This window comes from Ostrea edulis, chromosome 2 (genome assembly GCF_947568905.1).
Source record: "Ostrea edulis chromosome 2, xbOstEdul1.1, whole genome shotgun sequence".
NCBI classification, from domain to species: Eukaryota; Metazoa; Mollusca; class Bivalvia; order Ostreida; family Ostreidae; genus Ostrea; species Ostrea edulis.
In genome coordinates this window covers 95188169-95309353 of record NC_079165.1, presented here as the reverse complement: position 1 = coordinate 95309353, position 121185 = coordinate 95188169, and the positions used below count along the sequence as shown (strand labels likewise).

Genomic DNA, 121185 nt, shown 5'->3' with positions numbered 1-121185 from the left:
TTCATACCAATTGTTGGCCGTTTCAGATATAGGGCTCACGGCGGGTGTAATCGGTCGACAGGGGATGGATGTTTACTCCTCATAGGCACCTGATCCAACATCTGGTATATAGGCCTATATATTTTTTTTACACCTGAGACGAAGGTTCAAGTAAGCTTTTCTTATCAAGATTTGTCTGTTGTCTATGGTTTTCAAATTTTCAACTTCTTCTACAGGACCACTAGGTAATTTTTAGTCAAACTTAGTACAAATCAACCTTGGTGAAAGGGGATCAAGTTTGTTTAATCATAATGAAGACCCATGACCCCTTCAAAGGGGAAAATGCAAAATTAGAATGGGGTCATTTAAAAATATTCTCAAGAACCACAGGGCCAGAAAAGTTAAAATTTAAATGAAAACATCCTATTTCAAGTTAGTTAAAATCTTGCCCCCCCCCCCCCCCCCCCCCCCTGTAGGGTGGGACCACAAAAGGGAATAAAGGTTTTACATAGCAATATATAACCAAACGTTTTTAAAAAAAAAAAAAAAAAAAAATTCATCTTGAAAACAGTAGGGCCATGATTTTAGTCATATTAATGTGTAAGTATCTTCAGGTAATTCAACTTCAAAATTGTTCAATTCAGAGGTCCTGGGGGTAGGGTGTTGCCACAATAAATAAAATTTTCAAATGGTAATATACAGGAAATTAATTACACGTATTGTATTATACCGGTAGAAGGCTAATCTCTAAAGCTTACATAAAGCGTGAAACTATTACATAAATCGAAAAGAAGGATGAGATTAATAGAATCCTTCATTAGTACGAGTGTGGGATAGGGAAATTCCACCGAAGGGACAAGATTCGCAGTCTAGGACGAGGCTTTGCCGAGTCCTAGACAGCGAATCTTGTTCCAGAGGTGGAATTCCCCTATCCCACACGAGTTAATAATGAAGGATTATTTTTCTCACATTTTACCTACAGTTTAGTGCATAAATTTAGGAGCTTTGAGAAAATTCTAAATTATCAAAATCCTTATTTGAAATTCGATGCAAAAACTAATTAGATAGGCAGAAAGAGCGTTCCCGAAAATGGTTTACACTGTAAGCGTAAACTAAAAAACCCAGGGTTGTCCAACAGAAAGCTATATACATTAAAATTTAAAGATAACAATGCAAAATATTTCATCGTGTAACGTAAATCTTCACCGTGCAACGTACATCATAGAAAATATATGACGTCACAATTATATGACATCGCAGCAGTGTGAGACAGAAAAATCTCACATGGCTGTCTCACATGGGTAAAGTCTATCTCACACTGATGATAATGTGAGAAAGACAAGGAATCCACACATTTCAGAGTCGCCGCAATTTTTTAAATTTTTTTACCAAAATACAGGGGGTGGGGTGTTTAGTAGTATTCATATTTCAGGTGCTTGTGTTTTTATATTCACGTAGTGTGTTTAGTAGAAAAAGCATGTACCCTATGTTGAAAATAAACTCAATATGTGTACCAAAAATTACATCTCATTCTATGCTAGATTTTGCAATAAAAATACATAAAAACGAGGGAGCTTTCGAGGGTTTTGGCCCCTGGGCCTCATCAGGGCTTTGACCCTTAGAACCCCCACCAGAGTTTCGCCCTGGACTCACTACGGACCAAAAGGTGGCCCCCAGACCCCTTGCCTCAGAGAATCCTGCATCCATCCCTGTGTAGAGTACACCACCGAACCAGTTTTCTATGGAGCGCCAAATTAACATAAACTCAAATAATTGAAGATATCTTCAATTATTTGAAGATATCATCAATTCATTTGATGCGCGCAACAATTTAATTAAAGATCTCTTCAAACAATTAATGATATCTTCAATTCTGAATTATTGCGCGCATTAATTGAATTGATGATATCATTAATTCTTCAGCTGAATTGATGCGCGCTTTAATTGAATTAATGATCTCTTCAAATGAATTAATGATATCAACAATTGAATTGATGCGCACTACAATTCAATTGAAGAAAACAATAATTGATATAATGCGCGTATTAAATCAATTGATGAGAGCAATAATGGAATTGATGCGCGCATTAATTAATTTGAAGAAAACAATAATGGATTTAATGCGCGCATTAATTCAGTGATTTCTCTCTTCAATTGAATTAATGATATCTTTAATTCATTTGAAGAGAGCAATAATTCTTTTAGAGAGAGCAACTATATAATTAAAGATATCTTCAATTCAACATATCCACAATTGAATTAATGATCTCTTTAATTGAATTGTTGCTCTCTTTAAAAGAATTGATGCGCGCATTAATTCCTTATACAAAAGCATTGTAAATGATTTAAAGATATCTTCAATTGAATTAAAGAGATCATCAAATCATTTATGCCGAGCTCTAAATTAATTATTGCGAGCAATATTTCTACGAAATTGATGATCTCATCAAATAAATTGAAGAGAGCAATAATTGAATTAATGCGCGCATCAAATCTATCATTGCTCTCATTAATTGAATTATTGTGCGCATCAATTGAATTGAAGAGAGCAATTATTGAATTAATGCGCGCATTAAATCAATTATTGCTACCATTAATTCAATTGATGTGCGCATTAATTCCGTTGATGAAAGGAATAATTGAATTGAAGCGCGCAGTAATTCATTTGATGAGAGCAGTAATGGATTTAATGCGCGCATTAATGCAATTAAAGAGAGCAATAATTGAATTGATGATATCTGCAAATAATTGAAGATATCTTCATTTATTTGAGTTTATGTTAATTTGGCGCTCCATAAAGATAGAGATGATTATAGCTTTAGAAAAAGAATCGGTTGGAGAACAAACAACATTTTGGTAGATGAGGATGTGTCAATTGCATTATACATGTCTGTGAGGCATTCAGTGTACATTGACTATTCATGTATGTAAAAGTTTTACTATGATCCAAATGTTCAACATATGGAATTGCAGGGCATCAGAAAGTGGGGGAGACAGATGGGAAAGGGGGAGGTCAGACCAATTCAGATTTTCACGAGCATCATGATAATATTTCTTTTGTGAGGATCAGGGTTAGAATAGGTTCCAAATTATCATCAACAAATACATGGTACGCTCGTGTAAAAAAGAAAAGTTCACATTTCGCTGCAATCTCTACCCAGAGTTATCGTTCCTTACACTCACATGTGTGTGTGTGTGTGTGTGTGTAAGGAACGATAACTCTGGGTAGAGATTGATTTCACTGCTCCAGTGACCACAAATATCATTCTCCAACCGAAATATCAAATGAATTAATGCGCGCATCAATTCCATTATTGCTCTCATCAATCGATTTAATGTGCGCATTATATCAATTATTGCTTTCTTCAATTGAATTGTAGCACGATATCATTAATTCATTTGAAGAGATCACTAATTCAATTAAGGAGAGCATCAAATCAGCTGAAGAATTAATGATATCATCAATTCAATTAATGCGCGCAATAATTCAGAATTGAAGATATCATTAATTATTTGAAGAGATTTTCAATTAAATTGTTGCGCGCATCAAATGAACTGATGATATCTTCAAATAATTGAAGATATCTTCAATTATTTGAGTTTATGTTAATTTGGCGCTCCATATATCTTCCCCCTTTTAAAAAAAAACACACCACAAAATCTCAACCTAAGATTTAACTGATTAGAAGATAAGAACAACCAGGAAGGAATTGATATCGGATATTCATATCTCGTATCGCCATGTAAAAATCAAATGGATATCGTTAAAACATCACATTTCGGAAAACGGAAGCGTGGTTCCGCTTTTACATTTGATAGTGACGTAGGCCAAGTATATACAGGTAAACTTCCAACAACAACCAAAAAAACACAACAAAACAACAACAACAACCCTGTATGCACATGAAAATACATATGTTTATACATTTGTTCTTTTACTGTTTTCAAAGTTAAATTTTCCAAGCAAACATAAAATGTCTTTACTTTCATTATTTAAGAGCCATATTAGTTTCTCAATAGGTATCAAAACAGAGACATTTGAGTTGATTCTTGAGATGGTTTCCATTAATTGTAACCTCTTATTGCTATATTTTGGGCAAAGAATAAGAAATGGTGTTCGTCTTCAATCTCCTGCATATCACATTGAAAGCATACTCTTAACTCAGGGGGAAGTCCTCATATCTTCCCTTTTCAATATTGAATTGATGTGCAGAGATGCGGAGTTTAGTTATACTCTTCCTCTAATCGAAGTTATTAACAACAGAGAGGTAGTGTTCTCTTCCAAAGTTGTTTTTGAAAGTAAAATAAGTTCTTAGTTTGCCATTATTTTGTTGCTCCTTTTCTTTCACCCATAGGTTTATAAAATAATGTTTTATAATATTTGACAACTTCTTTTTAAACGAATAGGGACTTAGTTTTGATAAATCTATATTTCTAAATTCAGATAACTGATCCAACATTGTTTGGATAGATGCAAACCATGATGGTCTATTTTGAAGATGGAGGTTCTTTGACACTAAATATGCTTCCTTCAATAAGATAGAAGGTGGGTTCTGTATAGTTTCGAGTCGAAACCAGAAATTCATCATGGCTTTAATAATTTGATAATTAATACATTGGAAATCTTCCAAGTTCAAATAGAACAGCAAAATTAGTCGACTTTCTCTGTACACCAAGAATGGTCTTGCAGTATTTAATATGTCGTGTTTCACATTTCAGTTTGTTAAACATGTTGTCCATAGTTACATCTTTATCTTTAAATTTGGAAGCCAAATGGTTACCCCCCCCCCCCCCCCCCCCCCAGATTTCACAACCATACAGAAGAATAGGGACAATGGTCTGATCAAATAAATGAAGGTTAATATTGATGTTATGACAGTTGGATTTGACTTCCCTCTGTAACTTTGAGCATTCCTTTAAGGCCTTTTTATACAATTCATTTTGAGCAAAGGCAAAAGATTCTACGCAACTGCAGCTCATTGCAACCGGACACTGGCTTCACTGGGAGTTGGTCATCTTACAAAGGCTAGCTGCTACAATTACACGTTTTCACTCCTCTCCGTTCTACTTCGTACATTGTTTATTATTATTTGTAACACTTCCCTTGTAATTTATACTTACAATGTTTGGGATATTTTCATTGTCATAATCACCTGCGTTAGGAAATGAAGCAAGAAAGAATGAATACAAATTTGAAAGTTTACCTTCAGTGGCAGATCCAGGATCTGTTAATAGGGGGCCAATAGGCTGGGGGTCTACGGGGCTCCGGGGTATTGGGGCTTTTTAGGTTACTTTTATGATATGGGTTATTTTAGCTATACCTTATGCGTAACTATGAAATAAATAAATACGAGGGCTGTTCGATATGTAATATGTAGGCCTATTGTACGATATCTCAAAAGCATTCGACTCAAATAGTGAAATGAACAATAAATCTCTTCAAAGTATTCCCCGCGGTTTGAAATACATAATTTCAATCTCTGAATCCATTTCTGAAATGCGTCACGGTACGCTGTTTTACGTAGACCTCTGAGGCACTGACTGATGGCTGAGCCAAGGGCTTGTTGGGACATGTGACGACGACCAGATAAGTACTTTTTAAGTTCTGGAAAAAGGAAAAAGAGGGTATGGTGGGTGTGGTAAGACGGTAACCTTCGATGACTTCAAAAATTGCTTCACAAGCTCAGATGTATGTGATGGAGCATTGTCATGAAGTAGACGAACATGCCTAAATACTGACACAGGGCGTCGTTTATGATAATATTTCTTGAGCTTTTTTAGTATAACATCTCGGTAATACCGACCTGTAACACTTTTGCCCTTCGGCACCGGAATTTGTACGGCTATACCATCACATGAGAAGAATATGCAATAAAGAACCTTCTTTGTGCTTATGGTTCTTTTTGGCAACTATACGGGCCTTCTATTGTGTTTATATATAGTTAGCCATATTTTGTATCTAATTTTTCTTACTGGTTCGAAATAGTGAACCCATGTTTCGTCACCAGTAACAATGTTTGCAAATTGTCTTTGAATGGATTTTGGAAACATTTTGAGCAATTGCTTAGCGGTTTGTACTCATACCCGTTTTTGGTCATCTGTCAATATGCGGTATCTATCTGTCAGAAATATTTCGTACTTTCAAAATACGCTTCAAAATGAAATGCACCCGCGATAGTTTAACAGTTTTAACTTTTTCTCCAGAACCACAAGGCTATTTCAGCCAAACTTGCCACAAAGCATGCTTGAATAAAGAGGATTGAAGTTTGTTTTAATAAAATACCACGCGCCTTTTAAAGTTGAGATAATTAGAAAAAAATTAGCATCCCCAAGAACCACTGGGACGATTTCAATCAAACTTGCGACAAATCATCCTCTGGTAAAGGGGATTCAAGTTTATTCATATAAAGGAGAGATAATCAAGATATCTAGATAATCATGGTATAGGGTGGGGCCAAAATAGGGGAGATCAAAGTTTTTTATGGGAATATATGGGGAACATCTTTAAAAAAAAATTCCTCTCAAGAACAGCTGGACCTGTATGATTAGTCATATCAATATGCAAGCATCTTCAGGTAGCACAAATTCAAGTTTGTTCAATTCAGGGACCCGGGGGTAGGGTGGGTCAATAATTGGAGATCAATGTTTGAATATACAGGAATTCAATAATTAAAACATTTGCAGGACCACACTAACTTACATCAGTATGCAAACGTTTCTAAGTCGTGTGGGTTGGAAAAACGTTATGTTCCCGTGACTAAAGTTCAAGGGTGAGGGTGGGGTGCATATATCTTGTTTTTGTCCTGTCAGTCTGAAAACTGAACTTTGCTCATAACGTTTGAATTGTAAATGATGGGGCTCTCATGTTTCAATTGTGTATTCCTTGTGACAAGAACTATCTTTTGGTACCAAAGGTTTTGATCTTGTGACCTTGACCTTTAATCCAATTTCAAGAAAGCCTAACATGGGCAATGTCATAAACTATTTAATGTACAGCTTTCATATTTTGTATATAGATTTCTTATGACAAGGGATTTCATTTGATGCCATGAAATTTGTCTTGTGACCTTGGAATTTGACTCTTACTAATAACTTATGAGTGGTGAGTTAAACAGCTTTCATGTTTGCATTCCTTGTGAGAAGACCTTTTTGCTTCCAAAGTTTTTGCCCTTGTAACCTTGACTACTGGCCTACTTTTAAGAATGTTAACATAGACAGTATCTTCTGAACTGTTTAAGGTAGAACTTGACAAGATCATACATTTCATACCATATTTTTTTTTACCTTGTGGCCTTGTATTATGGTTATGTGGTGACCTTATGGGGCTAGGTTTGGGCCAAAATATGGGGTCAACATTTTTCATGGGAATAAAGGTTGCAAAAAATCTTTTAACAAGAATATCAGTAAACCTGATGGATGTTCCTTGAACTGCATCTAACCAATGAACTTCATAAGACAAATGACTCACACAATGATTCACAACTGTTGAAATATTGTGAAAATGAAGTTTTTTCATATATAAGGTATATGTTGAGTGACCTTGGCCTTTACAAAAGGATCTTGAGTGACCTTTGTCTGGAAGTCATTTGCCTATTACTTATGATTCAATACCTGTAATCAAAAACTGTTGAAATACGGAACTTTTCCCTTATATACGGAATGTTTTAAGTGACAATGACCTTAAGAGAATGACTTTGAGAGACCTTGGTCCAAAGGATCAATAACTGTTGAAATACCGTAGAGCGTTTTTTTCCCCGTGGGGTGATAAATTTGGCTTATTTTAGCGATTGGATAGCTCTCCGCCAAAATTTAACTCGCCAAATATGCACCCAATGCGACTTCAGTATTTGCAAGAGAGATAACTCCTCCTTGTCCGCCAAAATTTATTACGCTAAGATTATTAGCATACCTCCGAGCCAGCAAATCACCAAATTTTAGACCCGCGGAAATAACCCGCTGTACGGTATTGTTGAAATGAAGGTTTCTTTTTATATATAAGGTACATTTTACATTTAAGTTTTGAGTGACCTTATTTGTGTGAGATATGATCAATACCTGTTCAAAAACTGTTGAAATAAGGATTTTTTCCCCCCCTTATATAAGGTATATGTACTGAATGACCTTGACCTTTCCAAATTGGCCTTGGTCCAAAAGTCATTGATGGATTTAAAGTCGGTTTCCATCAAGCAGTCGCAATCCATTGTTTTCAAAAGTCCATGTTGCCAAGGAATATTTGTGATCACCTATGATAAATTTATGATGAAAGGTTTAGGAGACACGACAGGGACTATATGTTCCCCCAAAAATTTTTTGGGAAGCAAAAAAATCACAACAGCTAAACAACTACAGGGTCAAGGTTGATCAGGTGAGTGATGTGTCCCAAGGGCCTCTTGCTTAAATTTTGGTCACAAAAGGGGATGGGGGTTAGGGGTGGTGGGACCTCATTAAATCTGCCACTGTGCTTTATGTCACTTTATGAATATTTCACTCACATTAGAATGCTATCAAAAAGTTAAAATAATATTGCAAATTAGTTTTTTAAAGATTTGACATTGACTTGGCATTTCTGATATCAAAATGGTGAACACTACGATAGCAGTCTATATCTTTGTTTACCTTATAGTAACAGTAGTATACAGTACAGGTAACAGTAGTATACATGAGTGAGAGAGTTTTGCGATTATTTTTTCTGCATCGAAAAACTACGGAAGTTGGTAGGTGCCAGGAAAGAGAATTAATATCAGTTTTACTAGCAGCCACCACCTTAATTATTTCCACAACATTTACAATCAGTATTTCATGTCGAATATCTTGTGTTCGGTCTCACTCTACAGATATCATAACTTTATTCACAGAAACAAGTGCCTGTAGTTGAATCTTTTTATTTCATGCAGAAAATGTTTCTGATATAAATACATGTAACTTTATTCACACTCTTGCATGTACTACACGCAGCTGTATAAACTATATTAAATTCATCTTCCCATGGCTTTCTCTCTCACACTATCACTATTTCACAATCACAGACATTACTCATCCAGATGTTTTAGAAATGGATGACAGAGTGTGTGTATAGGTGAACTTAATTAATGGACTTCATGCCTTGAAAAGAGCATTTTCATAAGATCTGGATCCGTCGTCATTGGTTGAAATCATGGAAGAGTAAAAGAAGGAATCACTGGGACTAGACACCTGTTCAAAAAGTACAGGAAAAGGGAATTAATGGATGAAAGTACTTCTCATCCGATACTTCTTTAGATGAATACATTATCCATCTCTATCTATACAGTTACAGACTTAAAGTATATACATTAACTTTTTCTTGAAACTTTCCTTTCAAATGTACACTTGCCTGGAGTTCTTTGACCATCAGATTGATAGCTGACAGTAAATATTCGAACTGACAGGTTTCTATAACAATAGTGTCTTCTGCACCACTTGGATTGATGTACAGAAGAGTAATTCTAGATAAATCGTTGTGGATCAGCCACATTTTCAAACGTTTCCATTCCAGAATAACCAGCTTCTCACCTGAAGTATTAAAGAAGATGTTAATAAGTGAATTATCTGTTCATTTCGATTGATTGATTTTATATTGTTTTATGTCACCATTGCCGGTGAAGGGCTGCAAAATTTAGGACTATGCTTGGCGCTTGCGGCCTTTGATCAGGGAGGGTTCTTTATCGTGCTGTGTCAAGGGGTACTAGGGACCTATTTTAACCTAGATTGTGTATAGAAAGTTTTCTGGGGAAGTAGCCAGTATTTTTATAATTGAAAGATGAAAGGCGAAGATAACAAACAATGATCAATCTCATAACTCCTATAAGCAATACAAAATAGATAGTTGGGCAAACACGGACCCTTGGATATACCAAATGTGGGATCTGGTGCCTAGGAGGAATAGGCATCCCCTGTCGATTGGTCACACCCGCTGTTAGACATGTATCTTGATCAGGTAAACGGAGTTATCCGTAGTCAAAATCAGTGTGCCAAGTATGGCCTAGCAATCGGCATGAAACACATCAGACAACATTTGACCCAATGATAGGTTGTATTAACAAACTAGATCCTTATATAGACCATAGAATTTGCGAAATGCTGACTTTGAACGAAACTGTTGGAACCCCTGCACCATCATCTTTTTTATCAGTAGCCTGCTTCGATTTAAAAACTGACCTTACGCAGAACAAGCTTTTGCGTATCGAATCAGTTGAGAGATATAAACACCATATGCAGGTGATAATGGAATATTGTTACATAGATATGGGAAGTTGATGATGAAGAAGTTGAAATCATCCTGTTTGTCATAAAGTTGAGTTGTTAGTTAGCCGTTAATATCTACTTACATTAAAATATCTAAGTATGAAGCAGAAGTGGACGACTCTGTGGTGTCTTTTATTTCGAGTTCACTGGGATATATCGAATCAACATATGAATGAAAATTATTATTGTTAATAGATAACACGTTGTCGATATGTCTAAATGTCAAATTGAAGGTCACAGTGAGAGATTTTTTCTTCTCGCATAGAAGTTTTTGAATACATTCTGCTTCATAGGAATATAAAAACATATCAGCTAACAAAGGAGCACAATTCGTGCCCATGGGGATTCCAACAGACTGTTGGAAGACCTGGTCACCAAAGACCATGAAGATATTATCGTGAAGAATGGTCGTGTAAAGTGTTGAAAAGTCATACGTTTTGATGTTGTTGATTTGAGAAAAGTTTTGTGATTTTAAGTTTACTAAAAGATTTTTAGAATTTTTTAGAATCCACATTTGATTTACACCACTTCTGGCATATGTAGTTGAACAGTAAGTTTGAAGTTTCTCCTTCACAGCTGTTAATATTTTCGTGAGGAGCAAAGATAGGGGCTTAATTGGTAGAACATTTACTGGATCCAGCAATGTATCTTTGTTTGTAAGGGTTTTTATGAAGTTGAGGAATCCAGATAGGTTCAATTCAAATCTTACATTCCCTTGGAGATATAGGTACAACTGATTTAAATATAGGTAGACGTGTACTGAATACTTTAAGATAGATATTTGAATATATGTTAATTTGGCATTCCATATTACCAAACACTAAAAAATTCAGAATGTAATCCGTTCATATCATAATCCGTTCAGAACGTAATCCATTCTGGTCCGTAGAATCCTCCAAATGAGAATTGTAATTCTACCTTTTGGCAGTATTAAATACTTCCTTGAAATAATTCATAAATTATTAGTCTCTTACCCTCATGTAGCTGTATGCCATCATAGGAAACTCTGACAATGCCTTTATGGAAGATCTATAGTAGATATTGGTAAACAATTATTTCTTAAGCATACATTTTTTTTCTGAACAAAATACATGTTCGTTTATTTTTGCGAATATGCAATATATTGATATCTCAATGACAAAAGAGTCATGCATTAGTCAATATGGAATTTTTTTCCTGCTTCATTGCTCCATTCACAGAAAACATTATCACAAGAAACTTTACCTGAGGAGTAATTCCACTGAATTCATTGCAAGTAATTCTACAATCCTTTATTGCAATGGAGAAATAGTTCTCAAAAGTTTGTGCAAGTTGGACATATTTTTCCTCCAGTTTAAATGCAGGATCATCATATTCTGTTCAGAAGAAGAAAAATTAAATGGTACATACCTTTAATACTGTTTATGAAATTCATAATTAATAATAAATTTCAAGTGAAAAGTGCTACCTTCTAGTTTTTCCTGCTGTCCATGCCTTACATTCAGTAAACCTAAAACACATCATAAATCAATGGTTATAGTTACAGAATGCACATGTAATTTATTTAGCATCTCAAACTGTTTTGATATTTAATGAATTAAATATCACTGAACAACACAAATGACCATATATTATTAATTATGATCAGTGATATGACATTTATAAAAGAGAGTTTCTATGTGAGATTTGTGTATTCCATTGAAGTAAAAATACTCTTAAATTACTTATTTTGTTGAAAATACATGCTAAATGTCCAAGACACTATGCACTCAAAAATACAGAGAGTAGGGTGTCCTGTACACAAGCACCTGAGGGTGCTTACTGTCATAGCAGTGAGGGCTTGAGGATTCTTTGACATGCTAAAACCAACCATGATACAGGACCTCACTTTTTAAGGTTATATCTGAAACATCCATGATTTTCACTGTACTTGGTGAAGGAACAGTCACTTAAGTCAAATGTCTTAGGTTTGATGTGATGCCATGATCGAGACTGAAATTTTCATTTGCGTATAGATGTGACACCACATACAAGAGACCCCTGGGACATAACACTCAGCTGATCTAGTTACTCTGGGATTTCTAAAAACATTTTTAACCCTCTTTATTCCAGCAAATAAAATTGTTAATCCCACCCCAGCCCCACAGGTAAAACTGATGAAACCCTATGGGTGTCTGGGTAGCATAGTGCTTATGCACTCACTTCTCATCACTGTGATCCTCAGGATCAGCAATGGTTATGAGAGGTACTGTGGTCACCCACTCACACACCGTCATGTGGGTTTTCTCTGGGTAGTCCGGTTTCCTCCCATACAACATTAAAGTCGATGAAAAGTATTAATACAAGTTGTAGAACACTGCTTTGTTGTTTGGGTGAAGATTTTTAAAAAAAAAGATTTGTTTTCCTAGATAAATCTTAAGGTATAAGTGATTTGAAATTTATGATCATCAAAGAAACTTTCAGATAAGTTTTGTATTTTCTGCCCCATTGGTTCTTGAGAAGATTTACAAGATGCCTACATAATTTGAATATTTCTTAATTACATACATGCATCTACCTTTTGAAAAGGGTGTGACCCCCTCATTTGAACAATTTTGAATTGTGTTTGCCCAAGGATGCTTTATGGCAAGTTTGGTTGAAATTAGCATATTGGTTTTTGAGAAGAAGTAAACAAGAGGCCCATTGGCCACATTACCTGAGTGACTTTGGTCTTGCTATTGTTAAGCTGTTGTGATTTTCAAAAGATTTTTTTTTTTTTCAATCTTTATTCCCATGAAACATTTTTACCCCATATTGTGGCCCTAACCTAGTTCCAAAGGGTCGCAGCATAACTGTGTTACATGGTCAAAGATCATGGTATGAAATGTAGGGTCTTGCCATAAGGAATCTTATATACAAAATATGTAAGCCCCACCTTAAACTGCTCAGGCGATATTGCCTAGATTAATTTATCTTAAAAGTAGGTCAAAATCCAAGGTCAAGGTTACGTGTTCAAAACCTGGAAAGGTCTTGTCACAAGGAATGCATACACGAAATATGAAAGATATATCACAGTGTACACCATTCAAGAGTTATGAGCAAGTTTAAAGTTTTGAAATTTGGGTCAAACTCCAAGGTCAAGGTCACACATCATGGCATCATATAAAATTTCTTGCCATAAGGAATCTACATTCAAAATATGAAAGTGTCTTTTTTTTTTTATCACTCATCATTCAAAAGTTATGAGGAAGGTTAAAGTAGAGAGGCCCATGGGCCACATCACTCATCTGAGTCACTTTGGTCCTGCAGTTGTCCAGCTGTTTTGAATTCAAAAGATACTCCCATGAAAGTTTTTGACTCTATATTGTGGCCCCAACCTAACCCCAAAGGGTCACAGCATAATTGTGATACAAGGTCAAAGATCATGGTATGAAATGTAAGGTCTTGATACAAGATATCTATATACAAAATATGAAAGCCCTAGCTTAGAGTTCAGGAGATATTGCTTAGGTTAATTTATCTTAAAAGTAGGTCAAAATCCAGGGTCAAGGTTACAAGGTCAAAAAGGTATCAATTGAAAGTTCTTGCCATAAGGAAACTATACACAAAATATGAAAGTCCTACCTTAAATAGTTCAGGAGATATTGCTTAGGTAAAATTTTCTTAAAAGTAGGTGATACTCCAAGGTCAAAGTTAAAAGGTTGAAAACTTTCAAATTGGTAATTAAAAGAAGCACCTTGTCACAAGAAATGCATATGTTAAATATGAGAGCACTATCATTTACCAATTCAAAGTTATGAGCAAGGGTAAAATGTAAGATTTTTAAATGGCTCCACACTAGTTTTGCATTTAAAAAAAAAAAAAATTATCTCCCTTTTAAAGAGTGTATGACCATTCATTTGAAGAAGCTTGAATCCCCTTCATCCAAAATAAATGTGCACCAAATTTGATTTAAATTGGCTCCAATGGTTCTGGAGAAGATAAAAACATGAACAGTTAACAACAGACACTGGATAAATTTCAGTCAGAGACTTCAGGTGAGCTAACAGTATGTAAAATACAGACAGATGGAGACCAGTTGATCAGAAAAGCTCACGTGAGCTTTTAGCTAAGGTGAGTTTAAAACAATTTTGATACTATATTTGTGCATGTTTAGTAACCAGGGATTTACTGAATCATTTTATTACTGTTTCTGTTTGCCGGATAAAATGGACCATGATTTATTCATTCCTTTTTCAAAGACCTTTCAGTGGAAAAGCGAGTTTAGCATGTAGTCCTTTATGTGCATTGCTAATAGTTGGCATTCTTTGATTCCCAATTCAAATTAGATAAAAATTAATTTGTATGTTCTTAATACCCTGTGGAATTCAGTCATGTGCACAATTGATTCATTTCCCTCATTAATAAGATAGCATAAACATAGCAACTTAAATCCTAGTATGTCTTATGTCACCTGTACTAATATTTACCACTAGATATTGCAGCTTTGGCCTCCAAGTACACCAAATGACATGCTACTGGGTCATCTTTAATCAGTTGTGCTTCTATTTCTTTACTATGGCACCATTTCCGTAGGGTAATTTCTATGAATAGTTACATTTGAAATGAAAAAAACCCCAAATATTTTCCCCAGTAAAATCTAAAATAGAGTGTATTACCTAACAAAATCTTGATTAGTACATATACAATGTATTACCTATGTCTAACAAAACCTTGATTAGTACATATACAATGTATTACCTATGTCTAACAAAACCTTGATTAGTACATATACAATGTATTACCTATGTCTAACAAAACCTTGATTAGTACATATACAATGTATTACCTATGTCTAACAAAACCTTGATTAATACATATATATTACCTTTTGTGGTATTAGGAGTAAATGTTTCCGGTTTTAATCTTTTTAAAATGATATCTTTTCCACAAAACAATGAAAACCAGATAGAACTCGTTTTCTGCAATCCTAAAATGAGAAAAGAATGAAACTATATCTAAATATCTGGCAAATTCATTACACAAATTACCCTCTTGTACATGTAGTTATTTTAATTAATCCTCATACTTTTATAACCAGTGTGATTGATAACATTCAAAATTAATTATTTGTAATGGACTGACCAGACTGAGATTCGAACCCAGACCCCCTGTGTCAAGGTTAATAAGCAATAAAGTTAAATATTCTTGTATGGCATGCTTTTTTTTAGTTGCATATGTGCTTCCATCAAGTACCGCTGGATGAATTATTATTGTCTTCAACAGCAAGGATAGTTCCACTGGACTGCATTTGTATGATCTCTTTTACTGACTTTTATATAAAGCATGGATTTGCATTTAAACCAAATTATTGAAGGAAAAAATATATATAATAAATAAGGTATAATAATTAAACGTGTAGAAAATGCGAAATAAGAAATAAAAACAAAAGTATGGTGTGAGGCGGATGTGAACCATGGCAAAAAAAAAATAACCACAGCTGGTGCAGCAGACTGAGCTATTCTAAGCACAAGTTATACTCCATATATAATGAACCGGTCCTCCAAAACAGTTCCCCTAATTTTTTGTCAGTTTTCGTGAATTTTGACCCCAAGGCATGGGTGACTCTGAAAAAATTACTATTGTAAATTGTTGTCATTATTGCAACCAATGAAAATATCAACAACAAAGATTTTAGGGGCAGGCCTGCCTTAAAGGACTTTATAGCCAAAATTCATGTCAACATCGGTGCTTAAATGAGGGAAATGCTGTTTCTCAAACTTTGAAGATTAATTTCAACATTGTAGATAAAATTTTAAAGTTCAAAATGAAAAATTTATATACAATGCTTGTACAACATAAAATAATTAAATAAACTTGATATAATAATGTGACGTTTTCTGGGAAATTGTTCTCCCCTTTACATACTATCGGTCTTTTCTTTTGTTCCTCTGAATTGATCCTTAACAAAAACTCAAATAATTGAAAATATATTTAATTATTTGAAGATATCATCAATTCAATTCAGGCAATAATCAAATTAATGTGAGCATCAATTCCATTGATTTATTTGTTTAGTGAATCAATTCAATTATTGCACACAATAATTGAATTGATAAGTGCAGTAATTGAATTGATAAAAGAGATCTTTAAATCAATTTGTGGATAATGTTGAATTGAAGATACATGCATCTCTGATTAGATAGTTGCTCTCTCTAAAAGAATTATTGCATGCATCAAATGAATAAATGATTAATGATATCATTGCCTCAATTGAAGAGGGCAGTTATTCAAATATTGTGCACATTAATTGAATTGATTGCACAATAATTTAATTCTTGAATAGAAGAGAGCAATAATTCAATATTAGTGCATGCATTAATTGAATTATTGCTCTCTTCAATTGAATTGTAATATGTGGATCAATTCAATCAATTATATCTTTAATTTATTTGAGAAGAGCATCAATTGAATAATTCTTGCATGCATCAATTCAGCAGAATAATTAATGCTATCAATAATTCAGAATTGAAGATATTATCAATCATTTGAAGAAATCTTCAATTGAATTGTTGCGTGTGAGTTTATGTTAATTTTGTGCTCCATGCATACACTTGCACACTGTGACACGGACATCATTTATTCCATATTTACAATTCCAATGTTTTTTGCCTTTGATTATCTTCACAAATTGAGATGCGGTTGTGAACAATGCTTGTATGAATCTTGTTAAATATAGTATGTCTATTATTACTGTTGGGAATTCTGAGAGAAATGAAAGTAGAAGGTAAATATAAAAAATAAATTTCCGTTTTGAAAATACATGAGGGTATGAACTGTGACACTTCATATCTGCATACTTTATGGAGCAATGTTAGCACTTCATGAAATGTATGCAGGAAATTAGCATTGCAATTCATTCCCTAAAGCATTTTCAAAAAATGAAATCTGTTTCTTAAACAACAGTCTTATACTCTGTAGTACGTACGTGCCATTTGTAGTATTAGACATAGATACTACTGTAGTTCTAGAAAATAATAGTGGCTTATATTACCCAAAGAGTGGCAGACTTTGGTGTGTATGTCAGTCACAGACAACTCGTTTTCTCCCACAATCGGTACTGTAACCTAGGAAACAAAACAGCTCTTCATGCATTGTCCATGTCCAACACAATCCCTGGAATGAGCTAATTACAACAGCTTTAAAAAGCTATATATAACTCAATTCAGCTACATGCACCTTCAAGATTATGACATGGTAGCTATTTTGATATAATTGTGCACTTTCAAAATGCTTGACTGAATATAAGTGCTTGTACCTGTCATCATTTACAACACATTATTATTAAGAAATTTCGCAAAATTTGTCTTTTAATGAGCAAAAAATGATAAAAATTTTGATGTTTCCAAGCCATATCAAATAACTGACTTACGATCAGTCAATCGAGATAAACAAAATATCTTGGTTACTATGTAAGTAAGCAAATACAAGTATGTACATAAGTTTATTTTAGTGACATGTTACAAAATTTGAAAAGTGCAGTACTACATTCCTAAAACACCAGGCCCATCAGACATATTGTCATAATTTTGGAGTTTCACTAATTCTGTTCACTTGTTTATCTTGTATGCATGCTCAGCATTTATTGCTCTATACTGTTATCACAATGGGTTACGGGATATGTCTGTCATTGTCCTACACTAGTGGTCACTGATGTTCTCATGGGAATATAAGGGTTAATTGTTTATATTCCTGATTAAGGTTAGCCATTATCGGTGCTTTATGATTTTGGCTGGGAACCTTGAAGTTTGAGGGGCATGCCCAAGTTTGAGTCAGTTCTGTATTGGAGTTTAATACAGATGGATGTCAGTTCTGCTCCGTAAGCAGATGGACTGATGTGTATATTGAACTTCAACTATTTGAAGTTGTTCAACATAAATGTTGTGTGTAAATATGTGCATATTTGTAAATAAACTGTAAATATAACATCTGCCTTATTCTTGGACAATAGCACGTTACAATATATATGTGTTACTTTAAATATACAATACATTTATAAAGCATTTCATTTTTTGAAGAGCACAGGCTGTCTAGTAACTTAGGATGCTATAAATATTTAGCAGATTGTCGTGGAAAGTTTTTCAAATACAAATGTGCTGCAATCTTGCTGTGATGAAAACATTGAGGGATTGACCATGCATATTTTGAACCCTAGCTGTTAATTACAGATAACCTTTTGGAGATATCGTCAATCAGATGCAGTGCCTATAGTGTTGCACATTGAAATGGCCACACATAATGATATATGTGGTATACTATCATGAATGTCTCGGGGCACATATACTGGTGGGCTAGCTGCAATAATGTAGCCCTCTCCGATTTTTATTTTGTTTTGGGAGAACGAAATTGTCAGAATAAAAAAAAATTGGATAGGGCTAAATTATTGCATCTAACTGGTGTGCAAACAAAGGAATGTTCCTCTGACTGAAAATTGTTAACTGAAATACAAAGAAATGACATCTACAGATATTTTTTTTTATTGCTTTGAATATCTTATTTATTTTTAAAAAGCATTTTTTCGGTCAGGTGCTGTGTACGAAACTGCAAATTCAAACAAAAATAGCTAAAAAAAAAAAAGAAAGCAAGGGGAAATAGCTTGATAAAGTTATTATAGCTTTATCAATCTATAGATTGTGCTGGACCCCACCCCCCTTTTCTCTCTCTCTCATATTTTCTTAATTTAGTTTGAACTCATGTATGAAATGACAAGATTTTACTGACAATGAAAGCTAGATGACTAACTATACTTAGCATGAATGTCCACAACAACAATATACAATGCTGTATAAGGAAACATAATTATTCTTCAATATATGACAAAACTTCAACTCATGAAGATTACCTGCCAGTATATGGATGACCTTGATAATATTTACACAATTTTCAAAAATAAAATGATCAGTACTTTAGTTATACATAGCATGATTAAAAATTAAGTTAAAATATATTCTGAATTATACGATGGAATGGAGAGCAATAAGTTAGTATGACCTGTACTCTGTAACATTGGACTATACTTTCCGGGGGTTTGGTGGAAAAAAGACCATTTGTAAGAGTCTTTGTATGTTTGCTAAATGATATTAATGGTTCAGTCTGGTTCTACTGTCTCTTTGTACAAGGATATGAATGGCTCAGTCTGGTTCTACTGTCTCTTTGTATAAGGATATGAATGGTTCAGTCTGGTTCTACTGTCTCTTTGTATAAGGATATGAATGCCTCAGTCTGGTTCTACTGTCTCTTGGTATAAGGATATGAATGCCTCAGTCTGGTTCTACTGTTTCTTTGTATAAGGATATGAATGGTTCAGTCTGGTTCTACTGTCTCTTTGTATAAGGATATGAATGCCTCAATCTGGTTCTACTGTCTCTTTGTATAAGGATATGAATGGCTCAGTCTGGTTCTACTGTCTCTTTGTATGAGGATATGAATGGCTCAGTCTGGTTCTACTGCAATCTGATTAAAATAAGATCTTTGATCCGCTCCGTTATTGTTATGTCGCTACACAAAGATCTTTGTGTAGCGACATAACAATAACGGAGCGGATCAAAGATCCTACGACATAACAATAACGGAGCGGATCAAAGATCTTATTTTAATCAGATTGGGTTCTACTGTCTCTTTGTATAAGGATATGAATGGCTCAGTCTGGTTCTACTGTCTCTTTGTATAAGAATATGAATGGTTCAGTCTGGTTCTACTGTCTCTTTGTATAAGGATATGAATGCCTCAGTCTGGTTCTACTGTCTCTTGGTATAAGGATATGAATGCCTCAGTCTGGTTCTACTGTTTCTTTGTATAAGGATATGAATGGCTCAGTCTGGTTCTACTGTCTCTTTGTATAAGGATATGAATGGCTCAGTCTGGTTCTACTGTCTCTTTGTATGAGGATATGAATGGTTCAGTCTGGTTCTACTGTCTCTTTGTATGAAGATATGAATGGTTCAGTCTGGTTCTACTGTCTCTTTGTATGAGGATATGAATGGTTCAGTCTGGTTCTACTGTCTCTTTGTATAAGGATATGAATGGCTCAGTCTGGTTCTACTGTCTCTTTGTATGAGGATATGAATGGTTCAGTCTGGTTCTACTGTCTCTTTGTATGAGGATATGAATGGTTCAGTCTGGTTCTACTGTCTCTTTGTATAAGGATATGAATGCCTCAGTCTGGTTCTACTGTCTCTTTGTATAAGGATATGAATGGTTCAGTCTGGTTCTACTGTCTCTTTGTATAAGGATATGAATGGTTCAGTCTGGTTCTACTGTCTCTTTGTATAAGGATAGGATTGGTCAATATATAGCAACACATTTATCATAAACATATGGTGACACTGCTTAAATTGCAGTAAATCTATACATACATACTAAATTTAATTTCACTTGTTTCACACAATTTGATTGGTTCATTTCACTGTATCAACATTTTTTATATCATATCAACAAAGCTGCCCTTTAGTCCCACTATATGACATCCTTATGCCTCGTTCACACAAAGAATTTAATTCGCATTAAACGTAAGTTAATGCGAACTAAATCTGAACCGCGTTCACACGGAGATTTTAATGCGCATTAGTTTACTTCGAATTAAAATTGACGTCGCGATTTAATGCGAATTAAATTTACTTTGCATTATAGCTCCGTGTGAACGCTAAGCGAAGCTAATTCGAATTAAATGTAGACGCATGCGTAATGGCCAATTTGGGTCACATGCATCATACCCATGGTCAGCTATATATATTAATGTTAGTTTTGTACGAAAAACTAAGCAAAATGATAATAATCACTAAAAACATGTACAAACAGCATGCCATTAGATAATGTCAGACATAAATCTGTGCTCTGCATAGGCATACTGAGTAATACATGTGGAAGGAATTGTTTTTAAATACGACAACAATGTTTTAAAATAGTGATAATATGATTTTCTGTTTTACATTTTTTAAAATATATGACGCTCATTGTTAATTTTTATACCATATGACGTCATAGTAGACTTATAATACGTATTAGTAATTAAAAATTACGTCATAACAATAGTCAGCGGAATGGTGAAAAAGACGTTCCGAAGTTTTAAAATTGGGCCCATGAAGAAAATATATTGTCTAGATTGAATGCTGGTTGTCGGAGGAAATAACAAGTAATTTCTTGGGAACATATAAATAAACACGACAAAAAACCCCTTATGTGTAGATCGGAATTATGTATGTAGGCCTAAATTGTAAACATGTAGTATACTACATGTAGGCCTATATAGCGTTTTGAACAAAGAATTCTGTATAGATCTACACAATATTCATTAAAATATCTATAAAAATAATTTTCAATAACATAGTCTATTCTTTACTTTATTTCGTGCACCCATTAATGGGGATGCATACGAATTTAATGCGCATTAGTTTACTTCGTATTAAATATTACCGCCGTGTGAACGCTATTGAATTCGAATTAATGTAATGCGCATTATTTTACTTCGCATCAAATTTGATGCGAAGTAAAATTTAATGCGCATCCGTGTGAACGAGGCATAAGAATGAAGTCACAATGCGTTTGGCTGTTTAGTTTCTATTTTGTTTCTACCGCAAATTTAGTCTGTATCATATGAAATTGATGTTTTCTTTAGAATTATTCATCAAATCATATCAAACACGGTTTTCTAAATTAAATTATAAGGAGTGAAAGTAATTTTTATTATTCTTAATTCTTATACAATATAAAGTAAGTTGGGACAATTTACGCAATTTCATAAACCACTTCAAGGTTTATAATGCGTAAACTGCCCCAACTTATTTTATATAGTATAAAACAAATAAAAACAAGAGGTATTGTGAGCAATGCTCACTAAGAATACCCCTGCTTACCCCAATCTCCCAAAGGGTGTTGTTAATACGTATAAATTACCTCTTTCCTGAGTGTAAAAATAAGGAATGCCTTTGTAGAAGAAAATGGAAGATCTAGTCCGAACACAAATCCATGGTATAAACCTATAATTTTGACCTTGAGATCAAAGGTCAAGGTCATAAAGAGGTCATGAATGTACATGACACATAGTCTTATGGTGATACACCCATGTCTTATGGTATGACTATGTCAAAACCCTATAATCAATTTTGACCTTGAGGTCAAAGTACAAGGTCATATAGAGGTCATGAAGGTACCCAAAACATTGTCTCATGATGATACACTCATGTTTCAAATATGGTATGCCTATGTCAAAGAACAAAGAAGTCATGGCCCTGACACGAATCCATTGTAAAAACCTTTAATTTTGACCTTGGGGTCAAGGTCATATGGAGGCCATGAAGGTACCCGACACATCATCTCATGGTGATACACTCATGTGTCAAATATGGTATGCCTATCTCAAAGAACAAAGAAGTTATGGCCCAGACACGAATCCATTGTAAAAAACCTTTAATTTTGACCTTGAGGTCAAGGTCATATAGAGGTCATGAAGGTACTCGACACATCGTCTCATGGTGATCCACCTGTGTGTCAAATATGGTATGCCTATGTCAAAGAACAAAGAAGTTATGGCCCGGACACGAATCTGCACAGACGAACGGACGGACGGACCGACAGACGGACAGAGTGATTCCTATATACCCCCCTGAACTTCATTCGCGGGGGTATAATTACTTTCATTCCTTAAATAGCAAGCAGATCGACGTCATACAGATTCTAGTTTTTGTTTGTCTTCATCAGTGATGTGTGAGGGTTCCAGATGCTACAGCTATAATAATTTTAGTTTGGGTCCTACAAATGTTTGACATATGCTGAATGCTTGTGTCGATTTTAATCATTTTATGTCAGTATTGATTGAAACTTTCAAATTCTATGTCTTAAAAATATCCAAGTAATTAACAGAGTGACTCTTATTACGTATTTTGCTGAGGATACAGATTCAAGCCTGGGGTTGTGTATTTGTGTACATGTGTATGCATGCTTTCTATGTGTAATTGTGAGTTGTGTACATTTGTTTAGGTGAAAAGCCATGAGTCAATATAACTGTAACATGTGGCAGTCTTCCTGTTTCAATTTCTCTATAAATGGCTATTAACAAGGTATTAAATTATTTCATAATAATTATATTCCCCATAAAGCAATTAAATTTTGATTTCAGCCGTAGTGCATGTTAGTTAGTAAATAAGTACATTAATTTACAAATGTTCTTGCAGAGTGAGGCACTAACTCAGGGTAGTAAGTCTTCATTTCAAGAAAAAATTTTTTTTAACTGTTTTACACCTAACACCATTTTACACTTGATAAACTTTGGGTGTAATCTTATTAATGGAATGTTCTCAGTGTTTATTTGTTTTTGTTTATTATTTTATTGTTTTCAAGTTGTGTTTCATTGTCTGTTAGCCTACTGTAATGTTGGGATATGGGGGTTCATTTTTCTGTTTGTGTTTTTATGTGACGTCACAGAGGGGTTAGTGCCATGCCAGGAATGGCACTAACCCTTAGTGCCATGCCTGGCATGGCACTAACCCTTAGTGCGCATGTCAGTAACCCTTAGTGCCATGCCTGGCATGGCACTAACCCCATCGCTTTGTTCCAAGTATTACCGCGATTCAAACTGCATTTCTCAGTTGTTGTAACAGAAAACAGCAATTTCCACAATTGATCATACATCCAGCCCCGTAAGATCTGCAATAGCTCGATATACAAGCCTGGCCTGCCCTCGCACTTCGCAACGTGCACTTGTCTCGGTTATAAGCAAACCGTCGCATAGAGGAGGAATAAACATACCTACACTTCATCATCTCTTCAACTGCGACCATTTGCAACGATTTATAAGAGGCAATGCGACGTTCAAATTCTACAAGGACCAGTACGCCGCAATGTAAACACTCTCTCGATCTGGTATGGCCGACGCGACCGCGCCTGCTGCAGACTATCTATTTAGCGACGTCACAAATTTAATTCTGACGTAGCGTACACTGATTCCCGTACTTTGGTAATATAACGTAGGAAATATCAACACATTAAAATGTTGCGAATTTTAAAGTCATTTATTCACCATTAAGTTCTCCTATATCATGGTAAACACATATCACGGGTGCATATCCCATGGTATTACGGATCAGCGAGAATAATGGATCGAAATCATTAGAGTTTCATGATCCGCCCCTTGATTTAGGCCCGACTTAAAAGCTCAAATTTAGTGTGCAAAGTCTTCAACTTGGAAGCCAGTGTGACGTGTCGTTGATTGTTACGTCATGGTGAACCATCCCTGTATCTTACAATAAATGCTGGCCGAGTTAGAAGGTGCCCCCCCCCCCCCTTTTTTTTAAAAACAGAACATGGTATATGTATGCGACTGTACGCTGATCCTCTTTGTTATCGTGTATATACAATTATGATGTATCATACAGGCCGCATCATATTTAATGACGATTGGATTAGCTGATAAAACAGTGATTCATGATCACAATTCAGTCATCGCCGATGTCTACATAACTCGGTAATTCTTCAATTTTCCAAGCATCGCATGTATTGTTTTTTATAATAATTAGTCTACTATTTTTTTAATTTGGTATTGATCGCATGTATTGTATATTTATTTTATTATGTTTAGATATTAATTTATAGAGATTTTTTAAAAAGCGTATTTCATTATATACATGTAATATAAAGTTAGCTTATTTTTATGTATATTCATGAAATCTAATTCTGTGTCATTCTATGATATTAAGTTATATGACCGCAAGAAGAAACGGGCCAACAAGTACATTTTTGAAGAATTTGGCTTGAAGATGGAGTTCACCTCAATGATCGCGGGAATCGCCTGTTTAATCGCAGCATTGTATCAGCCCTTCGACTGATCCTGTGAAGTGCAGGTCCTGGGGAGACTCGTGTACCTGAATGGCATCTAACCTGTGCTGCAGACTATCAAGATCCAGTCAAAACGGCCTTTTTCAAGGCCACCAATATTTTAGAAAAGACACCACTATTACAACTTGCAAGAAAGGAATCAATATTGAAAAGTTATGATAAATTGAAGTACAAACGAATTTATATAGTTTTAATATAATTTGAATAACATTAAAGGCATAGGGTCTATCTTTTATCTCAAAAAATGACATCACAATATTTTGCAAGAACTCCAAAAAAGAAATTTGTAGTATTAATTATGAGTTATCTATTAGCCCTATATAAAAATTTTGTCTGGAGGACAATATATTAAACTTGTACCCCGCTGATTGGTGGCTACATACAAACATAAGAGATGCGAAATCAACAGGGTACCAGTTTAGGCAAATGAGAACAGGGAATTATTTTGTAATTACTATCGTTATCCAATGTGTTTGTAAACATTCTGAAGAACATTGTGTGATTTTCTAGTTATGATCTTAAATTTCGCCACCTTTTTGAAACATGCAAAATTTCACCAATATCTTAGACCCTATGCCTTTAAAATGTAACCAAGACTCCTTATAGTATCAATCATATGTAATTATATTTATTGATTATAATTTTCCTTTAATTTTTGTCTCTTTTAAAAGCCACTATGGGCATATCTCTAAAAACGTTTTTAAGGCGGTCAGAATTTACCTCAAGAATTTTTTACGGTTTTCTAAAATCTTATGAATATTGGGAAATCAGTTAGTAAATACTTTCAATACATATATCATCCCGTGGGGATCCGCGGGTTAGAATAGGTCCTCAGTACCCCCTTGCTTGTCGTAGAAGGCGAATAAATGCGGCGGTCCTTCGTTTGATACCGCAAAAACCGAGGCTCCATGTCACAGCAGGTGTGGCACGGTAAAGATCCCTCCCTGCTCAAAGGCCTAAGCGCCAGCATAGGCTTAAATTTTGCAGCCCTTCACCGGCAGTGATGACGTCTCCATATGAGTGAAACATTCTCGAGAGTGACGTTAAACAATATTCAATCAATCAATACATGTATAGTACATTCATATAAGTTGTCTTTGTTGCGGAAATATAGTAAAAGATGGGGCATTTTGAACCATTTTTGTTGTTAGATTCCATGTCTAATGTTGAATATTTCGCAGCATCATGCATAATCATGCATATTATGAAAGACTTTGTATTTATTATATCACCATGCATATGAAGAGGGAGGACTAAGTTTTTAAAACTTGGGCCCGAGGCCCGATCACTTTGTAATTATATTACACTAAACACATGTACGTTCAAACTAAGTTAGTATTTAATATATGTATTGAATATGTTATAATTGTGTGTGTGTGCGCGCACTCACTTTATTCTGATAAGTACATTCGTACTATTTGCTATGAATATATCAGCCTAATGGACTATCCCTACTTTAAATATTATTTTAATTCAAAGCGTTCAAGAGAAATGGAAGACAAATCTTCTACATGTACTAGATCACTTCCCCCTCATTTTCTTTCTTCTTTTTTTATGAAATCGTTGTTAGGCTAAGTGGACACATTTGGATATAGCTGTTTCGTAGTAAGCTTACGTTGAAGGTCTTTTTTTTTCAATAATAGAAATATGCAAGAATTTTTACCCCTCTATTCAATGTAAATTGCCGAGAACAGTGATCTTACCACACAATGTCTTGGATAGGAACGAATCACAGGGGTTAAGGCTTTTTGGGGCCCGAAATCTAGATATAGATATCTATATTTATGGTAGCACAGAGTTCGGGTCAAAGCGGGCATAGCGTCCCTGTGCCTGCTTGTTATAAGTAGAAATTATTTCAGTCGAGGCTTTATATCGATCGATGAGACAAGCATTATCTGTGGAAAGCCTGGTGTACCTGTAAAATGCGAAACGAAACCTACCCCTACCCCCCCCCCCCAAATAAAAAAAAACAACAACCCAAATTATTATAGTTTATTGTGAAAAATATCAAGCGCCACTCCATTTTTCCGGCTTTGTCATTTTCTGGAACCCCCCCCCCCCCCCCCCCCCCACATTATCAAAGTAGTTGGTTAAAAGAGAAAAAAACAACAAACTAAAATACTGAAAACGAATCATATAAATATAATATACTGAAAAAGTATTTGTTTTGTACCCTAAAATATAAAGTCTGATTAAAAGCAAGTCCGATATAAAATGGCTGTGTTAGGGGAAAATTGTTAAGGTAGTACTCTACATCGTCATAATGGCTGACTTCCTTTAAAAACATGGATGAAAAATCGATATCAGCAATATTTGACTTGTCCTTTTCAATTTAAATACCTAACCGAGTAGCGCAGCAGGTTAGAATACCGACTGCAAAAAGAGAAAGAAAGAAAAATAGAGAGGGAAAAAAAAAAAAGAATACCGACTGCTGAACTGTAGGTCGCATGTTCGAGTCCAGCAGGGGTTTTAATTCTTTTCCAGATTATCTTCGACTAAAACTGTATTTGTTTGACAAAATAAAGTAAATGTGAAAAATTTCAACTTCAAAATATTGTACATATTCTTCACTTTTCATCTAGATTAAAATTCTCTGGTGTAGCATACCTCCTTAAGAAAATTATTACATATTTTTCAATGTTGTTTCGGGGGAGGGAGGTGGTGGAGATGAAAACCGATTCATTGATTAGGTTCATAAAATCGTCATTTGTTGTGGCAGCCATTAAAACATATAATAAAATTTGTTGAATTATAATTGAAGTCTTTTGCAGTATATCTGTTTCTTACAATATACTATCACAATCGGTGGGAAAAGGAAGGAAAGGGGTAGGGGGTAGGAAATGACAAAGCCGGGAGGCGAGGGTTGGTACCCACAGGCACTTGCTTGATATTTCTCATAATAAATTATGATGATTTTAAGATACATTACATGCATTTGCATGAAGTATATGAAACGGTGGACTCTGAGCATGACTTTCCGTTCTCTCTTTCCTTGTTCATAAGCTCTTTGGTTTTACAAAATGCCGACCTCCTTCCAATATATTTTCCGTGCTCCGTTTCGTTGTCCGTTTAAGTTCTAGACTTACTGCATATTAATAATAATTTCTAACCGAATTGTAATCATATTGCTGACATTTACATGAAAGATTCCTGACATAGTGCAGATTCAAGTTTGTTCAAATCATGGCCCCCGGGGGTATGATGGGGCCACAATAGGGGATCAACGTTTTACATACCAAGATATAGGGAAATATTTAAAAAAAATTCTTCTCAAGAACCACTTAGTCAGAAAAGCTGATATTTGCATGAAAGCTTCCTGACTTAATGCTGATTCAAGTTTGTTAAAATCATGCCCCCCCCCCCCCCCCCCCCCCCCGGGTGTATGATGGGGCCACAATAGGGGATCAAAGTTTTACATACAAATATATTGGAAAAATCTTTAAAAATCTTCTGAAGAACCAAGAGGCCAGAAAAGCTGAGATTTACACGAAAGCTTCCTGGCATAGTGCATATTCATGTTTGTTCAAATCATGGACCCCGGGGGTTGGATGGGGCCACAATAGGGGATCGAAGTTTTACATGCAAATATATAGGGAAAATCTTTACATTTAGACCTAGAGTTTCAACACGAAAGAGAGGGGAACAAGGACTTAGTATTGGTTTTTAAAAAAAGGGGGGGGGGGGGGCTATGGCAAAAATCAAGGTCTTTTTTTATGTAAATGTTTTAAATAAAATTAAAATTGACATTGACTTAGTGTAAGGGAGTTATTAATGTGGAAGAAAATAGTAGTACTCAGAAAAAGCTCACTTTTATACAGCCAGTACTTCGTTTGGGAGACTTTATTATCGGCAGATTATAATCATATGTTGTCTTTCTCATTAGAAATACTTCTTTGGGTTTGCTAATATGGTGTAAAAATTATTAAAAAAAATGCATGTTTAGGAAAAGCAGAAAAGGATGTTCCAAGAGAGAGAGAGAGAGAGAGAGAGAGAGAGAGAATATTTTAATCTCGGTTAAGATTCGGCTGGGCTGAATATTTGGACTGACCGAAGCTGAAAGTAAATTTCCAGACATGAATTATGAAGGACTGCTCCGAGATTCGGTGAAGGCGTCAGTCCAAATATTCAGCCGAGCCGAATCTCAACCGAGATTAATATAAGAATATTTGTGCGAAGTGTGTATGTGAGAGAGAGGATGTGTGCGTAGAGAGAAAAATGGAGATGTGTGTGTGTGTGGCGAGAGAGAGAGGGGGGGGGGGGGGTGGGGGGGGGGGGTGGTAAAACTTCTTTGGAAATTCGAACACACTTTCTCCGTTCTACCCTTAACTCCACATCTAAATGTATGCTGAAAAATGGCACACAAAAGAATGAATGAATGTTAAAGGCGAGCTCAAAGACTTACTGGTTTTAAACAACTTTCAATACTGTAGAAATCGCATTATGGTTACACGATGTTAGTATACTTTTTAGCCGAGTTGCAACGAACCTGCATATCATCATTTTTATTGAATTTCAAAAGGGGGGATGGGGTGTGTGCCCCCCCTCCCCTTTCCGGATATCTATGCTGTGTTTAACATATTTTGTATCTCACAAATATTTTATTTAAATAGTAAAATATTTTAAAAATTACAATCAATGCATTTTTTCCCCATATAAAACCATGAAATTCCCTCACCCACTAAATTTAGACCCCAGGTTATGTTTTAAATATTGTAGTAACTAACGTTAACTGTACATTTCCCGCTGTTTACAAATTACTTTATGAATAATTAAGTAACTTGCATGAACAAATTTATTATTCATGGCAGCTGCATATTTAAAAAATAATTCACTTCGTACTGTTGAGTTGTTGGCGGTCTCCAGGTAAACTATCTTCTTTTTACTATATTCAATGTTCATATTCATAATTTTCTTTCCAATCGGGATCGGATGCATCAGTTTCATATTCGTGTCAGATTCATGTTCATCTTCGATTCATGTTCAGAAACATTTCTATTACTGACAGAAAAAAAACGTTCACAGGTATGTGTATATCTATTACATAACACTTCCTGTCTGCTTCAACACCCCAGACATCGATCGGCGCATGCTTTACCCGTGAAACAGCAAAAGTAACTTTTCTATTGTGTAATTCTTACATCCTGGGTATTGTTATCTTCAATGTTTTATCAATTTTATTAGCATTATTTTTTCTTTCTGAATTACAAATGAAAGAAAATATAACAAATGAATGATGAGGCCAAATTCAACTAATTAGTAAATTATCAACCATTGTCACAAAAAATATTGGGCGGATGGGAGAATTTTATTTTTTTAATTTTTATTTCCCGGGGGAAAAAATCATGACAAAAGGCATCACACAATGTGTTAATCAAGTTAACATTCAAAGAATCCTTGGTAGAAGATGTAAAACCAACATTCTGTGACTTTGAATCATTCACTCAAGTCACTGGGAAGCAAGTTTGTTGGAAATCGTAATTTTTGCGAGGCTCTTTTTTGAGGGGCGGGCGGGATGGGATGATAATCAATCAATTAATTTTAATCAATCTATTTAAAATCAGACTTCTTAGATCCGCACCGAATACTCTGCGTATGGTAGCGATTGTGAGCGTAAATCTTAGGATCTGATTTTAATTAGATTAGATTTTAATTGGGCTTAAATAGGAGATATATTTCAAACCCCATAACTTCTGTAAAATCTAGTGCGGGGGGGGGGGGGGGGGGCAATAAAGTTGCACCCACTCCCCACTAAAGTTCCAGTAAATCTATCACTTACTAAATATTGTGACCCGATGTAATGGGCAGGCTCGCGCTAAGAAAAGAAACTTAGCCGAGTTTGAGTTATAAGGAAATCTTGGTTATACATTAAAGGCGTCTTCACATTAATATTTCCCTCAAAATTTCTTATAAACCAGCTTTACTTCCCCATAAATACATAATATAGATTCGTGTATGCTTCGATGTATCATTATACATTTGCAATTTATTACATTTCTTGCAAGTTGTAATAGTGGTGTCTTTTCTAAATTATTGGTGGCCTTGAAAAAGGCCGTTTTGACTGGATCTTGATAGTCTGCAGCACAGGTTAGATGCCATTCAGACACACGAGTCTCCCTAGGACCTGCACTTCACAGGATCAGTCGAAGGGCTGATAGAATGCTGTGATAAAACAGGCGATTCCCGCGATCATTGAGGTGAACTCCATCTTCAAGCCAAATTCTTCAAAAATGTACTTGTTGGCCCGTTTCTTCTTGCGGTTATATAACTTAATACCATAGAATGACACAGAATTAGATTTCATGAATATACATAGAAATAAGCTAACTTTATATTGCATGTAGACCTATATAATGAAATACGCTTTTTAAAAAATCTCTATAAATTAATATCTAGATCTAAACATAATAAAATCATTAAAATAAATATACAATACATGCGATCAATACCAAATTATAAAAAATAGTAGACTTATTATTATAAAAAACAATACATGCGATGCTTGGAAAATTGAAGAATTACCGAGTTATGTAGACATCGGTGATGACTGAATTGTGATCATGAATCACTGTTTTATCAGCTAATCCAATCGTCATTAAATATGATGCGGCCTGTATGATACATCATAATTGTATATACACGATAACAAAGAGGATCAGCGTACAGTCGCATACATATACCATGTTCTGTTAAAAAAAAAGGGGGGGGGGGGCACCTTCTAACTCGGCCAGCATTTATCTTATCAAACTTTTGTAAGATACAGGGATGGTTCACCATGACGTAACAATCAACGACACGTCACACTGGCTTCCAAGTTGAAGACTTTGCACACTAAATTTGAGCTTTTAAGTCGGGCCTAAATCAAGGGGCGGATCAAGAAACTCTAATGATTTCGATCCATTATTCTCGCTGATCCGTAATACCATGGGATATGCACCCGTGATATGTGTTTACCATGATATAGGAGAACTTAATGGTGAATAAATGACTTTAAAATTCGCAACATTTTAATGTGTTGATATTTCCTACGTTATATTACCAAAGTACGGGAATCAGTGTACGTTACGTCAGAATTAAATTTGTGACGTCGCTAAATAGATAGTCTGCAGCAGGCGCGGTCGCGTCGGCCATACCAGATCGAGAGAGTGTTTACATTGCGGCGTACTGGTCCTTGTAGAATTTGAACGTCGCATTGCCTCTTATAAATCGTTGCAAATGGTCGCAGTTGAAGAGATGAAGAAGTGTAGGTATGATTATTCGTCCTCTATGCGACGGTTTGCTCATAACCGAGACAAGTGCACGTTGCGAAGTGCGAGGGCAGGCCAAGCTTGTATATCGAGCTATTGCAGATCTTACGGGGCTGGATGTATGATCAATTGTGGAAATTGCTGTTTTCTGTTACAACAACTGAGAAATGCAGTTTGAATCGCGGTAATACTTGGAACAAAGCGATGGGGTTAGTGCCATGCCAGGCATGGCACTAAGGGTTACTGACATGCGCACTAAGGGTTAGTGCCATGCCAGGCATGGCACTAAGGGTTAGTGCCATTCCTGGCATGGCACTAACCCCTCTGTGACGTCACATAAAAACACAAACAGAAAAATGAACCCCCATATCCCAACATTACAGTAGGCTAACAGACAATGAAACACAACTTGAAAACAATAAAATAATAAACAAAAACAAATAAACACTGAGAACATTCCATTAATAAGATTACACCCAAAGTTTATCAAGTGTAAAATGGTGTTAGGTGTAAAACAGTTAAAAAAAATTTTTTTCTTGAAATGAAGACTTACTACCCTGAGTTAGTGCCTCACTCTGCAAGAACATTTGTAAATTAATGTACTTATTTACTAACTAACATGCACTACGGCTGAAATCAAAATTTAATTGCTTTATGGGGAATATAATTATTATGTAATAATTTAATACCTTGTTTATTGGTACAATTGTATTTTGCGAAACGGAGTTGGGAAGTCATTTATGTAAACTTAAAATAGTATTGGCCGTAATACTGTGCCTTAGAGTACAGCAGAGGCACTGAGGTAGAAGAGATGCAATCGATTACAACTGTCTGTAAGAATGCCCGTACTCGTTTTACATGTATATGTGTTGTGTCTGAATTGATCTCGGCTGAGATTCAGCTTGGTTTGATTTTTAAACTGTTGCCTCTCAGTGAAGGTGTAAGCCCAAATATCCAGCCAAGCGTGGGCCAAAATCTCAGCCCAGATTAGTGTCTGAATGTGCTATAGACTACAGAGACATGATTATTTGTGGTTAAAGTGATATGAGTATTAGGCAAATGGTATATCTCAGACTGTTTAAAACCATCGTTAAAAACAGCAGACAATATGTTATATGACGATTTACAGGTTAGTCTATTATCATATTTTTTTTCTGTCTATGTTTTAGCGCACTCCCTGTACCAAAAAAAACCAGAAAGGTCTTGTAACAAGGAATACTCATGTGAAATATCAAACCTCTAACTCTTACTGTTCAAAAGTTATTAGCAAGGTTAAAGTTTCAGACAGAATGACAGAATTACAGACAGGACTCGGGGGCATAAAATAAAAACGTTTGGCTTGTATAAGAAATTATAACATTTACTTTCAATTCATAAAACTTATTTTTAGAAATGTATCGTGCATTTACCGGTACAATCAGAAATCATAGGAATGTATTTTACTTTTTATTGAGTACTTACGTGGATGCCTTTTCCATCAACCGTGAAAACCTGAACTTTCAACAAATTCTGTAACTCTACATCTCTGCTCATAATTCAAGTGTTCCACATTGCAAATACTGGACACAAGGGAAATAATTTTACACATGTACTTATGTCAGACAAACTTGTAATTGGTTTGTTGTTACAGTTTCAAAGTAAACAAATATCTAATAGGACACCGAGCCCGACAATGAGTATCCGGAAACAATGATCAAGTACCAGCCGGATATTAGATATTACTTACCTGAGGAAATTCGAAATTGAAATTGGTGCCGCAATGTTGTCAGATTGTCTACTAATCGTGTTTATTTCAGTTTGCACAGCTTTACTTGGAGAGGGTAATTTGACAAATTTTTATTTTTTGTTATCGTTTTGGAAAAATAGCTCATTATCATTTTTTCAGCAGAGATTACGGAGTTCTTTTCATTTTAGTATGCATCCATGATTCACCAGAGACAAATAATTATATATGTCTCTGTACGTATAGATTGTAAAATCCTATTTTATAGATTTATTGAACTTATCTGCGTATTTAGATATATAGGTGAATATTGGCCGAATTGGGTATGAAGAATTCGCGAACTTTTGAGCGGAGTGTCAATACATTCACTAATAAAAATTTAATAACTTCTTTATTATACAGCTAACTATATTTCAGTTGTTTTATGTTGATAATTCATTCATTTTATTGTCAAAATAGAAACAATCAATATTGGCACTGATATGAATGTGTGCAATATCACAATTATGTGCATTTCCAACGTTCATCCAAAATGCATTGATTACTATTTACTGCATGTGAAATGTTTCAAAATGTGAATAATGATGTTGACTGGTCCACTGCGTTCAGTAAAATCAAGTTTGAATTGTTATAAGAATTGATTAATAATTCATTGATAAAATATTGAAACCAGATTACGGGCTACCAGAGATTACCAAGTATAACTGATATGCAATCTTTGTTTACGACTAAGCATGAAATGATGGTAAGGCCAACGATAAAAATTGTTGAGTTTCCGCTAACGTTCCAGAAAAAAATAGGGTAGGTAGGTAGGAAATAAATTTTATTTTTTTTTAAAATTTTATTTTTTCAAAGTATGCAAAAACATTGAAAACTCTTAACAAGTGTAGTATAGGAAGGAGGAGAAAATCTTTGGTTGTACCGGGAATCGAACCCGGGACCCCTGCATTACTAGGCAGGTGCTCTAACCACTGAGCTATCCAGTCCGTATAGCCCTAATTACTACATTCCTCCCTCCTTAAGATCAATTATAATTGTCTTTCAATATCAACCCAGGTTCTTTTCGCCCCTGACAGGCCAACCTGCACCACCAGGGGTGGTCAACGGCACCAAATGTAGTATGGGAAGGAGAAAATCTTTGGCTGGACCCCTGCATTCCTAGTCAGGTGCTCTAACCACTGAGCTATCCAGGCCGATATCCACGGTCCGTATAGCCCCAATTACTGCACAAGTTAAATGTTCTATTGAATGTAAAACTTATACGGTACCAATTTTGATGCACCAGATGCACATTTCAACAAATAATGTCTCTTCAGTGATGCTCAACCGAAATGTTTGAAATCCGAAATAACTATGAAGTTTTAGAGCTAAATATAGCCAAAAACAGCGTGCCAAAAAAGTGGAGCCAAATTCGTCCAAGGATAAGAGCTATGCATGAGGGAGATAATCCTTAATTTTGAAATGAATTTCAAAATTTTATAACAGCAATTAAATATACATCCGTATTTTCAAGCTAGTAACGAAGTACTTAGCTACTGGGCTGTAGAGACCCTCGGGGACTAACAGTCCACCAGCAGAGGCCTCGACCCAGGGGTCATAATGTAAAACTTATACGGTACCAATTTTGATGCACCAGATGCGCATTTCGACAAATAATGTCTCTTCAGTGATGCTCAACCGAAATGTTATACTTTCAAAATAAAATTTTGCTTAAATTGCATTGCAAATAAACTTTCAATCATAACATTTCACCCGTTATTGGCTGAGGATATTTCCAGATGTTTTATAAGAAACTATATTTTTCAATGAAACATATCTAGCATAAAACACAAAAGTTAACTCCTCTATGCCACTATGCTCTACAAGTACCAGATATATTGTTTCTACATTTAGATTGGTTGTCATAGGTCAGGAATACTTCTATTGGATATGTTTGACAAGAAAATAATGTGGTGGTTTTGAAAAAATATATTAAATCATCACCAAAATATCAACATCATTAACATATTTTAAGTTTATTAATACATTTCTGAATGTATTTTCACTATCTAAATGGAACAAGGGTAGGAAGACAGTCTGGGCAGATCCCACTTATCCTAATGGGATCCAACTCTCTTCCAGCTAAAACTTTTTACCGGACATAAATTTTTATTTTAAAAACAATCTGCACATCTTTTTTTCCTCTCGGCTCTCACCAGCCATCAACCTGGATGCGCTCACTGCTTTATTTGCGGTCTTTTTCCATAGTGTTTTCAGTTAGAACTGCAGCAGAAACCAAGGATGTGCATACAAATTTGACAGACTGGACATTCATGTCTGTCACTCTGCATCATGACCCCCATATAAAACTAGGGTCCCCGTGTATACACAGTAATGCCCGCTGAAACGATAGCATAAGACAGTGCATGGCTATAAATAGCCACCGTCTAAAAACAACATAGGAGTTGGCAATTTTAACAAAAGAAAGTCTTCTATGAAAACATGACACTTGGCAGAGTCTCTCGACCGTCTGTTAACTTCAATTGTTAAATCACCGTTGCGTGAGCACGCATGGAGGTACTAGCCACTAGGCACTATCAAACTTCCGTTATATAAGCCGTCTCCTGCAAAGAACGATAACTCGTGCGTAGGGGCAATAACCTTTACCGTATTTCCGGTTGCAAGAACGTCGAGCCCTACTTTCGCTATAGCCGCGCGCTATTCTCTCGAGCCCTCTACAGACAAGGTAAGCTGTATTTGACGATTATTTTAAAACTTATTGATGATATATTAGTTTTAGAGGAGATTGTGTAATACAGTGTCACAAATTATAAGTGTAATAATGTGCAAGAATTCATGAAAATGAACATGCATAGATGTAGCAGTATCTAGTCTATATGCAGAGGGGATTTACATTTGATATGTGTTCTTATATTTACTTTTTTTGTTGTAGAAAATGTCGTGTGAGTCGTAGTCTACATGCTGTACAAATTTCAGGAGGATGAATGTTCACAGAGTCACTGTCAATGTCAATATAATAAAGGGAGGTGATTGCAGCTTTGAAGTTTTCTTTGGGATGAGACTTGGAATTAATGGGAATTTTCACTCCACAGAGCCTACACATACACTTTAACTTTAATTCATGCTCCATTTCTGTAGAAAAAATAAAGTTTTGAATAGATTTTGTCCTTTTCATTATTTGTTTTTACACAATGTAGCAAATTAGTATGTATATATGCAACAATACTTTCCATTATAAACAAGGATTATTTTAAGTGTATGCATATGAACACACTGATTTATAACATTTAAATGTCCATCTTGGTCTCAAACCACCTATATATTATTTATATATGTGTGCTCAGACTCAAATGAGAAGTACAGACAACTCTCATCTTTTACCAAATATCTTGATGAAAACTTTTTCCTCCGGACACAACTTTTAAAATTATAAATATAAGATTCTTTAGAAAATTTATATGAACTTGAAATTCAGTCATCAAGATGTATGGTGAAAGATAAGTAGTATTCACATACTTTTCAAATTAGATGTATATGCAACTTTTCTCCAATATTTAGAGGGTATACATGCAGAATGTTATACTGCATGCAGCAGCTACCACAGGCATCTGAAATGTGGATACCCCCCATTTATTTAAAAAAAAACAAACATTCTTTTAATGTGTTCAGTCAATGGTCATTTATACTTAATCACAATCTGATTTAAAAGTTAATTTCAAATAATTTGTGTTCATGAATTTTCTTTGTATTTTTTTTTTTTTTTTTTTGCATTGTAATGTGTAATGTAATTCATTACTTTACCAAAGTAATTGTAATTTAATTAATTACTTATATGAATGAAAGTAACAGTAATTGTAAAGGTGAAAATTCCAATGTAATTGTAATTTAATGCGTTACATTTTAAAGTAATTGACCCCAGGTCTGGTCATGTATAGCATAATGAAAATACACTAGGTAAAAAACAAAATTTGAAGATAAAAGGGGGAAGAAAAAACAGGTATCCCTTTAAGACATATTTTCAAGGTAATAACTTAAAATAATGGGAATATTGAAGTCGATTGAGTACACTAAATCGACTTTTGATATCATATATATACAGATATATATGTGTATTATATATATTTGTATATATATATGTATATTGTATATATACACACACAATAATAATAACAATAGATATATCAAAGTCAATCGAGTATACTAAATTGACTTGATATATATATATATATATATATATATCTTTAAAATAATGGGAACATCAAAGTCAAATGAGTATACTATATCAACTTTTGATGTTATACATACACACACAGAGAGATATATATTAGAAATATCAAAGTCAATTGAGTATATATACTAATTTGACTTTTTATACCATATATCATATTTAATATACTGATCTCTGAGTGTTGCATGTTGGTTTTAGTGCAGTATTTTCTATATATATATATATATATATAATATATATTATATAGTCTATATATAATAATTTATGTGTACTATTTCTGTTTTATATATTATATAGATCTATATATATATATATATATATATATATATTTGAGTGTGTACATGTGTGAGCTAATGATATAAGAGAGGGAGAGAAAATTTATTACACTATACAATATATATATATATCCCCCCCCCCCCCTCCTACTTCCTCAGTGAATGCTGGCAGTGCAGTTCTGAGCAATAAGGGATCTTGTTCATATATGTGATATTTCGTGTATTAACAATTTTTACAGTCGTCTGCGCAGCTGGGGGCAATGTGTTTATGAGATTAATTTGTATTGTTCCTCATGTTGTTAAAATATTCAGCACATTACTTCATTATGTCATTTTTCTGTGCCAGACTTATGATTTTCAGTCAAAGTGTAACCTGTAATACGAACGTGTACCCCCACAAAAAAAATACCAAAAGAATCTACGTATCCTCTATAACCATGAAAAAATTATCGTTTTATTCAACAAAATTCCATTAATGAGCAATAAAATTCTGCAAATATATATTCTTTATCACGATTTGAACTGAAAAAACTAGCGGAAGTCAACTGATTCGAATTTAAATTACCGTAGATAAAAATTTTCTCGCACGATCAGACTTAATTTCATACCACCGGGCTCGACATTTTGTGTTCTTTCGGAATCTGATGTGTGCGCATACATTTAAAAATAGACTAATTTTCGATAGCACTCGCGCATGTACCATATCCTAATAGAAAGAAACAGAAGCGAGATAAATAGAATACCCGTGACGTCACAGTTTCAGACGCAGTATTTCAAATATGGCTGACTGAGCAGGAGACGGGAAGTTTGATAGTGCTAGGTCATGCTGTTAGTTAGAAACATTATCAATGTTGTTTAAACGCTTGACCCAATACCATGCAGTTTTGTATATCATTAAAGCGTTTGAATGACTTCATCTCAATGTCTAACTAAAACCAAAACCAAGAACCGGGAATATATTTTTTCCGGGAAAATGACGATTTTTTTTAAATATCGAAAAAAAATTCTAGGGTCGGGGCTATAATTTAGGGTCGGTCGGGTTAGCGGAAACACAACACATTTTATCAGTGGCCTAACTTAATTGTACTCCGAACGTTTCGTAGTCTGAAATATCTGACGGTTTCCTGGCTTTTTTTTAATTTATGATTTTGATATTTACTGGCAAACGTCAGATACCACTAAATATCAAAATCATAAAAAAAAGCCAGGAAAATGTCAGATATTTTGAACTAAAGGTTTTGGTGCAGGTCCTATTCATGAAAAGTTGGCGTTCAATAATGGCCCAGGTATTGCACACTAAAATTCCCTAGAATTTAGGAGCATTTTATTACTAGAGAATTTTTAACTACATGTATATATGATAACAATCTAATTAAAATTAGATGTTGGATCTGCTCACATACTCGCTACACTAACGTTAGTGTAGCGAGTATGTGAGCGGATCCAACATCTAATTTTAATTAGATTGATATGATAATGACAGGGTCTTGATTAGTGATATTCAATGCAGGCATCTTAAGGTCATTAAAGTTTGTTCAAATCATGGCCACATGGTAGGTAGGGTGGGGCCACAATTGGCAAACAAAATTTCATATGGGAATTTATAGGGAAAATCTTTAAAAACAGGCATACAAAAACTCATTCTTCCATAAAAATATCTTTGAAGGTGTGTTATTAACTTGAAAGTCAAAATAAAAGTCAGGAACACACACATACAGTGATGTTCAAATATGATACATGTGTGTACACTGAACTGTTCATATCTAAAATAAAAATGATTCTCTCCTCCCCCCCCCCCCCCCCCCCTTCTCTCTCTGCATTTGTGATTTCATTTTCAGCTGCTAAATTTACCTACTTGTACCAAAACAAACATGTAAAAAATGTTATATGTAAGGCTGTCAAAGCCCAAGTTAGAACAAAATTCTGTTTTTATGGTCTCAAATGTTTACAATTTTTTAATTAACATCTTATTTAGAATACTAATTATTGCAGAGTCTTAACCCAACAGTTGATCTTTCTATTGAAATTAAAGTCTGTGCTTTTGGTTAATCTAGATGCAATTTTCATACCATAAATTGATGTGGTTCCTAAGTATATTTATGTATTTGTTGCAAATTGATATGATTTTGCATCTGGATTGTAATCAAATCAATGTAATTTAAAATGAAATTGAAAACGGACTTAGTATTTCACCGGCTGCTTGTCATGTTTCATTTTGAGTCCAGTATTAATAACAGTTGTACATGTAAACACAAGACCTTCATTTCAACAGTGTTTAATATTGTTGTGCCAAATAGCTGGTGACTTTTCCTCATCTATTCTCTGCCTGCATTTTAAATCTATACTTTGTACTTTACTTAGGATTGACATGGCTCCTAGTGTATCGCACGGAAAAGTACAAAAAGTTGAAGGCAGAAGTTGAAAAACAGAGCAAAAAATGTGAGTAATGAAGTGCGAGTCTGAACATGATCAATTTTTGATAATTTTGTGTTCTGTTTTGCATGAGATTTAGGAAGACACAATACATCATACAATTATGGACTGTTTAGCAGGGAGACATCACAAATTATCAGGTCCTAGTAGAGTTATCACCTGAGGGCGACCAAGGGTGATAACCCTACTGAGACCTGATAATTTGTGATGTCTCCCTTCTAAACAGCCCATAATAGTTTTATTATCCTGAAGAATCTGAACGTTAACAAAAACTATCACACATTTATGGACTTGTATCATGTATCTTTTTTATTTAAAACATCAACAAATTCGTAATAACTTTCTCTGCAGAAAATTCTGATAAATTTCCAATAGTTTTCGAGGGGTGAAATAAATGTTACCCTCAACTACATACATTATTTTGTTTTACACTCAATGTCCTACATTTATTAGATATTATATATTAATGAAAGCAAAACATTGAGGTTTGAGAAAGTTAAACAAGAGAAAAGTTTTAATTGTGACGTCACAGAAGTTGACGCAAAAACATAACGTCAAACGTAAACATTTGGTAACGCATTTCAAAACAAAAACATAAACATCAAGTGAAATGCAAAATTGCATTAAAATGGAAATATTTTTCTTCTCCATTGTTATTTTTGACCGTTAATGTTGACATTGAAGTTAATGATAAATGATTCTGCATATTTTCAATTATTTTTCATAGAACTTTCTCACTTCTAGAGAGAGACAACACAGTTGTCACCCTGCACGTGAGGGAGACATCACGAATTGTCTCCCTTTACGTGACCAGCCCTCGACCAATGAAATTGACTGTATTATTCTGAAGGATAATAAAACATATTATGCACACAATAGCTTGATTAATTGATTGATTGATGTTTTCCGCCACACTCAACAATTTTTCAGTTATCTGGTGGCACCCAGTTTTTTATTGGTGGAAGAGAGAACCCAGATACAATGTACCTGGGAAGAGACCACCGACCTTCCGAAAGTAAACTGGGAAACTTTACTTTCGGAAGGTCAGTGGTCTCTGCAGATACTACATTGCAAATTGTAATGAATTCATAACTTACACTCAAGAAATATTTGCTCTTTACAGTGGAAAAGAAAAAAGAAGGTGGAGAAACATCAGACAGAAGTCAGAAGAAAAAGCTAGGTATAGACATGATGATCAGATTTTATAGTTTTGATTATGCTCTGTGTTTTGATAGGCATGGCTTCTATCCTTCCATCCTTCTATTTGTTCAATCTGACATCATGTCCCAATCACATTTGCTAATCTTTTTGTTTTCTTTTTAGTTTTTAGCTCACCTGAGCTAAAAGCTCAAGTGAGCTTTTCTGATCACCCGTATTCTGGCGTCCGTCCGTCTGTAAACTTTTAACATTTTTAACTTCTTCTCAAAAACCACTGGGCCAATTTCAACCAAAGTTGGCACAAAGCATCCTTAGGTAAAGGGAATTCTAAATTGTTAAAATAAAGGGCCAGGCCACCTTCCAAGGGGAGATAATCAAGAAAAGGTAAAAATAGGGTAGGGTCATTAAAAAATCTTCTCAAGAAAAGATGAAATTTATAGATAAGCTTTATTAGGTTGTGCAGATTCTAAATTGTTAAAATCCTGGCCCCCGGGGGTCAGATGGGGCCACAATAGGGGATCAAAGTTTTACATACAAATATATAGGAAAAATCTTTATAAATCTTCTTCTCAAGAACCACTGAGCTAGAAAAGCTGAGATTTATATGAAAGCTTCCTGATATAGTGCAGATTCTAAATTGTTAAAATCCTGGCCCCCGGGGGTCAGATGGGGCCACAATAGGGGATCAAAGTTTTACATACAAATATATAGGAAAAATCTTTAAAAATCTTCTTCTCAAGAACCACTAAGCCAGAAAAGCTGAGATTTATATGAGAGCTTCCTGATATAGTGCAGATTCTAAATTGTTAATATCATGGTCCCCGGGGGTCGGATGGGGCCACAATAGGGGATCAAAGTTTTATTAGCTCTTCTGAGCCGAAGGCTCAAAGAGCTAATGCTATGGCCATTTGTGCGGTGTGCGTAAACTTTTTAGAAAAAGGGCTATAACTCAAGAACCCCTTGGCCAATTTTTTTCAAATTTGTTACAGGGTATCATTGGCCCAAGGGCTTTCATACATACTAAATAGAGGGATGTGACCCTTTAACAAGGGGAGATAATCAGGAAAATACAAACAAAAGTAGTGGTTGCTAAAAAATCTTCTTCTCAAGAACCACTGGGCAGATTATCACCAAACTTACACATAAGGATGAGGATATGTTGTAGATTAAAAATTGTTCAAGGCATTACCCTGGGGCAAAGGGCGTGGTCTCAAGGTCACTTCAAAGTTGACCTAAATTTATATTTCCTTAAATCATTGATATTTTAGTCATTATAAGTACTAGGATCATCAAATTTTGAGAGTTGATGCATCTTAGGACCTTGTGTCAAGTTGTCTCAAAAGTAGGTCACGGTGACCTACTTTTTGAATTTTGCAGGTATTTATTTTAAAATTAATTTTGATGCATATCTTGGACACTTTGAAGCCTATGATCATCAAAACTTGTCAGTTGGTGGATCATGGGACCTTGAAATGCGTCAACTGAAAAATTGGTCACCGTGACCTACTTTCTGAATTTTATGGCTTATCATTTATAGATATATTTTAAGTTGTTATTTCAAATATCGAGAGGTTTAGAATCATCAAATCTTGTAAGTTGATGCATCTTGAGGCCTTGAAACAAATTTATAAAAAAGTAGGTCACAGTGACCTACTTTTTGAATTTTGCAGATATTCAAATTTCACATTTTCAATTTTAGATGCATATTTTGGGCACTGTAAAACCTAGGATCATCAAACTTTGTCAGTTGATGCGCCTTCAGTCTTCGGTTTGTGTCGACCAAAAAGTAGGTCACCGTGACCTACTTTTGGTATTTGACAGCTAAATTACTATATTTCAGACACTATTTGACCTACAATCATCAAACTTTGTCAGTTGATGCATCTTGAGTCTTCGGAGTGTATCGACCAAAAAGTAGGTCACTGTGACCTACTTTTGGCATTTGACAGTTATATTTATATATTTCAGTCACTAATTGACCTACAATCATCAAACTTTGACAGTTGATGCATCTTGAGTCTACGGAGTGTGTCGACCAAAAAGTAGGTCACCTTGACCTACTTTTGGAATTTGACGGCTATATTTATATATTTCAGATACTATTTGACCTACAGTCATCAAACTTTGTCAGTTGATGGGTCTTGCATGTTCGAAGGGTTTCGACCAAAAGTAGGTCAACTTGACCTACTTTTGGAATTGGACGGCTATATTTATATATTTCAGATACTATTTGACCTACAATCATCAAACTTTGTCAGTTGATGCGTCTTGCATGTTCAAAGGGTGTCGACCAAAAAGTAGGTCACCTTGACCTACTTTTGGAATTGGACGGCTATATTTATATAATTCAGATACTATTTGACCTACAGTCATCAAACTTTGTCAGTTGTTGGGTCTTGCATGTTTGAAGGGTGTTGACGAAAAAGTAGGTCACCTTGACCTACTTTTGGAATTGGACGGCTATATTTATATATTTCAGATACTATTTGACCTACAGTCATCAAACTTTGTCAGTTGATGGGTCTTGCATGTTCGGAGTTCGCTGACCAAAAAGTAGGTCACCATGACCTACGATTGGAATTTGACAGCTATATTTCAATATTCAGATACTAATTGGCTTAAAATCATTAAACTTTGTCAGTTGATATTTCTTGGGTTCTCAAAATGTGTAAACCAAAAAGTAGGTCACATTGACCTACTTTTTTTGAATTCTTAGGATTTAACTAAAGATTTAGAATACTAAGAGGCTAAGAATAGAAATGGTGGGGTTGTACAATTTATCAGAAGAGCGATTCTAGGCCCTTGGGCCTCTTGTATACAAATATATAGGAAAAATCTTTAAAAATCTTCTTCTCAAGAACCACTAAGCCAGAAAAGCTGAGATTTATATGAGAGCTTCCTGATATAGTGCAGATTCTAAATTGTTAAAATCCTGGCCCCCGGGGGTCGGATGGGGCCACAGTAGGGGATCAAAGTTTTATATACAAATATATAGGAAAAATCTTTAAAAATCTTCTTCTCAAGAACCACTGTGCCAGAAAAGCTGAGATTTATATGAAAGCTTCCTGATATAGTGCAGATTCTAAATTGTTAAAATCCTGGCCCCCGGGGGTCAGATGGGGCCACAATAGGGGATCAAAGTTTTACATAGAAATATATAGGAAAAATCTTTAAAAATCTTCTTCTCAAGAACCACTAAGCCAGAAAAGCTGAGATTTATATGAGAGCTTCCTGATATAGTGCAGATTCTAAATTGTTAAAATCCTGGCCCCCGAGGGTCGGATGGGGCCACAGTAGGGGATCAAAGTTTTATATACAAATATATAGGAAAAATCTTTAAAAATCTTCTTCTCAAGAACCACTGTGCCAGAAAAGCTGAGATTTATATGAAAGCTTCCTGATATAGTGCAGATTCTAAATTGTTAAAATCCTGGCCCCCGGGGGTCAGATGGGGCCACAATAGGGGATCAAAGTTTTACATAGAAATATATAGGAAAAATCTTTAAAAATCTTCTTCTCAAGAACCACTAAGCCAGAAAAGCTGAGATTTATATGAGAGCTTCCTGATATAGTGCAGATTCTAAATTGTTAAAATCCTGGCCCCCGGGGGTCGGATGGGGCCACAATAGGGGATCAAAGTTTTACATAGAAATATATAGGAAAAATCTTTAAAAATCTTCTTCTCAAGAACCACTAAGCCAGAAAAGCTGAGATTTATATGAGAGCTTCCTGATATAGTGCAGATTCTAAATTGTTAAAATCCTGGCCCCCGGGGGTCGGATGGGGCCACAGTAGGGGATCAAAGTTTTATATACAAATATATAGGAAAAATCTTTAAAAATCTTCTTCTCAAGAACCACTGTGCCAGAAAAGCTGAGATTTATATGAAAGCTTCCTGATATAGTGCAGATTCTAAATTGTTAAAATCCTGGCCCCCGGGGGTCAGATGGGGCCACAATAGGGGATCAAAGTTTTACATAGAAATATATAGGAAAAATCTTTAAAAATCTTCTTCTCAAGAACCACTAAGCCAGAAAAGCTGAGATTTATATGAGAGCTTCCTGATATAGTGCAGATTCTAAATTGTTAAAATCCTGGCCCCCGGGGGTCGGATGGGGCCACAGTAGGGGATCAAAGTTTTACATAGAAATATATAGGAAAAATCTTTAAAAATCTTCTTCTCAAGAACCACTGTGCCAGAAAAGCTGAGATTTATATGAGAGCTTCCTGATATAGTGCAGATTCTAAATTGTTAAAATCCTGGCCCCCGGGGGTCAGATGGGGCCACAATAGGGGATCAAAGTTTTACATACAAATATATAGGAAAAATCTTTAAAAATCTTCTTCTCAAGAACCACTAAGCCAGAAAAGCTGAGATTTATATGAGAGCTTCCTGATATAGTGCAGATTCTAAATTGTTAAAATCCTGGCCCCCGGGGGTCGGATGGGGCCACAGTAGGGGATCAAAGTTTTATATACAAATATATAGGAAAAATCTTTAAAAATCTTCTTCTCAAGAACCACTGTGCCAGAAAAGCTGAGATTTATATGAAAACTTCCTGATATAGTGCAGATTCTAAATTGTTAAAATCCTGGCCCCCGGGGGTCAGATGGGGCCACAATAGGGGATCAAAGTTTTACATAGAAATATATAGGAAAAATCTTTAAAAATCTTCTTCTCAAGAACCACTAAGCCAGAAAAGCTGAGATTTATATGAGAGCTTCCTGATATAGTGCAGATTCTAAATTGTTAAAATCCTGGCCCCCGGGGGTCGGATGGGGCCACAGTAGGGGATCAAAGTTTTACATAGAAATATATAGGAAAAATCTTTAAAAATCTTCTTCTCAAGAACCACTGTGCCAGAAAAGCTGAGATTTATATGAGAGCTTCCTGATATAGTGCAGATTCTAAATTGTTAAAATCCTGGCCCCCGGGGGTCGGATGGGGCCACAGTAGGGGATCAAAGTTTTATATACAAATATATAGGAAAAATCTTTAAAAATCTTCTTCTCAAGAACCACTGTGCCAGAAAAGCTGAGATTTATATGAAAGCTTCCTGATATAGTGCAGATTCTAAATTGTTAAAATCCTGGCCCCCGGGGGTCAGATGGGGCCACAATAGGGGATCAAAGTTTTACATAGAAATATATAGGAAAAATCTTTAAAAATCTTCTTCTCAAGAACCACTAAGCCAGAAAAGCTGAGATTTATATGAGAGCTTCCTGATATAGTGCAGATTCTAAATTGTTAAAATCTTGGCCCCCGGGGGTCGGATGGGGCCACAGTAGGGGATCAAAGTTTTATATACAAATATATAGGAAAAATCTTTAAAAATCTTCTTCTCAAGAACCACTGTGCCAGAAAAGCTGAGATTTATATGAAAGCTTCCTGATATAGTGCAGATTCTAAATTGTTAAAATCCTGGCCCCCGGGGGTCGGATGGGGCCACAATAGGGGATCAAAGTTTTATATACAAATATATAGGAAAAATCTTTAAAAATCTTCTTCTCAAGAACCACTGTGCCAGAAAAGCTGAGATTTATATGAAAGCTTCCTGATATAGTGCAGATTCTAAATTGTTAAAATCCTGGCCCCCGGGGGTCAGATGGGGCCACAATAGGGGATCAAAGTTTTACATAGAAATATATAGGAAAAATCTTTAAAAATCTTCTTCTCAAGAACCACTAAGCCAGAAAAGCTGAGATTTATATGAGAGCTTCCTGATATAGTGCAGATTCTAAATTGTTAAAATCCTGGCCCCCGGGGGTCGGATGGGGCCACAGTAGGGGATCAAAGTTTTACATAGAAATATATAGGAAAAATCTTTAAAAATCTTCTTCTCAAGAACCACTAAGCCAGAAAAGCTGAGATTTATGTGAGAGCTTCCTGATATAGTGCAGATTCTAAATTGTTAAAATCCTGGCCCCCGGGGGTCGGATGGGGCCACAGTAGGGGATCAAAGTTTTACATACAAATATATAGGAAAAATCTTTAAAAATCTTCTTCTCAAGAACCACTGTGCCAGAAAAGCTGAGATTTATATGAAAGCTTCCTGATATAGTGCAGATTCTAAATTGTTAAAATCCTGGCCCCCGGGGGTCGGATGGGGCCACAATAGGGGATCAAAGTTTTACATAGAAATATATAGGAAAAATCTTTAAAAATCTTCTTCTCAAGAACCACTAAGCCAGAAAAGCTGAGATTTATATGAGAGCTTCCTGATATAGTGCAGATTCTAAATTGTTAAAATCCTGGCCCCCGGGGGTCGGATGGGGCCACAGTAGGGGATCAAAGTTTTACATAGAAATATATAGGAAAAATCTTTAAAAATCTTCTTCTCAAGAACCACTAAGCCAGAAAAGCTGAGATTTATATGAGAGCTTCCTGATATAGTGCAGATTCTAAATTGTTAAAATCTTGGCCCCCGGGGGTCGGATGGGGCCACAGTAGGGGATCAAAGTTTTACATACAAATATATAGGAAAAATCTTTAAAAATCTTCTTCTCAAGAACCACTGTGCCAGAAAAGCTGAGATTTATATGAAAGCTTCCTGATATAGTGCAGATTCTAAATTGTTAAAATCCTGGGCCCCGGGGGTCGGATGGGGCCACAATAGGGGATCAAAGTTTTACATAGAAATATATAGGAAAAATCTTTAAAAATCTTCTTCTCAAGAACCACTAAGCCAGAAAAGCTGAGATTTATATGAGAGCTTCCTGATATAGTGCAGATTCTAAATTGTTAAAATCCTGGCCCCCGGGGGTCGGATGGGGCCACAGTAGGGGATCAAAGTTTTATATACAAATATATAGGAAAAATCTTTAAAAATCTTCTTCTCAAGAACCACTGTGCCAGAAAAGCTGAGATTTATATGAAAGCTTCCTGATATAGTGCAGATTCTAAATTGTTAAAATCCTAGCCCCCGGGGGTCAGATGGGGCCACAATAGGGGATCAAAGTTTTACATAGAAATATATAGGAAAAATCTTTAAAAATCTTCTTCTCAAGAACCACTAAGCCAGAAAAGCTGAGATTTATGTGAGAGCTTCCTGATATAGTGCAGATTCTAAATTGTTAAAATCCTGGCCCCCGGGGGTCGGATGGGGCCACAGTAGGGGATCAAAGTTTTACATAGAAATATATAGGAAAAATCTTTAAAAATCTTCTTCTCAAGAACCACTAAGCCAGAAAAGCTGAGATTTATATGAGAGCTTCCTGATATAGTGCAGATTCTAAATTGTTAAAATCCTGGCCCCCGGGGGTCGGATGGGGCCACAGTAGGGGATCAAAGTTTTATATACAAATATATAGAAAAAATCTTTAAAAATCTTCTTCTCAAGAACCACTGTGCCAGAAAAGCTGAGATTTATATGAAAGCTTCCTGATATAGTGCAGATTCTAAATTGTTAAAATCCTGGCCCCCGGGGGTCAGATGGGGCCACAATAGGGGATCAAAGTTTTACATAGAAATATATAGGAAAAATCTTTAAAAATCTTCTTCTCAAGAACCACTAAGCCAGAAAAGCTGAGATTTATATGAGAGCTTCCTGATATAGTGGAGATTCTAAATTGTTAAAATCTTGGCCCCCGGGGATCGGATGGGGCCACAATAGGGGATCAAAGTTTTACATACAAATATATAGGAAAAATCTTTAAAATTCTTCTTCTCAAGAACCACTGTGCCAGAAAAGCTGAGATTTATATGAAAGCTTCCTGATATAGTGCAGATTCTAAATTGTTAAAATCCTGGCCCCCGGGGGTCGGATGGGGCCACAATAGGGGATCAAAGTTTTACATAGAAATATATAGGAAAAATCTTTAAAAATCTTCTTCTCAAGAACCACTAAGCCAGAAAAGCTGAGATTTATATGAGAGCTTCCTGATATAGTGCAGATTCTAAATTGTTAAAATCCTGGCCCCCGGGGGTCGGATGGGGCCACAGTAGGGGATCAAAGTTTTATATACAAATATATAGGAAAAATCTTTAAAAATCTTCTTCTCAAGAACCACTGTGCCAGAAAAGCTGAGATTTATATGAAAGCTTCCTGATATAGTGCAGATTCTAAATTGTTAAAATCCTGGCCCCCGGGGGTCAGATGGGGCCACAATAGGGGATCAAAGTTTTACATAGAAATATATAGGAAAAATCTTTAAAAATCTTCTTCTCAAGAACCACTAAGCCAGAAAAGCTGAGATTTATATGAGAGCTTCCTGATATAGTGCAGATTCTAAATTGTTAAAATCCTGGCCCCCGGGGGTCGGATGGGGCCACAGTAGGGGATCAAAGTTTTACATACAAATATATAGGAAAAATCTTTAAAAATCTTCTTCTCAAGAACCACTGTGCCAGAAAAGCTGAGATTTATATGAAAGCTTCCTGATATAGTACAGATTCTAAATTGTTAAAATCCTGGCCCCCGGGGGTCGGATGGGGCCACAATAGGGGATCAAAGTTTTACATAGAAATATATAGGAAAAATCTTTAAAAATCTTCTTCTCAAGAACCACTAAGCCAGAAAAGCTGAGATTTATATGAGAGCTTCCTGATATAGTGCAGATTCTAAATTGTTAAAATCCTGGCCCCTGGGGGTCGGATGGGGCCACAGTAGGGGATCAAAGTTTTATATACAAATATATAGGAAAAATCTTTAAAAATCTTCTTCTCAAGAACCACTGTGCCAGAAAAGCTGAGATTTATATGAAAGCTTCCTGATATAGTGCAGATTCTAAATTGTTAAAATCCTGGCCCCCGGGGGTCGGATGGGGCCACAGTAGGGGATCAAAGTTTTATATACAAATATATAGAAAAAATCTTTAAAAATCTTCTTCTCAAGAACCACTAAGCCAGAAAAGCTGAGATTTATATGAAAGCTTCCTGATATAGTGCAGATTCTAAATTGTTAAAATCCTGGCCCCCGGGGGTCAGATGGGGCCACAATAGGGGATCAAAGTTTTACATAGAAATATATAGGAAAAATCTTTAAAAATCTTCTTCTCAAGAACCACTAAGCCAGAAAAGCTGAGATTTATATGAGAGCTTCCTGATATAGTGGAGATTCTAAATTGTTAAAATCTTGGCCCCCGGGGATCGGATGGGGCCACAATAGGGGATCAAAGTTTTACATACAAATATATAGGAAAAATCTTTAAAAATCTTCTTCTCAAGAACCACTGTGCCAGAAAAGCTGAGATTTATATGAAAGCTTCCTGATATAGTGCAGATTCTAAATTGTTAAAATCCTGGCCCCCGGGGGTCGGATGGGGCCACAATAGGGGATCAAAGTTTTACATAGAAATATATAGGAAAAATCTTTAAAAATCTTCTTCTCAAGAACCACTAAGCCAGAAAAGCTGAGATTTATATGAGAGCTTCCTGATATAGTGCAGATTCTAAATTGTTAAAATCCTGGCCCCCGGGGGTCGGATGGGGCCACAGTAGGGGATCAAAGTTTTATATACAAATATATAGGAAAAATCTTTAAAAATCTTCTTCTCAAGAACCACTGTGCCAGAAAAGCTGAGATTTATATGAAAGCTTCCTGATATAGTGCAGATTCTAAATTGTTAAAATCCTGGCCCCCGGGGGTCAGATGGGGCCACAATAGGGGATCAAAGTTTTACATAGAAATATATAGGAAAAATCTTTAAAAATCTTCTTCTCAAGAACCACTAAGCCAGAAAAGCTGAGATTTATATGAGAGCTTCCTGATATAGTGCAGATTCTAAATTGTTAAAATCCTGGCCCCCGGGGGTCGGATGGGGCCACAGTAGGGGATCAAAGTTTTACATACAAATATATAGGAAAAATCTTTAAAAATCTTCTTCTCAAGAACCACTGTGCCAGAAAAGCTGAGATTTATATGAAAGCTTCCTGATATAGTACAGATTCTAAATTGTTAAAATCCTGGCCCCCGGGGGTCGGATGGGGCCACAATAGGGGATCAAAGTTTTACATAGAAATATATAGGAAAAATCTTTAAAAATCTTCTTCTCAAGAACCACTAAGCCAGAAAAGCTGAGATTTATATGAGAGCTTCCTGATATAGTGCAGATTCTAAATTGTTAAAATCCTGGCCCCTGGGGGTCGGATGGGGCCACAGTAGGGGATCAAAGTTTTATATACAAATGTATAGGAAAAATCTTTAAAAATCTTCTTCTCAAGAACCACTGTGCCAGAAAAGCTGAGATTTATATGAAAGCTTCCTGATATAGTGCAGATTCTAAATTGTTAAAATCCTGGCCCCCGGGGGTCAGATGGGGCCACAATAGGGGATCAAAGTTTTACATAGAAATATATAGGAAAAATCTTTAAAAATCTTCTTCTCAAGAACCACTAAGCCAGAAAAGCTGAGATTTATATGAGAGCTTCCTGATATAGTGCAGATTCTAAATTGTTAAAATCCTGGCCCCCGGGGGTCGGATGGGGCCACAGTAGGGGATCAAAGTTTTACATAGAAATATATAGGAAAAATCTTTAAAAATCTTCTTCTCAAGAACCACTAAGCCAGAAAAGCTGAGATTTATATGAGAGCTTCCTGATATAGTACAGATTCTAAATTGTTAAAATCCTGGCCCCCGGGGGTCGGATGGGGCCACAGTAGGGGATCAAAGTTTTATATACAAATATATAGGAAAAATCTTTAAAAATCTTCTTCTCAAGAACCACTGTGCCAGAAAAGCTGAGATTTATATGAAAGCTTCCTGATATAGTGCAGATTCTAAATTGTTAAAATCCTGGCCCCCGGGGGTCAGATGGGGCCACAATAGGGGATCAAAGTTTTACATAGAAATATATAGGAAAAATCTTTAAAAATCTTCTTCTCAAGAACCACTAAGCCAGAAAAGCTGAGATTTATATGAGAGCTTCCTGATATAGTGCAGATTCTAAATTGTTCAAATCATGGCCCCCGGGGGTCGGATGGGGCCACAGTAGGGGATCAAAGTTTTACATAGAAATATATAGGAAAAATCTTTAAAAATCTTCTTCTCAAGAACCACTGTGCCAGAAAAGCTGAGATTTATATGAAAGCTTCCTGATATAGTGCAGATTCTAAATTGTTAAAATCCTGGCCCCCGGGGGTCGGATGGGGCCACAATAGGGGATCAAAGTTTTACATAGAAATATATAGGAAAAATCTTTAAAAATCTTCTTCTCAAGAACCACTAAGCCAGAAAAGCTGAGATTTATATGAGAGCTTCCTGATATAGTGCAGATTCTAAATTGTTAAAATCCTGGCCCCCGGGGGTCGGATGGGGCCACAGTAGGGGATCAAAGTTTTATATACAAATATATAGGAAAAATCTTTAAAAATCTTCTTCTCAAGAACCACTGTGCCAGAAAAGCTGAGATTTATATGAAAGCTTCCTGATATAGTGCAGATTCTAAATTGTTAAAATCCTGGCCCCCGGGGGTCAGATGGGGCCACAATAGGGGATCAAAGTTTTACATAGAAATATATAGGAAAAATCTTTAAAAATCTTCTTCTCAAGAACCACTAAGCCAGAAAAGCTGAGATTTATATGAGAGCTTCCTGATATAGTGCAGATTCTAAATTGTTAAAATCCTGGCCCCCGGGGGTCGGATAGGGCCACAGTAGGGGATCAAAGTTTTACATAGAAATATATAGGAAAAATCTTTAAAAATCTTCTTCTCAAGAACCACTAAGCCAGAAAAGCTGAGATTTATATGAGAGCTTCCTGATATAGTACAGATTCTAAATTGTTAAAATCCTGGCCCCCGGGGGTCGGATGGGGCCACAGTAGGGGATCAAAGTTTTATATACAAATATATAGGAAAAATCTTTAAAAATCTTCTTCTCAAGAACCACTGTGCCAGAAAAGCTGAGATTTATATGAAAGCTTCCTGATATAGTGCAGATTCTAAATTGTTAAAATCCTGGCCCCCGGGGGTCAGATGGGGCCACAGTAGGGGATCAAAGTTTTAAATACAAATATATAGGAAAAATCTTTAAAAATCTTCTTCTCAAGAACCACTGTGCCAGAAAAGCTGAGATTTATATGAAAGCTTCCTGATATAGTGCAGATTCTAAATTGTTCAAATCATGGCCCCCGGGGGTCGGATGGGGCCACAATAGGGGATCAAAGTTTTATATACAAATATATAGGAAACATCTTTAAAAATCTTCTTCTCAAGAACCACTGTGCCAGAAAAGCTGAGATTTATATGAAAGCTTCCTGATATAGTGCAGATTCTAAATTGTTAAAATCCTGGCCCCCGGGGGTCGGATGGGGCCACAGTAGGGGATCAAAGTTTTACATAGAAATATATAGGAAAAATCTTTAAAAATCTTCTTCTCAAGAACCACTAAGCCAGAAAAGCTGAGATTTATATGAGAGCTTCCTGATATAGTGCAGATTCTAAATTGTTAAAATCCTGGCCCCCGGGGGTCGGATGGGGCCACAGTAGGGGATCAAAGTTTTATATACAAATATATAGAAAAAATCTTTAAAAATCTTCTTCTCAAGAACCACTAAGCTAGAAAAGCTGAGATTTATATGAAAGCTTCCTGATATAGTGCAGATTCTAAATTGTTAAAATCCTGGCCCCCGGGGGTCAGATGGGGCCACAATAGGGGATCAAAGTTTTACATACAAATATATAGGAAAAATCTTTAAAAATCTTCTTCTCAAGAACCACTGAGCCAGAAAAGCTGAGATTTATATGAGAGCTTCCTGATATAGTGCAGATTCTAAATTGTTAAAATCTTGGCCCCCGGGGATCGGATGGGGCCACAATAGGGGATCAAAGTTTTACATACAAATATATAGGAAAAATCTTTAAAAATCTTCTTCTCAAGAACCACTGTGCCAGAAAAGCTGAGATTTATATGAAAGCTTCCTGATATAGTGCAGATTCTAAATTATTAAAATCCTGGCCCCCGGGGGTCGGATGGGGCCACAATAGGGGATCAAAGTTTTACATAGAAATATATAGGAAAAATCTTTAAAAATCTTCTTCTCAAGAACCACTAAGCCAGAAAAGCTGAGATTTATATGAGAGCTTCCTGATATAGTGCAGATTCTAAATTGTTAAAATCCTGGCCCCCGGGGGTCGGATGGGGCCACAGTAGGGGATCAAAGTTTTACATAGAAATATATAGGAAAAATCTTTAAAAATCTTCTTCTCAAGAACCACTAAGCCAGAAAAGCTGAGATTTATATGAGAGCTTCCTGATATAGTGCAGATTCTAAATTGTTAAAATCCTGGCCCCCGGGGGTCGGATGGGGCCACAATAGGGGATCAAAGTTTTACATACAAATATATAGGAAAAATCTTTAAAAATCTTCTTCTCAAGAACCACTGTGCCAGAAAAGCTGAGATTTATATGAAAGCTTCCTGATATAGTACAGATTCTAAATTGTTAAAATCCTGGCCCCCGGGGGTCAGATGGGGCCACAATAGGGGATCAAAGTTTTACATAGAAATATATAGGAAAAATCTTTAAAAATCTTCTTCTCAAGAACCACTAAGCCAGAAAAGCTGAGATTTATATGAGAGCTTCCTGATATAGTGTAGATTCTAAATTGTTAAAATCCTGGCCCCCGGGGGTCGGATGGGGCCACAGTAGGGGATCAAAGTTTTACATAGAAATATATAGGAAAAATCTTTAAAAATCTTCTTCTCAAGAACCACTAAGCCAGAAAAGCTGAGATTTATATGAGAGCTTCCTGATATAGTACAGATTCTAAATTGTTAAAATCCTGGCCCCCGGGGGTCGGATGGGGCCACAGTAGGGGATCAAAGTTTTATATACAAATATATAGGAAAAATCTTTAAAAATCTTCTTCTCAAGAACCACTGTGCCAGAAAAGCTGAGATTTATATGAAAGCTTCCTGATATAGTGCAGATTCTAAATTATTAAAATCCTGGCCCCCGGGGGTCAGATGGGGCCACAATAGGGGATCAAAGTTTTACATAGAAATATATAGGAAAAATCTTTAAAAATCTTCTTCTCAAGAACCACTAAGCCAGAAAAGCTGAGATTTATATGAGAGCTTCCTGATATAGTGTAGATTCTAAATTGTTAAAATCCTGGCCCCCGGGGGTCGGATGGGGCCACAGTAGGGGATCAAAGTTTTACATAGAAATATATAGGAAAAATCTTTAAAAATCTTCTTCTCAAGAACCACTGAGCCAGAAAAGCTGAGATTTATATGAGAGCTTCCTGATACAGTGCAGATTCTAAATTGTTAAAATCCTGGCCCCCGGGGGTCGGATGGGGCCACAGTAGGGGATCAAAGTTTTATATACAAATATATAGGAAAAATCTTTAAAAATCTTCTTCTCAAGAACCACTGTGCCAGAAAAGCTGAGATTTATATGAAAGCTTCCTGGTATAGTGCAGATTCTAAATTGTTAAAATCCTGGCCCCCGGGGGTCGGATGGGGCCACAATAGGGGATCAAAGTTTTACATACAAATATATAGGGACATTCTTTAAGAATCTTCTTCTCAAGAACCACTGAGCCAGAAAAGCTGATATTCACATGAACAGCTTCCTAACATAGAGCAGATTCAAGTTTGTTCAAATCATGGCCCCTGGGGGTAGGATGGGGGCACAAGGGGGGATCAAAGTTTTACATACAAATATATAGGAAAAATCTTCAAATATCTTCTTCTCGTGAACCATTGGGCCAAAGAAGTTCACATTGACATGAAAGCTTTCTGAGATAGTGTAGATTCAAGTTTGCAAAAACTATGGCCTCCAGGAGTAGGTTGGGACCATAATAAGGACAACGGTTTTACATGCAAATATATATAGAAAGTCTTCCGATATGGACCAAGGTGACTCAGGTGAGCGATGTTGCCCATGGGCCTCTTGTTTTTTTTACCTTTCACATTGTAAATGAACACAAAAAAGGGACACGTTTATTTTAGAAATAAAGGGGATGTACATTACTACAAAAAGGGGACTGCTGTCCCTCAAATAGCCTATTGTATTCAAAGTAGCTGCCAAAATACATTTTGTAAGGTTTTCTTAATATTACAACCAGCAGCAGAGTTGAATCTAAATGTAAATACATTGGTTGAATTAAGGTACATGTATATATAATGTGTATATAACTGTTTCCTCTACACAATGATATTCCAATAAACTTTTCATGCAGCAATATATGTATAATATTATTAGTTACACCATTAGTTAGTGATCTGATATGGAATACATGGTGTGAAAAGAAAACCCGTATCAGGCGAGTGAAGCATTTTCACACCATGTATTTTTCTGTATCAGGTCACTAACTAACTGTGTAACAAATTTATCACGTCAATGACCTCTAACTGTATATGTGGGGGGGGGGGGGGGGGGGGGGGGGGTCTATATCATACAACTTAGTCTGCCCAAATGGCTTCGCCATTTTGTCACGGCTGCAAGTCGAACCCGACAATAAATTACTCGCTCAATATGGATTTTTTCTCGCATGATACTTTTTTCCCCACAGTGTCATGTGACCAAGATCTGACCAATTAGATTTCAACAATTTTGTCTGAGGCGTGATAATTGATTTTCCTTAGAAATTCTTAGCATGTAACTCTGCTGTAAGGTTTTACTAGATATAAATTATTATTAAATGTATGCACCTCGTTATCTGAAATGCTTTTTTAGCTACATATTATCAAATTGGTTTTCAAATTGATTTTTTTTTTTTAGAGCGTCAAGAAGAAAAACTGAAAAATCATAATCGGGATTTATCCTTTGTAAGTCTGTTTTCATACTGAATTTTAATTATACCCCCACTGAAGTATGTCATTATAATGGAGAATAATGTTCAGGTTTAAAATTTGTTTGCAGGTGAAAATGAAGTCCATGTTTGCCATTGGATTTGCCTTTACAGCTCTCCTCAGCATGTTTAACTCTATGTAAGAAAATATTTTCCAAATGATCTGAGATTGTAATAGGACTTTTATTTGAATTTGACAGAAAACAAGAGATGAAGTAATAAAAGCACTACCTTGTAAAATATTGCTACTGATAAAAGAAAAACTGGAGTTAAAGAAAGACTGCATGATTTTTAAAGCTTTTGAATTATATATGAGACAAATGTTAAAGTATGAAATTAAATTTTACAAATAAAATGTTTTAAAATCTGAGGGAAAACATCAGAAATTTGTATTGATCTTCTACAGATTTGATGGTCGAGTTGTAGCCAAGATGCCATTCGTGCCAATTAGTCTATTGCAGGGAATCTCCCATAGAAACTTGGGAGGGGATGATTACTCCGAATGTTCTTTCATTTTCTTGTATATCTTGTGCACCATGTCGATAAGACAGGTAGGTGTGGTCAACGTATGTCACATGTCAAAATGAAATGGTTTGCAGTCTTTTAAACACAATATTCAAAGTTGCAAGAAAGCTGTTTAAAATACATGTACATGTAATTTAAGAACTCCTCTGACAGGTGTGTTGGAGTAAGAGTTGGTAAATAAATTAAGCGTTCTGAGAGTTTTGCTATAAAAGCAATATATGCATCCCCTTGCAAAGACGAATTTTATGCATTCCTCTTATTACATTAGGTCATTGATGATAAACAGGTAACTTCAACCTGAAGTTGTTTACTGAATAGCTACTCAGCAAGTTATGAATATTTAGATAATGAAAAAATACAGAAATGCTGTAGGAAATGACTGATTAAACTACATAATAAGAAAAATTGAGTTCTCTCAGGTGCAATGTATTTTTCTTTAATGTTCAAACAGTCATAACACTGAAAGATCAACACTGATAGCTTTATCTAAAGTGAACTCTCACTTTGTAGGACCCATGATTTTATTTCATTATATATATATATATATATATATATATATATATATATATATATATAAAAACACTGAAAAGGCCACGGCACTGTTGGTTATTTAAAACTCAAATTTTCGACGCAGCCTGCGTCTTTATCAAGAGACATATATTACATAAACAAATATCACACACCATGAAAAAACAACAAGTATCAATATTCTACATTGTTAACAAGAATGATACACTGTTGTACTGAATATATATATATTTTTATTTTCACAGAATGTTCAGAAGCTCCTTGGATTGGCACCATCAAGAGCAGCAAGTAAACAAGGAGGGGGGCTCTTTGCAACACCAGGTCAACTTAACACAAGATAAAACATTATAAATGTACACGAGGAGAAAAAATAATCATCTATGGAATAAAATTCTTTCATTCATAATGAATGTTACTTTTTTCAATTACTGCAGACACAATGTGATATAAAATGTTTTGAGTTTATTTAATGAATAGAAATATAGGTGTAACTGACTGTACTCATGTATTTGAACACAGATTGTGAATTATTATATTATTTGTAAATAATTTCATGGATCTTATTAAAATTAGGTGCATTGAAGCTATGGTCTATTTTTCCTTCCATTCACTGGTTCTCCCTTTTACAATGTACTTTTGTAAAGTTCGGATTACATCATGCTTCAGGAATGGTCAAATGCATTCTTACAGATGATACTTTGTATTTAGGTGATGCCTTCATGGAAAGAAAAAAAATCTCGTACATCTACATTGGTGTGCTGATAATACCACAAAATGATTTCATTTTGCAATCCCTTCTAGAATTTGCTGTTTTCCCGTTCCATTACTTTTTTTCTCACAGACCATTACAAAATATAAATTTTTGAGAATTAATGCCTAGAATGTTATTTTTGCATTTTCGTGATTATCTCCCCTTTGAAAGAGACATTGCCCTTTATTTGAACAAACTTGAATTGCCTTCACATAAGGATGCTTTGTGCCAAGTTTGGTTGAAATTAGTCCAGTGTTTCTGGTAAAGAAGATGAAAATATGAAAAGTTTACGACAACGATCGACAGAAAATGGAAAGTTTTGATAAGAAAAACTCACTTGAGGCTTCGGCTCAGGTGAGCTAAAAACAGCGAAAACGCCAGATGGCATCACAAAAGACATCGTTAAAATCGTGCATCTTTGCAAATTGTCAATACTTTCATAAATTGGTTGTATCCACTATCCAGCGTTATATTTTAATTATCATTGATAATCGTCTTAATTGCAAAGCTTTCTTCCTAACGTTTATGGTGTACATTTGTAATGTTGTCTTTTCAACTGATATAATTAAATTTTAGATGGATTTTTCTGTTTCTAACAAAATGAAGAAAAAGAACGACTGAGACCAATTTACGCGAAATTTTCTGTGTTGAAGTGTTTGAGCAAGTAGTAGGGGATCTCGCCGAATGGCGAATGCTATAGATAAGATAAGATAAGATAAGTTTATTCCAATTTTGGGCCCAGAGGGCATAACAGTAAGACAGTTTATAAAGAAGGAAATTCAAAAAAGAAAGAAAGTTTACAACATTAACTACAGGTTACAGAGACTGCAAACTGCGTGTAGATGCAGCATGTTGGGGAAACAAGTACATACATATATGAATTGCTAATCATGTATATATACAAGTAGATGGACAGTATCAATATTATACCAATATATGAATAATAAACTATAATGATTTTTGCAGTTTTAAAGCATTACTTCTTTTTCTGAAAGTTTGCACTAAATATTCACTCAATTTGACAATTACTGGTTTGTCTTCATTAATCATCAACCAAGTGAATTTGTCCTTATTTGTTAGATAGATAAAATTTTTGTTGAGCTTGTATATACCATTAAAAAATATATTTCTCTCTTCAACATAGAATGGGCAATCAGTAAGGAAATGAAATTCATCTTCAACACAATTAAGGTTACATAATTCACATATTCTTTCGTTTCTTTCTAAAGAAATCTTCTGGCCAGAATTGGTTTTTGTAAATTCATATCTTCCTCTTTCAATTCGAAGGTCATGTGCACTAATTCGAAATCTACATAGAGTTTTTCTTAATTCTAGGGATTTTAAAAATATATAACTTTCCATAGTAAAGTTTTCTTTATACGAAAAATATGTTGTGAGTTTTCCTGATTTCTGACCCTCTTCATGTCGTTTTGACCAGTAAAGTAAAAATTGTTTCCGTACCTGATTCTTCATTTGTTTTTTGAAAAATGAGAATTTGAGATTTTTACAATTGGGTACCAAAATGCCCATTTTTTCCTTAAAATAATTAACGTTTTTGTGCCAACAATTTATATTATATGAATTCAGATTGATATTCTCTGTATAAGCACTGTATAACAGGGATGATTCTGGGCGATTCTCAAGTCTATGCCAATATAGTAAAATACTATATATCTATATGCTATATATCATTCAAACCAGAATTCATTGCGTCATGCACCTGATAGGCATATGATCCCAAGAATTTTTAGTGTAAAAAAAACTATTGAGCACTTTCTAACCCCTCCTCACGGACATCTACACTCCCCATAGTAAATTGCCGTATAAGGGTTGGTTGTACTCTGCGTTAAAAGCACGATTGTATCTTGCGTATGAATGGTTGTATCCAAATAACGTTTGGCCACAGCGTATTTGAAACTTACTTGTAAGACGATTAATTATTGAAATTATCCAAGGTATTCAGCTAGGAACGTGGGGACAGGTGAGATATGCCTGCTGTAGTTTCCAGAACAGTCTTAAATGTCTGATAAATACAACTTCAAAACAAATACTATCTGACTATAATAATGAGTGGGTACCTGCCCCACGTTCCTGTTTACTATGGAGAATCAAGTTGATGTGCGCATCAATGCACAGGGGCTCAGTTGTCAGATATTGAAGTTTTGTATTATTTGTTCCCGAATAATAAATTATATAATAAAATCCACCACCAAAATCCGCATTTTTCGTCGTTTAAAAAAAGGTGTATCGTGTACTTTTTTAAACGTACACATATGATACACTTCTTTAAAACGACGAAAAAAGCGGATTTTGGTGGTGGATTTATATATATAATTTATTATTCGGACGCAAATAATGCAAAACTGCAATTTATTATTCGGGAACAAATAATACAAAACTTCAATATCTGACAACCGAGTCCCTGCGCATCAATGTGGTGGAATTATTGCTGCAATATTTATTTTCGTGCTTGATTTGATGATTTCTTTAATTCACTTGAATATATCTTTGATTGATATAACAGTTTTGTATTAGGAATTACTGTGCTCATCGATTAATTTCTTTCAAAGAAAGCGACAATTCAATAGATAAGTGCTCTCTCTCTCTCTCTCTCGCCAACCAAATATCATTATCAAGATGGTCGCATCATATATTGTAATATTTAACAGAGCCAGTAAGTTCACTGGTATTAAACTGATGATAGTAACGATCGTTACTATCATCCCAAGATGGCGGAGGGAAATTCCGGAAAGACCACGTAACTTGCCTATGGTATTTAAACCCGAGCACAACCGTGCTCCGGGCTTCTGCTGAGCTAAACCTTGCAACAAGGTAAATATCGGGAGTTGCCTCACCCTGAATTTTTTATTATTGTTTCTTTATTTTTCCTATTTAGTTATATTTTTCTCCCAAGCCGCATTCATTCCCCGGGATTATTATTTTGGTATTTATCATACAATTGTTGAACTTCATCAAAGGTTTAAGACTTTATTTATTTATTATTTTATTTCATGTACTAGCCTCACTCTAGGCGGACTCAAACTTACCTGGAAATATCTAAAGGGTTGAATACTTTACATAACACCTATTATCATAAAAAAAAACACACCACACAACGCGAAGTAAAAAGAACATATCAACAGTAGTGGCAGAATGCCCATGCAACTACTTCAATTCAATTGTTGATATCATCAATTCATTGGAAGAGAGCAACAATTCAATCATAGCACGCATCAATTCAGCATTATACCATCTACAATTCAATTAATTCATGCGCGCAATAATTTGGATTTGAAGGTATCCTTTATTATTTGATGAGATCTTGCACTGATTGTACTGCTCATCAAATGAATTGATGATATCTTCAAATAAGAAAAGTTTTTGTTCATTTGGCACTCCGAAAAGAATGCGTGGTGTTTTGTTTTTCGAGCCGGATTCTCAAATTGGGCGGAGGTGTTTGCAAAAACTGCAAGACATACATCTACTTTGTAGTTAGTTTAAGAAATCATTATTGTGCCTTCCTTCCGTGCCGTAATAGATTTAATCGGACATTGGATCCTTTTTGTAAAAATAGGAAATGAACTCGCCTTGTCCAAAGCGGAAAAGATCAACATCCTGATCGTCGCATAGTAACACCTCAAATGCCCCGTTGGATGCGATGTAAATGCACATGGGTTTCAGCAAGAAAAACTAAATCATATTTTTCGATTGCCCCTTGAGTAAAAGTGGGTCAGTTGACGTGTTGTATATCTGTGAGGTTCCCAAAACACATATTGATTAAGTTTTTGTTGTTGTTGGTTTTTTTATTGTTTTGTTTGTTTGTTTGTTTGTTTTTTTATTTCTATTTTTTTTTTTTTTTTGTTTTTTTTTGTTGGTCTTTCTGTGTATTCATAAATACAATAATTCGGTTTCAGAATTAACATTAATATCTTCAAAATGTATGACTTTGAAATCTTGGTAGAAAGCCATATTAGACCAAAACAATAAATAGTCCTATGCATAAACTGGGTGTGCACAACACCTGCTCAACTCCAGATTGTTACGAATAGACTAATACACGAGTTAATCTGCCACATGACGCATGCGCATTATTAGACTCCGGAAGCAAAATTAGTCATTGGACATTTTGTTTGTTTTCAAAAGTCTCTTTCGTCGTTTCGATGTCGTAAATGCCATAGAAATGAAGAGACCAATATTTTTCGCTTGTGTTTTGATTACATTTGTTTTTGCGAACGATCCAGACGTCACAATAGATGAAACCAGTCCACCGACCAAGTTCACACCTTTGGAGAAAATTATGACTGTGACGAAAAATAGCGACGCTTACCTCACCTGCAAAGTTGAAAACAAACCACCAGATAAGGATGTCGAGTGGGTGGGTATACCAATGCAACCCGGAGCACCTTTGATATCTATTTCTATCGGTCCAGATTCCAAAGATCCCTTCAAGTACCAAATTGATGTCCCCTCCTCATTGCAATGGCGATTGAAAATCCAGAACGTGCAGATATCGGATGAAATGAAATACTACTGTCAAGTTTCAACTGGCGTGCAGAAGTATGCCAAAGATGTACGAACTCTAAGGGTTGTCACAGCGCCTCAAATTGCGGACTTGGAAACAGACAGTGATATGACCGTTAAGGTTGGGGATCCGGTGTCGTTGAAATGCAATGCGACGGGAAGACCATTTCCAATTGTGAAGTGGGAAAAGCTAGCAGGAGGTCTTTTACCAACTGGAGGGAGGGAGTACAGAAATTATGTCCTTGACCTTGGAAAAGCACAACCAGATCACCGTGGATCATATAAATGCACTGCACAAAATGAAAAAGGCAAAGCATACCGAATTGTTTCAGTGGTTGTCCAATTCAAGCCAATTGGTCGAGCAGTTCAGAATCCAGTACCACAGATGATTGGATATCGGAAGGACTTGATGTGTGAATTCGAGGGCTACCCCATTCCTTCATCAAAACAGGTTTCATGGTCAAAAAATGGCAAAGGTATCACTACAGGTGGCAATTATGAAACAACATACATTGAGGGTGCATCTGACAAAGTAAGAATAAAACTGACAATAAAGAGAGTTACCAATGCGGATTTTGGTTATTACCAGTGTATGGGTTCAAACGCAGAGGGAAGTGGAAGTGCTCAAATCGAACTCCAGTCTTCAAGTATTCCAACACCAGACTCCACTGGGCAAATAAACAGTGCTGGAATGTTAACATTTAGTATGATTTCAATCATGATGTTACTCTCAGTGTGCTTTTTGCATAAGCTTTAGATTTTGTCTGCAAATTTTCAGGAGAAACTTCATATACTGACTTTGGACTATGCAACCCTTTCCCACGTTAACTAATTCACAAGAAGTCGAACATGTTTTTGTTAAATTTTAAGAGTACAGAAATGATTTTACCTCTTCAGTGCTTATATCTTCCATTGATACTTTCCAAATGTATGGCCATTAGTGATTGATAATCAAAATACTTTTAGTTTGCTGGGATGGATGTTTGGAGAGCTATTGTCTTGGTGTCACACTTTAAGGGGAAAATGTTAACCTTGGCTATCTCTTTTGAATCAAGGGGATAGAGCTTTGATACATCTTTTATAAATGCCTCATAACCAAGCCATTCATTTGGTACCAAGACTTGTCAATTTGACCTATTGACCTTTATTTTGGACTTTGACATACTTTTCAAAAATGTTAATCTTGGTTAGATATCTTTTGAACCAAATGAATAGAGTCAGTAGATTCCTTCTTCCCAGCAAGCTATGTTGTCTTCTGACAACTTTTGTTATAATCAGTGAATGAACATGATGATTGGTCACTGTTGATTTTATAAGCACAGTTGAGTGTTACAGTGGTTAATGTTTAAATAACTGTGTATTGTGTTGTATAGGACAGAAGATTTAAACTCGAGAAAAATACTTTGCAATTTACTACTGTGTATATCTTATCAATGGCTTGGATGAACAATTGATTGAAGCATTTCCCAATTGCATATAATATCAATTGTGAAACAATTCAATCATAAAAGATTGAAAATTCAGCAGATTGACTTTTGATTATACATGTTATAGTTGATCATTCTTTCATTGCTAATATCCATAAACTTCATGACCTCATAAGTTTCATCTTACACCATATGTGTCATTTTGTATTTTAAAACGGACTCCATATTCTGTTTTCTAATATATAGAGAAACTAAGAGTTATGAAGTAAATTTATATAGTAAACTCATGTAATCATCTTTGCACCCAATGCATTGTACCCCCAGTTACTGCATATTAATTCAATGTGAACACTGACAGAAATTTTTGAATTTATGAAAATTTAAATCTGAACAAGTGCTCATTGATATCTCATCCCTTTGTTAGGTTTTATTATTGCATCGGTATCTCATAAATTTGACTACTTTATAATTAATGAAGATTTTGTGTTTTACACTTCTTTCTCAAAATATGTATGGTCTTAAATGGCATCAGAATCTAAGAGGCCTTAACATTTCTCTTTCCTTCAACCTTTTTAACATGTGGCTGTTATTCGATGCTTTTTAAAAGAAGTTATAGTTATGTGTATATAATACATGTTTTTATTTCTTGTTCATTCTGCATAAAATATTTCACTCTATTACATGTAACAGCCCAGTTTCATGGAAATTGTTGTAAAATGCATAGCATTCAAGAGTTTTAACTACAATTTTATGTTTTAGGAACTATTTTCATACTCATAATTTTTTGAGAACTGTGGATATACTTTATTTTTGTGTGGTTGTGAGGTGAAAATGAAATATAACTAATGCCATTTTATTGGAAAATGTGAATATTTTATACAAGATACATATCATTCAATAATGTCCAATTCACATTCCTTTTGTATACTTTGTACTACAATAGACTTGTATTTACATCTTTTTTTTTTTTTTTTAGCTGAAAGTTGTACATTATTAAAATAAATATGTTAACTAGAAATTCTCACTTTTGTCTCTTTCTGTTTTTTCGCATTTAAGAAAAGGAGGCAGTTCAAGGTCATGTCTGGTTTTCAAGTGGTGGATCTAAGGGGGTGTTCTCACATATGCCCCCGTAATCAGATAATTGGGGGTATACATAGATTTTGGTCTGTCCATTTGTTTGAAAGCTAAAAGTTTAACCATGGCCATAACTTTTGAGTGGAGATGATGGGCTTTCATACTTTGTGACGAGACCTTTCCTTTTGGTACCAAAATTTAAAAACTAACCTTGGCCACAACCTTTGAATGGTTAGTGATGGGGCTTTCATATTTCACGTGTGTTTTCAGGGGGATTTTTAAGGGTATGTAGGGGGTCAAAATAAGGCCACATTCCCAATGCTAAAAAAGCAGGTATTTTTTCCAATTTTTGCTTTAAAGTTTCCAAATCAAAACAGGGTAGCTAAATTGTTGGTACAGATTACAATTTTTGCTTCAATACCTAATGTTTTGGCCTCTGCTTATTTGAATGAGGTAAGGTTTGACCATTTTGAAAGTCAGAAGGAGTCCAAGTTTACCTTCATGCACTGGTTTGCTTTTTGTATGAAACGTTTTCCCCCAATTTTAAATAAACGCCGCCATTTTTTTTCAGGCCCCTGATATCAAGACCATCAAAAACAACCTGGTATTCCTTTTGACAAGAACTTTCTTGAGTAACAATATTTACTTCATGACTTTGGAGTTTTACTTACTTTTGATGAACTTTAACTGCATGTATTTTAAGGTTGTAACCCCCTAATATGTGTTGGAATATACTCTATAAGGTGGCATGCATCATCCTGTTTGTTACAATTTTGGATCCACCCCTAATGTCATCTTCACAAGTCAAGGATTATTGATTCGTTACCTCGTAATAACCCTTGACTTGTGAAGATGCCCTGATGTCCACATCATCGTACTATATTTAATCAAGTTTATTATGCCCCAAAACAGTAACTGTCATTGCTGTTTTCGCTGCTCTATTAAAATCTTGTGAAATATGATAGTTGGTGTCCTGTATGTAGATGTAATCAGGGTTTGGAACTTTATATTTTTTCATAGGGATAAAAAAAAACCGATGCCGCGTTGTTTTTTTTTTTTTTTTTTTTTTTTTTTTTTTTTTTTTTATATATATACAAACAACTGGTTCCCTTTTAAATTTTGCGCAGTAGCCATACCCACCTTTCGGAAGGTGATTGGTGGTGTCCTGTAGTGCAATAAGGTTTCAGAATTTTCATTTTCACCCTGGGATCCAAATAGGGTTGAAGAACGATGTTTTTTCTTTATAAAAAAAAAAAAACCCTGGTTCCCAGAACTCTGACATTAATTTACGCGCAGATCTAGCCAAAATCATCTTTTGGAAGATGATTGATGGTGTCCTGTAGATCATAGATGTGCGATACTTTTTTGAAATTTTCATCCCGGGGGTAGAAAAACTATGTTTTTTAAAACAAAAAATCACTGATTCCAAATCAAACCCTTGTATACATTTTACGCAGTACTTGGCTAAGCACCTTTTCGAATTCGAAGATAATCAGTGATGTCCTATATCGATGTGCAATATAAGGTTTCGGAATTTCCATTGTTACCCTGGGGTTTGAAAAACGTTTTTCTATAGAACTCTTCTGGCATTTATACATTTTATACAGTAGCCAAATCATCTTTTGGGAGACGATTGTGTGGTTATTTAGATGTGCAATAAATGTTTGTCATTTTTTTTTTTTTTTTTTTTTTACACCAGGGGGAAAATAGGATGGGAAAACGACAAACAAACACCTGGTGCTCAGTGCATTGTGTCATGTGTAACATCTTCACAAGTCAAGGGTTATTGATTCGTAACACCTCGCACTCGTTAGTTCGAGGTAACGAATCAATAACCCTTTACTTGTGAAGATGGTGTAACAAGAATATATTTACTTTGAACTCTCAAACATTTTAAAGATATTTGAACAATCAAAAAAATCATGGGGGTTGAGATGACCCCAGGGCACTTGTCATTCAGTATCTTGATATGTGCAGCAGGATCATATTTACTGTAGATTCCTTATTTTACGCGAGTACTTATTATCGCAAAATGACTCATGGATGTCAAATCGCGAGAAAATAAATTCGCGAGTACTCTGTTGATTTTAAAAGTGTTTCTGCATGTATTTTAGCAATATAAAAATAAAAGCGAGAAATATTTTTTCGCGAGTGATGTTCCTCGCGAAATTACGCGATAATGAATTTCTCGCATATATTTAGGAATTTACAGTATATGGTTAAGGGGTCATCACCTAGATTGGTTTAAATATATTTCATCAATTATAAAGAGGCCAATATCTTGACATATACAGCAAGAATATATATAGAGAGTAGAGTATATTCATGGTAAACACTTCGTGCAGGTATTAATTACTAACTTGTGACAGCATCTAGTCTATACTTCTAAAAATTGCAGTCATTAGCTTAAATAAATTTCAATGAGGATAGGAATTTAAAATAACTGAAACACTAAAATTCACACCGGATACTTTATGAAGCGCACTAGCTAATGCGGATGTATGTGAAGCGTTGCAGTTCATATTTGCAAAAATGACATTTATTTTTAATATTTAAATTTCTCTTTCATTTCTGTTGGGATTCCCATCTGTTAAAAGAGACGTACTACATTTATCAAAATTCAAACAGCATATATCGCCTCAAAACTGCAGTGCATTCATATAAATAAGTAGGACTAACACAAAAAGTGTTAAAAATGAAAATAATATTTAACAATAAACAACTGTAGGCCTATGAGGAAAATGTTTTATTACTAATTTGTTATACTGACATATTACTAATTTGTTATACTGACATATTACTAATTTGTTATAACATATCTAGATTGATGATTTATTAAAACAAATTGATAATTACACTATATACACTTATAACAGCTTATCAATCTCTTAGAATATATATATTTTTAAATATTTGATGTTCATCTAAAAAAGATACTGTGGGACCACAGGCACTTGTTTCTGTAAATGACTTATGACCTCTGTATACTAATAACGTGTTGCTATTAGTATACAGAGGTCATAAGTCATTTACAGAAACAATTAATATAAGCGCCTGTGTGTGGAACCCTAATATGCTTCCGTAATATTTGGCATTTGTTTTGAATCTTATAATATTGACATACCTGTTAAAAGTTGGTAATAAAAGAAATGTTGATTCTCAAAACAAACAAAATTTAAAAAAAATTCGGCAAGCTCGGGAAAGATGCCAGAAACGATTGGCCCGTTTCCCGTTTCTCGTTTTGTTTATAAAGCTAATCATGTGACTAGGTGTGTGATCATGTGACGAAGCAGTATACTAGTGAAAAAATGTTAAGAACGTTGCACGTTTTATTTGTTTTGGTGTTTTTGGCATGTTCAGTGCGAGGTAAAAGTGCACGACCACACATTTTGTTTATCCTAGCGGATGATTTTGGTTACAACGACATCGGGTATCATGGATCCGAGATAAAAACACCCAACTTGGATAAACTCGCGGGGGAAGGTATCAAGTTGGAGAATTACTACGTACAGCCGATATGTACTCCGACACGGAGCCAACTGATGTCTGGGCGCTATCAGGTAAGATTGATTACCAAATGAGTTGATAAACAGAGGTTAAAGCTTGAAAGGTAGTCAAAACTTTTGACATATGTACATAAAAGATATATCCCAATTAAATTATTTATTTGTCCATTTATTGTCAGCTTTTCAAATTTGACAAAAGCTGACAATAAATGGACAAATAAATAATTTAGTTGGGATATATATATATATATATATGTATATGCATGGTCTCTGCATGAGGATATCAAGTGTTTGTCAGGCTGGGACTTGAAAGTAATAAAAATCCTGTGGGTGTACACACTATAGTTGAGCTACTTCTATCCTGACTCTACCCATGCATTTACTAGTTAATTCACAATTTCATGACCATCAATATCAATGCCTTGACATAGGTTAATTTCAAATTTACTCTTGAAACTGTTTATTGTTAATGTTAGTATAATTAAAACGTTTTGCATTGATTAGATACATACAGGTCTTCAGCATGGTATAATTTGGCCGTCCCAGCCAAATGGATTACCCCTAGACAGTCCATTACTGCCACAGAAAATGAAAGAAGCTGGATATTCAACACATGCTGTGGGAAAATGGCACTTAGGTTTTTACAAGAAGGAGTACTTGCCCACAAGCAGAGGATTTGATTCTTATTTTGGTAACTGAATTAGCAGTTTTCTGTTATTACATTATGATGTGCCTATAACAATGTATGCTATTTATACATGTATTTCATTGAGTTATTATTAATAAGTAAACTAATGCAATTTAGCAAGTTTTGATATAAAACATTTAATGTAGTCAATTATAGAGTATATCATTAGTTATGTAGAGGAGTAACGGCAATATATGGGGTCCTTGAAAAAATCATATTGGGTGAATATGTTTTTTTCAGGACTCCATATATTTTCGTATTACATCAACAACTAACTGTAAATTCAAAAATTAATTCATTAATGTTTTCATATACCTATGATGTCATAATATGCACTGACTACTCTCCAGTGACAGGGTATACGTATTCTCATGACATCATAGTACACATGTGGTCAGTAAACCATGTGGAAGGGCCATATTGGCAATATTAGGTTAGTAAGAGACATAATATTGTTGTATGTAGTATTGATTCCAAGATTGTTATCAGAAGCAGGATAATATCAGAGAGCTGTTCTTTGATATTGCTTTAATTATTTAGCCTTTGATTCTCTCAGAGACTTGGTGTAATTACATGTATTTTGATTTTATATCAGGATCTTATCTCAGCGAGATTTGTCGATGCTGGATATTTGGACTGATGCCTCTCTAAATCTCCAACCTCGACGAATCTCGCTGAGATTATTCAGGATCTAGTTCAGACTTTCTGTGTTCACTTCACTATGATGTCATTATGATATACTCCATGATATGGCACGGATTATACTGACTCATTGACTTATAAGCATTTGATTAAAAATTGTGTGAAAAGTAAGCTAGCTGCTTGCCTATGTATCCAAATTGCTATTTGTAAAACTGAAAATTCATCAATCTAGATCTGTGTTACAGTTACAACTACCTTACATTTGTGCATTTATATGATTTTTCTCAGGTTTTGCAATATTCTCTTTCAAAGTGAGATATGCATCGTCGGAAACCCACGGTTGATTACGCTTCGTTCCTCTCTCCAGAGGGTTTCCGACGATGTGAGATATGATAAAAACATACTTATGTATCATGATCATGTTTTTGCCAAAATGAAGTCTGGAATGCTATTTTTGATGTATATTTATGTAATGAAACATCAGCATGTGCTTAGAATGTTAGAATACTGTAGGCTATTGTTAGGTCCTGATTTTAAGCAGCATACAAATCATGAATTTTATTGTCCTGATTTTAAGCAGCATACAAATCATGAATTTTATTGTCCTGATTTTAAGCAGCATACAAATCATGAATTTCATTGTCCTGATTTTAAGCAGCATACAAATCATGAATTTCATTGTCCTGATTTTAAGCAGCATACAAATCATGAATTTTATTGTCCTGATTTTAAGCAGCATACAAATCATGAATTTTATTGTCCTGATTTTAAGCAGCATACAAATCATGAATTTTATTTTGACTGTGCTGGTACTATATGTTTGTAGGATATTTGACTGGCAGTGAGGATTATTACTCCCATCATCGTTGTTACGGCAGGATGTGTGGAACAGATCTACGAGATGATACTGCACCGGCTAACTTCTCTGGGGTGTATTCCACACACTTGTTTACACAGAGAGCAGCTGACATTGTTAAAAAACACAACACTGATCAGGTATGTGGTACTGTCCTACAACATAACTCTAAATAGAGAAACTGTAGAGACATTTTATAAGCCATTCACAGTGTTCGAAATTAACCATAAACCAATAGACTGATGTCAAATGACACTGGTCTATGCCAATTGTAATTGAGATAGACCAAATTGTCTTTGCCGATTTTCTAGATTTAAAGCAATATAGTTATGCCCTGCATGGTCAGTCAACTTCTGATAAATGTTATGAGGAAAAGTAAAATTAGATTATTAATACATGCAGTGTACTTGATTTATGCAAATTACTGTAAAGAGTTACTTCATTCACAAAATTCACAAATACGTGTATTGAGCACATACAATGTGGTTTCATTAATTTTGAATCATGAATTTGTCAAAAAAATTGGTGTTCAATGAAAGATAAATCTGTACACAGCATCTCTTTATGTCTTCTACTTGAAGAACTGTAATTTGTGGGTCACTTAATTTCTTAGTCTTCCTTTACAACAACTTAATTGGTGATCCAATAAATAAGATACCCATTGTGTCATATGTACATGTATATAGAAGGTTTTAATTCTCAGTATTTGGTTGCCATTTTTTGTTATCAAAAGTTTTCAATGAATTATGGTTCAAAAATATTTGATGACAATGTGGAGGTTAACTGAGAACTCGGAAGTAATACCCATATTGACTGTGAACTCGGAAGTAATACCCATATTGACTGTGAACTCGGAAGTAATACCCATATTGACTGTGAACTCGGAAGTAATACCCATATTGACTGTGGATTAAATTGTTGATATCATCTGCTGATGATCTTTCTGCCAAGTCTTTCTCTAACCACATCTGAACTATATTGAAGTTAACATTTGTCATATTCATAATCATTGTGAACGAAGTCTGTGTGATTTGATGAAATTCATTTTTTTTAGTATTGTTTTACTGTTTGACATAATGAAATCATTACAACTGAAACATCATTACAGCCTCTCTTCCTCTACCTACCATTCCAATCAGTCCATGCCCCATTACAAGTACCAGAGAAGTACATACAGCCATACCTGCATATAAAAGATAAACATCGGAGAACTTATGCTGGTACAACATGATTATATTCTGTGTGTATCTTACTTGAAATGCAAAATCCCATGAAAGAATTTGATTAAAAAAAATTAATTTCAATGGAATGCTTAAAAAATCAATTTCAAAGAAATGATATCTTAATTAAACATACGTTTTATAAGGAATGGTTTCTGCTATGGATGACGCCATTGGAAATCTGACTGAAGTTTTCAAACAGAAAGGAATGTGGGATAATACTCTGCTGGTGTTTTCAACAGGTATGAATTTATACTTGGTACAGTAAAACTTGGTTATAAGGAATTTCTTGGTACACCTACATCTCCTTATATTCATTTCAGGAAGTTTTCTGAATTATATTGATGAGGAAGTTCTTGCATTCAAGATATTCTTGATAAAAATCATCTTTGTTGATTCTCATGAAATAAGTAATTTCCATACATTATTATTGCTATGTTTGATGCATTGCTAGGCAACCACATTGTCGAGTTAGATAGTGTGTATGTGTGTACTGTATATATATGAGTAATATTGCAGAAGGGGGGGGGGGGGGGGGACAGAAATGACTCTTATCCTATCTTGATTTTTACAGTCCATGTTTATCAAATCTCTACATTTAGATAATGGAGGTCAAATCCATGAAGGTGGAAACAATTATCCTCTAAGAGGATGGAAAGCTTCTCTGTGGGAGGGAGGAATGCATGGAGTAGGGTTTGTTCATGGTCAGATGTTGAAGAGAAAGGGGGTTGTTTCAAAAGATCTAATGCATGTCACCGACTGGTTTCCAACTCTTGTATCATTGGCTGGTGGTAATTTGAATGGAACAAAACCACTGGATGGTGTTGATCAATGGAAAACTCTAAGGTAGATCCATAAATATGAAAGCTTTAATGAAACACTTTGTACATTTTTTTTTAAGAATTCAAGGCTTATAATGTGATGCTTCAAAAGTTTTCAAAACAAATTAATAAGAGTCTGAAAAAAAAAGAAAAGATGATAACAAATATGCTAGAACATTTGTTTTTCCGATATCATGTAATCCACATTACAGTAATAGGAGGTTTAAATTACAGCAGTACATGTACTGAGAAATAATTTGTTTGCAGTGAAGGGTTGGCAGTGAATCCAAGGAAAACCATTCTACACAACATTGACCCCCGCTTTAGACCAGTAGGACTAAAGCTGCCCAATAGCCCATTTGATAATAGGATACGAGCAGCTTTAAGAATGGGTGACTGGAAGCTGATAACTGGCAATCCGGGTAAAGTATTTGTTTGGGTGGAGGTTTAATTCCTATCAAAATTATTTCTCTCTTGCAGAAATATCACCAGCTTTCTGTAAAATGCCACCAATTTAGACCTATGTTATATGCTCAGGGTCATTTAGGAATAAAGGCCCTCTATTGTGGCAACACCCACCTTTACACAGGACTTTGGTTTTCAAGGTTTTATCTGAAAAACATGCAACTTTCATTTCTAATGCTGAGAGCTTGGTGTACGAACATTTACTATTTTTTACCGCCTTAGACTTGTTGTATATTCAAATTTTATAGTCATTTCAAGTAATATTTCTTTTACAACGTTCAACCCTCCAGGAAATGGTAGTTGGGTTCCACCACCCTATATGAATTCATGGCATTTGGAAGCAGAAAATCCCTCTTCTAAAAAAAACATTTGGTTGTTTAACATTACTGCTGACCCTTATGAACATAACGACGTGTCCAACACCATGCCACATGTCGTGATGCAGATGCTTGGTCTCCTTGCTGAATACAACGATACTGCAGTGCCGTGCAGGTTTCCACCAGAGGATCCCAAGGCTGATCCAAAATATCATGGAGGATATTGGGGACCTTGGCAGTAGTGAAAATGTGGAGTTAGGCTTAATTTACTATGGTTGTCTATCACAGAGGTTTTTTTTTTTCTTTTCTAACTGATCAAGAGGGCGAAATATTTTGAAAGAATTTACCAAGCATGACCGATAGATTATTATGAAAAAGTTAGAAAAACTTTATTTTTTGCTTTTATTTCATTGTTGCAGGTAAATTATAAGGCCATTGGTCATGATTTTGTGCTGCTTTTCTATTAATTTGATAATTAGCTATACACCTGTAGGGTAGAGATTATTCCCAGAATTTGATTCCATTTTATTGTCCCCCTGTTGGTTCTTGGTGTATTAGTTATATGTCCCTGCAAGATGTGGTCCTTCAACCATTTATAAGAGTAAAATAATGTTAGTGTGTGAATTAAAACAGTTTATTTTAGACATGAACTCTAGTCAAGTTTAAAGGGCTAGCTGCAATTTTATATTTTTACTCAGTATGCATTTATTTTTCATTTATATACCCCCCCCCCTCCCCCAGTTGTTTACTTTAATGCAGACATTTTCAAGATACATGTACCTCTCAATTTTACATATGAAAAGCTGTTTTAGGAAGAACTTGTATGGATTGATTGGAAATCTCTTATATTCAGTGAAATGTTGTTTGTTAGTCTCATAGAGATCATAATACATATACTGCCCATCATTGAAAGCATAATCTTAAAGACTTTGTTAAATTTTGTTGCTTTTAACTCCTTTGTGTATTCTATTATTTCTTTGAGATCTGTGAACATTCCATTTATATACAACTGAACGATGTTAATTGTTTCTTTTACATAACTGTCGTTTATAGATATATAAATATGTAGTTAATTGTGAGGGTCCAGCCATTTGACCTCGTATGCAAGCTTTAGAATGTGACATGTTATTGTACTAAAGGAAAGGTATGTACACAAATATGCATGCGTATACATTTATATGGTTATTCTTTTATTATTAAAGTATATTCTCTTTAGATAAAGACTATGTTAAAATTTCTATTTGATATGTTTATTTTAGAAAAAAAAGTATTCAAATGATTCTAAGATGTATGATTTTTTTTTTAATGGAAAACGCATATTATGTAGAGCAACTTTGTAGAATAGCTACAGTTTCTTATTGCAAAGATGTGTTATGGGTAGGAAATTGAATTTTGTTCTCTCAAAGTTGCTCAACCTTTTAAAAATAAAAACAAGTATTTAGAATTACCTTTTTTTTGGGTCAATAATTCCAATGTTATTTATTACAATTGTTTTGATTGAACAAAGATAAATCTAAACGAGAATTTACACATCAATAAATCCAAAAACGCTATGTATACATACGCGCTTGAAAACAAACAACATAGTGCGGGGAAAGTATTCAAATTATTGAAGTTGATAATGCAGGGAACGAATTGGAATTATAAGAATCAAACACTTTTGCACTTTTATGTTAAGTTTGTGAGTAAAATGTCCAGAGTTTACACATTGATAAATTCTTCAAAAAGAATGTTTAATCTTATAATAACGACAGCAAATGACAGTGTTTTCAACTAGTAAAACAATAACATGAATGGTTGTAATTTCATCACACAAATATTTGCAGTTTGAAATTTCACACAAATTGTCATGTTTTGGGGGGCTGAATATCTCAACTCTCTATTTTGCATTGTTTATAGGAGTTATGAGATTGATCACTGTTTGTTATCTTCACCTTTCATCAAGACAATAAAAAATACATGCATTTCATTATGATGCAGCAAAATCACATAGATATTTTAAAGAATTCATTGATCACAATGCTCTCCCACGTATCATGGAGCAATTTAAACCTTGTACATGTAGCAGCATACTATACTACCATTCGAGGGAGGAAGGTACCTCTCAGACTCGGTATATGTGGCTAGCAATGATGAACGAGACAGGGCCATATGATAAGTGTATTATTTCATGTATCTAGACAATAGCTAACATAACTGGAAAGGAGCAGCCCCACACTAAGCCAGTTATACTCGTACAACTTGGCAATACCATTGTCACAAACCACATGTACACCCATTGTCTCCGTTCATACTATACTACCATTTGAGAGAGGAAGGTACTTTGACTCGGTATGAATGGCTAGCGATGATGAACGAGACATGCCACATAATAAATGTATTATTATCTAGACAATAGGTAACATAACTCACATAATAAATGTATTATCATATAGACAATAGGTGACATAACTCGCATAATAAATGTATTATCATGTAGACAATAGGTAACATAACTCACATAATAAATGTATTATCATATAGACAATAGGTGACATAACTCGCATAATAAATGTATTATTATCTAGACAATAGGTAACATACCTCGCATAATAAATGTATTATTATCTAGACAATAGGTAACATAACTCACATAATAAATGTATTATTATCTAGACAATGGGTAACATAACTCACATAATAAATGTATTATTATCTAGACAATGGGTAACATAATTCACATAATAAATGTATTATTATCTAGACAATGGGTAACATAACTCACATAATAAATGTATTATTATCTAGACAATGGGTAACATAAGGAGATTCTAGAAACTAAGTCGCTGAGGTGTTGGATAAATTTTGGAAATAAAAAGCACAAATCAATTTTCAACTCGGGTGATTTATTTTATATCATGGACAACCTACAAAACTCATAATATTCAAAAGTTGACAATGGCTGTGCTAACGAGGAATCCAGCTGATTCCATATTTTACTTCTACAGATATGATATATCAATAATGGAGGTATGTTGCATTATTCAGACATTCGCTAGATATTACAAATGTAGTTTCAATGATTTTTCGAACGCTGACATATCAGAGCAGTTAAATCTACAGCCGTTTTGACACTGAAACGAGTGTACATCTATCTTAAGGTCCGGGACCCCAGGGCGATGGAGAATGTCACACTGGAATCTTTGCATTCTGCCAGTAAAGGTTTCATCCTCCTGCGGCGGATTCAGACGCGTTGGCGGTTCTGTTTCATTTTTGAATCGGATTGCGATCTTCTTATTTCTGGTCTGCTTACTCTAGAGGATGGCACATACTCAATATCATTGGAATCAGAATTGGATGGCCAGTTTCCCGTCTCTGATTCGCTCCTGTGTGTCACTGACTCAGAGTTCTCATCAGAACCAGAATAATTTGTGTGTGGTGTTTCAGAACCAGATGATGTCTCAAACTCTATACTGTCGTCAGAACCCGAAGTACTCTCTTCTTCGCTTTTACTTGATTCTAAGCTATTCTCTACAAATGTCATTTTGTTATGAATTGTTGGCTTGTCATAACATGGCAATCCTCTCAGCTTTGGGAACACCCCGCTTTCAGCTGTCATTATTGGGTCAGAATCATTTAAAGATGTGTTTGACTCGCTACTTCCAGATGGAAAAAATTCCGACTCGCTACTTCCAGATGAAAAAAATTCCGACTCGCTACTTCCAGATGAAAAAAATTCCATGAGATCAGAAGCAGATATTCCATCCTTTACAGGATCGTATGAAACATCGCGGGGGTCATCCGTGTAGAAGCCCATGGAATCATCTGTATCTTCCGTGTTGTTGTTTTTGCTGTTGATATTCTTATTCGTCAAGTCTTTAGCTTTCGGTAGTGGTTCTTGGCAAATTGGATCGCTCTTCTGCTTGAATTGATCTCCTAACTGGTCTCCTAAATCTTCCATTGCTTTTTCCATGGGAACTTTTGCTTTGCCACCTTTTCTCTACCCACCTTATGCGTCCCTTTGTTTTGCCGCCTTTGAAAGTTTTAAATATTCTTGGATACTTTCCTTCCACTTCTGCAAAAAATAATGCTTATTTTGAATTAATTTGATATGTTACATTTTAAAAAAAAATAATGACCGGGAAGGATGAATTTGTTGGGAGAATAAAAACTGAGCCGTCCCGTGGGGATCTGGGTTAGAATAGATCCTCAGTACCCCTTGCTTGTTGTAAGAGGCGAATAAAAATGACGGTTCTTCGGAAGTCCGATGAGATCGCAGAAACCGAGGCCCTGTGTCTTAGCAGATGTGGCATGATAAAAATCCCTTCCTACTCAAAGGCTGTAAGCGCCGAGCATAGGCCTAAATTTTGAAGCCCTTTACCGATAATGGTGATGTCTCCGTATGAGTGAAACATTTTCCAGCTGGACGTTAAACAATATAAAACAAAGAAACAACAAAAACGGAGCTTGAAGGTCAAAATCTCCATTTTCATTGTTTTAAAAACAGCAGCAGGGGATCTGGTTTGTCATACTGTGATCTTTGTATTTACACCCACCCAGTAGATTTGAAACCTTTTCACATAAATGTGCCAAATATTATGTTTTAAAACTATTACACCTTATTTATTGACAGTTATAAAGAAACGGACACTGTGATTTGGGCACCGGACACTTTCAGATCTTCATTTACTGTATATTTCTATAGCTTCGATTCTCATAGCTTTATACTATTAATTCAGATAAGTTGCTTTCCTTTAAAAGAGCACTACATATGTGGACCATAGGTATATGTTCTAACAGAAACTTAATATTCTAGGTTGAAATAAAAATGTGTTTAAAAGCATTTTTCTACTCTAAATAAAAAGTTAAATTTAAGTTTCATATATGTACAGCTTCCAATAGTTATGTAGCAATATTCCATTATCACCTGCATAAATTATAATGTGTATACCCATGTATATCTTAACTGATTCGTTACGCAAGAGCTTGTTTTGCGTATGATCAATTTTTAAATCGAGTCAGGCTACTGACAGACAAGTTGATGGTGCAGGGTTCAACAGTGTCGTTTAAAGTCAGCATTTCGAAAATTCTATCAGCGTTTTAACGATCTAGTTTGCCAATACAACCTATCATTGGGTCAAATGCTGTCTGACATGTTTCATACCGTTTGTTAGGCCGTTCTTGGCACACTGATTTTGACTACGGATTATTCCGTTTACCTGATCAAGATATAGGGCTCACGGTGGTGTGGTCGGTCGACAGGGGATGTTTACTCCTAATAACCTGATCACACCTATGGTATATCCAGGGGTCCGTGTTTGCACTACTTTTAATTTTGTATTGCTCATACGAGTTATGAGATTGATCACTGTTCGTTATCTTCACCTTACATTGTACATCAACCAGCTGTATGTAACTGGCAACAATAAGGCCAGATTTAAAGGGGAGTGTTATGGGCGTTGCAACCCATCCACCCCCTTTGGTTTAATTTATTTTAATAATAAAAACAGTAGTCTTTTTTTGCCATTTTGCGCTCTCCATCAACCAACTTTAGGAGATGTACAGAATCCATTAGAAATCCCTCTTTTTTAAATGGTTAACTACACCAGGTATCATATCTATAATATTCCTGACTGTTTGGTCATATTGAGTTTGATCAAATAGACTTTCCCTTTTCTTTGTGCGGTTTTCCTTTACGTTGTTGCAACGTTGCAGCCTTGCTCCGCAAGATTCATACATGTGTTAAAATTGTTTTGATTTCTTACATTACATGTATTTATGACGTCATTATATTTCGCGTTTAGGCTTATTCAGGATGACTTTATTTTCTTTCTGTAACATTGTGTGTGTGTTCCTACCATGTATAGCAACAAAGTTTGAAAATGTCCGGTGCCACATAGTTTGTGTGACAGAAAGGGGCCGTTACCACAGGCACTTGTTTCTGTAAAACACCTAAGACCTCTGAATACTAATATTCAGAGATCGTAAGTGTTTTACAGAAACAAGTGCCTGTGGCCGTTACCTAAAAAAAGAGAAAGAAACAAAAGTCTGTTTTTATTGGAATTACTGCAGAGTTTTGAAATCCATTAGCATTGCTAAATTTCTTGTATTCCCAAGAAAATATCCATATTTATCTTATATCGGAATATTACCAATTGAAACTAACTCTCTTCATTTTATGTCGTCCTTATCTACGTGACAGCATGTTAGGTCAAATAGTAATGTGCAATAGACGAAAGTAACAATTACATCGCGATAAACAATACCTCCCTAATGTAGGGCAATACCACTGATATTCCATGGAAGTCGAGTTAAGAAACTTACCGCTTCCTTTTTCGACAAGAGTCCTCAGTCATCGAGGGCTCTATTTTTATTTTAGAAATTCAACGGAAAGTGTCCGTTATGCCTATTCACCGTGGACAAGAGGTATTGGATAAATTTTGAAAATATAAAAGCAAAAATCAATTTTCAGCTCCGGTGATTTTATTTTTTATCATGGACAATCTTATTTTTCAGTTTACAGATCCCTTTTTTATATATACAAACGTGGACAATGATTGTCTTAATAATAACGAGGAATTCGAATGATTCCATGTTTTACTTCTACAGATATGACATCAGTAATAGAGGTATGTAGCATTTGTTAGATATTACAAATGTCGTAGTTCCAATAATTTTTCGAACGCTGACATATCAAAACAGTCAAATTTACAACCGCTCTGACACTGTAACGAATATCTTATGGTCCAGGACCCCAGGCCGACGGAGAAAGCCGCACTGGAATACACCGCCGTCTTTTTCGCTACTCTTTGCATTTTACCAGTAAACGTTTCTTCCTTTACAACGTTGACGTTTCTGTCTGTTTCAGCCATTTCAGCATCAATTGGCTGTATTGTGTAGGCGTTTGAATCGGATTGCGATCTTCTTATTTCTGGTCTGCTTACTCTAGAGGATGGTACATACTCGATATCATCGGAATCAGAATCGGATGGCCAGTTTCCCGTCTCTGATTCGCTTCTGGGTGTCACTGACTCAGAGTTCTCATCAGAACCAGAGTATTTTGCGTATGATGTTTCAGAACCAGATGATGTCTCAAACTCTATACTGTCGTCAGAACCCGAAACACTCTCTTCGCTTGTACTTGATTCTGAACTATTCTCTACAAATGTCATTTTGTTTTGAATCTCTGGCTTGTCATAGCATGACAATCTTCTCAGTCTTGGAAACACCCCGCTTCCAGCTGTCCTATTTGGGTCAGAATCACTTAAAGATGCGTTTGAGCCGCTACTTCCAGATGAAAAAAAATCCATGCGGGGGTCATCCGTGTAGGAGCCCATGGAATCATCTGTATCTTCCGTGTCGCTATTTTTGCTGTTGACATTCTTATCCGTCAAATCTTTAGCTTTCGGTAGTAGTTCTTGGCAAATTGGATCGCTCTTCTGCTTGAATTGATCTCCTAAATCTTCTATTGCTTTTTCCATGGGAACTTTTGCAGTGCCACCTTTTCTCTACTCCACCTTATTCGTCCCTTTGTTTTACCACCTTTGAAAGTTCTAAATAATCTTGGATACTTTCTTCCACTTCTGCAAAAAGTAATGCTTATTTTGAATTAATCTGAAATGTCATATTGCAAAAAATAATGACCAGTGAGGATTGGGAGGATAAAAACTGAGCCGTCCCGTGGGGATCTGGGTTAGAATAGGTCCTCAGTACCCCTTGTTTGTCGTAAGAGGCGACTAAATAGGGCGGTCATTCGGATGAAACCGCAAAACCGATCGGGTACCTTGTCACAGCAGGTGTGGCATGATAAATATACCTCCCTACTCAAAGGCCATAAGCACCGAACATAAGTCTAAATATTTTGCAGCCATTCACCGTCAATGGTGACCTCTCCATATGAGTGGGGGGGGGATTTCAGCGGGACAATATACAAACAAAAACTGAGCGTCGCAACAACACTGCAAGTGGAACGCTTAATGATACAATTGTTTCGTATCATTAGCGGTTTATACTGTAGACTATTAATGCGATAATTTGTATCATTAAGCGTTACAACTGCACCCCTTAATATAGTTTGTATTTAACAAAATTTTGATGTCAGGCATATACCCAGAACTTTGGACAAAGAATTGTATTGTACCTTTACACAAAAAAGGAGATATTGATGACGTAAATAACTACAGGGGTATTTCTTTTGTTAGTTGCTTTGGAAAACTATTCACTAGTGTCTTGAATAACAGAATTTTGGAGTACGATAACAAACACAATATTTTGACTGATGCACAGTTTGGTGTCCGACCAGGATTATCGACAGTAGATGCAATATTTGTTTTGCAATCATTAATTGACAAAACTCTAAAAAACAAAAGACTTTTATATTGTTGTTTTGTAGATTTTCAAAAAGCATTTGATTCTATTAATAGGTATAAGTTATGGTTCAAATTGTTTAATATCAATTGGTATTCGAGGGAAACTGCTTCAAGTTATCTAATCTCTGTACAGTAGTGTGAAATCATGTGTAAAATTCGATAGGATTTTAAGTGAATATTTCAGCAATGAAATGGGTCTTATGCAGGGCGAAGTGTTATCGCCATTACTCTTTGCTCTTAATGTTAATGACTTTGAGATAAATGTCATTAGTAACAATTGTCCATCTGTGGAATTACAATTGATTAATATTTTCTTACTAATGTATGCAGACGACATGGTAATTATATCGGAGACTCCGTCAGGATTACAAGATATGTTAAATTCTCTCCATAATTATTCTAATGATTGGGATTTGATTGTGAATGTGTCAAAAACCAAAGTTGTTATTTTTAGAAATAGTGGTAAAATTATGGAAACTGAGAAATGGATGTATAATAATCTATGTCTAGAAGTTGTAAATACATTCAAGTATTTAGGAATGTTGTTTAATTAACAATAATTCCAATGTTATTTATTACAATTGTTTTGATTGGACAAAAGTAAAGCTGAACAAGAGTTTATACATCAATAAATCCGAAAACGCGATGTATTCGTACACGTCTGAAAACAAATAACAGTGCGGGGAAACTATTCAAATTTTTGCAATTTTTAATAAAGTGAATGAATTGGAATTATAAGAATCAAACATTCTTTTTGAAGAATTTATCGATGTGTAAACTTCGGACAGTTTACTCACAAATTTAACATAAAAGTGCTTCGCACTTTTATTCAGTTTGTGAGTAAAATGTCCGGAGTTTACACATCGATAAATTCTTCAAAAAGGATGTTTAATCCTATAATGGCAAATTTTTCCAAACACAAGAACATGTTGCCGAACAAGGACGTAAAACACTTTTTGCAATATCTAATACTTTGAGAAATCATTATTTTAATGTTGATACGCAATGTTCATTTTTGATACTTATGTACACAGTATTCTTTCATATGCATGTGAAATTTGGGGGTTTCATAAAGCACTGGACATTGAAAAGGTGCATCTATCTTTTTGTAAAAAAAAAAAAAAAAAAAAAAAAAAAAGAAAGTGTTAGGAGTAAACAAAAGAACCAACAATAGTATGGTATATTGTGTGAACTTGGCAGATTTCTATTTTACGTTAGAAGAGAATTGAGAATTTTTAAATTCTGGTTAAAAATTGAAACCACAAATAACTGTATTTTGAAAGATTGTTATGAAAATATGATTGCAAACAATGGCAGCTGGATTGTAAATGTGAAACATGATTTGTCAAGCATTGATTTAGAATGTTTGTTTGAAAAGTCGTGTGTGAATCATGCAGCTTAAAGATTATAAAATAATAGAATTCAGAATATTGGATATTTACAAACAAAACCTAATGTCTCTTTCAAGTTCACCAAAAAGTGTTCTTTACCAACATTTAACATTTTGGTCTTCACATTTTTTGTATATTGAAAAAGGCAGGCATAATAATGTTTTAAGGACTGCGAGGCTTTGTAAATTATGTGATTATAATGATATAGAAGATGAGTTTCATTTTATCCTGAAGTGTCCATTTTACAAAGATTTGAGAAAGAAATATATTATTACACAAAACTATGTGTCTTTAAATTAGTTAGTTCCTTAGTGTAGACAATACTAAAGAACTCAATAACTTGGGAAAATTCCTAGTACATGCTGTGAAAATACGAAGTTTAGCATTGTAAATCAATAATGTAATTATAGTATTTTTCTAATAACATGTGCATCTCATAATGCGATTACATATATATTATTTTTATTTGTAATTTTTTCTCCTATCTTCCCCTATCCACTCACCTGTTGTTTATCTTATACAATTAGATATATTGTGTATACAAATGTACATATATTAGATGTATTCCGATGAGTTATATAACTCAAGGAAAATAAAGAATTGAATTGAAATTGTATCATTAAGCGTAATTGTCAAACTATATGTAAAATTTGTTAATGATTACAAAAGATAGGATAATTGTGTAGACGTTAAACACTCACCATTTAAAACAAGAGGCCCATGGGCCACATCGCTCACCTGAGAAAAGAGTGTTTATGTTTTAAACCCAACATGGCAGGTGTGACCAGAAAATCAATAGGGGGTCATACACGTTGTAAATATGTGCATTAAGTGTGTAATTATAACAATTGAATGCCCTTCAGTCAAAGATTTTTGGTGCCAAGATTAATGATATTCACCAAGTTGTTCAAAAGGAATCGACGGCGAGTTTTCTTCTTCTTAATTTATAAATGAAGACAAAAATGAAATTATATCACTAGATTTATTTGGATGCAAAATTAACAAGAGCAGAAAAAATTGAAAATTTATCGACATTTTTTCCTATATATTCCCATGTAAAATTTCTTAAACACTCCTCCTTATATATTCCCATGTAAAAAAAAAAAATCAAAAAAAAATCGATCTTCTATGTGGCCCCAACCTTCGCCAGGGGACCATGAAATCCACAAATTTTAATCTGCACTACCTGATAATGCTTTTACATTAAAATGACTAATCATTACTATGCTCTTCTTGAGATGAAGATTTTTGAACATATATTTTTTTTAAATATTTCAATGTCAAACTTTGAACCCCCCTTGTGGCCCCTCCCTACCCCCTGGGGGCATGACTTGAACAAACTTGAATTTACACTACCTGAAGATGCTTCCATATAAATATGATTAATCACAGCTTTGCTATTCTTGAGAGAAGATTTTTAAAGATTTTCCCTATATATTTGTGTGTAAAACTTTGATCCCCCCTTGGGGCCCCATCTTATCCCCGGGGGCCATGATTTGAACAAACTTGAATCTGCACTATGTCAGAAAGTTTTCATGTAAAAATCAGCTTTTCTGGCTCAGTGGTTCTTGAGAAGAAGATTTTTAAGATTTTTCCTATATATTTGTATGTAAAACTTTGATCCCCTATTGTGTCCCCATTCAACCTCAGGCGCCCATGATTTGAACAAACTTGAATCTGCATTATGTCAGGAAGCTTTCATGTAAATCTCAGCTTTTCTGGCTTAGTGGTTCTTGAGAAGAAGATTTTTAAAGTTTTTCCCTATATATTTGTGTGCAAAACTTTGATCCCCCCTGGGGCCCCATCCTATCCCCGGGGGCCATGATTTGAACAAACTTGAATCTGCACTATGTCAGGAAGTTTTCATGTAAAAATCAGCTTTTCTGGCTTAGTGGTTCTTGAGAAGAAGATTTTTAAAGATTTTTCCTATATATTTGTATGTAAAACTTTGATCCCCTATTGTGGCCCCATCCAACCCCAGGGGCTCATGATTTGAACAAACACGAATCTACATTATGTCAGGAAGCTTTCTTGTGAATCTCAGCTTTTCTGGCTTAGTGGTTCTTGAGAAGAAGATTTTAAAAGTTTTTCCCTATATATTTGTGTGCAAAACTTTGATCCCCCCTTGGGGCCCCATCCTATCCCCGGGGGCCATGATTTGAACAAACTCGAATCTGCAATATGTCAGGAAGCTTTCAGGTAAATTTCAGCTCTTCTGGCCCAGTGGTTCTTGAGAAGAAGATTTTTAAATGACCCCACCCTATTTTTGCATTTTTGTGATTATCTCCCCTTTGAAAGGGACATGACCCTTCATTTGAACAAACTTGAAAGCCCTTCACCCAAGGATGCTTTTGGCCAAATTTGGTTGAAATTGGCCCAGTGGTTCTGGAGAAGAAGTCGAAAATGTGAAAAGTTTACAGACAGACGGACGCCGGACAAAATGTGATCAGAATAGCTCACTTGAACCTTCGGTTCAGGTGAGCTAAAAAGACAAGTGTATTACAAACTGATCGGTACAAACACAATGAGAAGAATCGATAAAAGTATTCTATTATATAGCATAATCACATTGTTTTGTAAGTTTTCCCTCTAAATTTACCTGATTTCTGTAATTTTCAAGAATAATTCTATTTTCATCCCGACCCGACCATGGTACAAACTCTCTGTATAAACCATAGTCAGTAAACACGCTTTACAACGAAACCACCACCATTTTTTTAATGTAATGTCTCTTGATAAAGACGCGGGTTGCGTCGAAAATTTGAGTTTTAAATAACCAACAGTGTCATGGCCTTTTCAGTGCTTTTATATATATATACACACATACATACATACGTAGGTATATATATATATATATATATATATATATATATATATATATTTGCGGTGATGATTTCTCTAAAATGTGCATACCGGTAGAAGGCCAATCTCGATAGCTTGCAAAAAACGTGATTTCGACACAAATTCTGGAGAAATTATCGCAAAAAATATCAAAAGGGGGAGGGGTAAACAGTATACATTATTCATGTGCCTGTGTCTAGGACAGGCCCTAAGACGACATACAGTGTTATATAATTTAACATACTAGTGTATCATACTTTGCATCACCGGATACTTTCGCTATTTTCAACCAATGAAAATCGTCCTTACTTTAATATACGCTGTTGCATCATATTACCCATAATGAAATTATTGCACATACATCACAAGATTATCGAACATACATCACAAGATATTGAACATACATTACAAGATTATCGAATATACATCACAAGATATAGAATATACATCCCAAGATTATCGAATATACATCACAAGATATTGTCACACATATCACAAGATATTGAATATATATCACAAGATATTGATCATACATCACAAGATTATCGACTAAAGCAACGTTTTACACGCCATATACGATAAGGGATGAAATAAAGGGTAAAATATAGGGTGCTGATAAAGAGTGAGTGTTAAAGGGCGCGTGCCTGTGTTCATATCAGGGATGCAGATAACAAATTTATAATAAATGGAAATAAATACACTTTCTATACTTTTATCAAATAATAATTCTAGTATGAAGATACCTTAATTGACAAAAATGAATTATATCATGACAAAATTGAGTTTTGTCTACAAAAAAATAAGTTTTGTCATGACAAATGATTTTTGTCCTCTGATAGCTAATTTTGTAGAACAAAATTTATTTTTGTCGTTACGGAATTGAAGTTATCATAAAAACATACATGTACATTTTTTTTGTAAGACAAAAGTGATTTTGCTATGACAGAATTCAATTTCGTCTCATAAAATTCAATTTTGTAAGATAAAATTCAATTTTGTCTCATAAAATTGATTTTTGTAAGAATATTTCTCAGTTTTACTTGCAAATTAGTTTACAGAATCCAAATTAAACTATAGTTTACATGAAAAATTAACTTTTGATACAAAATTTAATTTTGTCATGATAAAAGTGACTTTTGTCCACTGAAAGATAATTCTGTATATCTTTTTTTGAAATTTTGAATTTTGTTAATCTGAACTCATTTTTGTTAAACAAAACTTACCTTTGTCGATATAAAATTTGATTTCGAATATAAAATTACGGAGCGCCAATTGAAGCTTAATCTTTTTGGAATCAAAATCAGTTTTGTGATTGCAAAATTGAATTCCGTCATAACAAAATATTTTTTGTCTTGCATACTAGTTTTATGATAACTTCATTTTTGTAATTACAAAAATAAATTTTGTTACACAAAATTATCCTTCAGTGGACAAAATTCATAATTTTTTGTCAATAAAGTATGCAAATGAAAACTTACGTTATCTAATGTGCAAATGAAAACTAATTTGCAAATCAAATAACAAAACGCTAATTTTGTGAGACAAGATTGAATTTGTACGCAAAATGTTGATTTTGAGACGCCAAATGAGACTTTAGTGATTTTGTACTAAAAACCCTTTTTTTGCAAGGACAGAATTGATTTTTTTTTCAGACAAAAGTGAAAATTTCACAAAAAATTCAATTCGATCGTGTCACAACAATCAATTTTGTGTAACAGGTTAATTTTGTATGCAAAATGGTTTACAGAATCCAAATATGGATATGCAAATGAAAACTCATCACCATACAAACAAATAGAATATGCCACGATGGTCTCAACACGTGGCATGCATGACGAAGATATTAATAGAGACAGGTTACAAGAGTTCCTAGATAATTATTTAATACCAAAATCACAGATCACAAGCAATGGTATCGCTTGGGTTCGAATTTACTATTAAAGAGTATAGAAAATTCGAACCCAAGCGATACGATTGCCTGTGTCACAGATTGGACAAGCCTGTAATGTACTAAAACAATCCATAGGTGTTTGGGTTCGGGACCCCCACCTAGCCCCATCCCACCACCCCCGAATAACCGACATGAGTTGAAAAAAGTCTTTAATGCAGATCAACAATATCTTGCATACCCAAAACGTCAAAAATATCTCCGACAAAATAGCCCTTCAAATAAAGAAATTCCATCACTGGATATTATGGCGGTTCTGTTATTCAGCTTTAAGAGACATGTAGGTTATTAAATCAACTCATGTACATGTAGGTTATTAAATCAGCTCATGTACATGTAGGTTATTAAATCAGCTCATGTACATGTAGTTTATTAAATCAGCTCATGTACATGTAGGTTATTAAATCAGCTCATGTACATGTAGGTTATTAAATCAACTCATGTACATGTAGGTTATTAAATCAACTCATGTACATGTAGGTTATTAAATCAGATCATGTACATGTAGGTTATTAAATCAGCTCATGTACATGTAGGTTATTAAATCAGCTGATGTACATGTAGGTTATTAAATCAGCTGATGTACATGTAGGTTATTAAATCAACTCATGTACATGTAGGTTATTAAATCAGCTCATGTACATGTAGGTTATTAAATCAGCTCATGTACATGTAGTTTATTAAATCAGCTCATGTACATGTAGGTTATTAAATCAGCTCATGTACATGTAGGTTATTAAATCAGCTCATGTACATGTAGGTTATTAAATCAGCTCATGTACATGTAGTTTATTAAATCAACTCATGTACATGTAGGTTATTAAATCAACTCATGTACATGTAGGTTATTAAATCAACTCATGTACATGTAGTTTATTAAATCAGCTCATGTACATGTAGGTTATTAAATCAGCTCATGTACATGTAGGTTATTAAATCAACTCATGTACATGTAGTTTATTAAATCAACTCATGTACATGTAGTTTATTAAATCAACTCATGTACATGTAGTTTATTAAATCAACTCATGTACATGTAGTTTATTAAATCAACTCATGTATACATGTAGGTTATTAAATCAACTCATGTACATGTAGGTTATTAAATCAACTCATGTACATGTAGGTTATTAAATCAACTCATGTACATGTAGTTTATTAAATCAACTCATGTACATGTAGTTTATTAAATCAACTCATGTACATGTAGTTTATTAAATCAACTCATGTACATGTAGTTTATTAAATCAGATCATGTACATTTAGGTTATTAAATCAGCTCATGTACATGTAGGTTATTAAATCAACTCATGTACATGTAGGTTATTAAATCAACTCATGTACATGTAGTTTATTAAATCAACTCATGTACATGTAGGTTATTAAATCAGATCATGTACATGTAGGTTATTAAATCAGCTCATGTACATGTAGGTTATTAAATCAACTCATGTACATGTAGGTTATTAAATCAGCTCATGTACATGTAGTTTATTAAATCAACTCATGTACATGTAGGTTATTAAATCAGCTCATGTACATGTAGGTTATTAAATCAACTCGTGTACATGTAGGTTATTAAATCAGCTCATGTACATGTAGGTTATTAAATCAACTCATGTACATGTAGGTTATTAAATCAACTCATGTATACATGTTGGTTATTAAATCAGCTCATGTACATGTAGGTTATTAAATCAGCTCATGTACATGTAGGTTATTAAATCAGCTCATGTACATGTAGGTTATTAAATCAACTCATGTACATGTAGTTTATTAAATCAGCTCATGTACATGTAGGTTATTAAATCAGCTCATGTACATGTAGGTTATTAAATCAGCTCATGTACATGTAGGTTATTAAATCAACTCATGTACATGTAGTTTATTAAACCAACTCATGTACATGTAGGTTATTAAATCAGCTCATGTACATGTAGGTTATTAAATCAGATCATGTACGTGTAGTTTATTAAATCAACTCATGTATACATGTAGGTTATTAAATCAACTCATGTACATGTAGTTTATTAAATCAACTCATGTACATGTAGTTTATTAAATCAACTCATGTACATGTAGGTTATTAAATCAACTCATGTACATGTAGGTTATTAAATCAACTCATGTACATGTAGGTTATTAAATCAACTCATGTACATGTAGGTAATTAAATCAGCTCATGTACATGTAGGTTATTAAATCAACTCATGTACATGTAGTTTATTAAACCAACTCATGTACATGTAGGTTATTAAATCAGCTCATGTACATGTAGGTTATTAAATCAGATCATGTACGTGTAGTTTATTAAATCAACTCATGTATACATGTAGGTTATTAAATCAACTCATGTACATGTAGTTTATTAAATCAACTCATGTATACATGTAGGTTATTAAATCAACTCATGTACATGTAGGTTATTAAATTAACCCATGCACATGTAGGTTATTAAATCAACTCATGTACATGTAGGTTATTAAATCAGCTCATGTACATGTAGGTAATTAAATCAGCTCATGTACATGTAGGTTATTAAATCAACTCATGTACATGTAGGTTATTAAATCAACTCGTGTACATGTAGGTTATTAAATCAGCTCATGTACATGTAGGTTATTAAATCAACTCATGTACATGTAGGTTATTAAATCAACTCATGTACATGTAGTTTATTAAATCAACTCATGTACATGTAGGTTATTAAATCAGATCATGTACATGTAGGTTATTAAATCAACTCATGTACATGTAGGTTATTCGGGGGTGGGGATATCTAATTATTTCATAAATTAAAAAGCCTCCACCCCGCCGCCCTGCCCCTTCTTCATCCTTTGTACATTTGGCAATATGATATGTCACTGTGAAGTATTTATGTTTGAAATTCAGTAAAAATGAATTGAAAACAAATATTTTCATTGTATGTTGCGTGCTGTTGACCGCAAATCGTTTTACATTCATGCTTGAAACAATTACAATGACAATTTGTATCATTGTAGTGAGATTTTTAATTTGATGACAGCAATACTTTTATTTTAATTTTCATGAAAACGTACTAGATTCCCCCTTCCCGAATATCCTAGAAGAAATGATTGAATTATTTTTGTTGAAAATATCTCTGAAGATGAATAACAGAACAGTTATAATATCAAGTGAGAATATTTCTTTTTAAAAAATGGTCTTATTTTTGTCAGAGATATTTTTGGACTTCTTGGGTATTGAAGATATTGTTGACATGCTTTAAAGAGATTTTGAAAAAAAATTACGTCCGGTTGACGAAAGATTGCTAGACGACATAGCCGGTATCTAATTGATGTATGAAATTCAGCATAATAAAATAAATACTGCATGTCGGTTGACAATGATTTTCCCGGGGCGAAAATTTTCAATGTTACCCTCAGGCACATTAACTGTCCTCAGTGAGGTTTTTTGCTATCATCACAAATATATATATGCGACTTCTCTCACCGTAAGGCGCCTGTCTTTCATACAAATACGGTGTTCCGTATTTTCATTAGTGTCTTCCACTTCTTGCAGCATCTCCAAATTCGAACACACCATTGGAAAACTGTTTATATGTCACGTGTATATCAACGATTTGGATACCTTTTATTCCTTCCATCAATTTTTTGCATCTATCGGCGTTTTCTCCCAAGTCAACACAGAATTTTGTTATTGCATGCTGTTCTGTTCGGATCGCTTATGTTACTCTTTTAAACGTTTTCAGTGACATTTCTTGCAGTGTTTCTTTGTTTGTTTTTATGCCTCCTTTATTAGTCAAATAACCGATACTAACGACAAATGAATTTCTTTTTGGTACGCCATGATTAAATTTTATTTAGTTTTGACCTTTTTTAAATTACAAAATATTACCATTTGAATTCAAAAAATTATAATGTTTTTTTTTTTTTATTTACACTGGACCGTGCGTAAAGTACTTCATGACAGAATAATCAACTTGTTGATGGTGGCCATTATTGGGCTGAAGCAGAAGATTCAAAACCAACTTATTTTTATTTGGAATTTCATAACAAATACACTACTGTATATTGGTATACAGTATAAATATCAATACAGCCATTTCAAATCATGAAAAGGCCACTGTCCTTTTGGACAGCCCTCGTATAGTTTGGAGATAAAATATGATGCTTGTAGCAAGCAAATAATGCATTGTCATAAATCAAAATCAATATCTATTCCAATCTTTTTTATTGGGGGTGGGGGGTGGGGGTAGAATCCCAGGCTATGATCCAATTTAGAATTATCTGAAACTTGATGAAATATGACGCCTGCAGCAAGCAATTTTAAAATACGTTTTCATAAATCAAAACCATTACCTACCTCTCCAGATGTCTTTCAGTTGAAGAAAACAGTGTATCATTCGGCTGTTTGTGATTGGATGTCATGACAGCAATGTATAAACAAAGAAGTTGTTATCTGTGACATCATGGCTAATAGTAATGATTGATTGTGACATCATCAGTACCAGAACAATGTATGACATCACAATAGAACTAAGACATTGGAACACCAGCTTGACAGGCAAGGCTGAGCGATGTTTCGAATGTCCCAAAACATACTACATGTATTATGTGAATATTTGCTATCTGCGATTATTTGTTATTTGTGATTATTTGATTTAACAGTCGCAAACTGAGTTTCGCCGTCGACGTTTTAGCGGAGCCGGTAAAACGGACGTTTGTGACCGTCATTCTACTATGACGTCACAGTCGAAATTAACTGCCGCAAACAGCAGTGCATTAGCCAATCAATATGCAGATTACGAAGCAGTATCGGAATCTGCATTTTATGGTGGCTCGTTTGTGCGGTTATTGTCCTTTATTTATTTCTGAGCATAAAAACAACAGTAAAAAGTAGGTTGTATACTTGATGCAAACATAGCTCCTCTAAAACTTTCTTTGTTTTTCTGGTACAGTACAGTGCACGATGCAGTTACCGGGTTCTCAGTCTGATTAAAACCATCCCCCTCCTCCTTACACTGACGCTTGTAAGGAGGAAGGGGGGGGGGGGGTAATCAGACTGCCGGGTTCTCTTTTCTATAAAAAATTTCTATACCATAGACAGTTTTAATGAGAGGAAGGACTTATGATATTTGGTTTTTTTCCTTATTACCAACCAAAGTACCCGTTCTTGTAAAATGAAATTATACGAGGAATGCTGATGTCTTTGCATATCCTCACTATATAGTACAATGTATATACTACTTATTAAACCAGCATTGCTCGTCTTTTTATTTGGCTGCATTGATTCTTGCATTATGAAATTAATTACTAAATTAAAAAGAAAAAAACCCAAAACAGTTAGACTTATTATAGTATACTTTATTAATGATATATATACGTGTTGAATCTGAGCAGTATACGATATATTGACCTGCGGTGAGAAAAGGGAAAGGGTGATAAGGGATCTATTTGTGAAATACATGTACATGTATATAGTAAAAAAATAATAATTAAGAACCATATTATGAATTCTAACACGCCCAAAGAAGTGGACAGTAATAAAATATGGATAAACCTATACGTTTTCCTGTTTTCAGCATGACCCTTCTTCTATACCTTGAAGCGATGTCATATTATCCTGATAATACTTGATAGAAAGTTCAGAAATTATATACAGACCTTTCACATAAGCACGATTCAATTCGACATGTCTTGACATTCATTGGTCATATGAAACTCACGTGAACTAACAAGACAGTACTTGTATTTATTTAAGATTGTGCTTCATTATGCAAAAAGATCATGACTACAATACATGTATACAGTTCTCTGGTATTGTCATGGCTTGCATGCCTAGCGAGAAGCCAGGGTACAAAACCACACATTCTACTAGTGTTAGCAGACGATTACGGTTACAACGACATCGGGTATCATGGATCCGAGATAAAAACACCCAACTTGGATAAACTCGCGGGGGAAGGTATCAAGTTGGAGAATTATTACGTACAGCCGATATGTACTCCGACACGGAGCCAACTGATGTCTGGGCGCTATCAGGTAGAGTGATACGACAGGGAATGCATGTTAAAATTTGAATCACTATCATATAGATAGACACACTTTATAGATATAGTGATAAAGCTGTGTTTTGCTGTTCATGCTGTTCTAGTCTTGGTAGAGCTAGTATCGCCTCCGGTTGCGAATCGAGCGCCGTATGTAACCGAGTGGTAAGGCGGTTCGATTCTCCATCTCGGCGCCCTGTAAAACCTATATGGCATTTCACATCATCTTCGCAAGCCAAGTGTCCGATTCGCTTACTCTCATCTTAGATAAGACTAAGAGTAAGCGAATGGGGAACTTGGCTTGCGAAAATGATTTTACATAAGCAGGCTACTGAAAAACAAGTTGATGGTAATGGGGTTTCAACACTCTCGTTCAAAGTCAGCATTCGCAAATTCTATGGTCGTTATAACGATCTAGTTCGTCAATACAACCTATAATTGGGTCAAATGTAGTCCGAAATATCTGACGTTTTCCTGGCTTTCTCATTGTTTTTATATTTACCGTGTCAGGAAAACGTCAGAACCGGCGCCATTACGTAAACTGGAAATTCGCCGCCTCCAGCTGGAGGCGGTATTCTCGGGCCGATTTTAAATACCTTGGAGTCGAATTCAATGTTAAAATCATAATTAATCAATAAAACGATGCTTCATGTACTTACTAATACCGATTAAAAGAAAATATCACTCCAAAATTCATTTAAACCCCCTACCTCTTTAACCCCGGGAGTTCACATCACCCCCCCCCCTCCCCAATACATACGCCTCTTTTGGCGGTTATATGATAATATGTTCATGTACATGTTAGATCCATATAATAGTACATTACCAAGCTTCGTCTTTGGAGAAAATTAAAGAGCAAATAGAGCAGGGTTTTTTTTCGGACAAATACACTGATTGAAAATTTGAAACTTCTTTCCATCTTTACACTTGTATTATAGATTCACACAGGTCTTCAGCATGGAGTGATCTTAACAGCCCAGCCCAACGGACTTCCTCTCGACGAAACAATACTTCCGCAAAAGCTAAAAGAGGTTGGATATGCAACACATGCTGTCGGAAAATGGCATTTAGGATTTTTCAAGGACGAATATCTACCAACCAACAGGGGATTTGATTCATATTTTGGTGAGACTTGCAGCAATATATTGTAGATCTTAAATGGTATGTTAAATTTTGATAATGCAGGGATAATACTGCCTGAAAATACCTTATAGAAAACCAATAACTACATTAATAGAACAAATGTTGTCATGTCATCATATTAGGATACCTATCAGGGGCGGAGGACTATTTGACACATAGTGCGTGCAATGGCAGGATGTGTGGAACAGATTTACGAGAGAATACAGACCCTGCTAACTACACTGGGGTATACTCCGCGCATTTGTTTGCTCAAAAAGCTGCTGACATTGTCAATAATCACAATACAGATCAGGTATGTCAAATCTAACGGGTAGTAGTTTCTATTACAATTCAGTTCTTGGTCAATATAATCCTTTGATCCGCTCACCAAGATCGCCACACTAGGTACAACAGGTGTAGCGATCTATGTGAGCGGATCTAAAGATCTAATTTTGAATAATCAGATTGGTTCTGGGTATATGGTGACGTCCTGAACGGATCTAAAATATTATTAATAATAATAATAAAAAAGAATGTCCCCCATCTGCAGCTGAAAAATAATCACAGTTGCTATATTGCTAGCTGGTGTTGAAATCAGGGAAATTCAGTCGATGTATTCCCTTGGTCTTCTTTCATCATGTAAATTTTGAATTTACCAGATGGCAGTAAATACAAAATTTACAAATTGCGATATTATAAAAAAAAATTATTTACTGCCGCCTGGTAAATTCAAGATTTACAAGATGACAATTCTCAGGGAGGTGGGGCCTTCCTGGCATCAGACCCCTTTAAAAGATGGACATGTTCTTGACGCCTGGATTCGAAGTAAGTAAAGGCACATTCACGCGTATACAGTAAACATAATATTGCCTAACCATATTACAAAAGTTACGTCATTTATGAAACGTTTCATATTCTACACGGTGTAGTAAGGAAACGAAATACAACAATCACCTAGTATAATTTTTCTGCCACTGAATGTTAAAGATGTTTGTAAAATATTTACATTAAAACCAAGGTTACTCATTACATTATTTTACAGCCTCTTTTCCTCTACCTCCCTTTTCAATCTGTACATTCCCCACTGGAGGTGCCCGAGGAGTATATAAAACCTTATATGCATATTGAAGACAAGGACAGAAGGACATATGCAGGTAATCATTTTCATCTTCGTTAGCCGAGAGTTTTCGGTTCACCCCGCTTCCTACAAAGTCTTAAGCTTTGCCGATATGAACCGAAAGGGCAGTCACGTTTAGCTGAAGAATCATATTGCACCTACATGTATTAGTGAAGTCAACTGCATGCTTAAAAATAGTTGCCGTCTAAATATTGAAACTGTTACTAAAATTGATAAAATAAACAGAAATTTAACCTTTTTACCCCATTGCGTTGTGAATAATGTTTTGAATACTTTTGATGGTCACTACAGGAATGGTATCCGCTATGGACGAGGCCATTGGAAACCTCACTGATGTCTTCAAGAAGAAAGGCATATGGGATAATACACTGATGGTGTTTTCAACAGGTGGTTTAAACTGTTCTAATGTCAAATAATAAGATGTCTGAAATTCTTTTTACAAATTTTAACACCCCCCCCCCCCCACAAAAAAGAAAGAAAGAAAAGGAATTAAAGAAAACCAGAAAAAAATATCAGAACTTGAAGAACGATTGCCCCAATTTATAACGGGATGTTTTGATTTAAAAAGAAAAAAAATACTCGCCTATAATGGTATATGTAATTAAGGTTACTGAATTTATGAAGCTTGTGTAACTTCAGTTTTATACTGTTCCTATCTATTTTATATTCACATGCTATTACGGTTTGATTTCTTTTCTTATCTAATATTCCGAGCTTTCTCATTGGTTATCGAATAGTTCCGAGCTTTCTCATTGGCTATCGAATAGTTCCGAGCTTTCTCATTGTCTATCGAATAGTTCCGAGCTTTCTGAGTGGCTGAGATTCAACATACTAGCCAATCACTCGCACCTCCCTTCGAATGAAACTTTTAATTTCTTCAACTTCGGATCAAAATTAAATTTAAAATCCAAATTGACGATTGATTCCCATTCTATTTTAGGTTTTGCATTAACTGTAAATAAAGAATGACTTCAATAACAAATTATTGTTTGCAGGGACCAATCCAGGAACTGTGGTGGTGGTGGGTTGTGTGTCCAAATTTATGAGGCAGGGGGTCTGGGGGCCGCCGGCTCCCAGTGGGTCCAACTCCTGGATTTCACAGATTTTATAGGGCTTGGTTGATCGATTGATTGTATATTGATTAACGTCCCTCTCGAAAATATTTTACTCATATGGGGACGTCACCACTGCTGGTCAAGGGATGCAAAAGTTAGGTCTATTATCGGCGCTTATGGCCATTGAGCAGGGAGTGATCTTTATCGTACCACACCTGCTGTGACACGGGACCTCGGTTTCTGCCGTCTCATCCAAAACCGCCCCATTTAGTCGCCTCTTATGACAAGCAAGGGGGTACTGAGGACCTATTCTAATCCGGATCCACACGGGCTTGAAATATGTCTCCTATGTAGTAATTTTTACTATTTTCTATAATTTTTAATAAGGTGAAATTAATAAAATGACGCAAATGTTAAGGGTTTTTGGAAAAAATGTAAGTTCTCCCAATTAAAAGTATTTTGATAAATCAAAAGCTTTTTTCATTCATTTCTCCGAGAGTGGGAGAAATTAATGCTTCTTTTATAATTTACATTTTCCTAAACAAGAGTCAACGATTTACCTTATTGAAAATTGAGGGGGTTGGGGCACCGTTGCCCCCCCCCCCCCCCCTCTTTAGAACCACAACTAGTTTGGTATGTTCGAGTAGCTGATTTCGATATTTTAAATCATTTAGTTATATAGTAAATAAAAAAGAAAATATCTTAAAAATAAAAAAAATTCGCGTCTCTACTCACTTAAACACCTCACGTCTTTAATCACTTTCAAATAAGTATGTAAGTTTAATCTTGCATTGTGTCTGACCCATCATGTATCATTCATAGGATCTACATATGTAGTAGCCAGTTTTGATGTTTAAAACATTCATATACATGTACATGAAATAAAACAATTTACAATTTTCTCAGTAAAAGCACCGTATTGATGCTTTTGCTACCTTCGAAGTACGGGCTCTGTGAATATTGTACTTTTGAAAAGCATTATATTGACTGAGACACTATATCATAGTTTATTATTTTGTATCTGTTGTTGTATTGTTATGCATGGTGAAGGGTACTGCGTCAGTTTTCTCAGAGAAATATGATTGTAAAGTGTTCATGTGAATGTAAGTCCTCACATTTTTCTAGAGTTAAAGAAACTTATGAATAGTTTATTTTTTAAACTGATTTTTAGATAATGGCGGTCAAGTCTATGCAGGTGGAAACAATTATCCTCTAAGGGGATGGAAAGGTTCTCTGTGGGAGGGAGGAATGCATGGAGTAGGGTTTGTTCATGGTCAGATGTTGAAGAGAAAGGGGGTTGTTTCACGTGACTTTATACATGTGTCGGACTGGTTTCCAACACTTGTATCAATGGCCGGTGGTAATTTGAATGGAACAAAACCATTAGATGGAGTGGACCAGTGGAAAACTATTAGGTATTTTTCTAAAAAAAATCTTATTCGGTAATCTTTATCATTATTTCAACTGTCAAAACCTAGTTCACGGTGACGGTGATGAAATGTATTCTTAATATCTAACAATGTAGTTCATAGTGATCTGATTATAATTAGTAATGTTTGGTAAAACCATTAACAGCATTCAATTTGACTTAAAGATGTATATTTTAAAACTCGCAATTTGATCGGTCGATAAAAATGTCAGGAAATCTTTAGTTGATCAAGAAGGAAATTCCGAATAAACCTTCCAAAAATTTATATTGTGGACCACTAATCTGAGGTATATACACGAACGGATTGTCTGGACCAATTAGAGATGGACCAATTAGAGGGCATCAAATAAAGAATTTCTTTTGTTTATATCTATGAAGCGAAGGAGTATCGACCGGCAAAAGAACGACCCTTCTACACAACATAGACCCATTAAAACCACCAGTGGGTGAAAGGCTATCCGAAAGTCCATTTGATAACAGGATGACAGCGGCGGTTAGAATGGGCGATTGGAAGTTAATAACAGGGTCCCCAGGTGAGTGACCCTATACAATATACCTATACATACAGATACATACAGTATACTTATATATACAGACACATATAATATACTCACACATACAATACTATGGCATGTCAAACATTGCTATATTATTCAAATCTTGATTTTTATCTCGATGTTGATATGCGTAAATCTGGATTTATTTTCGATAATCTTGATGTCTGAATGCGTAAATCTTAATTTATATTCGATAATCTTGATGTTTATATAAATAGATTTTGATTTTTATTCGACAATTTTGTTATTGTTTTTACGATGACTTTATTGAAAACAAATATCAAGATTATCAAATATAAATATCAAGACTATCGAATATAAATATCATGATTATCGCATATATAAATAAATAAAATTCGCACATAAATATCAAGATTATCGAATATAAATCAAGATTTATCGAATATGAATATCAAGATTATCGAATATACATTACAAGATTATCGAATATACATTACAAGATTATCGAATATACATAACAAGATTATCGAATGTACATAACAAGATTATCGAATATACGTAACAAGATTATCGAATATACATAACAAGATTATCGAGTATACATAACAAGATTATAAAGTATACATAACAAGATTATCGAGTATACATAACAAGATTATCGAATATGCATAACAAGATTATCAAGTATACATAACAAGATTATCGATTATACATAACAAGATTATCGAATATATATAACAAGATTATCTATTATACATAACAAAATTATCGAATATGCATAACAAGATTATCGAGTATACATAACAAGATTATCGAGTATACATAACAAGATTATCGAATAAACATAACAAGATTGTCGAGTATACATATCAAGATTTACGCATATAAACCTACATTTTTCACGTTTCGACTTTTGAGCTTCCAATTTTTTCTTTTGATTCTTTTTTTTTAAGTCAATGTCCATGGAAACATCAGGCAGTGCTTCTAATACAGTGACATGGTGTAACAGTTTCAACCATTTTTAGCTCACCTGAACTTTCTGATCGAAATTTGTCCGTTGTCATTGTCGTTGGCGATGACGACCGTCATAAACTTTTCACATTTTCATCTTCTTCTCCAGAACCAATGGGCCAATTTAACCAAACTTGGCACAAAGCATCCTTGGGTGACGGGGATTCAGGTTTCTTCAAACGAAGGGCCATGTCCCTTCAAAGGGGAGATAATCACAAAATGAAAAATCTTCTCAAGAACCACTGGACCAGAAGAGCTGAAATTCATATGAAAGCTTTCTGACATAGTGCCGATTCAAGTTTGTTAAAATCATGGCCCCGGGTGTAGGGTGGGGCCACTATAGGGGATCAAAGATTTACATGGAAATATCATTATTGTTGTATATTTGTTATATAATACAGGATCTCTGCATCCCTGATATGAACACAGGCACGCAACCTTTATCACACCCCCTTTATAGCATTCTCTACGTTTCTGGAACACCTCTGTAGTTTTCATTCGGAGTACCTCGGACTTTTTCCGCTTGGAAGCAGACGATTTGATTTGATTTGATGGAGAAAGGGAGAACGTTGGAATCGTTCGCGAGGAGAATTGGAGAACTTGAGGAATTGATCGAGTTGGTCAAAATGTAACGATAATTATTAGCAAATAGTAATATTAAACTATAAAGAATTGAAACAATTTATCTAAATTGCTATTTTATGTCACATACCGGTACATGTACTCATTGAATATCTTAAATCATTCAAAAACAGTAGTCGTTGTTTTGAACTTTTATGCGTTAATGAGCCCTTACGATTCAATATTTTCAAATATATAGTAAGATTAACAACACATGGTCAAATCAGTATCACACTCCATATCAACCCTCGACCAATATCAGCCCGAGATCAGTAATGATGTCACACTCCATATCAACCCTCGACCAATATCAGCCCGAGATCCGTAATGATATCACACTCCATATCAACCCTCGACCAATATCAGCCAGAGATCCGTACTGATATTACACTCCATATCAACCCTCGACCAATATCAGCCGGAGATCCGTAATGATGTCACACTCCATATCAACCCTCGACCAATATCAGTCGGAGATCCGTAATGATATCACACTCCATATCAACCCTCGACCAATATCAGCCCGAGATCCGTAATGATATTACACTCCATATCAACCCTCGACCAATATCAGCCCGAGATCCGTAATGATATCACACTCCATATCAACCCTCGACCAATATCAGCCAGAGATCCGTAATGATGTCACACTCCATATCAACCCTCGACCAATATCAGCCGGAGATCCGTAATGATGTCACACTCCATATCAACCCTCGACCAATATCAGTCGGAGATCCGTAATGATGTCACACTCCATATCAACCCTCGACCAATATCAGCCCGAGATCCGTAATGATATCACACTCCATATCAACCCTCGACCAATATCAGCCCGAGATCCGTACTGATATTACACTCCATATCAACCCTCGACCAATATCAGCCAGAGATCCGTAATGATATTACACTCCATATCAACCCTCGACCAATATCAACCTGAGATCCGTACTGATATTACACTCCATATCAACCCTCGACCAATATCAGCCCGAGATCCGTAATGATATCACACTCCATATCAACCCTCGACCAATATCAGCCCGAGATCCGTAATGATATTACACTCCATATCAACCCTCGACCAATATCAACCTGAGATCCGTACTGATATTACACTCCATATCAACCCTCGACCAATATCAGCCCGAGATCCGTAATGATATCACACTCCATATCAACCCTCGACCAATATCAGCCCGAGATCCGTACTGATATTACACTCCATATCAACCCTCGACCAATATCAGCCAGAGATCCGTAATGATATTACACTCCATATCAACCCTCGACCAATATCAACCTGAGATCCGTACTGATATTACACTCCATATCAACCCTCGACCAATATCAGCCCGAGATCCGTAATGATATCACACTCCATATCAACCCTCGACCAATATCAGCCAGAGATCCGTAATGATGTCACACTCCATATCAACCCTCGACCAATATCAGCCAGAGATCCGTAATGATGTCACACTCCATATCAACCCTCGACCAATATCAGCCGGAGATCCGTAATGATGTCACACTCCATATCAACCCTCGACCAATATCAGTCGGAGATCCATAATGATATCACACTCCATATCAACCCTCGACCAATATCAGCCGGAGATCTGTAATGATATCACACTCCATATCAACCCTCGACCAATATCAGCCTGAGATCCGTACTGATATCACACTCCATATCAACCCTCGACCAATATCAGCCCGAGATCCGTACTGATATTACATTCCATATCAACCCTCGACCAATATCAGCCAGAGATCCGTAATGATATCACACTCCATATCAACCCTCGACCAATATCAGCCAGAGATCCGTAATGATATTACACTCCATATCAACCCTCGACCAATATCAGCCAGAGATCCGTAATGATATCACACTCCATATCAACCCTCGACCAATATCAGCCAGAGATCCGTAATGATATTACACTCCATATCAACCCTCGACCAATATCAGCCAGAGATCCGTAATGATATCACACTCCATATCAACCCTCGACCAATATCAGCCAGAGATCCGTAATGATATCACACTCCATATCAACCCTCGACCAATATCAGCCAGAGATCCGTAATGATATTGGAGTCTTGGATTGATATGGAGTGTGATACTGATTTGGTTATGTGTTATTCTCTATACACATCTTTAGGGAAAATGATTAAAAATCTTTTCAAGAACCACTGGGCCAGAAAAGTTTACCTTTACAGTAAAGCTTTCTGACATAGTACAGATTCAAGTTTGTAAAATTCATGTTCCAAAGGGGTCGGTTGAGGCCACAATAGGGATCAAAGTTTTACATGCGAACATGTAGGGAACATCTTTAGATATGGGCCAAGGTGACTTAAGTGAGCGATGTGGCCCATAGGCTCTTGTTTTAATTCCAGGTATTAGCTGACATATTTTGTAATGATATTTTGTGTGTGGAGAAACTTCAATCAAATTGACTGCTACGATATATTTACCAATTTCAGTCCATTAAGAAAAGTTATCTGTTGTTTATAGTATACGTTATATAGACAGTTAAATAAGATATAACACTCAATACATTATTGAAAAATGAACACATTCCTAACACATACTTATATCATTTTGTATGTAATTGTGAAAGTAACGAAGAGTGATCAATCTCATAAATGATATATATGACAAATTGAAAACTAGGCAAACACAGACTCCTAAAAACACCAAAAGAAGGATCAGGTGCCTAGAGGGAGTAAGCATCCTCTCTTCACCGGTCCCAACCCGCCATGAACCCTGTATCTTGATCTGGTCAACATCAGTATGAAAAGAACGGAAACAGTATTTGCAAACAAGATCATTATAACGATTCATGGCGAAAAGTGACTTTGAGTAAGACAGTTGAAACCCCTGTAACACCGATTTGTTTATTAGTAGCCTGCCTCAGTTTAGATATTGATCATACGCTGAACATATTTTCGCGTATAGAATTAGTTGAGAAACATAAACACCATATACAGATGCTAAGACCGCCAAACATTAAGTGGTAAGAAATGAAATATACAGCATTTGTGATTTTAATCCGTTAGTCAAAATATTTGACGTCGCAATGCAATGGACGGAGGCTAACGCCAGCGCGGAATGAAAAGATTTATCGCCGCACGGGTGGGGACATTTTTCATCGTGGACTCCGTCCTAAGCTAAAACCTACCCGTTACATCGTGATGTCAAATGTTTTGATTGCAACGAATGAAAAACGAAAGCTGTATGTGTCATTTATTGCCACTTAATGTTCGGCGATCTTAATGGGATATAATACATAAGTAAGAGGACGATGGAGAAGCTGAAATCATCCCGTTTGTCATAGTGTTGTTAAATTGCTGTTAACATTTATGTTCTGTAAAACACCCAAAGATGGAACAGATGTGGAGGACTCTGTGGTGTCTATTATTTCGAGTTTAATGGGATTACATAGAATTGACATATGAATGAAAATGAATATCTGATTGATAGACGTTGATGAATTCAAATATCGAGTCGAAGGCCACAATAAGAGGGTTTTTTTCCCTAACGTGTAGAAGGTCAGTAGAATACAAAACAGGTCGGTTAATAAAGGAGCACAAATTTTGCTCAATGGGAATTCCAACAGACTTTTGGGAAACCTGGTCTCCAAAGACTAAAAGATATTGTCACTGAGAAACTACAGCGTTTTCTAAAACATGAATTCCAGAGTATGTGTGCATAGAATCAGAAAGAGTTGTAACAAAGTAATAATTTTGAGGACTGGTCACGACATGAAATACTTTTTGAGTTTTATTTTTGTCGAAGAAGCCGCTGTCTATGACGTAACAATCTTTGTCTTTGATTTGTTGTGAGGAATGGATGTATGGTCGTAAATCAATAAATCCGGGAACAGAAACTGGGTACAGATGTATCCTTTCTACTGCCTGATATATCCATAACATGGTAGTTACCCTTCCAGGTTAAAAATTATAAACTGTACACTCTTTCATGCATTGCATCAACTGAATTCTTTGTTTAACATTGTGTATATATGTAATATCTTCTCTATGTTGTTTTGTGCAATGTGAGATCAAATTGAATTGAATGGAAAATTGAGTCAATAAAACAGTATAGATGTGTATGTAACTGTTTTAAATTTCTCTCGTTATAATTGATGTTAATACAATTATGTGCAGGGTTAAATCATCCAGTATAATTTTGATTCAATTGATTCTCTCTCTCTCTCTCTCTCTCTCTCTCTCTCTCTCTCTCTTTTCACCTTAATGTGAATTTTATGTTTGTGTGTATTTCTTATGCAGGAAATGGTAGTTGGGTCCCCCCACCGCACATGAAATCATTGTCTTTCCCACCAGAGACAAATTTAGCGACCAAGAATATCTGGCTTTTCAACATCACCGCCGATCCCAATGAACACAACGATTTATCCGACACTATGCCGAATGTTGTTATGCAAATGTTGGACGTTCTTGCCCAGTTTAACAAAACGGCCGTGCCATGCAGATTTCCGGAACCTGATCCCAAGGCAGACCCGAAATATCATGATGGATACTGGGGACCTTGGATGTGATGTGCAGTCGAAAATATTAGTACCGATAGACAGTTTTGTTTACATCCATGTCCTGTATATGTGCTCAATGTCCTTGTGATGATAATGACACCACGCAAATAAAAGTAATATATTTATGATTTTCAGGCTTGGACGTCCATGTAGAGTGGTCTCGAATCATGTAACTCAATACACGAGTTTCATAACAATTCAAAACATGAATTCCTTATAATTCTTTTATTATTTTTCGCTTTTTATGTTAGCGAAATAAGTATATATAATGACAGTTTGATGAAAAGATTTTCTTTATTTCTTCTCTGTTGGACTTCTGTTGGATGATTGGTCATAATTACATTACTACATATCTAAATAGAGAAATATGGAACAGAAGTCACAAAACCCATGACATATAACCTTTGACACTAAGCTTAGCCAACCAAAAGCTCTTATACTCTTACACATTATTTTCTACATCCAACAATTGGCAACTGTACATGACTCTGGCCACAAAACAAAATATGGGAAGTGTAATACGCATTAATAAAGTTCAACATTATTCGAAGTACATGCACCTGTAAAAATTGATTCAACATAGCAATTTGCTACTGGAATGCATATAAACTCAAACTGTTTAACGGTTATTTACCTTGTTTGGCCTTAAAGTTTTTCTTCTAAAGCTTTGCATAGTTCACAACGGATTTTCGTAAAAGGCACCATGCCTTTGTCAACAACTTTCATGCAGAAAAACATACAAGTTCTCGTTAGCAGCCTTGACTATTAAAACACAGGTATTGCATGCTGTATTTGGCATGTTTGTTGAGAGTCCTATTCACAAACTTAACAGTGCCCAGGTTGGAAGCTTATTTCAAACTCAGCACATGATAATAAACAGAGATTTGACATGAAACATTTATAAAAACGAGAAGCGTGTTTCACAACAAAGAATTTTTACCACAACAAATTAAAGTTTTACGACAGTAAAAACTTGTACTCAGTAAAAGAATTTTTACCACAACAAATTAAAGATTTATTTTTCAAAACCATTGTTTACTTTCAGACTAGTAAATCATGGTAAAATAACTTTCAAAATGCTTATTATTGTAAATCAAATTTTCATTGTAGTGTGTTTCAAAATTATTGCCAAATCTAAACGACGTTTCATCGGAATGAGAATACTCTCTGTCAGATACAGGTATATCCAGCGATGCATTAAAGTAGTGTCAAGTTTCTTCACTCGGAGTCACTTAGATTATCTGATTCGACCTGCTCCATTGATGATCTAACGAGGAATAAAATTACTTTCTCGGTGTCACTACATGCATTCGTTTTACAGGATTGGAAGCTTTTGTCATCCCGTGAACAATGTCGTAACTCCGTTCATTGTTTTACCCTATGTTTATTTACAATAGGAACGACAGAGATCACTGATGTGTGAAGGTTATTCAAATGTTGCGTTTTAAAAGCCCCACAAAAGGAACCCTAGTCTTTTGGCCCTTCTTGTATTGCAAACCCAAACGGGGAACGGAAAAACACCGATAAAGGACTCATTGACGATTAGGAATCGCGTTTCTTTGTTGTCTGGGACAATACCCTCATTGAATCTGGCATGGATTTTCCAACTATTTTTAGTTTTTTCCATTGTTGTCAAGAATAATATGTCCATTGTTTAGTCCCCCTAAACAATCACTTTGATCTTCGATCCAACGATCCCATAAGTCAAGGATGTCAAGTAACCCCATCTATTGTTCTCTAAAAATAACCAAGGTTGTCATATGACCCCTTCTGTTGTATTCGAGAACAAGAGACATGGGGTTTTCCAGCTATTTTTAGTCATCTATTGTCCTTAAGTAGGTCAAGGTTGTAATATGACCCCTTCTATTGTTCTCGAGAACAATAGGTCTATTGTTTACTAACCCCATACAGCCTCCTATACTACTCTCAACAAATTATATTTAAAGAAGGTGTTGCATGTCTCATGTTAATTTCCCTAAAGGTGTTGCATGAAAGATCGAAAAAATTAAATTGTTCAAATATATGATAAAACCAATTGGAATGCATGCCTTGATTCAATATTTTTTGAAAATAAGTTTAAAAGACGTGTACTGACAAAATTAGTCAGAATATTTCAGTTTAAATCAAGCAATAAGCGATTTATATGATTTTTAGCGTTAAAATGGAGGGGTATCCCCGAATTTCAGAAAAACTGCCTCCGTGAAATAAAATAAATTTAGCATGAACATGTTCTTCGAGTTTTCCTCTAATAAACTGTCGCTTTGAAATTTTGTTTTACGAGGGCATATTTTTTTGTAAATTTAAAAACATCGAAACGACTTCACAAGTAATATTTTCGGGTACCTGTAAAGTGCGAAACGAAACAAAAACGAAATCTACCGAAACGAAACGAAGCCTACCGAAACGAAACAGATTGTATAACCGAACTCTTTTAATTACAATAATTAAAATGGTATCTTAGGCCCCTGTGAAAGTTACCACATATAGATAAAGTTCGCCTCCCCTTTGATGTAGGCTTCCGGCTTGACTGATAAAAAGTTTTAAAAGTTGGAATTTGGGGAGGGGGGAGGGGGTAAACACAAAGTACATATCCGAAGTTAATTAAATACCATGTGCAATTAGTTTCGGATCCATTTTTAGAGCGGAGAGTTACAGTCTCACAGGAAACACACTAAACGAGGGGTGGGGTCTCCGGCGTTGGATCCGCCTTTGGGCATAAATACATGTTTCAGTATTTTTCGCTCTAAAGACAAATCTATGTATACATGTGGATATTGTGTATTTGTATGTAGTATATCAAACGGTGGATCCTGAGTATGTCCTCCCTTTCTCTTTGTAATTTCTGCTTCCCTTGTTCATAAGCCTTTTGATTTTACAAAATGCTGACCTCCTCCTGATATTATTGCATAAAAAAAATTCCGTTTTCCGTCCCGTTTTCAATTCCCCGTCTTAGCAACACCCCAAATGTATAGAGTTATCTTTAGACTCACTACATATCAAAAATAATTTTTAATAATACATGTATAAATATCTTACCGAATTGCATTCACATAATATACTATTTAATTTTTTCCATTATTGAAAGTACTCGCACCTCAGCAGTTAAAGATCAAATAAGAGGTTTATAACTCTTCCTGCTTTCAACTTTCTCAGACACCAGCTTCTTCAAACAATGTATCTATGCCCAAAGGTGGATCCAACGCCAGCGACCCCAGACCTCTGAGACTGTAACCCTCCGTTCTGAAATTTATGGATCCAAAACTAATTGTACATGGTATTTAATCAACTTCGGATATGTACTTTGTGCTTACTCATCCTCCCCCTCCAACTTTTAAAACTTTGTATCAGTCAAGCCGAAAGCTTATATCAAAGGGGAGGTGAATTTTATTTATATGTGGTAACTTTCACAGGGGCCCAAGTTACCATTTTTAATTATTATAATTAAAAGAGTTCGGTTATACAATCTGTTTCGTTTCGGTAGGTTTCGTTTCGTTTCGGTGGGTTTCGTTTCGGTAGATTTCGTTTCGTTTCGAACTTTACAGGTACCTAATATTTTCAACTTCTCCTATACGTTAATCTGCGTGGTTCAGTGGGTAAGGTCGTCGACTCTTATATGTAAAGATGTTTTCTATTTTTAAAACGACCGGGTTCGACTCCTTCACGAACACATTTTTTTTTCCTATTACGTTTTCCATCTATAGATTTCTTTTATTATGATAATAGTTAAAAGGTATGATACTTTGACAAACATTTAAAATAACTGAATATTTGATAGGAAAAAAAATCTGCAAACGTTTGCTCCTGGTTCATAAAGTTGAGATAAGCTAAATTGTGACCGCAGTCTTATATTTCACTGTATGTTTCCAGAAGAGCTTTACGAGATTTGAGCTCATGTTAATTTTATGGCCCTTAGGTAAATGTTCTATTTTTCAGATTAGGAGAAAAATGAGAAAGGAATGCAATTTTTTTTATCATTATTTGAGAAGGTTCAGTAAGATTGGTATGTTGGCTGTTAAAGTTGTAAATATGGTCTATCCGCTGTTGGCGTCAATAATCTGTCGGCTGATGACGTCGTTGTTGTAGATTAGTTACACCCAAAGAGCTATTTTGAACTAAAATTGCCACGGAGTATCCCGAGTAAAGGGACATGTCTCGTTATAAAGGGAAATGTTTACAAAATAGTGAGGAAGGGAAAACAGGTGAGCTATGTGATCCATGTGCCTCTAGTTTTAAAATTGTTTAAATGTACTTTGAGTTAAATGTGCTGACCGTCCTCTCAAAGTACGTAAAAAGTTCAAAGATAATGGTATTGATAATTTGGTGGTATTTCAGATCATTTGACTGTATCGTGACAAGGCATGTGATGTTCCATGAAGGCACATGCTTTATAAATGCGGAACAATAAGATATCTCGCAGATGAGCAGTAACCTAACATAGCGAAGATGAAAGCATTTTGCTCTATACTTGGACTTTTAGTTGTTGCATGTGTTATTAAAAGCCAAAATACAAAACCACACATTCTACTAGTGATAGCAGACGATTTTGGTTACAACGACATCGGGTATCATGGATCCGAGATAAAAACACCCAACTTGGATAAACTCGCGGGGGAAGGTATCAAGTTGGAGAATTATTACGTACAGCCGATATGTACACCGTCACGGAGCCAACTGATGTCTGGGCGCTATCAGGTATTCATAAGCACTATACTGATTTTTACACCTTGTTCTGAAAGCTATAATATCAAACTTTAAGGCTGTCACATGCCAAATTTTCACGTTTTATCAAAATAACCTAACCGGGAGGCCGTGAATACGAGCCTTGCTCGTGTCATGGCCGCGTCAAACCTCTAAGATATTAATAAGGTAGTGATTGCTCCTTCGCGAAAGGCTCGGTATTTAGGAGTAAGAATCACGGTTCTTTCGGATTGACCTTAAAAACGGATTTTCCAAGTCGCGGCACATGTCGACATGTTAACGAACCCTAGTTGAGGTATGTACAGCCGGAAGTGCTGAGCATAGAGGCATACTATAAAACCTGGCCTGGCCCCATTGGCCTGGCCTGGCCTCAAAATTGGCCTGGCCCCAATTTTGGCCTCTAATTATGCTTCATCCCAAATTTTGGCCTGGCCTCAAAAGTTGGCCTGGCCTCAAATTTGGCCTCTAAAAATTTTTTTGGCCTCAACCAAAAAAAATAGATTTTTTATCCAAAATTTCGATTGAATTCATTGATTTATTATTAGTTTTAGTTTTTTAAAGTCATAGCAGATAAATGAGATGTTTCTGTTGATTTGTATATGTGCATTTTAAAATAATCATAAACTACCACCAATCTGATTGATTTTATCGAATATCTATTGATTAGTTTATTGATCAAATTATTTTCTTTTCCCTTCATATATGTATGTACTTGTATACACCAAAAATGTATACACCACTTAATGAAACGATTGACATAGTGATTTTTTTTTTTCAGAATTATGATTGATTTCATTGATTTATTATTGGTTTTGTTTTTTCAAAATTGTTGAACATGAATTATATCTTTCTGCTATTTTGTGAATGTGCACATTAAAATAATCATGAACTACCACCAATCTGATTGATTTTATTGAATATCTATTGATCAGTTTATTGATTAAATAATTTTTTTCCTTCCTAACATATGTACTAGTACACACCAAAAAAAGTATACGGAACTAATGAAAAGATTGGCTTATTGATTTTTTTCTGAATTATGATTGATTTCATTGTTTATTATTGGTTTTGATTTTTCAGAATTGTTGAACATAAATGATATCTTTGTGTTGTTTTGTAAATATGCACATTGAAAACTCTCATTTTACTAATGATCCATTTCACTTATTGATAATGAATATAAAAAACAAATTCCCACCAGCGTAATGATGAATCATCACACTTCACACACTGCAATGTAGTGTACCCCCTTAATCACTCTCATTGATAAGAACAATGGGTTTGATATCTAGGTATAAAAATACTACCATAAATCATACAGATTTGAAATTACAACTTTGATAAATTAAGGATGTTCATATCTGTTTAAGCTATTTGAAATAAACATGTTACACTAGTACTGTAATGGGATATCAGATTATTTACATATTAATTTAACACAAGAGTTCTACAGCACGGGTCTTGACAGGAAGTCAAGGTTGAGGTTAATCTATGATATACGGTTTGAAATGTCACACAGCTCTGCACAGAACGTTTATTTTCATTAATTATCAGAATGAAAGATGATTTTGATGACAGTCATAAAAAACATTAAGAAGTAAAGCACAAAAATTAAAGCTGCACTTTGTGAATTTGTAGATGCATAAACCTTTTTTTTTCTCAATTATAAAACAATATTACGAGCATTACATGATTCTGATATTTGCTTAGATGTAGCTGCTGCAGTGGTTAGATAGAGGTACAAACGATTTTTTTTGGTTAACTAATGCAGGCTTGGACATAAAATAAGAAGAGGGCCGGTGGACAGATTTAATGTAATAATTGTAATTAGCTCTATTTTGCTGTTGCTTTATCAAAAAACCAGAAAAAAACATCACAATTTTGAAAATTCAGACAGACAATTTTGTTTACCTTATTTAGTTTAGGCACAATCATTAAATGAGTTACTAATTAAAATTTTCTGTTGTATCAAACACACCCTATTTGCAAATGTTGGACTGCTCCATTGTTTCTGTATAATGGAATTTCCAATTTCAGCAAATGTTTTCATCACCATCCTTTAATATGGTGATAGATATTCCCTTTATCCTGACAGGGCAGACTTTCATAGCATGGGAGCTTGTCACTTTTGCAATGAGTATTGAAACTTAATCATGAAATCAAGAAAGAAATATTTATAATACATCATATCCGTTTTAATCTACATGTACATTTTTCATTCTACGTAAAGTATAGGTAAATGAACACTAAAATACAAATCTAAAATCCTTAGTTTATTGGCTATTATCATTATGCTAGCAAACATTTCACTGTGTTTATTTTGATTTTTTTTTTAAACGTCATTTATCATGCTTTGGAAATTAAACGAGTAACACTAAATGCGTGGTATCTGCACATTGAAAACATTAAGATCACATGCTCTGTTCTGAATGTGCGCTGCTTTTAAAATCAAATTCATTATAATGACAACACTTTTATAATATATGTAAATTGATATCAAATTGAATTCTATTGAATACAAAAAATATCAATAAATCAATCATTTCATCCGTATACTTTTTGGTGTCTAGTACATAAGTTGGGAAGGGAAAAGCAAATAATCTTGTCAATAAACTAATCAATAGATTATCAATAAAATCAATCAGATTGGTAGTAATTCATGTTTATTCTAATGTAAATATATCATTTTATTTCTACAACTTTGAAAAACTAAAACCAATAATAAATCAATGAAATCAATCATAATTCTGAAGATCAATATGCCAATTGTTTCATTAGTTGTGCAATCTGTTTTGGTGTGTACTAATACATACATATATGAAGGGAAAGAAAATTGTTCAATAAACTGATCAATAGATATTCAATAAAATCAATCAGATTGGTGGTAGTTCACGATTATTTTATAGTGCACATTTACAAAACAACAGAAACATACCATTTATCTGCTATGACTTTGAAAAACTAAAACCAATAATAAATCAATGAATTCAATCAAAATTTTGAATTAAAAATTTTTTTTTGGTTGAGGCCAAAAACCAATTTAGAGGCCAAATTTGAGGCCAGGCCAACTTTTGAGGCCAGGCCAAAATTTGGGATGGAGCATAATTAGAGGCCAAAATTGGGGCCAGGCCAATTTTGAGGCCAGGCCAGGCCAATGGGGCCAGGCCAGGTTTTATAGTATGCCGAGCATAGGTCCCAGTAAAGAACTGCGAACGGAAGTATTGTTTCGCCGCCTACCTACTGGTAAATTTTTAAAAGTTATTATCTTAAAATGATTTTTATGTCAATATAGATATTTACATTGTAGATCTATATGAAATTCATAAAAGTTTATTTATTTGACAAAACAAAGAGAGATAACTATGGCGTATAAAACGTTGCTATACTCGATAATCTTGTGATGTATGTTCAATATCTCGTGATGTATGTTCAATATCTCGTGATGTCTGTTCAATATCTTGTGATTTATATTCAATATCTTGTGATGTATGTTCAATATCTTGTGATGTATGTTCAATATCTTATGATGTATGTTCAATATCTTGTGATGTATGTTCAATATCTTATGATCTTGTGATACATGTATGTTCAATATCTTGTAACGTGTCAAGGGGGTTCGTACCCGGTTGATTCCAGGATCTGGGGTTTTGAATTAATTCAACAAGTAAATAATTTTCCTCTGTAAAAATGATTGAACAAAATGATACAGTTTTCCTCTCTAAAGTGATTTAAATATATAACTACTGGTCTGCAAATATATACAAATAAGACCCTTCCCTTACTTAGGGGAAAATCACACTTGGTCGGCCTATATTACTACTTTATGAGTTTATACACCTCTAGATAGAGATATGCCTTATTCAGGCAGTAACAACTATCTAAGAGGTAAGCCCTAGCCGAATAAAGGTGGTCCAACTCCAGAAGCAGCAGTTACTGTGTTAATGCCTTATTCAGGACGGACAGTGAACTGCTAACCTCTGAAGCCTTACACCTTCCCTAACCGAGGAAGAATGACAAATAAATAGGCGAACCTCCAGGAGGTCAACCTCTAAAATGCTAGCCACTACTGTGGTCAGACTCCAAACAAATGGTCCTATATAACAAAGAAGTGTGGCAAGCCTCCAATATTTATATAAGGCAATCCACCTGTGGCAAGCCTCCAATATTAGGCAATCCACCTGACCAAACTAACCGTTATAATGCTTCTTCTTCCTCCGCTTGGCTTAAAAGAACCTTACTGACTGGCTGCAGCTGTATATATACCCTCTGTGGGTCACATGATCAGCAACAGTTTCTAGATCACCCGCTGCTAGCTAATTGTGTATCAACCATAGTTAAGTTTCTAGATCACCGTTTCTGTAGGCCTCTTGCAACATTGAAAAACATGAAATCATTACAATCTTATGATGTATGTTCTATATCTTGTGATGTATGTTCGATAATCTCGTGATGTATGTTCAATATCTTGTGATGTATGTTCAATATCGTGTGATGTATATTCGATAATCTTTTTGATGTATATTCTATATCTTGTGATGTATGCTCTATATCTTGTGATGCATATTCGATAATACTGTACATCACAAGATATTAAACATGCATCACAAGATATAGAACATACATCACAAGATATTAAACATGCATCACAAGATATTGAACATACATCACAAGATATAGAACATCCATCACAAGATATAGAATATACATCACAATATATTGAACATAAATCACAAGATATTAAACATGCATCACAATATATTGAACATACATCACAAGATATTGAACATACATCACAAGATATAGAATATACATCACAATATATTGAACATACATCACAAGATATTGAACATGCATCACAAGATATAGAACATACATCACAATATATTGAACATACATCACAAGATATTGAACATACATCACAAGATATTGAATATACATCACAATATATTGAACATACATCACAAGATATTGAACATGCATCACAAGATATAGAACATACATCACAAGACATAGAATATACATCACAAGATATTGAACATACATCACAAGATATCGAACATACATCACGAGATATTGAACATACATCACATCAAGATTATCGAATATAGCAATGTTTTCAGGGTTTGACACTAAGGCACGTCCGACCGACCGAGTCTACTAAACGATAGGTCCGGTCGGGTAAAATATCGATTTACTAGTCCGACTGGTCGTGTTAAAAAAAAAAAAAAGAAACTTTACTTTAAACCAGAAGTCGTTTCCGTGCTAAGGAAAGTAGAAATTAAAAAAAAGGTTGAGGTCATTTTATTCTAAATGGACTAAAGAATTTCCGTGACGGGTAGAATTTAAAGAAACAGAAAATGTGTTTGAAAATAAAAGCATCAAATTGAATGACGAGATTAAAGATTTCTTTGAGACAATTGAATACGTTTTAGTTCAAACTTAACGTTTGTAATTTAAATTAAGTATTTAGATATATAAGGAGTATCTATCAGGGTTTTTTTCTGGAAAGTTGGTCAGGGCTAGTGGATGTAAGGTCAGGTCTAGTAAAAATCATTTGAAGTAGCCCGACTGGTCTAGTGCTAAAAAAAGTAAATGTCAAACCCTGGTTTTATATGCCATAGATAACTCTATAATTTGTGTTAAAATCACATAATCACTATAGATATCAATGGAAAACGTATGGTAAGCCTTTCTACTATTTATTAAAAAAATAAGAGATCTCTTTGAATAAAAGAGATATCTATTTACATTAGAGATATATCTCTATTGGTTGTAGATATATCTTTGTAAGTTAGAGATTTATCTTTCCCCGCTAGATAGATATCTCTTTAACCAAAAGAGATATATCTTTAAACAAAAGAGATATATCCAAATAAAAAAGAAATCAGATATATCTGTACACTAGGGAGAGATCTCTTTCTCTTTGAGAGATATCTCTGAAAGCTAGAGAAATGTCTCAAAGAGAAATAGATATCTCTCTAGCGTAAAGAGATATAGCTCTATCAATGTACAAGAGATATCTCTTTAAGTTACAGAGATATCTCTTTAAATTTTCAAAACGAGATTTCTCTTTAACTTAAAGAGGCATCTCTTTAAATTAAACAGATTTTCCCCTTTGCATCGCCATTAATATGATGTAACCCTATTTTTTAACCAATCGCATGGTAAGATTTGCATTGACGGGCTTCGGTTTAGGGCGAATTCCTTAAGTCTTTAAGAGATATCTCTTTCATTTAAAGAGATATCTCTTTTATTCTGAGAGATACCTCTTTCTCTGAGAAAGATATATCTTTTTCAACGATTAAAAAGATATCTCTTATACTTTGAGAAATATCTCTTTAGGAATTGTTAGACAATATCTCTTTAAGTGAAGAAGATATCTCTCAGAGTAAAAGATATCTCTCAGAGTAAAAGAGATATCTCTTAAAGTGAAGGAGATATTTCTCTCAGTGTAAGAGATATCTCTAAAAGTAAAATAGATATCTCTAGATCTTTAGGTGAAAGAGATATCTCTAAAATAGATTTCTCTCTAAGTGAAAGCGACATATCTCTAAGTGAAAGAGATATATCTCGAAGTGGAACAGATATCTCGTTTTAGTGAGATATCTCTGAAAACTGAGAGATAAGTCTCATCTTAAAGAGATATCTCTTTATAATAAGAGATATCTCTTTAATTTAAAGAGACGTCTTATTTTTCGAATAAATAGTAAAAGGGCTTGCCATAAAACGGAAAATATTTTTAAACTATCTTTGCCCCCATGAAACACAAATTCCTTTCACGGGTGTCATAAATTGTCATGTAGCAAATTTACACCAACACTTTTGTTGTTTCAAAACACGGCGAAGATGTTCACTCTTTTATCAATTGCATATGAGGTTAAACTAATTAGAAAGAAGATTAACCATTTTTTTACTCAGTAATGTGAAGTAATTTGACAAATCAAATTGTTATCTATTTATATCAATAAGTATTTTAAAATATTTGACATTTTAAAGCGTGATTTCAAGGAACGGATTGTTCTACCCTCTATTCAAAAGAAGTTGCAATTAAGAGCAATTAACACTGGTGTTAAAGTTATTAATCAATTCCTAATGAATTCTACTTTGTATTAAAAAAAATATCATTAGCAAAATTTGCAAAGCTTTCTAAACTAGTTCTAATTGTAACGGGGACCGTTACAGATGTTCCCCAAACCTCCCCCAATTAAAAAGTGATGTCCTTGTGAATCTATAGCGAAAAATCATTTTATTTTAGCCTTTAATTACATGTAGTACGTTCAATATGGTCATTTCAGTACCAAAAAATGAAAGAAAGCGTTGCACGCGCATACACGCGCACGCGTGTATGATTCCGAAATTTTGTTGATGTCGTTCAACAGGCATGTGTATCATATACCCACAGTGTGAATTTCATAACGTTTCCACCAAATATAAGGAAGTTATAGCGATTTTAAAATCGTTCAATCAGAATTCAGCACACGTGCATGCACGTGCTGAGCAGTAATTCTAACCACAGCAATTTGTAAGGAGTACCAAGACACATCTAAACCATTAATATCAATAGAATTTGATGAAAAACAAAAACGTTATCGTCCTTTAAAAATTGAACATTTAAAAAACGTTGCACGCGCATGCGCGTGTGCGTTGGCATTTTTTTGTTACACCAATATATAGATACACATATTGTCTACGTATGCTGTGAATATCATCTCATTCGCTTCATAAATAAGATAGTTACAAACGTTTTAGTATTATCCAATCAAAATGAAGCGAACGTGCATGCGCGTGCAAATTGGTAATTTTGACCATGCAAATCAGTTAAGGGTCTCAATATCTACCTATGATATGAATTTCAAGCCATTTCAATGAACAACAAAAAAGTTAGACTGATTCCAAAGTTAGCGTACAAATTTTGTAATGCGCGTGCACGCGCATGCGTGCGCGTGCTGACAAAATAACTATTATTTTTCATATGCACAAATGATATACTATCATCCTATTTAGGTTTTATATCGCTTCCTTCAATATTCTGATTTTCCATTTTTTGTACCAAAATTGCAATGCATGTGCGCGCGTGTGCATGCATGTGCAGACAAAATGACTATCACTATGCACATCTACAAATGCTATACTATCATCCTGGAAAGTTTCATATCGATCCCTTTTGTAGTTTCTGAGAACACTACCGGACAAAAAAGTACCGGAGAAAAAGAATAATAACGAGCTATAACTGTGTTGGGATGCCAACACAAATGTCTCCGAACACCTCCCCATGTCAGAAATGGTTCTTGATGCCAGATAGGCACTCAGGATCCTCAAAGAACTCTAGAAACTGAATTTGGTTGAAATCCGATGGACTTGAATTTTGGCCTCCATTTTCTTCAATGGCGGCCATTTTGAAACATTTGAAAATTGATTGGAAGTAAATACTGATGCTAGAAATGAATGGTGGACCCTGAATTGACCCCACAACCAAAATGTTGTACAGATTTTAACACTTTCAAATATTTCGGTATATGGCGGCCATTTTGAAAATGGCGGCTCAAAAAAGAATTTTGATGGTGGAAATGGACTCGGAGTCACTAATTTACCCTAGAAATAGAATTTGGCTGAAATCCGACAATCTTGAGTTTTTGACGTTTTTTGGCCGCCATCTTGAAACGGCGGCCATTTTGAAAATTTGAAAAGTTGAATGCACCCCTCCTAGTGACCCCCTATCAGCTCACAAAGTTTGAAGTGGATCTGTCAAAGCACTTTCACAAAATCGGTCGGACAAATTTCTCACTAAAGAAGAGGAATAATAAGAATAAGAAGAAAATAATAATAAGAATAACGAGCTATAACTGTGTTGGGATGCCAACACAAATGTCTCCGAACACCTCTCCATGTTAGAAATGGTTTTTGATACCAGATATGCACTCAGGATCCTCTAAAACCCCTAGAAACTAAATTTGGTTAAAATTCGACAGACTTGTAATTTGGCCGCTATTTTCTTTAATGGCGGCCATTTTGAAACATTTGAAAATAGATTGGAAGGAAATACTGATGCTAGAAATGAATTGTGGACCCTCCATTTACCCCAGAACCCTAATGTTGTAAAGATTTCAACCCTTTGAAATATTTCGGTATATGGCGACCATTTTGAAAATGGCGGCTCAAATTTTTTTTTTGATGGTGGAAATGCACTCGGGGTCACTAAATTACCCTAGAAATAGAATTTGGTTGAAATCCGACAACCTTGAGTTTTTGACGTTTTTTGGCCGC

The 121185-nt window shown here is 35.0% G+C and overlaps 6 protein-coding genes and 1 long non-coding RNA gene across 8 annotated transcripts in view; 6 read left to right on the top strand and 1 right to left on the bottom strand.

The window, feature by feature from the left end:
- Positions 1-8841: 8841 nt before the first annotated feature.
- On the bottom strand, positions 8842-33940 carry LOC125680394 (uncharacterized). The gene is made up of 9 exons (XM_048919952.2): positions 33774-33940; positions 17234-17306; positions 15068-15169; positions 14670-14783; positions 11690-11731; positions 11467-11597; positions 11217-11271; positions 9332-9510; positions 8842-9171 (listed from the first exon to the last, which is right to left on the bottom strand). Exons 1-9 carry the CDS (start codon positions 33843-33845, stop codon positions 9076-9078), a joined length of 864 nt encoding a protein of 287 aa, XP_048775909.2. The 5' UTR covers positions 33846-33940; the 3' UTR covers positions 8842-9075.
- Positions 33941-33974: 34 nt separating this feature from the next.
- On the top strand, positions 33975-59329 carry LOC125680395 (calcium load-activated calcium channel-like). Its single transcript, XM_048919953.2, has 7 exons — positions 33975-34132; positions 40900-40977; positions 42095-42151; positions 57801-57847; positions 57942-58009; positions 58277-58421; positions 59169-59329. The coding sequence occupies exons 1-7, from the start codon at positions 34072-34074 to the stop codon at positions 59262-59264; spliced, it is 552 nt and encodes a 183-aa protein (XP_048775910.1). The 5' UTR covers positions 33975-34071; the 3' UTR covers positions 59265-59329.
- LOC130051993 (uncharacterized) lies at positions 34787-37196 on the top strand. The gene is made up of 2 exons (XR_008800299.1): positions 34787-36760; positions 36968-37196. It is a non-coding gene; the product is annotated as an uncharacterized LOC130051993 (long non-coding RNA).
- Positions 59330-63510: 4181 nt separating the features above from the next.
- LOC125680393 (protein amalgam-like) lies at positions 63511-66646 on the top strand. The gene has a single exon (XM_048919950.2). It carries the CDS (start codon positions 63855-63857, stop codon positions 64950-64952), a length of 1098 nt encoding a protein of 365 aa, XP_048775907.1. The 5' UTR covers positions 63511-63854; the 3' UTR covers positions 64953-66646.
- Positions 66647-67960: 1314 nt separating this feature from the next.
- Positions 67961-76658, top strand: LOC125680388 (arylsulfatase B-like). Its single transcript, XM_048919945.2, has 8 exons — positions 67961-70256; positions 70707-70893; positions 72359-72528; positions 73497-73608; positions 73755-73850; positions 74211-74454; positions 74697-74851; positions 75185-76658. The coding sequence occupies exons 1-8, from the start codon at positions 70005-70007 to the stop codon at positions 75451-75453; spliced, it is 1485 nt and encodes a 494-aa protein (XP_048775902.1). The 5' UTR covers positions 67961-70004; the 3' UTR covers positions 75454-76658.
- Positions 76659-95493: 18835 nt separating this feature from the next.
- LOC125680387 (arylsulfatase B-like) lies at positions 95494-107510 on the top strand. Its single transcript, XM_048919944.2, has 8 exons — positions 95494-95762; positions 96706-96892; positions 97033-97202; positions 97932-98043; positions 98319-98414; positions 100254-100497; positions 100890-101044; positions 106964-107510. The coding sequence occupies exons 1-8, from the start codon at positions 95508-95510 to the stop codon at positions 107230-107232; spliced, it is 1488 nt and encodes a 495-aa protein (XP_048775901.1). The 5' UTR covers positions 95494-95507; the 3' UTR covers positions 107233-107510.
- A 3786-nt stretch (positions 107511-111296) lies between these two features.
- The window catches only part of LOC125680389 (arylsulfatase B-like), a 28259-nt gene continuing 18370 nt past the window's right edge, over positions 111297-121185 (top strand). Inside the window, exons 1-2 of one of the 2 annotated variants that reach the window (XM_056155618.1) lie at positions 111297-111422; positions 111556-111915. In XM_056155618.1, coding sequence (XP_056011593.1) covers positions 111667-111915 — 249 coding nt within the window. In that variant the 5' untranslated portion in view covers positions 111297-111422; positions 111556-111666. Of the gene's footprint in view, positions 111423-111533; positions 111916-121185 lie in introns of those variants that run through there. The other variant, XM_048919946.2, reaches the window with a different exon arrangement.

Bases quoted from the DNA above. Each gene is read 5' to 3' on its own strand.
- LOC125680394 (XM_048919952.2), bottom strand. From the start codon at position 33,845: ATGAGCAGAGATGTAGAGTTACAGAATTTGTTGAAAGTTCAGGTTTTC. The intron at 11,598-11,689 runs GTAGCACTTTTC...TCTTCTGAACAG, and splicing joins ACAGCAGGAAAAACTAGAAG to AATATGATGATCCTGCATTT. The intron at 9,172-9,331 runs GCAAGTGTACAT...CTTTTTGAACAG, and splicing joins TGATGGTCAAAGAACTCCAG to GTGTCTAGTCCCAGTGATTC.
- LOC125680395 (XM_048919953.2), top strand. From the start codon at position 34,072: ATGTTGTCAGATTGTCTACTAATCGTGTTTATTTCAGTTTGCACAGCT. The intron at 42,152-57,800 runs GTATAGACATGA...TTTTTTTTTTAG, and splicing joins AAGTCAGAAGAAAAAGCTAG to AGCGTCAAGAAGAAAAACTG. The intron at 58,422-59,168 runs GTAGGTGTGGTC...TTATTTTCACAG, and splicing joins GCACCATGTCGATAAGACAG to AATGTTCAGAAGCTCCTTGG.
- LOC125680393 (XM_048919950.2), top strand. From the start codon at position 63,855: ATGAAGAGACCAATATTTTTCGCTTGTGTTTTGATTACATTTGTTTTT.
- LOC125680388 (XM_048919945.2), top strand. From the start codon at position 70,005: ATGTTAAGAACGTTGCACGTTTTATTTGTTTTGGTGTTTTTGGCATGT. The intron at 70,257-70,706 runs GTAAGATTGATT...TGCATTGATTAG, and splicing joins TGATGTCTGGGCGCTATCAG to ATACATACAGGTCTTCAGCA. The intron at 74,852-75,184 runs GTAAAGTATTTG...TCAACCCTCCAG, and splicing joins GCTGATAACTGGCAATCCGG to GAAATGGTAGTTGGGTTCCA.
- LOC125680387 (XM_048919944.2), top strand. From the start codon at position 95,508: ATGACTACAATACATGTATACAGTTCTCTGGTATTGTCATGGCTTGCA. The intron at 95,763-96,705 runs GTAGAGTGATAC...CTTGTATTATAG, and splicing joins TGATGTCTGGGCGCTATCAG to ATTCACACAGGTCTTCAGCA. The intron at 97,203-97,931 runs GTATGTCAAATC...ATTATTTTACAG, and splicing joins ATAATCACAATACAGATCAG to CCTCTTTTCCTCTACCTCCC.